At 41.7% G+C, this 144,179-nt stretch overlaps 4 protein-coding genes across 4 annotated transcripts; all 4 read left to right on the forward strand.

Moving 5' to 3' along the window:
• Positions 1-6,901: 6,901 nt before the first annotated feature.
• On the forward strand, positions 6,902-16,087 carry LOC124115856 (thyroid peroxidase-like). The gene is made up of 4 exons (XM_046477007.2): positions 6,902-7,407; positions 7,967-8,136; positions 10,524-10,623; positions 15,606-16,087. The coding sequence occupies exons 1-4, from the start codon at positions 6,902-6,904 to the stop codon at positions 16,021-16,023; spliced, it is 1,194 nt and encodes a 397-aa protein (XP_046332963.2). The 3' UTR covers positions 16,024-16,087.
• A 7,703-nt stretch (positions 16,088-23,790) lies between these two features.
• Positions 23,791-53,217, forward strand: LOC124115857 (thyroid peroxidase-like). The gene is made up of 15 exons (XM_048393646.1): positions 23,791-23,884; positions 23,977-24,122; positions 24,901-25,100; positions 32,544-32,673; positions 43,706-43,911; positions 44,174-44,368; positions 45,971-46,073; positions 46,613-46,719; positions 47,027-47,128; positions 47,862-47,951; positions 49,462-49,622; positions 49,775-50,328; positions 50,657-50,826; positions 51,658-51,757; positions 52,457-53,217. The coding sequence occupies exons 3-15, from the start codon at positions 24,908-24,910 to the stop codon at positions 52,662-52,664; spliced, it is 2,319 nt and encodes a 772-aa protein (XP_048249603.1). The 5' UTR covers positions 23,791-23,884; positions 23,977-24,122; positions 24,901-24,907; the 3' UTR covers positions 52,665-53,217.
• A 15,938-nt stretch (positions 53,218-69,155) lies between these two features.
• On the forward strand, positions 69,156-85,392 carry LOC124115833 (myeloperoxidase-like). The gene is made up of 14 exons (XM_046476974.2): positions 69,156-69,281; positions 71,758-71,989; positions 72,554-72,683; positions 73,451-73,650; positions 74,234-74,434; positions 77,192-77,270; positions 78,434-78,540; positions 79,945-80,046; positions 80,809-80,922; positions 81,338-81,498; positions 81,799-82,349; positions 82,800-82,969; positions 84,257-84,356; positions 84,775-85,392. The coding sequence occupies exons 1-14, from the start codon at positions 69,192-69,194 to the stop codon at positions 84,986-84,988; spliced, it is 2,451 nt and encodes an 816-aa protein (XP_046332930.2). The 5' UTR covers positions 69,156-69,191; the 3' UTR covers positions 84,989-85,392.
• Positions 85,393-110,239: 24,847 nt separating this feature from the next.
• LOC124115832 (lactoperoxidase-like) lies at positions 110,240-126,081 on the forward strand. The gene is made up of 14 exons (XM_046476973.2): positions 110,240-110,379; positions 112,479-112,681; positions 113,159-113,288; positions 114,598-114,797; positions 115,069-115,263; positions 115,847-115,949; positions 116,392-116,498; positions 118,618-118,719; positions 119,399-119,488; positions 120,183-120,343; positions 120,748-121,301; positions 122,148-122,317; positions 125,119-125,218; positions 125,376-126,081. Exons 2-14 carry the CDS (start codon positions 112,486-112,488, stop codon positions 125,797-125,799), a joined length of 2,532 nt encoding a protein of 843 aa, XP_046332929.2. The 5' UTR covers positions 110,240-110,379; positions 112,479-112,485; the 3' UTR covers positions 125,800-126,081.
• The last annotated feature ends 18,098 nt before the right edge of the window (positions 126,082-144,179 follow it).

Genomic DNA, 144,179 nt, shown 5'->3' on the forward strand with positions numbered 1-144,179 from the left:
CCTAAAACCCGACACCTCTCGATAAAGTCCGACTGTTGCTATCTTACAGAGTCAGGTCATTTTGTGTGAATCATTTATTATTTGTTTAAGCCGCTCTCCTTTTAATGCTGTATTACTGTTGAATGGCTAAATTGCCTGTATATTTGCAGATTGGGTATATCTGTCTGCCATTAGTAAAATTAGTAGTTATTTAATAAATCTGTGAACCTATTACCACTTTTTCTTTATCGCTTTATTCTTATTTTATGACACCCCTGATCATTGATGCACATCTCCGTGACACAAAGATATGCTTATCGTAAACGCCGCTTACAACTGTGATGTAGCCAACAAGCAGGGCTATGATGTTGACAACCTAAGGACTAAATTGTATCCTGCAGATAAGAGACGCAACTGTCTGTATGATTGTAATGTCACTATCGTGCAGAACAATGTAATGTCACGATCGAACGTTCTTACCATTGTTGCTGTATTAATGTTAGCCGTAACTATCGTTGTTGTATTATTGTGCCCGTAACTATCGTTGCTGTATTACTGTAACCCGTAACTATCGTTGTTGTATTATTGTACCCGTAACTATCGTTGCTGTATTACTGTAACCCGTAACTATCGTTGTTGTATTATTGTACCCGTAACTATCGTTGCTGTATTACTGTAACCCGTAACTATCGTTGTTGTATTATTGTACCCGTAAGTATCGTTGCTGTATTACTGTAACCCGTAACTATCGTTGTTGTATTACTGTAACCCGTAACTATCGTTGCTGTATTACTGTACCCGTAACTATCGTTGCTGTATTACTGTAACCCGTAACTATCGTTGCTGTATTACTGTACCCGTAACTATCGTTGCTGTATTACTGTAACCCGTAACTATCGTTGTTGTATTAGTGTAATCCGTAACTCTCGTTGCTGTATTACTGTAACCCGTAACTATCGTTGCTGTATTACTGTACCCGTAACTATCGTTGCTGTCTTACTGTAACCCGTAACTATCGTTGCTGTATTACTGTAACCCGTAACTATCGTTGCTGTATTACTGTTACACGTAACTATCGTTGTTGTATTACTGTAACCCGTAACTATCGTTGCTGTATTGCTGTACCCGTAACTATCGTTGCTGTATTACTGTACCCGTAACTATCGTTGCTGTCTTACTGTAACCCGTAACTATCGTTGCTGTATTACTGTAACCCGTAACTATCGTTGCCGTATTACTGTAACCCGTAACTATCGTTGTTGTATTACTGTAACCCGTAACTATCGTTGCTGTATTGCTGTACCCGTAACTATCGTTGCTGTATTACTGTAATCCGTAACTATCGTTGCTGTATTACTGTAACCCGTAACTATCGTTGCTGTAATACTGTAACCCGTAACTATGGTTGCTGTATAACTGTAACCCGTAACTATCGTTGCTGTGTTACTGTAACCCGTAGCTCTCGTTGCTGTATTACTGTAACCCGTAACTATCGTTGCTGTATTACTGTAACCCGTAACTATCGTCGCTGTATTACTGTAACCCGTAACTATCGTTGCTGTATTACTGTAACCCGTAACTATCGTTGCTGTTTTACTGTAACCCATAACTATCGTTGCTGTATTTCTGTAACCCGTAACTATCGTTGCTGTATTACTGTAACCCGTAACTATCGTTGCTGTATTACTGTAACCCGTAACTATCGTTGCTGTATTACTGTAACCCGTAACTATCGTTGCTGTCTTACTGTAACCCGTAACTATCGTTGCTGTATTACTGTAACCCGTAACTATCGTTGCAGTGTTACTGTAACCCGTAGCTCTCGTTGCTGTATTACTGTAACCCGTAACTCTCGTTGCTGTATCACTGTAACCCATAACTATCGTTGCTATCTTACTGTAACCCGTAACTATCGTTGTGTTACTGTAACCTGTAACTATCGTTGCTCAGTTACTGTAACCCGTAACTACCGTTGCTGTATTACTGTAACCCGTAACTATGATTGCTATATAACTGTAACCCGTAACGATCGTTGCTCTGTTACTGTAACCCGTAACTATCGTTGCTGTATTACTGTAACCCGTAACTATCGTTGCTGTATTACTGTAACCCGTAACTATCGTTGCTGTATCACTGTTTCCCGTAACTATCGTTGCTGTCTTACTGTAACCCGTAACTATCGTTGCTGTATTACTGTAACCCGTAACTATCGTTGCTGTGTTACTGTAACCCGTAACTATCGTAGCTGTATCATTGTAATACGTCCCAACCATTGCTGGATTATCGTATACATCACTACCGTGGAAGTAATATTCCATAATGTCACCACCATTACAATGTTATTGTAATGCATCTCTGCTGTGTGCGAGATTATTGTAATACGCTACAATCGTTGGAGTATTATTGTATTAAGTCATCACCGTTGCTGTATCAACAGCATATGAAAGTTTAATCAACCTAAGATGGCATACTTTGATGAAAGAAATATGAACTACTGAACTGTATAAAGACTTCTGGGCACTGTTTAATGCTGATTGGGAATGCAAACAGTTTCGACCCGAACCCCCACGGCAAATGCAAGTACCCCACTCAGGAGCAAAGCCACCTCACTTAAGTGGTGGTTAGCAGAACCGGTAGCAGACCCGTGAAGATCCGGGGTAGAATAGGTCTTCAGCAACCCATGCTTGCCGTTAAAGGCGACTATGCTTGTTGTAAGCGACGACTAATGGGATCGGGTGGTCAGACTCGCTAATTTGGTTGATACATGTCATCGTATACAAATTGCCGTCATATAGCTGGAATAGAGCGGCGTAAAACAACACACAAACAGTACCGGTAGCAGACAAGCGGTCAGCCTGCCAAACCAATGACATGAGATCAATAATAGCAAGGAGCACCATCATCGACAACTCATCCAAACTCCCACATATATATTGAATATTAAATGAGGGGACCTGCATCAATGAGCCCTATATACGTCTTATTAACAAACCAGAAACCCTGCAACTACCCCGGGGGTTCCGCCGTTACAGTCCGCTGGATTGACAAAAACATCCCAGAATGAGCTGAAATAGCAAGAGTTGATACTCTGGAAAGAGAGGGAACGTTAAGCTACTGCCCACTATATATTGCCAGGTGGCAGTTTCAACGGAAAGGAAGGCCGTTCTGCCTCACCTGGCTGATGTTGGTTTGTTGTTTAACGCCGCATTCAGCAATATTCCAGCTATATGACGTCGGTCTGTAAATAATCGAGTTTGTTTGGTTATCACGCAAGCATGCCTATCCATCACACAGACATGCCCAACCATCACGCACATGCCTTTCCAGCAAGCACATGCCTATCCTTCACGCACACATGCCTATCCATCCCGCAAGCATGCCTACCCATCATTCACATTTCTATCCATTACGCACATACCTATTAATCAGACTCGCATACCTAATAATATTCATGACACACTCATGCCTATCTATCACTCACACATGCCTATCCATCACGCAACATGCCTATTCGTCACTCACCATGCATCCCAATCAGCTATATGCTTATGCATAACGCATATGCCTTTACATCACGCACACATGCCTAGCCAGCACGCATAAGTGCCTAGCTATCACGCACACATGCCTAGCCATCAAGCACATGCCTATACATCACGCACACATGCCTAGCCATCACGCACACATGCCTAGCCATCACGCACACATGAATATCCATCAAGCCTATGCTTATGCATAAAGCACATGCCTATCCATCAAGCACATGCCTATACATCACGCACACATGCCTATACATCACGCACACATGCCTATACATCACGCACACATGCCTAGGCATCAAGCACACATGCCTATACATCACGCACACATGCCTATACATCACACATACATGCCTATACATCACGCACACATGCCTATACATCACGCACACATGCCTAGCCTATACGTCACGCGCACATGTCTAGCCAACACGCACACATGCCTAGCTATCACGCACACATGCCTAGGCATCAAGCACACATGCCTATACATCACGCACACATGCCTATACATCACGCACACATGCCTATACATCACGTACACAAGCCTATACATCACGCACACATGCCTATAGATCACGCACACATGTCTATACGTCACGCGCACATGCCTAGCCAACACGCACACATGCCTAGCTATCACGCACACATGCCTATACATCACGCACACATGCCTATACATCACGCACACATGCCTATACATCACGCACACATGCCTATACATAACGCACACATGCCTATACATCACGCACACATGCCTATACATCACACACACATGGCTATACGTCACGCGCACATGCCTAGCCAACACGCACACATGCCTAGCTATCACGCACACATGCCTAGGCATCAAGCACATGCCTATACATCACGCACACATGCCTATCCATCACGCACACATGCCTAGCCATAACGCACACATGCCTAGCCATAACGCACACATGCCTAGCCATCAAGCCTTTGCTTATGCATAACGCACATGCCTATCCATCAAGCACATGCCTATACATGACGCACATGTCTATCCATCACAGCCGCATATCTAGCCATCACGCACTCATGCCAACCCTCAAGCCTATGCTTATGCATAAGGCACATGCCTATCTATCAAGCACATGCCTATATCACGGAAGCATGTCTATACATCACGCACATGTCTATCCATCACAGCCGCCTATCTATCCATGACACACGCATGCCTATCTATCACGCACGCATGCCTATTCAAAGGCACGCATACCTATCCACGACACACACATCTGATCCATCAAGCAATCATATTTATTCATTATCATATAATGGGTGGGTTTCTCGGCAGGATAAAGCCAACGGATAAAAACGATATCCGTTGAGGTCATATACGGAGAGAGATGCAAATATAAAGGTCAAGTAGGGACTACCTTCACTGTTTATAAACAAACATTGCGTCGCCCACTCGTCATTCGGTGATCGAGTCGGAATTAACCATCGGGAATCTGAATAAATCAGGGATATTTGCTATCATTATCAAAAGAACAGTCTAATATACTGAAAATCAGTGTCTAACTGTGACGTAGCTAAGGCATTTTATAAGTTTTGGCAACTTTGGAGATATAAATTTCGAAACAATTTTGCGAGGGCACGAGGCCTAGTCAAGCGGGATCAGTAGCCATATCTGTGCTTGTAGACCTCTGCACAAATTAAAATAGTTGGGTTTGGCTGAAATATGTTTGAATTGTTACCTTGTTTCGTTTTGTCGCTGTGTGTACGTCTGACTACACTTCTTAACGTTATGACAGGACAGACCGACTGTCAACAGCGTCTGGCCGTGGCCGTGACGTCTCATAGACTACGGTTAGAGTAGCCTCCCTTTGACAAAGGGCAGTTACTCTGGCGGACAGACCGATGGATTGCCGCGAAAGGCAATTAAAACAATTGTTGGTTTGCGTATATGTTGCTTCGCCACTGTATAAGAAAGAGATTTCAGTTGGAACTGTATTGGCTACTGTCACTGTCCGACTGACACATCACTTACCCTGTGACGTAATAAATATTAATGTGCGCATTCCAGGAAAACTCGCAATGTTTGGATAATGTTTGTGAGAGAGGGAAAGCGATTTTGAAGCACAGAATTAAAGAATGACATGATATGATAAAGAGGTTATCACGCCAAGGCTGGCTAAATACAATGTTTATTTCTAATGCAGGATATTTACCATCCCCAGAAACACTCGCGTGATAACCTCTATATATTTCATTTACTCAGCAAGTGTTATTCTGTTTGTATTGAGGGGATACCCACACATAGTTATGGACAATGCGAACAGAGAAACGTAACATGTTTTTCACTTACGAAGCGAGATTCAATCTGACTGTGGGTGTTGGTTGGCTCAGGGTATTTCGTAGGGTCGGAGAACAGATGCATTGTTGAATCATGGCAGTGGATATTTTTTTTTAAGTATAGGTATTCACATCGTGCACAGTAACCTGACTTGTCGCATGATGTCATTCCTTTTCTTGCACATGACGTTTCAGGATATTGACGTTTTCGAATTTGTCGAGCGTGGTTAAACTTTCCTTCAAAGAACGATGTCAAAATGTTGCCCTGACCAGAAGGTTCATCTGATCTTAACAACACTATAAAATACCCTTAATTAGACGTCATAAGCGCACAGGGCGCTCTCAAAATTAGAAACAGGGGGCTCTTATTGGAATTTTATCTTGGTGGAAAAAAAACAGGGTTGAAAGATAAATTTCGTGGTTTATGCTGACGGCCTGACTGTTAAAATACGACAGATATATTTTTCCAGAATTCAATTGTCCATAATTAAGGGTGGATATAACACCCGAGTGCGTATTATACACGAATAAATAAGTCATGCGTACATTGATCAATCGGAAGGGGTGCTAGTTGGGATTGTTCACTTGCCAATATATTAGCAAATATTGCCGAGGGCGCTTATTAGAGCGGGGCGCTTATTACGTCAAATACGATACCCTTAATTAGATAACCAGGCTCCACTGAGGTGTTTACTTGGGGTTAAGTATAAAAGTACCTATTTTATAATTGTTGGCTTGCCAAATGCCATGGCTGCACCCTTACTGCTAAAATGTGCATCAGAAACAGTATATTTCCAGAAGGTAGGGTCCGATCTCCAATCGGACTGTTTGTTTCGGAAGGAAACATTTCCAGAAGTTGTAAATGCTCTTTATAATTACTAACACTGCTACCCTTTTTAAAGCCCAACTAGACGTTTCCTTGTGTCTTAGAACATGAACAATTGTTTCGAAAAAATATTCCATCAACATTTTTGTCAGAGAATCATGAACCCTTGTTTACACATGGTCGTTTTTAGCTAATAACATACGACGATTATCTGCCTATAATTCTCGGCAAGGAGGAAATGAATAAATATGGTTTGACACTTGGATCAGGCTTTACTTACGCCAACGTCTACAACACAACAACAAACGCCAGCATCAGGTCCGCCTTCGCTACGGCGGCTTTCAGAATGGGACACTCCATGATCCACAGCTTCATCAATAGCTTCAGTCCTTCCTACATCAACCTCGGTAAGGATAAATTAAGTGAGAGTTTCCGCAACACGACCCTTTTTCTTAATGTCACCAACAGAAAGGTGGATCATTATATCAGGGGACTAGCTATGGACGACATGCAGGATTCGGACTACAAGCTATCGCAGGAGATCACCGACAACCTGTTTGCTGACAGTGATGGGAATAGCATGGACTTGGCTGCTCTCAACATCCAGAGAGGAAGAGACCACGGACTTCCGTCTTACACCAAGTGGAGGAAGTACTGCAACATTCCAGAAGCTACACCATTCTCAGGACTAGCCTACACAACCCACACGGCAAAGGCTGCTGGTCACCTGAAAGACGTGTACAGGTGAGTAGGGGTACATGGAGTGTGAGTGGGTTGGGGAGAAGGTAAGTGAGCTGGATTAAACGTATCTTTGAACAAGAGCCCAACTTGAATTTGATCAATCTGTTTAAGCGTAATGTGGAATGAAATTTGGACGAATGTCTTTGACGTTAACCACTTTGGTTAAACCCTGTAGCACCAGATAAGGGCTTACACATTTCTTTGACCACCTGTGTCTCCAACAGAACATAGTCAATGTCTTACTACGCAATACTCTGCTTGAGCAGAATGTTTACTTCTTTTGACCAGGATTAGGACACGTCCCCGACACTCTTGCTTGCTATTGCTTGTCGTAGTGGGTACTACATTGCTGACTGCCTGTCACTGTACCCTGATGCACACGAAGCTCACAATATCAGCCATCACCATCAACTGGAACATTGTTGGAAAGTCAATAGAATGTTATGTTGGAATGGTAATGCTTCTGTGAAACTCCAGCGAGGATATCAGTTGGCCCTTTAAAGAGTGTGAAATGCTTATTGCATCAACTAGCTGGCCATTAATTTTCCATGACTCTCCCCAGACATATTGACGACATCGACCTATTCCCAGGGGCTCTGTCAGAGAAGCCAGTGCCCGGAGGAATGGTTGGACCGACCTTTACCTGTCTCCTGGCGAAGCAGTTCCAGGCCCTGAAGGCAGGAGACCGATTCTGGTTTGAAGAGGACATCGCAAATGTCAAATTCACAAAATGTATGTAGTTGCACAAACCCAGCGAATGTGTTTTGATCCTGAGAGATATGTGTGTATGTTTTCCGTGAAATGCCTCATGCGGTATAGTGTGTTTTCTACCCCGGAGCATTGTGACATTTTTACATCGACTCACTTAAGAACCCAATTACACTCTCCTCTACAATATGCCAACCTCTGTGCTCAATTCTCCTCTATAATATGCCACCCTCTGCACTCAACTCTCCTCTACAATATGCCAACCTCTGCACTCAACACTCCTCTACAATATGCCACCCTCTGCTCTCAACTCTCCTCTACAGTATGCCACCCTCTGCACTCAACTTTCCTTTACAATATGCCAACCTCTGTGCTCAATTCTCCTCTATAATATGCCACCCTCTGCAGTCAACTCTCCTCTACAATATGCCACGCTCTGCACTCAACTCTCCTCTACAATATGCCATCCTCTGCACTTAATTCTCCTCTACAATATGCCACCCTCTGCACTCAACTCCCCTCTACAATATGCCACTGTCTGTGCTCAATTCTCCTCTACAATATGCCACCCTCTGCACTCAACTCTTCTCTACAATATGCCACGCTCTGCACTAAACTCTCCTCTACAATATGCCACCCTCTGCTCTCAACTCTTCTCTACAATATGCCACGCTCTGCACTAAACTCTCCTCTACAATATGCCACCCTCTGCTCTCAATTCTCCTCTATAATATGCCACCCTCTGCACTCAACTCTTCTCTACAATATGCCACGCTCTCCACTAAACTCTCCTGTACAATATGCCACCCTCTGCTCTCAATTCTCCTCTATAATATGCCACCCTCTGCACTTAACTCTGCTCTACAATATGCCACGCTCTGCACTAAACTCTCCTCTAAAATATGCCACCCTCTGCACTAAACTCTTCTCTACAATATGCCACGCTCTGCACTAAACTCTCCTGTACAATATGCCACCCTCTGCTCGCAATTCTCCTCTACAATATGCCACCCTCTGCTCTCAATTCTCCTCTATAATATGCCACCCTCTGCACTCAACTCTTCTCTACAATATGCCACCCTCTGCACTAAATTCTCCTCTACAATATGCCACCCTCTGCTCTCAACTCGTCTCTACAATATGCCACGCTCTGCACTAAACTCTCCTCTACAATATGCCACCCTCTGCACTCAACACTCCACTACAATATGCCACCCTCTGCACTCAACTCTCCTCTACAATATGCCACCCTCTGCACTCAACACTCCACTACAATATGCCACCCTCTGCACTCAACACTCCACTACAATATGCCACCCTCTGCACTCAACACTCCACTACAATATGCCACGCTCTGCACTAAACTCTCCTCTACAATATGCCACCCTCTGCTCTCAACTCTTCTCTACAATATGCCACGCTCTGCACTAAACTCTCCTCTACAATATGCCACCCTCTGCTCTCAATTCTCCTCTATAATATGCCACCCTCTGCACTCAACTCTTCTCTACAATATGCCACGCTCTCCACTAAACTCTGCTCTACAATATGCCACGCTCTGCACTAAACTCTCCTGTACAATATGCCACCCTCTGCTCGCAATTCTCCTCTACAATATGCCACCCTCTGCTCTCAATTCTCCTCTATAATATGCCACCCTCTGCACTCAACTCTTCTCTACAATATGCCACCCTCTGCACTAAACTCTCCTCTACAATATGCCACCCTCTGCTCTCAACTCGTCTCTACAATATGCCACGCTCTGCACTAAACTCTCCTCTACAATATGCCACCCTCTGCACTCAACACTCCACTACAATATGCCACCCTCTGCACTCAACACTCCACTACAATATGCCACGCTCTGCACTAAACTCTCCTCTACAATATGCCACCCTCTGCTCTCAACTCTTCTCTACAATATGCCACGCTCTGCACTAAACTCTCCTCTACAATATGCCACCCTCTGCTCTCAATTCTCCTCTATAATATGCCACCCTCTGCACTCAACTCTTCTCTACAATATGCCACGCTCTCCACTAAACTCTGCTCTACAATATGCCACGCTCTGCACTAAACTCTCCTGTACAATATGCCACCCTCTGCTCGCAATTCTCCTCTACAATATGCCACCCTCTGCTCTCAATTCTCCTCTATAATATGCCACCCTCTGCACTCAACTCTTCTCTACAATATGCCACCCTCTGCACTAAACTCTCCTCTACAATATGCCACCCTCTGCTCTCAACTCGTCTCTACAATATGCCACGCTCTGCACTAAACTCTCCTCTACAATATGCCACCCTCTGCACTCAACTCTCCTCTACAATATGCCACCCTCTGCACTCATGATCAACTCTCTTCTACAAATCAGACAGATTTGTGTTGACGAATGTTCTCAATTTGTGCAGACCAGCTGAATGAGATCCGGAAAGCGAGTCTGTCCAGGGTAGTGTGCGACAATACGGACACCTACAAGATTCAGAAGAACGCTTTCATCAAAGGATCTCCGTGAGCATACTAGTTCATTAGTTTAACTTCAACATTATGAGGAGAGTCATATTCAAACAAGGTACCGCTGCTGTAAGGCTGATTGAGGGAGGGAGTGAGTATTGTTAAACGTAGCATAATTTCACGGCGTATCAGCTTGATGTGGGTAAAAAGCCTGACGCGATGCAGGTCTAGCTTTGAGTCCATCCTTTATGACTGTCCATCTAATGACAAGGTGGGTAGGGGGGGGGGGGGGGGGGGGGGGGGGGGCACGGGTGGCCCAGTCGTCTATGACAGCTCAATTCGTGGTGCAGAGTTGTGTCCATTGAGTCGCAAGATTGTGGGTTCGAATCCTGCTTCGCCCCGGTTATGTTTCTAGGTTTACCAGCACCATACCCGTGCTCCTGGGTTTCATCAAAGTGGTAAACGTCTAAGACCTGCTTCACTTCTGGCTTTCCTCCCACATTAAGCTGACACGGTAAACCGAACTAACTCACTCACCCACTCTAATGACAAAACATATAGTTGTCACCGAGTCGCAGGCTACAGAATTGTCAACAAATGCACTGTGAAATCCAATTTCATTTCGTCCTAAAGGGAAGAAACTCTATACAACACATTTACTTTCAAACGCTCAGTCAAGTGAATAACACAGTGAAGTTGGCGGGTTTAGTTTACTCAAGCGTAATAAAATGCTCCATGACATCGCAGCTAAGAGAAGGGTATCACAAATTGAGATAATTATGTCTTTCTTACAAAGTAAAAGCTGTTACATTTCCCCACTGGAACACATCGATACAGTATTATGATACAACATTGTTTTTACAGTTGGGGTAGAATAGGTCTTCAGCAACCCATACTTGCCGTAAAAGGTGACTCTGCTTGTAAAAAGCTGACTTGGTTGATGCATGTCATCGATCCCAATTGCTTGGATCGATGCTCATGATATTAGCCACTGGATTGTCTGGTCCAGACTCGATTATTTACAGACCGCTGTCATATAGCTGGAATATTGCTGAGTGCGGCGTTAAACTACAAACAAACAAACAAAAACAATTTTGTGTACAGTTGCGTGTACTGTAGTGAATCTGACATCTCTGCGCTATTCAAACGCTCTTTGTGACATCTGCGGACTAAATTAAGGGATGTTCCCGTGTGTTTACTGTTATTAATTCATTTTACATATTAATGAGACATGTGTCAACAATATGGAGATGCTATGAATACCGAATGGGTGGATAAACAAATTTTACGACGCTTTATCAAAATTCTAGTCACATCACGACTGTGCAAGAAAAATGGGTTTTACCCATTGCATACATTTGGGTAATGAAACGCTGGATTCTGCAACACACGATTTCACGATGAGGATGCCCACTGTGGCAGAAGCTTCCCCATACAGCATTACACACACGTTGCAAGTTCACACTTTTGTGGACGAGTGTTTATATATTTAATAATTTGTAAAAGACAGGAGGTGAGACTATGTTTGTCATTGATCTACTCACTCTGTCAGTTGAACAGCAGTAATCAGAGCCTTCAGTGTCACAATGGTCTGCCAACCATTGTTATGCAGTTTTATTTCATTGATATTACCAAGGAGATATCGTTTGATCTGATCAATTTAATATCTCTGGACAAGCATAGTAACTGGGGACCAATTCTACACCGGAATTCATATGGTTATTTGATAAAGGAAGATGCTGGATAATTAATGATTCACCCTCACGAGTGTTCCGGCTAAGATAAAGAACCCAGTGTTTCGTGCTTGCCATATTTTGGTTGATGAATATGAAATTTTACCTTCTTGTTATGTCCATGAATCAGTTTGAGTGAAACTGTAAGAGAGTAGATTGTTAATACTGGTCATAAGTCTGATGATAGCGTTCGAGTGGAGGTGTTTCCGCTCATTCATTAACTTCTTTGAGAGGCATTTAGAGGTTGGAGTACTAGGTGAGGATTGGGTATATGGATGAACAACCTCTTTAATACAAATTTCTTTAATGCACATTCGGAGCGACGTTTCGGTGTAGGGTCCAGCACTTGTTTAATAACAGTGCCTCACCTATCACTCATTTATTGCATAGCTATAAGTGTGTGTAAAGTATATCTGTTGTGAATAATGGTTGTAAGTATTTATGACTTACGCTTTAATCCACAGTATAATCACAGCTATATCACGTCAGCATGCAGTCAATATCGCCGACGTACACCAAAGCCAAATATTTCATCTTACTGAAGGCTGACATGGCAAGCACAAAACATTGGGTACATTATCATCTTAGTGAAGGCTGACATGGCAAGCACGAAACACTGGGTACATTATCATCTTAGTGAAGGCTGACATGGCAAGCACGAAACACTGGGTACATTATCATCTTAGTGAAGGCTGACATGGCAAGCACGAAACACTGCGTACATTATCATCTTAGTGAAGGCTGACATGGCAAGCACGAAACACTGGGTACATTATCATCTTAGTGAAGGCGAACATGGCAAGCACGAAACAATGGGTACATTATCATCTTGGTGAAGGCTAACACGGCAAGCACGAACCACTGGGTACATTATCATCTTAGTGAAGGCTGACATGGCAAGCACAAAACATTGGGTACATTATCATCTTAGTGAAGGCTGACATGGCAAGCACGAAACACTGGGTACATTATCATCTTAGTGAAGGCTGACATGGCAAGCACGAAACACTGGGTACATTATCATCTTAGTGAAGGCTAACATGGCAAGCACGAAACACTGGGTACATTATCATCTTAGTGAAGGCTAACACGGCAAGCACGAAACAGTGGGTACATTATCATCTTAGTGAAGGCTGTCATGGCAAGCACGAACCACTGGGTACATTATCATCTTAGTGAAGAGTGACATGGCAAGCACGAAACACTGGGTACATTATCATCTTAGTGAAGGCTGACATGGCAAGCACGAAACACTGGGTAGATTATCTCCTTAGTGAAGAGTGACATGGCAAGCACGAAACACTGGGTACATTATCATCTTAGTGAAGGCTGACATGGCAAGCACGAAACACTGCGTACATTATCTTCTTAGTGAAGGCTGACATGGCAAGCACGAAACACTGGGTACATTATCATCTTAGTGAAGGCTGACATGGCAAGCACAAAACATTGGGTACATTATCATCTTAGTGAAGGCTGACATGGCAAGCACGAAACACTGGGTACATTATCATCTTAGTGAAGGCTGACATGGCAAGCACGAAACACTGGGTACATTATCATCTTAGTGAAGGCTAACATGGCAAGCACGAAACACTGGGTACATTATCATCTTAGTGAAGGCTAACACGGCAAGCACGAAACACTGGGTACATTATCATCTTAGTGAAGGCTGTCATGGCAAGCACGAACCACTGGGTACATTATCATCTTAGTGAAGAGTGACATGGCAAGCACGAAACACTGGGTACATTATCATCTTAGTGAGGGCTGACATGGCAAGCACGAAACACTGGGTACATTATCATCTTAGTGAAGGCTGACATGGCAAGCACGAAACACTGGGTAGATTATCTTCTTAGTGAAGAGTGACATGGCAAGCACGAAACACTGGGTACATTATCATCTTAGTGAAGGCTGACATGGCAAGCACGAAACACTGCGTACATTATCTTCTTAGTGAAGGCTGACATGGCAAGCACGAAACAGTGGGTACATTATCATCTTAGTGAAGGCTGACATGGCAAGCACGAACCACTGGGTACATTATCATCTTATTGAAAGTGACATGGCAAGCACGAAACACTGGGTACATTATCATCTTAATGAAGGCTGACATGGCAAGCACGAAACACTGGGTACATTATCATCTTAGTGAAGGCTGACATGGCAAGCACGAAACACTGGGTACATTATCATCTTAGTGAAGGCTGACATGGCAAGCACGAAACACTGGATGCATTATCATCTCAGTGAAGGCTGACATGGCAAGCACGAAACTCTGGGTACATTATCATCTCAGTGAAGGCTGACATGGCAAGCACGAAACACTGGGTGCATTATCATCTTAGTGAAGGCTGACATGGCAAGCACGAAACACTGGGTACAGTATCATCTGAGTGAAGGCTGACATGATGGAAAGCACGAAACACTGAGTACCTTATCTGTCCCAAAACACTCGTGAGGGTGAATCAATAATTATCAAGCATCTTCCTTTATCAAATAACCACAGGAATTCTGGTGTAGAATTGGTCCCCAGTTACTATGCTTGTCGTAAGAGTCAACAGAGATGGATTTGATGGTCAGGCTCGTTGACTTGGATGATCGTGTGTCCTCTTACCCTGTTGGTAGGGATCGTGCACTGGTTGATGCAGACCGGCTTTATTTAGGGACCTCGAGTAATGCTGCCTGTAACGTTATGCATGCACTCCTTTATTATTTCACCAAAAAGCACATCAAACTCCCTCGTTACCCTACTCATCTCTGCCACCTGTGGTCAAGTGGCCGTTGCAAGAAGAAACTGTCCCTCCCTAACCCCAAAGGAAGTAGCATTTACATTTTAGTGTGTATCTTTGGGAAGGCCATTCTAGTGAATTGGGAAAGGTTGACGACTGGCATAATTATAATTATCAGATGAATTTACGTTGGTAATTTCATCAGATTGGTTCGGGATTGCAGACAGTTGGAAAGCACCAATCGTCCCCCTTACGTTCTTATTAATGATAGTTGAAATGAAATAGAATTTTGAATTGATAAACAAAAACTAAAACAAACAAACAAAACAAATCAGCAGGGGCAAGAGCATTCAACGTCATTACTTGCCAGGCGGTTGCGAGTTCAATTTCTGCTTGGTTGTAGGCCGCTCGGGAGCTGTCACTGGCGACAGCATTGGCATAGAGAGCTCTCCGAACGGACTATCATGAAGAGTCACATGAAGAACATTGTCTCAAAACTGTAGTGATAAATAGGTGCACGAATCCATGTGTTTTTCTCAGTTGCTAATTGTGGAGGTTTTTTTTGTTCAAGCGTGTGGTGCAGCACCCTGGATGAGATTAACCTGACACACTGGAGGGAGACCCAGCCCATGGGTTTGTGGACGACCTGGCAGACATGGAGCGCATGTGACGGAGGCCAACAGACGAGGACACGCTCCTGCTCCACCTGCAGCTGTATTGGCCAGAGTGCTGAGAAGAAGGCGTGCAATCTGAATCCGTGTGATGAAGGAAGCTGGGGTCCATGGAGTGAGTGCCGCAGAGGAAGACGGTCACGACACTGTTCTTGCACAAACGGGTGTTCGCGGAGGCGGCGTTCATCGAATCGGGTGGATGGCGAAGACGAAGCTGCTGCTATGTTTGCGCATCCTCTGTTTGGCGAGGAGGAGAGTATGACGGTCACTGCCTGTCTGTGTTCTGGTCTTGTCACCCAGGACATGGCATGTGCTTAGATGGCCGTGAGGAAATCCACGAACGTTCCGAATTGAGACTCCCAGCATACACGAAGCATCAAATAAATCGTCAAATATATCAATCTAGTTTTTCATCAATGTTAAGGCCCGCCAGGCAATATTAAAGAGGGACGAGGCCCGCGAGGCTATATTAAAAGGGGTCTCTTCTTGGCAGGCTATGTTAAACGGGGCGAGGCCCGCCATGCTATATTAAAGGGTGTGTGGGGTGTGTGGGGTGTGTGGGGTGGGGTGGGGTGGGGGGGTGGGAGGGGACTATATTAAAGGGGGACGAAATTGTGTCGGCAAATTGGCAGTCCCATCAAATTTGACTCAGAAACTTTAACCAACACTTGTGTCTTTGTCTGCTTGTTGAAAAACGCGTGGTGTATATTAATTTAGCAGTTTTTAGCAGATAATCCCAATTACAGAAGACACGTACTAGCTTTCTTCATGTTGTGAACTACAATGTCTAGAACAAGGCAGACATGGGGACCAGTGAATGCAGATCCATGAGTCACCCGTGTCTCCACAACACAGAACAGTTCACGCATTTCCATAAACTTAGTGTATAATCTTTGCTACAAAAGGTGAACCAGATCGATTTATTGTCCAGGATGCCCTGGTGGGGTGGATTTGTGAACACCTCACTCAATGGGGGAGTTTTTTTCCTTTTACATAAGCAGAACGGCAGGCGATACAAAAAGCCTTAGTGAATCACTGAAGTTTAACGATGTGAGTTGTTCCGGGATCTATTCTAGCCAATGAAAGCAGAGAAACACGGCTGCCGTTTTCTTATAATGTTATTGTGTACTGTGTATTCCATACCCGGATAAACAACCACACAATGTATTGTGTTGACAGAGCTTCACGCATTCAAAACCGCTGTAATAGCTTTAGTATGTTAATGATAACTATTTTAACCAACAGCTTACAACACCTGTTCTTATCTCTGAGATGTGTACCAGGCTGGTCCAATACATAGACAAGCATCAGACTTTGAAAGGCTTCTTAAATGTAATGTGATGACGGGCCGCTTTCCCTCTTCAAGCACAATCCACCTCGTGTCAAATGTGTTGATTGGTTGGTTTGTTGTTTTACGCCGCACTCAGCAATATTCCAGCTATATGACGGCGGTCTGTAAATAATCGAGTCTGGACCCGACAATGCAGTGATTGATATCATGAGCATCGATCCACGCCTCTTACGACAAGAATAGTCGCCTTTTACGGCAAGCATGGGTTGCTGAAGACCCTTTCTACCCCGGATCTTCACGGGTCAAATATGTACACCCATGGACACACACGACCAACTGTACATGTATAGATTTAACTAATGAACCATGTGATCATGAAAACAACTTAACCTCATGCCGTTTCTTACGAGAATATTGAGTTTTCTCAAATTACATGTTTTTACTAAATTGTGCATATAATGACAGATATGTATGTCTGAATTTATAAAAAAAACATGCAGGTTTTCAGAAAGATGACTTTGTTACATCGCAGAGACGCACGCCCCAGATACACGTACAACATCACCTCTACAGCAAGAACAAAATTGGGTGATTCTACCCAAAATGACAATATTTATAACAGCTTTCATCACACATTGAGTTGATGAATAAACTTGTTTGGGCATAATTATTTTAACCTATGTTAATTAACGTATCATAAAATATATATCATATAATTATATATAAACAAAGTAACAGAACGTAAACAAGAAGCAGAATCAACATAAAAAACGTGTGTTTTATGATTTAATACAATTATTCATTCTATTGATTGTGCTGTAACACAGAGCGAAAAGGTGTGTTTTTATATTAATAAGAGAATAGCATGTTTTAACTGTTTGATTAGGATTCTAGAAGATAATGAGTAAGTAGAACGTGCAACTTTTTGGATATTAACAACAAAAACGACGTTTCGATGTAGATTCTTACACCGTTATCACGCTTGACGGCATGCGTATTCATTTTTTTAATTAATATCTCAAATTATCTCTTTTGTTTTAAAAGTATAAGTAGCCTGCAACCTCGGGGTATCGCGGTACTTGTCATGCACGCTGAACGGAACAAAATGCACCCACTAGCATTTATGATTATTCGTGTTCTCTATATCAGATGACATTAATTTTATCTAACAATGCATATTTTACTGATAAAAGTTCATTATTTACATAAGTAGCTCCGAGTAAAAGCCGGGCCTCGCGCTCAGTTTGACAAGGGAGAGCACTCCATCGTATCGCGGTACAGAGAAAAATTGTGTATGGAGGTCCGAATTGGACAAAAAGAGGACATAATTCTACCAACCACTTAGTATAACCATGCCAGATATCAGTGATTTGTCCAGACATGTGCAAAGACAGCACAAGTAAAATTCTAAATGTGTTATCAGTAATAGGTATTCAATGCATATTTACCGAAAAGTCTGAGAAAAATATTTAAAAAATCAACAACAAAATATCCGAAATGATATTCTAAGATTGTTTAAAAAAAAATTGGATGACAATAATTTGTCCCAAAATGTAAAAAATGTTAAAAGTCAACAATAAATATATAAAAAGCACTCCTTGTATGCCCAAAGTATGTATTTATCTTTTGGCCTCTAGTGAAGAGCGTATTTTTAAGTTTGGCATCATAGCCCTTATGATCTCCCAATAGATTCTTGGCACAGAGCGGGAAAAAAATGTGCGGACTACGTAACTTCCGTTACCTTATAAGTCGCACATGAATATGCACATGATCTAGTTCAGGTCGATAGAGAAAGTTTACTTGGGGAACTGCGGGTTATATCGTTGGTCATTGATAGATGGGGAAAAGGCAATATTAAAAAAATATGACAGAAGTAAGTATCAACACATTAATAACTCCTTACTTACAGCAGACGGAACATTCCGAGGAAATTGAAATTGTTTACGAAGTGAGCACTTCCTGGTTACTGATTTGCATTAATAGACAGCTGCTAAGAGGCGTGTCCCGCGTGAACTACCGGAAATCACAAATGCCGCGATACGATGAATGCCGCGGTACCATGGGGTCCGAGTATACTATCAAAATGTTGGTGGAGAGATCATTTTCATGAAGAAAAATTGTACATGATGTAATATGTAGTACCATATTTGTTTAAATTATAAGTTCATAGCATACTCCTTGATGTAAAATTGCTGTTTTCGGCAATGCAGAGCAAAAGGTTACAGATTAAGAAACTATGTTTATGGCAGGACCAACAATAAATATATGTTGATGTAAATGGACCACTAAATAACTTATGTAAGCACATGTTTATCCAATGCATTTCTCTCCTTTTTTAAACAACCTCTCTCTCACTCTATCTTTCTATTTCCCTCTCTGACTTTCTCTCTCTCACTCTTTCTTTCTCTCTCTCACATTCTCACCCTCTTTCTCTCTCGCTCTCTCTCTCCCTCTCTCCCTTTGTCTCACTCTATCAAACATTTAATGTCTCTCTTCTACAGTGTTTGACAAGAAATAACAAATATGTCAGACTTATCACCAATTCAACAATGCACAAGGATCTTGAGAAGAAATAGCAAATCTGTTAAGACACATCATTATAATTAATCCTGCCCCAACCCAGCAACAAATGAACTTTTCATTTCGTGCGAAGCAGCATTTATCCATTTACAGAGAATATATAACACGAATACCTATTCCAAGAACATTTAGGATTTTCTGAGAAATGAAGAACACGAGATGGTCGAGGGTAAAGAGTGTGAAATACCCCTTCTCCCTCCACCACCCCCTCTCCCCTCCACCCCTACCCCCATGGCCAGCCATCTACGAAGGGTAAGGACATGCCCATGCACATATACAATAAACAAGACAAAAGACACAAGACGTCCACGCCCTTCTATCAATCCCAGTCTATGTGAACACCTCTGTACATCATTACAAATACCAGATAGTGTTAACAGACCTAATAATTATATACCTAAAACTGGGGATAAACCATGGTTTGGAAGAATTTGTAAAACGGCTCGACGACTGCAAGACGACTGCATTTGGGAAGACGACTGCATGGTAGACATAAGTCGGAGCAAAATAGGAAATCGTTACTGATTGCCAGCAAAGAATATAAGAAGGTTTTGAATAAGTATATTAAACAGTACCGTTTTAATATGCAGAAAACGATGCAAAATATGCGTACAAAGTCCAGTAAAGATTATTGGAAGTTACTGAATAAATTTAAGAAAAAAACGAAACCAGAGGAAATTGATCTTGACTCTTTCTTTACGTTTTTTAAAAACATTAATACATCTCCAGAAATGGACTCTGATATAGAACTGCAAGTTGACGGAAACGATGACAATATCCTTAACCAGGAAATAACAATAGCAGAAATTACGAAGGCAGTTTCGAATCTTAAGACAAATAAATCGCCTGGAAGGGATGAAATCCTCAATGAATATTTGAAATATACTATTGATTTGTTTATCCAAGTGTATCATAAATTATTTAATATTATATTTGATACAGGCATAGTACCAGAAGAATGGCTCCTCGGATTGATCAAACCTATTTATAAAAAAGGTGATCGTAAAGATCCGAACTCTTACCGACCTATTACTCTTTTAAGCTGCATCGGTCAATTGTTTACCTCTATTTTAAGTGAAAGAATTAATAATTATCTAGAAAATAATAATTTGTTATCAGAATCACAAGGAGGATTTCGACACGGATATTCTACTGTTGATAACATGTTCGTATTGCACTCCCTCATGGAATACCTTAGGGCACACAAAAAGAAACTATATTGTACATTTATAGATTTCTCTAAGGCCTTCGATAACGTTTGGCGCTTTGGACTCTGGCAAAAATTAATAAAAACAAATGTACAAGGTAAACGCTTCCAGATCATATTCAACATGTATCAAGGCATAATTAAAGTCGTGTATTGTTGCTAATGGTGAAAATTCATCGTTTTTCTCTAGTGATATCGGAGTTAGACAGGGGGAAAATCTATCGCCAATTCTCTTTGCCCTGTACTTAAATGACCTTGAAGAATATCTACAACAGAAAATGTGTGAAGGTATTGATGTTATATCGGAAGTTGAAGTAGATAGAATCTGTAAAAACATTATTGTTTTGCTATATGCAGATGATACTATTATACTTGCAGATAACGCCTATGACCTTCAAAATAACATGAATGTTTTTTATGAATATTGTAAACAGTGGAAGTTGAATATTAATATTGATAAAACTAAGGTGGTTGTATTTGGATCAAGAAAAAACAATGATGTGTCTAAGATAGGCGATAGTGTTGTTGAAGTAGTAGATCAATATAAGTACTTGGGTCTGGTTTTTAAACGAACTGGAAACTTCCTAGCAGCCAAGATGTCGTTAGTGGCTCAAGCTAGAAAAGCTATGCATTTACTATATATTAGAATACGTAACCTTGACTTACCAATAGACTGCCAGCTATTATTATTTGATCAAACAATCGTGCCTATATTAACATATGGTTCCGAAATTTGGGGATTTGGTAAACTAGATATGATAGAAAAGGTTCACACGGACTTCTTAAAATATATACTAAGGGTAAAAAAAAGCACACCCCACTATTTTTTATATGGAGAGCTTGGAAGAACCCCTATTACGGATTTAATTAAACAAAGAATTTTGACTTACTGGTCTAAGATAATTTATAATAAACCAACGAAATTGTGTACTGTTATGTATAATATATTATTTGCAGACTCTGGTAACCATAAATACAGCTGGCTCGAATATGTTAAAGGACTATTTGATGGATTAGGCCTTAGTTTTATATGGACCCAACAATTATAAACGTATTAAAATGTGTTATTAAACAACGTATCTTTGATCGGTTCAGCCAGACTTGGACAAGTTGGATAAACAACTCCCCCAAGGCAGTATTTTACCGAATATTTAAACATAAAATCCAGTTACAAAATTATCTGCTGTCGCTACCCTTAAGACTCAGTATCCCGATTACTAAAATAAGATCCACAAACCATAGATTACCAATAGAAAAGGGGCGATGGGAAAATATACCACGAGAAGACAGAATTTGTAGTCACTGTAATAAACATGACTTAGCTGACGACAATCACTATCTACTAATTTGTCCTTTTCTGCATAACTTGCGTAAGCAATATATTCAAAAGAAGTACTTTACAAGACCTAGTACGATTACACTTGATATGCTACTAAATACTGAAAGTGTATTAGAACAAAGAAAACTAGCACAGTTTGTAAAAGAAATCCTCAAGATGTTTAATTAAATTTATGAGTCTGTTGCAGTTAAACGTTTAGTTGACGCACGTCCGTCTCCTGCCTCGTGTCACCATAAATCTCCATTTGTACCTTCAATATGTCATAGCTATGACCTTGAAGCGAAATAAACGTTTCTTGTTGTTGTTGTTGTTATTGTACAAATTCAATTTAATAGCCTTGTCGTTACACAATATATTGAATTAGACAATTACCAGACATGCAAACGTACACAATAAAACACCACATCGTACATAACACAAGACGGCGGCATGTGCAAACAAAGTAACATTCCGATGACCTAAATGTTTTTTGTAACATTATCTAACTTTCTTGTTTGACAATGTCTGAGCTAGGCATCAACAAAGTGAGGTATATGCATCAACATGTATTGGTAGCTTTCCCATTGGATACACATGTCCATATAGAAATGGGAACAGTAAAGAGACTATTCAGGAAGTTTTTTTCTAAATTGAAACTAATATATGTCACTGGGCATGATTAAACATGAAAGGAGTTTATTGTGTTTATACGAGTTTCGTAATCGTTCATATGTTTTTTCTTGTAGTGTAGATCCGGTTTGACGAACACTATCGGTTTGTAATGGAGACTAAGTACGAGTGGGTTAAGACAAGCTTGATTTAAAACAAAAATGAACTGTTTTGTTTTTATGTTATAATTCATATACTGAGTAATTGATCTAAATGACGCGTGTAGCTTTACGTAGATGTATCAGAAGGAAAGAGTCACATCTTCACTTCGCAAGTCTTGTTGTAAGATCAAACACAGATATCAACATTATATATTGCGAAACGGTCTCTAACGCTGTCTGTGATATAGAAATGCAACCATGTACTGAACAATATGCTTTGAGTACATCGTATATACTTCACCTGTATGCATCTTTGCATCTGATACCATTGCCGGAGGCTGCAGACTAACATAAGGGCAAGGCTTTTTTCAGGACATTATCATTTGCAGAAGCCCGAGGTCTTCTGCAAATGATAATCCCCTGATAAATAGCCTTTCCGTTGTCATAGCTAAAATGGATATAATTTGTTATCAAATAAAAATTAACAACAACAACATCGGTTCTGAAACATTTATTGCAATCAACACACGGATGTCACTGACCCACTTATCTAGTACGGAAACGTCATAGAACAAATAGATGACGTCACTATATGCACTCCATGTGACGTCACCTAACAAAGAGCATGAAAATGGCCCGTCATCAAGCAATATGACGGCATTATCAAGTTACAATGGCCCGCTCATTTCTGATAACAAGCGGGCGGTTTAATGATAGTTCTATCCATTTTAGATATCATACTTGTCAACAAATGTAATCTTTCTATCGGATCTGCATGTGTTAATTAGGGGTAGGTGGGCGGGTGGCTCAGTCGTCTGAAGCCCTTGTCCGCTAGGATTATATTTCTAGGTATGTCGATGCACTGTCGAGGCGTTACATTCTCTATGTAGACGGAGGATTGGGCATAAAGTCATTGGACATTTTACTTCATTTGAAGTTCGGCAAACCTACAGAAACAACAGATCCTGACACAATTGCTTTGTCTCTAATGAGAAACTTGAAGACATGTTGAGGTATGTTCGATGTAAGCTTATATATTTGTGTACCAGCTATCTCCGTGTCCCTTAATCATTTGACGCACATTGTCCACGTATGTTGTTTGCAGCTTACTTCCTCTTCTCGCTGATTTGTCGCTGGGAGAATCGTCATCGTCAACGGTCGTCAAGATATAGTGCACCACAACGCAAATGATAGGCCATTGAAAGAAGACTACTGACAGAGAAAACACGCACAAGAGTTGATCTGTCTGAGGTAAGTATTACTGAGGAATGAGTCTGCGTTAGTGTACATGCATTTTACTCTATCAGCACAGGAATAAATAGTTAACATATTGTTAATGTTTCACCTACATGCCGCTAAGCGGGATATTCCTATTTTCCAGTAACAGATAATACTGTGTTTGTGACAATATATCTGTCATACAGGTAGACTTTAAAAGGCTTGACAACTAGTTTGAAAGTCAAACATAGCTGTTATTACATTATTATTGCATAACTTATTAAGTAATTGGTTCGCGTCACTCCAAATAATCCAGTGATTGATATTATGTGCAACGATCCACGTCGGGTGCTGTGACACACGATCAACCAAGCTTTTAAGTCAACAAACTTGACCAATCCATATATTTGGTCGCGTCTTACGACTAGCAGAGATTGCTGGTGATAAAGTCTAACCCAGGAATCCACCGGGGCTATTCGGTTTCAAGGATAGGACACTCTATGTAAACATTATGAATAGGTATTTGGCAGGAATTTGTTGGAGCTTCTCAGCTTATCGACCCCGTATGCATCCTTCAAATTTATGAGAATGTGCACCCATAAATGCACAATGTTGTTGGGGAACAAACCATACAATTAAACATGATAATTATAGGACTCTGTACATTAGATACAAGCATGGGTTATTTTGCATAGAAGATACAGTTATATGTAAACATATGCATTCGTACTAGGAAGCCGTACCATATTTTGAGAATCGTGTCACTAGTATCTACTTTAAGTGTAAAAGGTCTTCTATTGTCATTATGTAGAACTACAATGCTGAAGCGGGCAGCGCTTAGTTCGCAGCTGATTCTGCTGCTGATGGTGGCTAAAACTGATGCAGTGGCCCCCCTCAACCTCAACACTGGGAAAATCAGTCTCAGTTCCGAACAATGGGAAGCAGCTCTTACTCAGGCCAGAGTTCAGCTTGAGGAAGAACAGAGTCAAGAAAGTGCCTTTGCGGAATTAGGTAAGATATACTTTACAGGGTGAAATAGTGCGTTGACATCTTCTGTTGTGTATCACTTAACTGAAAGCATTAGGTCTACAAGAGGTGTCACCTTCAAACATCATCTTCAGGCCGTGGAGTGTAAAACCGTTCATTGTTTTTTTAGTTACAGTTGCCATGTGATGCCTCCTGATATTTTTGTTGAGTGAGTGAGTGATAATATCAGGGCAATACCGAGTGGGCAGTGACACAGTTCATTAGGGTCACTTCACTGTAACATCATACGAACTATCAATGCATTAACATCTTTTTAAGATCCTTCAAAACCTTATTGTCCAATAAGGTATCGGAAAAAATAAGGAAAAACATTACACAAATAAAAGGAATTGTTCGATGACGACTATTTCATACGCATCTGTACAAATACACACATGACAACATGCTCGCACACAAGATAGTGTGAAGTACTCGGATAGCCTCGTCACATTGGTTGTAATCAAGTTTCAACTTTAATTTCAAACAAACATACATACATACATACATACATACATACATACATACATACATACATACATACATACATACATACATACATACATGACCGCCTCCGTGGTCTAGTGGTAGAGCGTCCGCCCGGAGAGCGGAAGGTCCGGGGTTCGATCCCCGGCCGCGTCAAACCAAAAGACGTCAAAAGATGGTACTTGTTGTTACCCTGTCTGGCGCTCGGCATTAAGGGGCTAAAACAAGGACTGGTCGGCTCGGAGTCAGTATACTGTGTCTGAGTGGGGTATTCATGTTAAACTGCGGCATGGTATCTCAGTGAGCTAGCACTATAAATCGGCATCAGTCCGGACTAGTACAAGCAGCCACACAAACACACACACGTACATGCACGTCGCTATATAAGTGCAATAATCTTGGACGCGACGTTACACCCCATTTCACCTCACCTCACCACATACATACATACATACATACATACATACATACATACATACATACATACATACTCGTTTACAGTGCAAATATTCAACAAATTTAACCTGGCTTAGAAAAGTAGATATGGAATTAGGTATGAAACTGAACAGTTCACCTATAAAGTGAACAATTTGCAAGAAGACCTCTGATCCTCCTCCGTTTGACGTGATTCATGCACACGAGAAATAACATAACAATGTTTGAGGTTGTAATTAGGAGATAACCATACCATACCTCGCTAAATTTAACATTTGAAACCTCACGCTGCGCGTTCGGTTCCAAATTCAATTTAGCGGGGTTAAATCTACAGGTAACCTAGCTCTACATCGAAAACACAGTATGTTTATCTCCATTCTATCATGACTAAATAAAACGCGAACTCTTTGGTGTAAGCAAATATACTGAGTGAAGAGTCCAGTGTTTTGAGTGGGTTATCGATCTGAATTGCGGAATCACCGAACAAAATATGACGTTGTATGTACTCAAGCAGTTTCTTTACACCGTTATATACTAGCCACATAAAGAAACTGTGCACGGAGAAAATATATTCTGGATTGAAATACAACACAGCAAGAACAAAATGATGCAGACGCTGTAGCAGCTGAATGATCGGACCATAGGAAAATGTTAACGGGACCTGAACAACATCTGTTACGATGACGTCAGAAGATCAAAATGGAGTAGGGGGTCAAACGACAAAGTCACAAAGTCAATAACGGGTATGACCACCCTGTGCGTGAATCACAGCAGTGCATCGGCGACGCATGGAGTCCACCAAATGGGCACGGAAGGTCTGGGGAATGGCCTGCCATATCCTCCTCAAATCCTGTGCCAAGTCACGGACGTTATCTGGAGGATGTGGAAGACGACGCAGACGGCGCTCCATTTCATCCCACACATGCTCTATTGGGGAGAGATCTGGATAATTTGCAGGCCATGGCAGTAACATGACATTGTTATGGTGAAGGAAATCCATTGCGACAATAGCCGTGTGAGGACGAGCGTTGTCCTGTTGAAATGTCAATCCCGGGCCATGACGTTGCAGGAAAGGAATGACCACAGGCCTCAGAATCTGATCTCTGTAGCCAACACCGGTGAGATTGCCCTGAACAACCACCAAAGGGGTTCGGTGCCGCGCTGTTGTCCCACCCCAAATCATCACAGAGCCACCTCCAAAACGATTCCTCTCCACAATGCAGTTGCGTGCATAACGTTCTCCCAAACGCCGGTAGACACGTTGGCGCCCGTCACTGTGGGACATGTTGAACCTCGATTCATCTGTAAAGACAACATTTCTCCACCATATTCGAGGTTGGCGAGCATGATTTCGACACCATCTTAGACGGTTGACTCGATGACGGTGTGTCAGGATGGGACGTATGGCAGGGCGTCGTGGTCGAATCCCGTACTGACGTAAACGATTCCTGACAGTGTTGGGGTGGATACGGCGCAGTCCAGGAATTGTCTGGGACGTCGTTACTGCCGTTTGGAACCTGTGTCGGAGATGTGTAACTCGAATCCATCTGTCCTGTCTTGGCGTCGTTACTCGGGGACGTCCTGAACGTGGGTGGTCGGCAACGTCATTTGTGTTCTGATAACGCCTCACCAATGCCGATATCATGTTACGATGGTATTGGAAATGTGTTGCCACCTGTTGTTGCCTCATTCCCGCTCGGATCATTCCAATGGCTTGATGACGCTGTGCAGCTGTCAATCTTGGCATGATTTGCTTGTGATATGCTTGTGTCTGCGCCTGAGAAGTTTTGCATTTTTGAATGACCACAGATCATGCTTTCCAAAGTGACAGCGAATTTTGAGTTGCACATACTGTGTACAGCTGCACAGGATGCACGTGCAGTAACACATTGCACGTCCATAGGCCCCCATCAATGACGTCATATCGCATGGCACGTGCATGAGCGTTTGAATGTCTCCAATAATTGCTGTGTTCAAACCTACATTTCATATATGGACGGTGTGCCCTTATATCCATATTTTCTCCGTGCACAGTTTCTTTATGTGGCTAGTATACTTCACTCGAACATATGACAGGCATTGAAAGCATACAAGCACGGCAACTTGGTAAGCTAACATGAGGTGGGCATCCCTAAAGAAAACAAAGCAAGCTTTGCAAGGCTTTCGCTCTACATCGCGCGTCACCATTATGACGTCATATCGCTCATTGTGACGCAAAAGATATGACGTCAGTAGTCGTATATAGAAAAGCGCCAAAATCCCAAGCTCCCTGTGGTTCCCAAAACGTAAATACATTCCCTTTGTAGATTTCTATCGTGTTTTCTACATGAAATGTATTGCCACACAACCTTTGAATATTGTTGTCACCGCATCTGTGCATATTGTAGCCTGTAATTGTAGAAATAATTATTTCAATATGCCTACCGACAATGACTGAAAATAGTACTATTCTATGAATATTAGCTTCCGCGGTGATGCGGGCGTCAAACCGGCTGTTCCAATCAGAAAAGTTTATTGAGTTCATTTCCCGACGTTTTGGAATTGTTATGTTATGAATGTACAATGTAAATGCACACATTTCCAAGTAATTTTCCATATAATTTGGTTATATATACATGTGTGCCTAGTTTGGGAATGTTTGGAATGCACACATTCATGAAACTCCCAATGGTACATAGATATATACGGGGGCACGGGAGGCCCAGTCGTCTAGGGCGCCCCGATTCGCTGTGCAGAGTTGCGTCCCTTGGGCAAGCCAGAAACCTATGATTGTGGGTTCGAATCCCGGTTCGTCCCGATTATGTTTCTAGGTTTGTCAGCACCATACCCGTGCTCGTGGGTTTCACCGAAGTGGTAAACGTCATCACTTCGGACTTTCCTCGGGCATTAAGCTGACACGCCGTGATATCACTGGAATACTGTTAAAAGCGACGTTAAACCGAACTCACTCACTCACTATAAATATATACAAAAACAGAGTCAAGACATTGTCAAAACTCCTTACAAGATATTTCGCCGCTCAACGGCTTTTCAGGTGTGATGAAAACTTTAACGTACATTGTAGTCATAGGTGACAAACAACAGCAGTATTTGTGGTTGGTTCGATTCCCTTCATGGGAACAATGTGTGAAGCCCATTTCTGTTGTCCCGGCCGTGATATTGCTTGAACATTACTCAAAGCGGCGTAAAACCATACTCACTCCCTCATTCTCTCATTGTTCAAAACTGTGTCATTCTCGTGTCTAAGACCCTGATCCCCTGCCAAAACCAGCTTGCGTTAGTCCGTCTGGAGCTGGAGGTGGTTCTCTAAACACTGATGTCCTCATTGTATCAAAGTGGAGTTGGACCAAGTTTCAACAGCAAATTATCCATAATTAGCAGTGTCAACTTCTGTCTGTGCACCTCCAGTGCACGCAGCCTTTCTTCTCTCTGGGGGCACGGGTGGCCCAGTCGTCTCAGGCGCCGCGATTCGCTGTGCAGAGTTGCGTCCCTTGGGAACGCCAGAAACGCCATGATTGTGGGTTCGAATTCCGGTTCGCCCCGATTATGTTTCTACGTTTGTCAGCACCATACCCGTGCTCGTGGGTTTCACCGAAGTGGTAAACGTCTGAGACCTGCATCACTTCGGGCTTTCCTCCCACATTAATCTGACACGCCGTGATAAAACCCGAATAAGGTTAAAAGCGGCGTTAAACACAACTCACTCACTTTCTTCCCTCTGTTCATCGATTATTTGAAGCCTGCATTGTACGCTCATCTACCACCATGAAGGATAGAGAGGAAAGATAACTAACTATTGCATTCGCCATACCTAATCATGGTATTGCCTGTCATTGTTTAAGTGTTTAAGAGGTCGCCTTCTGCCTTAACAATTTCGGCTGACCTGTCCCTTTTTGGGACTCATGTTGGTGAGAAGGGTACACATATCTCTTGTGAGTTTGGTATTCACATATTTTCTGTTTTTGTTTTGATATGATTTCTCTTTTCGTATATTGATATATTTTCATTTTTATCCTTGGCTGCTCTGTTTATATACGTTCGAGTAGCTGTCCATCTCTCAGAAATAGAGTTAGTTTGGCCTTCGCTATTGCATCTCTTGGCTTTAAGAGATCTACGACAGATAGCGGATCTACCTGCAATTCTTGTTTTAACCGAGCCCGGGATGGGGCGTGGTCTTGACATTCCAGTAACAAGTGAGCAATGGATTCAGCCTGATTGCAAGATGAACAAACCTTGTCATAGTGTATTTTGTAACCGAGTCTGAGGCGTGAGATGGCAATTTCAACTTTCTTGTCATTTGAGTATGAGTTTGGCATTTGTTGGATCTTGGGTTAAATTTTGTATAGCCATCTGCAGATCTTACTTTCGTCCCACTGGGCTTGCCAACTTTGGGTTATAGAGGTTTTAATTTTGATTTTTATCTCTCGTTTATTTAAGGGAGTAGGTGGTGACTTGAAGTGCACTTAGTGAGACTGATAAGAAGACTTTGCTTTCACAAATTCCTGTATGAGTTTGAGTGCATGATGAATTGCCTCCAATTCAGCAGTGAATACTGTCAGACCGTCAGGCAGGCGAACTGAATGTGCTTTGGGTTTAGAGCTGTGGATATGGATCCTGTAACGTTAGCGTCATTGTGTTGTGTTTCAATTTCAAGTTCAGCAATTCTAGGTCTAACTGAAACACTTTTACTTAATTGCTCCAAGTATTAAATAGTAAGTAGTGAAAACGCCGTAATATAAGGTTACGTCAGTTGCGAAGTTTAAGAAACGGATATGTAGTAGACTCAGAACCTAGCCAATTTAAAAACCTCAATCTGAGGAAATCGCGTCATTAACGGTAATAACAATACCAAGGCGAAGCAAGGGGACCAAGTAACGGTTATCATGACCTGCATGTACGATCTGAATTCTGGATAAATGTTCCAAGTTATAATACGACTACAGCGTCGATAGGACTGCTATTGATATTTTATGTATTGTGCATTCACTGGTGGGAAGAGAAAAAAAGGTTGGGTGCCGTTTGGATACGCTAATTTCACCTGGCAAAAGAAGCCCCGTTCAATCTTATTCGAGACGTCGTTGGCAATGGAAATGTCATCGTGACAAAAAAAAATCAAATCTGTTTTGAGGTAAAGAATTATTACCAGATCAAAATATTGTCGCCCAGATCTTTCAGTGAATGTGCCTTTGAAATCTTATCATTTTTAATTTATTATTGGATACAATATTGGATACAAATGGTTATGAAATGATTTTCAAAAATAATGCACGAATGCATACAACGCCCCGTTTTATGGTAACGCTGTCTAGACTCACGTATTTCTCTCGTTCTCGATTTATCTTTGAGACACAATATAAAATTCAGTCTGTAAACGTTTGTACAAGTGATCTTTGTTCATAACGCAACTGTATAGTTATTTGATTACATAGAAACGCTCAGCATAGCAAATCATAATCTCGATGCACATGCAGGTGTGAGGAGTGTCCCCCATACATTCCGCATTCACAATATTCAAAACCTTTACATAACACGACCTCTTAGCTACGCTTTAAGTGCAAGGCACATGTGAAGGTTGACCATTGCAGATCGTTACATCGTCAATGCAAACGTCGTAGTCAAAACATCAAAAAGCGGCGCGTAAATGGGGTTATTTTTTACTTTAGTTCTGTCTGTCAATTTCAAAGGCTGAAACGAAAATAGAGCGGAGACTGTGTAAAAACAGGCTCCATAAATTATCTCTAGTCCTAAAGAATTACACGCCAGATCATACAAGTCCGCTGTTTGCACACTGACAAGCAAGGCTCCGTTCAAGGCCATGATCGGCTGCGCACGTCCAAAACAAATAGAACCCACCTTCACCTTTTTTAACCCTCAGACTTTCTCCTATTTACAATCAAAAGGCGACTATGCTTGTCGTAAGAGGCGACTAACGGGATCGGGTGGTCAGGCTCGCTGACTTGGTTGAAACATGTCATCAATAAATCCCAATTGCGTGGATCGATGCTCATGATATTAATCACATGATTGTCTGGTGCAGATTTGATTATTTACAGACCGCCGTCATATAGCTGGAATATGTCTGAGTGCGGCGTAAAACAACCAACCAACCAACCACAATTAAACAATGATCGTTTGTATGATTTTACTATTTGGTGAGAAAACATGTGCGAAACATGTTATTTCTTTAGTTGGGTATATTCGTGTTCCCATCTTGGGGGCGCCTAAGGCGCCGCGATTCAATTTAAAAGAGATCAATTTAAAAGAGATCAATTTAAAAGGTGAAACCAAACTTTACAAAAAGAGAATAATTCATTTACAGTACATAAATTCTTAGGATCAACAACTTGTCAGATTAAAGAAATATTGCTACTCGGTACCGTATAGTGAACTTTATACAGTGTTTATGCGACTCTTTTAATATTTTAAAGCAATTGCCTGACACATGAATGTGCTTGATCCCTGCATCTTCCAAATTGCATGATGTGGGTTCATAAAGGTTTCTTTCCACAGACCGATCTGCGTCAGTACCTGGCTCTACAACGGACCAGCACAACAAGTTCACATTCACAGCACCTGCGAGTATAACAAAGGGAAACAACAATCGCATCAATGTCCTCCAAGTTACAGAGATGCTACACGCGTAAGCATGCTTCAAAATTGACCTTTATACCATTTGGTGACATCGAGTGTTAAAGTTAGTGTAGACACATTTAAAAGTAAAGTAAACTTTGATTCGTAACGAGAAACAACGCGTGTATTCATCACTGTGCATGATGTCTTAAAACCCATTGATCTAATATAATCCCATCAGTAAAATGATCAAATAAAAGCAACAAAACCCTTTCCCTTAAAAGCAGAGTCAATTATACGAGTCCGGCTATATCATGAGCATGTGTTTATGGATCACTATCAAATAGACATGTAGATGGCTTGTCCAAGTGTGAGTGAGTGAGTGAGCGAGTTTTAGCAATATTCCAGCAACGTGGCGGGGGACATCAGAAATGGGTTTCACACGTTGTATCCATGTAGGGAATCGAACCCGGTCCTTCAACGCTTTAACCACTAGGCAACCCCACCACCCCTCCAAATGTGACGCATCAGTGACTAAAATGATATCTGATAAAATTCCCTATTTTGGCTTGTACTATATGGTCCCGTGTGTGTTCAGGCGAATATTTGACTTGCTTTGGCATATGTTTGTGAAGCATGCCACCATTGGAGCAGGATATATTCACCTTTGTATTTCCACTGTTTCTATTTGATAGTGATTCATCTACATACTAGTATGCATATGATGTAGTTGGAGTCTTACTTTTATCATATTTTTAGCAGAATCATACTTTTATCAGAATCACACTTTTAGCAGAATCACACTTTTATCAGAATCATTCTTTTAGCAGAATGACACTTTTATCAGAATGACACTTTTAGCAGAATCACACTTTTATCAGAATCATACTTTTAGCAGAATCATATTTTTAGCAAATTCACACTTTAAGCAGAATAATACTTTTAGCAGAATCACACTTTTAGCAGAATCACACTTTTAGCAGAATCATACTTTTATCAGAATCACACTTTTATCAGAATCACACTTTTAGCAGAATCATACTTTTAGCAGAATCATACTTTTAGCAAATTCACACTTTAAGCAGAATAATACTTTTAGCAGAATCATACTTTTAGCAGATTTCTTGTGATTATGGCAAGGGTTTTCTCACTTTTATTGTAATTATTCAATGGTTATTGGGCTACCTTTTCATGATCAATTGCTTCTTCTGCCTCCTTGCATCATATGGGATTAAAGCCTTGTGGCTACCTGTTGAAACAGTGCTATTATGCCAATTTCCCTTGACGTATCAGTGGAACCTCAAATATGTTTCAGAATGAGGTCACTGTCACATATAGATATATCCAAAAGATAGACAGACGTTGAGGGTGTATGCAATATTAAGCATGAGTAGTGCGTAACCTTTTTACATATGTATAATGTAATCAATGAAGAAAGTCGGCATGACTTTTCATCATGATTTTTGTTTCAAAGCCTTGTGTATAGATATGAAGTGGAATTGAGTGAGTGAGTAAGGTTTGACGCCGCTTTTAGCAATATTCCAGAACTATCACGGCGTGGGACACGAGAAATGGACTAATGGTACCTGTGTGGGGAATCGGCCTGACGAGCGGACGCTTTAACCACTTGGCCACCGCCTTAAAGTGGGATTGAACATTAATACTAGTGTAGTTAGCGTGATATAACTCGACATAATCAATCTAGTTCATGTCTATATTCACGGCGAGGGTTGCGCAAACCCAAACAAAATGTAATATGTAAGTGTATCTTTTCATGTTTTAAATTACACAATGTTTTTCATGGTACACCGACTTGTCTACTGTTCTGTTTTAAATTGTTTTGTCTTCATGCTAATAACGTAGGTTTGTGTGTATCAGGGTCCTTCGTAACAATTCGTAAGAGTGAGTGAGTGAGTTGGGTTTAACGCCGCTTTTAACAGTATTCCAGTTATATCACGGCGTGTCAGCTTAATGTGGGAGGAAAGCCCGAAGTGATGCAGGTCTCAGACGTTTACCACTTCGGTGAAACCCACGAGCACGGGTATGGTGCTGACAAACCTAGAAACATAATCGGGGAGAACCGGGATTCGAACCCACAATCATAGGTTTCTGGCGTGACCAAGGGACGCAACTCTGCACAGACGACTGGGCCACCCGTGCCCCCAATTCGTAAGAGGTTTTGCTTCGACGACTGTCGGAATGCATTACTTTAATGTTTATTCGGGGTGTAGGTGTGAAAATGCTCCTGCTAAGAAAAACAGTTTATGTATGGCAGTTTATATCATCATTCGCTGCATGCCATGAAACTGGCGTATCATTAGGTACGTGCCATGAAACCGGGATTGCATAAGGTACGTGCCATGACACTGACGTATCATTAGGTACGTGCCATGAAACCGGGATTTCATAAGGTACGTGCCATGAAACTGACTTATCATTAGGTACGTGCTATGAAACTGGCGTATTGTTAGGTACGTGCCATGAAACGGGGATATCATTAGGCACGTGCCATGAAACTTAGATATCATTCGGTACATGCCATGAAACTGGCGTATCATTAGGTACGTGTCATGAAACTGGCGTATCATTAGATACGTGCTATGAAACTGACTTATCATTAGGTACGTGCCCTGAAACTGGCGTATCATTAGGTACGTGCCATGAAACCGGGATATCATTAGGTACATGCCATGAAACCGGGATATCATTAGGTATGTGCCATGAAACTGACGTATCATTAGGTATGTGCCATGAAACTGACTTATCATTAGGAACGTGCTATGAAACTGGCGTATCATTAGGTACGTGTCATGAAACTGGCGTATCATTAGATACGTGCTATGAAACTGACTTATCATTAGGTACGTGCCCTGAAACTGGCGTATCATTAGGTACGTGCCATGAAACCGGGATATCATTAGGTACATGCCATGAAACCGGGATATCATTAGGTATGTGCCATGAAACTGACGTATCATTAGGTATGTGCCATGAAACTGACTTATCATTAGGTACGTGCTATGAAACTGGCGTATTGTTAGGTACGTGCCATGAAACGGGGATATCATTAGGCACGTGCCATGAAACTTAGATATCATTCGGTACATGTCATGAAACTGGCGTATCATAAGGTACGTGTCATGAAACTGGCGTATCATTAGATACGTGCTATGAAACTGACGTATCATTGGGTACGTGCCATGAAACTGGCATATCATTAGGTACGTGCCATGAGACCGGGATATCATTAGGTATGTGCCATGAAACTGACGTATCATTAGGTACCTGCCATGAGACCGGGATATCATTAGGTATGTGCCATGAAACTGACGTATCATTAGGTACGTGCTATGAAACCGGGATATCATTAGGTATTTGCCATGAAACTGACGTATCATAAGGTACGTGCCATGAAACTGGGATATCATTAGGTACGTGCCACGAAAGTGGCGTAGCATCAGGTACGTACCATGAAACTGACGTATCATTAGGTACGTGCAATGAAACTGGCGTGTCGATCATTAAGGTACGTGGCATGAAACTTTTACAAACCTGTTTAGGTTATGAATTCTCTGATGAAATCCTCCTTGGGGCACTTATTGTATTTTCCTTGATCAAGAAAATCTACATGACATAGTTGTAACCATTTTCCTTAATAAAAAATGTTACCACACAAAAAACTTCGTATACAACCACCCTTACGGGGCCTCACACACACACACACACACACACACACACACACACACACACACACACACACACACACACACACACACACACACACACACACACACACACACACACACACACACACACACACCACACACACACCACACACACACACACGCTTGTGACGTAGCCACTGCTTTAACCGAATGAGCCTTCAACCTGGTAGGGGGGTCCCTGCCTGTAAGCGTATACGCTGTACAAATGGTTGAAACTATCCACCTCGAGATAGATTGTTTGTTCGCAGGTGAGCCAGCCTTCCTACCGCCGTAACAGCAAAATAGTTGGTTATCCTTACGGATACCCATAGTTCTGCTGATATAGGCCTTGAGGGTCCTGCGGACATCCAAGACATGAGCATGTCACTAGAGCCTTGTACGAGCAGTGTGACTTGCACATAAGGAACTTGATATCCTGTGACAGAGATACACGTCCTCTCACCGTGTTGAAATTCGCCCCTAGGAAGACTAGATTCTGAGTGGGGCTCAGATCTGACTTCTTGAGATTGACTATCCACCCTAGAGTGATCAGAATGTCTATCACTTCTTGTGTAGCTATCTGACTCAGGGATTGCGATAGAGCTCTTAGTTACCAGTCGTCGAGGTACGGATGGCAGAACCGACCTTTCGACCTGGCCACTTTGGCAGGAATCAATATCAGCTTGGTGAACACCCTCGGGGCCGTGGAGATCCCGAATGGTAGAACCCTGAACTGATAACACCTCCCGTCGAAAGAAAACCTCACTAGACAGGTATGAACTCGGGGTGTATGGGTATGTGGAGATTTTAGGTCTATTGACGTTAGCCATTCTCCTGTCTCGACAGTTGAGATCACTGTTTGGTGACTTGGAAATAAGTCGAGTAGAAGCCCTCGCTTTCCTGTCCCTCGGGACCCGGGTCGATCGCAGCTTTCATAAGAAGTGCGTCGACCTCGGCACGGAGGAATTCCGCCTTCTCTCGGATAGCAGGCACCGGAGTGTGCTTGAGGCAGTGGACCCCGGCTGTCGGCAGTTCGATAACTTGCGACCGTGGGTCCACCCGGGGCTCTTCGGGCGCTAATGGGAACCCGATGGGTTCCCAGCCCCGCGAAAAAGCTGCTGGCCTCGACCAGCTGCCTTGCCCCGGCCCCCGCCTCTCTTGCTCCTCCCGGAGCCCTTACCTGAAGGAAGAGCTGCATCCAAGCAGGTGTGGACTTCTGACCCGGTGCGTCAGCGTAGGAGGGGTCAAGTGGAGAGGCCCGCTTACGCGGTTTTAACGCTTGGTACCTCCAACAAGGCCTTACAGTCTTTGAGGGAAGCATACAATTGAGCGGCCTCTCGGACCACCTGCTGAGCCCCAGGGAAGAGGGTGGCACCCATCTTATACGGCAAAGCAAGTAGGTCTTGGCGTGTGGAAGTCGAGTATTTAGATACCGACATCCACAGCCTGCGAATGCCCATAACAGCGCACATCATCTGCGAGGCACAGCTACGAATAGCGTCCCCTGCAAGATGACTGAACTTCCGTTAGTTGCGCGGCCAACTCCGAAGAGTCGGCCGGCCCCTCTCCCGCTAACTCCCTCTGTACAGCCGACAGATACGCGGAGTGTACGGACACACGGAGCTGTTGGCATGCATTATGATATTGCTCCTCGAAGCATATGTAAGCAGCCTTCAACCGACGGCCCTGCTTGACCTTAGTCAAGTTGGGGGTCTCCGACTCTGGCATGGGCGCAGCCACCTGAGGCAGAACCTGGACAATCCTGTCCCGCACTAGCCTCTGCACCCGGCCCGAAGCCGAGTCCCGGTGCCGAGGTGCCGGGGCTTCAAGGGAACCCACCTGGCACTGGGCTAGGTATCCACCAGTGGAAGCCTCGGCCTCTGAAGAGGCGTCTGGCTCCGCTAAGGAAAATTGTGCGTCGGTAGTGCACGGGCCGGCGCCCGCCACCCCTCCACTAGGGAGCGACCTCGAGCCGGAGCCGAAGCCGAGACCACGTAGTCTGCCGGCGCCCGCCACCCCTCCGCTGGGGAGCGACCTCGAGCTGGAGCCGAAGCTCGGTCTCGGATCGTCCCCGAGACCAAGGGAACCCATCTGGCTCCGGGCTAGGTATCCACTAGTGGAAGCCTCGGCCTCTGAAGAGGCGTCTGGCTCCGCTAGGGAAAATCGTGCGTCGGTAGTGCACGGGCCGGCGCCCGCAACCCCTCCACTAGGGAGCGACCTCGAGCCGGAGCCGAAGCCGAGACCACGTAGTCTGCCTCGGCCGACGCCGGGGCCTAACACAAGGTCTCGAAGCCGCGTCCGGCGCCGACAACGGGGAAGGCTCAGCCCGTAGCTCCTGCCGGAGCCGAGACTTCACCTCCTCCATCATCGACGCCATCTGCGACTTAAGTAACGCAGAAAAGTCTGCCAAAGACAGTGCAGGAGAGGGTGCAGTGCTTACTACGGGGACCCTCGAGCCTTCTCCCCCGGCCCCCGGAGAGGGAGCGGGGGAGACAGTCTCGGCCGCTTTTTTACCCTTTTTTAGATGGGGAGGAGGGGAGGTCTTAGCAGATCTGATATTTACCCCCGCCTTTAATAGACCTCTTTAAAGTGGAGCAAGTCAACTTGTCCGGGGATAAAGGCAATGCCCGTCCTGCGCCAGACATTTACGGCAGCGTTCGTGCCTGTCTTAGAACAACCCGGACGCAGTTTGAAGGTTTTTGTAAAAAAGACCGTAATTTCTGAGGTGGGCGGGAAGGGTATTAAAGGTTATCAGTGCGATATAAAGATCGGAAAGATACCTGCATAAATTGTGAAACTAGAAGCAAAGGCGTAATGGAGAATGCGATTTGTAACGCGATACTGACAGCCAATGTCGTAGTATAATTATAACACCAAAGTGGGCGTGTTACGCGCGAAGGTGTAAAAACCCGTAAAAAAAGGTAAGTGTAGTTTATAAATTAACACACCACCTTGGGCTTTTGTAAAGGAAAAAATTGTAGACCAATGCTGTATGATATAACAAAACCCCAAGCCGTTTCTAATGGCCTTGGTGTTACTTGTATCAGCCCGTGGAACTACAATATGGACGCAAATGAATTCAAAGGTACGTGCACGTGGCGTATAATTACAACTCTATAACTTTACAATGCGAGGTATTACGCCTTTGCAATGAAAGAAATGTACCATACATACAGTTTGGTCAGCCATGGTTCTTGTCGAACGATAGATTCTCTTATTTTATCTTGTGTGAAAAATCAACACGTCTGTCTCTTACAGATGACATAAGGAAAGTGATTTGGGTGAGAGTTGCTCCCCTTGGCGTGAGGCGCCGTGGGTAGTGAGGCCCCGTGAGGGTGGTCGTATGTCATACAAAAACGAAGTTTTTTGTGTGGTAACATTTTTTCTTTAGGAAAATGGTTACAACTTTGTCATGTAGATTTTCTTGAGCAAGGAAAATGCAATAAGTGCCCCAATGAGGATTTAATCTGAAAGAGAATAGTGTATCAGAAGTCATATGCCTTAAAACTGGCGTTTCATTTCGAACGTGCCATGAAATTGGCGTAGCATCAGGTACGTGCCATGAAACTGGCATATCATTAGATACGTGCCATGAAACTGGCATATCATTAGGTACGTGCCATGAAACCGGGATATCATTAGGTACGTGCCATGAAACTGACTTATCATTAGGTACGTCCCATGAAACTGACGTATCATTAGGTACGTGGCATGAAACTTGGATATCATTAGGTACGTGCCATGAAACTGGCCCAGCATTAGGTATATGCCATGAAACTGGGATATCATTTGGTACGTGCCATGAAACTGACTTATCATTAGCTACGTGCCATGAAACTGACGTATCATTAGGTACGTGCTATGAAACTGAGTCCTTATTAGTCACGTGCCATGAAACTGGCGTATGTTTAGGTACGTGCCATGAAACTTAAATATCATTCAGTACATGCCATGAAACTGGCGTATCATAAGGTACTTGTCATGAAACTGGCGTATCATTAGATACGTGCTGTGAAACTGACGTACCATTAGGTACGTGCTATGAAACCGGCATATTATTAGGTATGTGCCATGAAACTGACGTATCATTAGGTACGTGCCATGAAACCAGGATATCATTAGGTATGTGCCATGAAACTGACGTATCATTAGGTACGTGCAAAGAAACTGGCGTACCATTAGGTACATGCCATGAAACTGTCGTAGCATCAGGAACGTGCCATGAAACTGGTGTATCATTAGGTACGTGCCATGAAACTGGCATATCATTAGGTACGTGCCATGAAACTGACGTATCATTAGGTACGTGCCATGAAACTGGCTTATCATTAGCTACGTGCAATGAAACTGACGTATCATTAGGTACGTGTCATGAAACTGGCATATCATTAGGTACGTGCCATGGAACTGGTGTATCATTAGGTACGTGCCATGAAACTGGCATATCATTAGGTACGTGACATGAAACTGACGTATCATTAGGTACGTGACATGAAACTGACGTATCATTAGGTACGTGACATGAAAGTGACTTATCATTATGTACGTGCCATGAAACCGGGATATCTTTAGGTACGTGCCATGAAGCTGACGTATTATTAGGTATGTGCAATGAAACTTGGATATCACTAGGTACGTGTCATGAAAGTGTCGTATCATTAGATTCGTGCCATGAAACTGGCGTAGCATCAGGTACATGCCATTAAACTGGTGTATCATTAAGTACGTGCCATGAAACTGGTGTATCATTAAGTACGTGCCATGAAACTAGTGTATCATTAGGAACGTGCCATGAAACTGGCGTGTTATGAGTCATGTGCCATGAAACTGGCGTTTGATTAGGAACGTGCCATGAAACTGGCGTAGCATCAGGTACGTGCCATGAAACTGGCGTATCATTAGGAACTTGCCATGAAACTGGCGTATCATTAGGAACGTGCCATGAAACTTAGATATCATTCCGTACATGTCATGAAACTGGAGTATCACAAGGTACGTGTCATGAAATTGGCATTTCATTAGATACGTGCTATGAAACTGACGTATCATTAGGTACGTGCCATGAAACTGGCATATCATTAGATACGTGCCATGAAACTGAGATATCATAAGCTACGTGCCCTGAAACATGGAACCTATTCGTATCATTAGCTACGTGCCAGGAATCTTGCGTATCATCAGGTGCGTGCTATCAAGTTCAGATATCACTAGGTACGTGCCATCAAGTTGAGATATCATCAGGTGCGTGCTATCAAGTTCAGATATCACTAGGTACGTGCCATCAAGTTGAGATATCATCAGGTGCGTGCTATCAAGTTCAGATATCACTAGGTACGTGCCATCAAGTTTAGATATCATCAGGTACGTGCTATCAAGTTAAGGGATCATTAGTTACGTGCTATCAAGTTAAGGGATCATTAGTTACGTGCCATCAAGTTCAGATATCATTAGCTACGTGCCATCAAATTGAGATATCATTAGCTACGTGCTATCAAGTTGAGATATTAGCTACGTGCTATCAAGTTGAGATATTGTAAGCTAGGTGCCATCAAGTTGAGATATCATTAGCTACGTGTTATCAAGGTGAGATATCATTAGCTACGTGTTATCAAGTTGAGATATCATTAGCTACGTACCATCAAGTTGAGATATCATTAGCTACGTGCTATCAAGTTGATATATCATTAGCTACGTGCTATCAAGTTGAGGTATTATTAGCTACGTGTTATCAAGGTGAGATATCATTAGCTACGTGCTATCAAGTTGAGATATAATTAGCTACGTGTTATCAAGTTGAGATATCATTAGCAACGTACTATCAAGTTGAGATATCATTAGCTACGTGCTATCAAGTTGAGATATCATTAGCTACGTGCCATCAAGTTGAGGTATTATTAGCTACGTACCATCAAGTTGAGATATGATTAGCTACGTGCTATCAAGTTTAGGTATTATCAGCTACATGTTATCAAGGTGAGGTATCATTAGCTACGTGCTATCAAGTTGAGATATCGTTAGCTACTTGTTATCAAGTTGAGATATCATTAGCTACGTACTATCAAGTTGAGATATCATTAGCTACGTGCTATCAAGTTGAGATATCATTAGCTACGTGCCATCAAGTTGAGGTATTATAAGCTACGTGTCATCAAGGTGAGGTATCATTAGCTACGTGCTATCAAGTTGAGATATCATTTGCTACGTGTTATCAAGTTGAGATATCATTAGCTACGTACTATTAAGTTGAGATATCATTAGCTACGTGTTATGAAGTTGAGATATCATTAGCTACGTACCATCAAGTTGAGGTATTATTAGCTACGTGTTATCAAGGTGAGGTATCATTAGCTACGTGCTATCAAGTTGAGATATCATTAGCTACGTGCTATCAAGTTGAGATATCATTAGCTTCGTGCCATCAAGTTAATATATCATTAGCTACGTGTTATTAAGTAGAGATATCATTAGCTACGTGCTACAAAGTTGAGATATCATTAGCTACGTGCCATCAAGTTGAGGTATTATTAGCTACGTGTTATCAAGTTGAGATATCATTAGCTGCGTGCTATCAAGTTGAGGTATTATTAGCTACGTGTTATCAAGGTGAGGTATCATTAGCTACGTGCTATCAAGTTAAGATATCGTTAGCTACGTGTTATCAAGTTTAGATATCATTAGCTTCGTACTATCAAGTTGAGATATCATTAGCTACGTGCTATCAAGTTGTGATATCGTAAGCTACGTGCCATCAAGTTGAGATATCGTTAGCTACGTGCTATCAAGTTGAGATATCATTAGCTATATGCTGTAAAGTTGAGATATAATTAGCTTCGTGCCATCAAGTTGATATATCATTATCTACATGTTATCAAGTTGAGATATCATTAGCTACGTGCTACAGAGTTGAGATATCATTAGGTACGTGCCATCAAGTTGACATATCATTGGGTACGTCCTATCAAGTTGACATATCATTAGCTACGTGCTGTAAAGTTGAGATATTATTTGGTACGTGCTATCAAGTTGAGATATCATTTGCTACGTGCTATCAAGTTGAGATATCGTTAGCTACGTGCTATCAAGTTGAGATATCATTAGCAACGTCCAATCAAATTGAGATGTCATTAGCTACGTGCTATCAAGATGAGATACGAGTTGTTTTGACGTCTGTCAGGATCCGCGGACTGACGTGATTGTGACTCCAAAATTGTTCATAATTTTTATCCTTGGAGTGTCAGAACAGTAGTGATACCCGTACTTGTGGATTTAACAAAGATTGTACACGCCTGTATGTATCAGTATTTTTCTCTCCACTGTGGACTATCCTTAAGCTGTTCAATGCAGCCTTATGTCAAAGTAGTTCGTGGAAATGAATGGTTACATGGTATACTATTGCAGAGCGAAAGTACCACAGGAGTCCGTGCCCTTGATGTTGAAGAATGGTTTCGGTCCAAAGCTCGAGTGCGATTCCAGCCTTGTTGAACCGTGTAACACCTCCTCCCCCTACCGGACAGCTGATGGTTCCTGCAACAACCTCGAGCATACAACCTGGGGCAAGGCATTCATTCCAATGAGGCGATGGCTGGATCCCGCTTATGATGACTGTAAATGTGTTCACATCACAATTTATTTCGAATATAAATTGGGGTAAAGGTAGCCCAGTCGTCTAAGGCACCGTAATGCTATGTGCGAAGGTGTGCCCATATTGCGTGCCGGAAAACTACTATCGTGGATTTGAAACCCATTATCACTTTGCAGGGAATGAACCATGCCACGCATTACCTAGCACGATACATAGTTTGGATGTCAAGGTCCTTGTTATCTCATCATTCGGTTCTTTATATAAGTTTCATTAATCTGTTTTAGATATATCTTCCCCACGAGAAAAAGCCACCCTTGGGTCGTCCTCAAAGTTACCCAGTGCCCGCCTGGTCAGCACGACTGTCCACCCCCCGTCAACAGACGCTGACCGCCACGCCTCCTACACCCACATGTTGATGCAGTGGGGTCAGTTCCTGGATCACGACATCACCAGCACACCAACACAGCAACTGTCTGGAGGTAACAGAAAAAGCTTCTTGGAACTTATTTTTCGACATGTTTGTTATCTTCATTTCCGAAAGATTCACCATGCACGTCCTTATTCACTGAGCAATAGCTTAAAATAATTTTTAAAAGATTTTTAGATAATTCTTTTTCAATCCTGCATGTTTCTAACTATCTGAGGCAAATGAGGTCATTTTCAACCTGCATAATTATGACCACAAAAACAAGGCAACTAAAGTAGAACACGTTTCAGCTGATCGTCTGTCCGGGTAGGAATAGGAAACAAATATTGATTTCTGAATCATAAAATTCTTGATGAGGAATATAACTTTAATTATGGCAGTTGAAATACAGATCACCACCGGTCTTGGAAATCTGCTTGATTTGTTTAATGCTGATTTTGTGGATGGTTCTGTACTGCTGGACGGTACAGAAATTATGTTAACCAAGCGAAGTTCCATATCAAATCGGCACAGGCTCAGTTTCACAAAGGATGGCACTTCGTACGACCTTGGCATCGGGTCCATCCTTGGATGAAGTCGGCTGGTCTGAAAAGTGAAACAGAAGGCTTTCTGTTTGCCTCTCGGGACCAGTAACTTCCCCCTCGAAACCGTCAATGTGTGATTTCCATCAAAATGTAAATATGAAATGTAGACATGATGGTGTAGCTCGATCACGTTATTACAGTCTTCGCCATGCTTGTGGTTTTGAGACAGAGGTCCATCAATGGTACGACCAAGAATATGAAGAGTGCGTCAATGAAAATGTTAAATACGAAATTCTTTAGAATAGGACCGTATCCACGCCTTTTTGATGTATCGATTTAAATAAATTATATTATTGAATTCTATGTCCCTCCTGAGACTAATGTGATTGATAAGATTCAGGAAAACCATGGCAACTATGTGGACCTCACTTTCGAAATGTCACGCTTGCATCCCAAGTACCAGTTTGTCGGACTCCCCATTGTTCCCGGTGCCTTAGGTTTGGTACCTCCCAATCTGTTGACTGATACTGAGAGAGTACCCGGGTGTGCTTGCCAGGAATACAGCCCTTCTGATAATCTGTGTAATGCAGAAGGCTGCAGTGATGGGGAGTCGTCACATTCTCCCAAAAGTTCTAGGTCGGTTTGACAAGGCACCGCTTCCTGTGAGAAGTCCCATTCACTGTCTGGGCTGCGTGTGGAGGGGGCATGGACCCTGAGCTGATGATGAGCCTAACCAGCCTGACTGTGCGAGGATCACCCAAACCCTTTTTGCTGCATTTTTTATTACATAATAATAATAAAGACCGGACAAACCATATAAATTGTCAATGCAAGGGAATAACCAGCCTAGATTTTTGCTCAAACAGATTCCATTTGGTTCACGGACAAAATAGCTATAGAAATTATATGCAAGAACCACTGACAACCAGTGATGACACCAGGTGTTCGCGAAAAGGGTAAGCATGCCCTGCCCTACCGGTAGCACCCGCCATTCATATAATTTGCATAAAAATGTAAGTATTCATTGCTTGACGCTGCACAGAAGACATCTCTGCTTGAAGCAGAGTCTATTGTGTCGTTCCAACATTATCATAAGCATGTGTAATAAACAAAATAATAAATCGTTGCAGGTCCGAATGGCGGTTCTTCTGTTGGATGCTGCGGTCTTGGTCTTGGTAGTTATAGAGGAAAACGAGGGGCACGACCACCAGAGCCATTACCAGATCTAATAAGGTGGGCAAATTACATTTATATCTTTCCTTTTAAATTGTCCCTGTTTGCATTACGTATTATATTGTAGGCCTTCTTGAACAACGATATTTGTTTTATTAGATCACTGTTCAAACATAAAATCCCAATCCCAACGATATCGACAAGGACGCTAAACATTATGTTTTTACTTGCTGTTTAGTTTTGTTCGAAACAAACGTGCTCGAGATCGCGATACTCTTCCCTTAGCAGGTGAACTGGGAATTCTTTTAATTTTGTTCAACATGGGCTTGTATTTAAACAATACTTTCATTGTAATAATGTTAAATTAAGCATTGAAGGACTTTCCTCTTTATTGGTTCTTTTATCAGCGAAATGCAAGTCGACCATGCCATCATTTTAGTTAGAATTATAATACTTAACATGTATTGGGAAAGTTTTAATGCTTATTTAACTGACATTTGCTGCACATTTGAGCCGAATTATAGCCTTTATGCGGTTAGTCTACGCTCGCCCACACTGATTTTGTGTTACACAGAGGCAATCAATTTGGTTCTTTTCAGGCCGCAGTGTTTTCCCATCGACATTCCACAACCCGATCGACACTTCGATTCCACCTGCATGAACTTCGTGCGCTCGGTTCAAGTAGCGAACGAATATTGCCACGCAGGTAATATGACACACATCGTTATTTTGTAAGTCATAACGTTAAATCAATCGTGGTAACAGTATTGCTTTGGAGAATAGTGGTGTAGTCGTCTAAGCCAACACACAGTTCTCATAGCCTTATTAAGCTGTCATCTAAACTAAATACTCCTCATGTTCGCGCACTCAATCATGTCCAGGAAATGTCAAGTTTACACATTGATAAGGAAACTCTTCGCAGACTGTTGTGCCGCATGAGACAACTTGCCCGTGCCCCGTATGGTACAGTGACACATACTCGTTGTTCCAATGACAAGATATGCTTGTTCCAGCTCCTGTGGAACAGCTGAACCAGCTCACAGCCTACATAGACGCCTCACAGGTGTACGGGTCGTCACAGGAGGAACAGAACAAGCTACGGACTTTTGTCGACGGTAGGAGAACATATGAACGGTCAATTCAGGAGGAGGACCAATTAATGTGGTCCAATTCCCGTAAAATAGCCTCATTTATTACATTTTCCCATGTGAAGCTTTCGTTGATGATATGATTTTCGTCTTTAATGTAAATAATGCAAACTGCAAACAGAAAAAACACCCTTCGCTGATTCAGATATTTCAGAAATATCAAAGAAGGAATAATTCCATGTTGGGTTGGGATTTTCGGATCATGAATATTGTCATCGGCTCTGTTGTTGTAACAAAGTCACGCTTCCAGCTTCTTCATGAACTGTTGATGAGGTAACTTTCATTATTTGAGAGAATACAATAAAGTGACGTCATTTGAACAATCAAACCAATGGAACAATAGGGCGTGGACGTACCAGTAATCATGAAGCACAAGTGATAATTTACAGTGAGACCTACTTGAAAAAGTTTCTGTAAACGTCAACGCCAGAGTATATTCAGTCTCGATTTATCAGATGAAAAACATTTCATGTGGCGTAGAAAGTAAATTATATGAACAGATCACCGAAAGGCAGTGATGACACCAGGTGTTCGTGCAAGGGGTACCCATTCTCCACATGCTGCAATAGGAAATCTTTCGTGGTTAGATTAAAATAGGAAATAAACTAATATTGGTTTTGGTAAAAATCAGTGAATCTATCTGTAATCAATCCAGTCTTTCAAGAAGTTGTTGATATAATTACATTGTACCTTGTTTCAGGTCAGTTGAAGATGAGATGTGCTCACTTGCCAAACGATTCACAGTCTAGTTGTACCACACCAAACAGCCCTAGTTACTGTTTCCTAGCAGGTAGGAAGAGCGTGTAGCATTTTCAATAACCTTTATGAATTTTTTTGCCGCTTTACTTTGATAGAATCTCTCAGGCGATGAAGCAAATCCGCATAGTAGGCACCGGTACTCGTCTTTTGGCTTTCTAAGTAATCAACAAGGATCCTTTGCATCCCAGAATACAGTGGCTATACCTTTCTGCACTGATCTTGAAGACTTGAATTTCTTTGGTGCCGGAGATGTGGAATAGTGCCGTTCAATGAATTGACATTTTGACTCGGGATCATAGTGGTAGACCTATGTTTCATCACCCGTGACTAATCTCTTTTTTCAATTTGATGAAATCCTCCTCAATTATCTCTAAATTTTCTCTGGCAATGTCGGTTCCATTTTATTTAAGTTCAGAATTTGGAAATCGGCACAAAATGAGCAGATATCATATTCATCTGAAATGTTCATGAATAATAGTTTCAATGGATCCATGGCTTAGACCTGTATCTTCCACAAGTTGAGCAATGGTAATACATCTGTCCGACAGTATAAGCATTTTCTATCTCCTTGATTGAATCTTCATTGGTGGAAGTTGAGGGGGGCCCAGACCTTGGGTCATCATCCTTAAAAATAGCTGCCAAACGTTTAACAGTGGAATAGCTCGGGCACTTATCCCGTACGCTTGTGACATGCGGTCATGAATTTCTGGGGGAGTATTGTTCTCCTAAGTCAAAAACTTGATGACTGCTCGGTACACGTTCCTTTCGTGTCCAACTGCCTGTCACTAATAAACAAACGGCCTCAAACATTTGACTTTTTCACTTTGTTATGGCCCACAGTTGTAAGTTAGTCAGACTTAGAACGTTTTGACCATCCCTCGTATTTACGTTTGCTTTGGCGAAACACTGGCCCAGAAATGGGATGCGACAATCGATGAGACGGGTGTTGGTAGGAGAAAATTACTTGGGTGAGTAGATTAAAACTTGTAAAAACTAGAAAATGAAGACCAGATGGAAAATATCTGTCTTTGCTTAATAGTTGGAAGAATTGCAACGCAAAATCGGCAACTGAATCTCTGATCGGATTATCCATATTTTCGAAAGAACATGCTTGAGAGTGTCTGTTTTAACACAATGAAAATGAAAACTATACTTTGATATTGGATAGTTGACTCTCCAGCGCCGGCACAACGAGTGCATTGGGCAAAAATATCACATGACAGAAAAGTACTTCTACATTTGTGCTATCATCCACAGTATACATCCTATATTCATAATGATGTCATTAACTACTCTGTTATGCTCTAGTCTCATCCATCAAATATAACACCCATACTTTCATTCAATGGTAGAGCGTTTTAGAAACATATAAACTTAATGTTAATTATAACCATTCCTATTATTAGGGCAAGAAACATGTTCTTCCTCCATGTAAATGATTCGATAACAGCCACGTCATCTCTTGTTTGAGGTCAAATTTCAAAGACCAGAAACATAATAGATTTGGGGCATTAAGAAACCATTATTATTTATTTTTTAAGGTGATCATCGAGTGAATGAAAATCCAACTCTTCAGAGCATGCACACCATCTTCATGAGAGAACACAACCGCATAGCTAAAAAACTAAAAGAACGCAACTGCCATTGGAGCGATGAGATCACTTTCCAGGAAGCAAGGAAGATAGTCGGCGCTATTATACAGGTATGAATATTCTATTTTTCTTAATCAATTTCGACAGAGAAAGGAAATGCACATAAATAAACTGTCTGTCGGTCTGTCTGAAATAATGTAAATAATCATGTTATATGTGTCTACTGCAAATGAATGTAAATTCAATATACTCGGGATTTCAGAAAATCACGTACGATGAATACTTGCCTATTATCATGGGCCAGCAAGCGATGACCAAGTATGACTTGCCAATTGGGTCTCGGAGCACTTACGCCAACGTATACAGCACTACGACCGACGCCAGCATCAGGAACGCCTTCGCTACGGCGGCTTTCAGAATGGGACACTCCATGATCCACAGCTTCTTAGCTAGCTACAGCTCTTCATATAGTAATATCGGCCAGGACCAACTAAGCAAGACCTTCGGCAACACGAATCTCATTCTGAACGTCAACAACAGAAAGGTTGGTCATTACTGTAGAGGGCTGGTTAAGGACGGAGTTCAGAATGCAGAACACAAACTGACGCAGGAGGTCACGGACAAGCTGTTTGCTGACAGTAAAGGAAATAGTCTGGACCTGGCAGCTCTCAACATCCAGAGAGGAAGAGACCACGGGCTACCGTCTTACACCGAGTGGAGGAAGTACTGTAACGTTCCAAATGCTACATCCATCGACGGCCTGGCCCCCACGACACACACAGATACTACAGTGAACCTTTTAAAGAAAGTGTATAAGTGAGTGCGGTCCATTTTCTGAAGAAAATACTTCTATTGCATCACGTTATGTAGTTAAATAACTAGAGAATAATATGTACGGGTCACTTATTCTGTAGCAATGAATGCAAAAACACTCTAGACAACGATGACCGCCAGACTTTGCCGAATAATGACGGAAGCCCGAAAATTATATTGAGGGCGCGGTCACTAGATCGTGACTAGACTTGTTCTTCGACAAGTTGTGACAAGTACAACAGAGATAGAAAGTGTTCTTTCTGTACACGTTATCATCCACTGAGCCAACACCCTGAATCACACCGATCCATAGTTACATGTCTCTTTCCAGGCACATCGACGACATTGACCTGTTTCCTGGGGCTCTGTCTGAGAAGCCTGTTCCAGGAGGTCTTCTGGGACCGACATTTACCTGTCTCCTGGGGAAGCAGTTCCAGGCCCTGAAGGAAGGAGACCGATTCTGGTTTGAAGAGAACAACGCATATGTGAAATTTACTAAGAGTGAGTGAACATTAAAACTACGTGTGTGTATTCCGAGACAAGCAAAAAGCACTGACAGGCAAATTCCGAAGGACCATAAAATAACATCGACTATAAAGATATTGCCATAATGGAATCGAATAGTTTTCCCATCATTAGAACTTAACAAATTGTTATTCCAGAGGAATACTGAAGAAACATTTTGAGTGTGAAATCAAATGTAATAAATCGTTGTGAAAAGAATTTGGCTCACTTTTCAAAGAAAGAAAATTGTCTGTCTTGAAGCAGTGACTGAAAAACTAACAAAACTCATTGACAATGTTACGCTTGAGCCATAGTATATAATTCATGTGTCATGTATTTAAAGCATATCATTACAGGACAAACATACTGTGTTTTTATTTTATTTAACACTGTTCAATCTACATATAACCTTGTTCTAAATTGACAGCACGTTAATCTCCATTCTACCAGGACACTATGAAATGATTCCTCTTTTGTGTCAGCGAATACATTGAGTAAAGCGGCATGGGTTTAGTCCATTGTTTTGAAAGTGTTATCGATTTCAATGCTGGAAACACTGATAATACCCTTTAAACAAATCATGGCTATTGAACATTATTGTTTTTACATCAGTATGCTGTACTCGCATATATGACAGGCACGGAAGTGCCATCATGAAGTGGGCACTCTGGGAAAAGAGTAAGGAAGCCTTGCATTGTTCAGTTCAAACCGCACGTCACTATTAAGACGTCACGGCGCGGTCGTCAAATCATCAGACATGGTTAATATGATTTGATCAGTCAGTGACAATTGAATACAATTCATGGTAATGTTATGATTTGTTATCAGACCAGCTGAATGAGATCCGGAAAGCCAGTCTGTCCAGGGTAGTGTGTGATAATACGGACACCTACATGATCCAGAAGAACGCTTTCATCAAGGGATCTCTGTAAGTAGTGTTCAACACTTTGAAATTATAAAAAAATAGTCATCATAATATAAAACAATGTGCATGATCTCTTGAAATAGCAATTGCCACCTGAACAGCAGAAATACCTCTTATTCATCCCCACTCATGATCAAAGCATTTTATTCATTTTATTATTGGAGGCAAGATCCTTTCCATAAGCACCATATATCTCTGCTGAAAGAAGATCATTGTCCGATTCCTACAATGTCATGGGCATGTGGTTATGAATCCCCATCAAATGGAGATGATAACTGGTGTTAGAAAAGATGAGCTTAAAGGCTTTTAACCCAGTGGAACCCCATTGCTTTCTTATTGAAATGATTAAATGAAATCGACAAATTTCTTATAATCATCAGACATCCCTGAGTCCATTATACGAGTCCGTATGTAGCATGAGCATGTGGTAATGAATCACTGTCTATATCTGATGACACAAGGTGTTCGCGAAAAGGTGAACGCATCTTACTCCAGCGTTGGTACCATCACAAACAAACGCAAGGGCGAGTCAACTGTTCACTTACAACACGTGAACCTATGGTTCAAGTTAAAATGGTGAATGCCACTTGACATCGTTTTGGTAACTGATGCGTCAAATTTGGAAATGCCCTTTCATAATACTTTTTGAGAACGTTACGAAGGCCTTGATTGTTGTAACACTGGTCAAACAACTTGTTCCAGGTCCTCGTGCTGTTCTCTGGATGAAATTGACCTCAAACACTGGAATGATCCGAGCACAGGCACCTGGACGTCCTGGGGAACATGCAAAGCAGGCAAACAGAGTAGAAGTCGCACATGCAAGACCTGTGACTGCAGCGGTCAGAGCTATCAGATTCGTAGATGTTTTATATTTTGCTGGTGGTGTGTTTTCAGACAACCTAATTATTAAAAAGCTGTAATTTTAAGCTGTACGTTTTAAGTAATATAATACAGGTAGCGAGTATCACGTTTTACTTTTTTGTCCGTTACCTGTTGACAAACCTAAACAATTTGTCACCTTTAGCTTGCTTGCTTAGAAAAAATATACCTACTAATCACAACTGATATAAGGGTCATGACACGAAATCTATCCTTGTTTGACAGAAGAGTTGTGTTATTGTATATTAAAAAACTATAATGTTGGGTTGTTTCTCTGTTATACCATGCTGAGTGAGTGTCACCGTGTTTTCTGTTTACCCATGTCACTGACTAGTGCCGCTCTGTTCCCCGGCTTTGTTTCCGGCAGTCGCTATCTTGCAGCGTCAGATCGTTTTGTGTTAGATAATTAATAAATTTGTTTTAGCAGCTCTCCTTTTAATGCTGTATTACTGTTGAATGGATAAATTGCTTGACTGTATATTTGCGCTGATAGAATTACAGTGCGCAGATTGGGGTTATCTTATCTTTTTTTGGTTTACCATTAGTACAATTGGTAGTTATTTAATAAACCTGAGAAACTACTACCACATTTTCTTTATCACTTTTTTCTAATTTTATGACACCCCTGATCATTGATGCGCATCTCCGTGACTTAAAGATATGCTTATCGTAAACGCCGCTTACAACTGTGATGTAACCAACAAGCAGGGCTATGATGTTGACAAACTAAGGACTAAATTGTATCCTGCAGCTAAGAGACGCATCTGTGCTCAACATTTTGAAAAGCTTTACGTCTCCACCATGTCTGTATGACTGTAACGTCACTATGGTGCAGAACAACTGTACGATGTTTCCATCGTTGCTGTATTACTGTAACCCGTAACTATCGTTGCTGTATTACTGTAACCTGTACCTATCGTTGCTGTATTACTGTAACCCGTAACTATCGTTGCTGTATTACCGTAACCCGTAACTATCGTTGCTGTATTACTGTAACCCGTAACTATCCTTGCTGTATTACTGTAACCCGTAACTATCGTTGCTGTATTACTGTAACCCGTAACTATCGTTGCTGTATTACTGTAACCCGTAACTATCGTTGCTGTATTACCGTAACCCGTAACTATCGTTGCTGTATTACTGTAACCCGTAACTATCGTTGCTGTATTACTGTAACCCGTAACTATCGTTGCTGTATTACCGTAACCCGTAACTATCCTTGCTGTATTACTGTAACCCGTAACTATCCTTGCTGTATTACTGTAACCTGTACCTATCGTTGCTGTATTACTGTAACCCGTAACTATCGTTGCTGTATTACTGTAACCCGTAACTATCGTTGCTGTATTACTGTGACCCGTAACTATCGTTGCTGTATTACTGTAACCCGTAACTATCGTTGCTGTATTACTGTAACCCGTAACTATCGTTGCTGTATTACTGTAACCCGTAACTATCGTTGCTGTATTACTGTAACCCGTAACTATCGTTGCTGTATCACTGTATTACGTCCGAACCATTGCTGGAGTATCGTATACATCACTACCGTGGCAGTAATATTCCATAATGTCACCACCATTACAATGTTATTGTAATGCATCTCTGCCATGTGCGAGATTATTGTAATACGCCACAATCGTTGGAGTATTATTGTAATAAGTCATCGCCGTTGCTGTATTAACAACATGAAAGTTAAATCAACGTAAGATGGCATACAAAATATAAACTACTGAATTGTTTAAAGACATTTGGGCACTGTTTAATGCTGATTGGGAATGCAAATAGTTTGGACCCGAACCCCCACGGCAAATACAGATACCCCACCCAGGAGGAAAGCCACCAAAGGCCACCTCCCTTAAGTGGTGGTCAGCTGAACCGGTAGCAGACCCGTGAAGATCCGAGGTAGAATAGGTCTTCAGCAACCCATGCTTGCCGTAAAAGGCGACTATGCTTGTTGTAAGAGACGACTAAGAGGATCGGGTGGTCAGATTGGCTAAATTGGTTGATACATGTCATCGTATACCAATTGCCTTATATAGCTGGAATAGTGCGGCGTAAAACAACACACAAACAGTACCGGTAGCAGGCAAGCGTCCAGCCTGCCAAACCAATGACATGAGATGAATAATAGCGAGGGGCACCATCATCGACAACTCGGCCAAGCTCCCACATATATATTGAATTATATCAAATGAGGGGAAATGCATCAATGAGCCCTATATACGTCTTATTAACAAACCTGAAACCCTACATCTGCCCCGGGGGTTCCGCCGTTACAGTCTGCTGGATTGACAAAAACAGCCCAGAATAATAGCAAGAGTTGATACTCTGGGAAGGGAGGGTACGTTAAGCTGCTGCCCACTATATATTGCCAGGTGGCAGTTTCAACGGAAAGGAGGGCCGTTCTGCCTCACCTGGCTGATGTTGGTTGGTTGGTTGGTTGTTTAACGCCGCATTCAGCAATATTCCAGCTATATGACGGCGGTCTGTAAATAATCGAGTCTGGACACGCAATCCAGTGATTGATATCATGAGCATCGATCCACGCAATTGGGATCGATGATATGCATCAACCAAGTCAGCGAGCCTGACCACCCGATCCCGTTAGTCGCCTTTTACGACAAGCATATATAGTCACCTTTAACGGCAAGTATGGGTTGCTGGAGACCTATTCTACCCCGGAATCTTCACGGGTCTCACCTGGCTGATGGAGCAACATGCAATATCTGATGCACCAAGCAATTAATTACATGATGCGCTAATGCAATTTCGCAAGAAGTTGGTAATGAAACTATTTTTTGATTCAATTTAAGATAGATGTTTTTTCACAATCGTGGCATACATCGATAAGCATAGCAAAGCCTCTCAGTAAATATGGTGATATAACGTCACACATGTCAAAAGTATTTATCGTTATTCTACAGGATAGATAATTAAAGCAACAGGTTAAATAGGAATATCACTCCATAACTTTAAGATAAATCTGTGTAGAAGAATAAATGATGTCCAAAATCTTGATTGTGTTTGTACACCATGTTCTATTGAAATGTAAAGATATATTGAAATATTCATTGTTACGAAGCGTACATTTGACCATAGATTTCCTAGGCACACAAGTACGTATTTGTGTTTAAAATGAAACAAATCAGTAGCTGTGCATGAAATATGCATATCAGTAGTCATGTTTCAACGAGCATTTTATGATTGCTTCAAGGGATACAACTTCTCATAATTATTCTAAGAGCGCTTCAAGTGGGAACAACATCTCCTCATAACTTAAATTCGACTATATATATATATTCATTTTAATAAGATATCTGATCGTTGGGTGCCAAAGTTTCTAAATTCTGATCTTAAGGAAAACAGTACTGACATTGCCCGAGATAATTTAGAGCCAATTCAGGGGGATTTCATCAAATTAAAAAAGTGATTAGAAACGGGTGATGAACGATGGGTCTACCACCATGATCCCGAGTGAAAACGTCAATCCCTGGAACGGCACCATTCCACTTCTCCAGCACCAAAGATACTCCGGTCTTCAAGATCAGTGAAGAAAATTATGGCCACTGTATTCTGAGATGCAAAGGGTGTGATCCTTGTTGATTACTTTGAAAGACAAAGACGATTACCGGTGCCTACCATGCTGATTTGCTTCATCACTTGAGAGAAATGCTGACTGCTGGAGTTCTACTACTTTATGACGATGCCTCTTCTCACATCTCACGACTTGCAAAGGATTCTGAGCGACAATGTGGGTTCGAAGACATTCCTCATCCTCCATACTCGCCACCGTGGTGTAACTGGAAAACGGCGTTAAACCCAACTCCCCCACACACGCACGTGCATCATTGTCACTATATACGAGCAATAATTTTAAACACGACGTTAAACCAGGGTCTGAAGCGTGACGAGCGAACGCTTTAACCACTAGACCACCAAACCGCCCCTGAAGTGAGGAGACGCTTTCTGCTAGCTGTCCCGTATTATGAAGATAAATAAAAATACACCCCAACGCCCGTACATTGTATTTGTAGTAATTACGCGAACATATTGTCAGATATGATTAGCTAAAACAATGGATTTTGGGATAAATTACAATCAAACCCCCTTTAAAGTGGAAACCGTTGATGCGGAACCCTGCTTTAAAAACTATAACAGTTTGATATCACAGCGTCCACAGTGATAATAGACATTAAGCGGTACCCATGATTCGTCAATCCACACATTCCCCACTCCACCCCGCCACCCAGTAAGACATAACAATAACAGAAGTACCCCGAAACAATCCAGGGTATTCAAGTTAGAACGGTATTTACGGGTCTCCACTATTTACAACGTGAAATGTATTGAGGTCGGAGATCATGAATGAATGAACACGCAGCCCGCGAATATAACCCCAAGGCAACCAGCCTACTGATATGATTCAATCTAACTTACGGTGACTCGCGGTGACTAGCGTTGACCTCCAAAACTACTACATAATCCGCGTCCCAGTGAGCCGGGAGTCACAATGAAGAGCTGTGTTGTGCTGGGTACGGGAAGGACTTCCCATTGGCTGTCAATGTTGACCTCAAATAAACCAGGAACTTCCACGACAAAGCTATCTGTACTATCCAGGAAATCGATATTAGAGCTCCGGGGAACAACTGTTTCATAAGAAACCGAACATTAATAGCAGGTACTCTCTAAAAATATATGCTTATGCGTCTGCTATATGTGATGAAAACAAACAAATACAAAACCATGGCTGAGTATGTCCACTTCTGTAAGTAGAAATATATACTTACCACCGTACATTCTCTTCAGATAGAATTGAGTGAGTGAGTGAGTGAGTATGGTTTTACGCCGCTTTTAGCAATATTCCAGCAATATCACGGCGGGGGACACCAGAAATGGGCTTCACACATTGTACCCATGTCGGGAATCGAACCCGGGTCTTCAGCGTGACGAGCGAACGCTTTAACCACTAGGCTACCCGGCCGCCCTCAGATAGAATTGATGTTATTGTGGCTATGTATTGTCCGCTACTTTAGCCGATTTAAAACTTAGTAACTTCAATTTCAATAATGCAAAGGAATTCAGTGCAACCCCTTTCAGCCGCCGATAGAACATTTAGAAAGATACAGGAGACACAGTTTTACCAAATTTCAAAGGAAGGCAGTGTAGTTCCACAAAAAGCAATACCTACTCCTCAAAACTCAACATCTTATTCACTTCTAATGTACGTTACCTGTAATCACACTTTCCCATGTTTATCAGGTCGATGCCTGGGGTAACATACCCAGAGAGTGTAAATTGTGAAAGTCAACAGCTTTTGCAGACGAATATCATTATATTGTCAGTTGTCAGTTAGTTTTCATATCAGACGTTACTGTATAACCCAGACACGTACTCACATGACAAGACCTTACAGTGTATAATTATGAGTGAGTGAGTGAGTGAGTTGGGTTTAACGCCGCTTTTAACAGTATTCCAGTTATATCACGGCGTGTCAGATTAATGTGGGAAGAAAGCCCGAAGTGATACAGGTCTCAGAGGTTCACCATACCCACGAGCACGGGTATGGTGCTGACAAACCTTGAAACATAATTGAGGCGAACAGGGACTCGGACCCACAATCATAGGTTTCTGGCGTGCCCAAGGGACGCCTTAGACGACTGGGCCACCCGTGCCCCCGTATAATTATGAATACAAACAAATTTAAATATACTTATCATATCAAGTATTTGATTTTTTAAACAAATAAGCTTTACGTAATGATTCCTATTGATTTGATGTTGATGAAATAGATTAAATAATTTTTATGTAAATTCAAACGTTCTTTGCATCTTTGCTAACTTTGTTTACAGAGAAAAGATATATCCAACACCTACAGTGTATACTTAAACATAATTTAAGATACTTTATATATTGCCGAAAGGTGTAGGGTTGAGTGTACGCAGAGCTTACATCTCAAAGAACCGAGCCTGACCACCCGATCCCGTTAGTCGCCTCGTACGACAAGCATAGTCGCCCTTTTATGGCAAGCATCGGGTTCTGAAGACCTATTCTACCTCGGGTCCAAGGGACGTTGATACATAGTAATGCTTTAGTGTGCGAGTATTAGTGTAATGCTCGCTTGGGAATGCCTCTATCAAATTGTCTGCGTCGGGCAACAACGTGTCGCCAATCATTGCAATAAAAATATCGCCAGCTTTTAAACATAATTATATTAATTAAAACATAAAACTATATGCATGCATGATAAAAGTAAGGTAAATAATATTTGATACAGTATGGATATACTTAGCATAAGATAAACGCTGTAATAATGCCCTTGCCTTCTTTCAGGGCTATGTTCAATGTGTCTGCTCCGCGTTTTGTCAGTGTTAAGAGATGCATGACGTTGTATATAGGTTTCCTGCCGGGTCACACGAGAAATAAACACATCAATGGGAACAGCGCAACGTGAGCCGCCGATATTAACTCGTTGTGACTGCAATGCTGGGACAAACATATGATTTCAGAACATTTAACTTGGTCATTAAATGAATTTTTTGTTCGCGGTGATTGCATTCTACGACCAACCCAGTCGTAAACAGGTATTTCCTCACGGAAACAGTTTTTCATTGGCTGGGGTTAGCGAATCAAAACCCGAATGGACAGTGTGATTCACTTAGTCTATATAAAGCCAAATGGGGTTATGCAGGGAGAAAACAACCTTGACGCTTTGTATCCTTACCTGATTGTCAACTATAGAAACACATATCTGAAATATTTCAATGGCGTTTCTAAGGGAGTGATTATTGCTTAATGCCGCATCAACAAACAACGACTTTTCGAGACGAAGACGTTTTGACCCCACTCCCAGAAGCTAACGTGTGAAATAAGTGTTATTTTACAACCCGATTACGAAACAAAATCATACTAGTATTTCATATTTAGTGTATGTTTCTGGGATATGTAAATCTGAAAGTTCTGCACCATGCAATTATTGCGAGTGACCAACAATAGCCTTAACTGCGTCTCGAAAGTTTTGCGATAACCTGTTCACGAGATAAGTGAACATCTTAATTCGTTTGTTGATATTATTTAGGTGTAATTATTCTCATTACGTTACTCATGTATTTAGTGTAAACACACTTTATTAATAAAGAAATGTAAATTGATATATGGCTAACCAAGCAATTATTTGGGGGGAATATTTCAGTCGAGGAAACAAAATGAAGCCACACCCACTATTTCCTATATAATAGGTGGGGTCTGTATTGAATAATTACGCTGGACGGTGTCACAGGTTTCGTTTTGCTGTCCTCAGTTCATTATGCGGTTTACAGTGGTATATTCCTTCATAAACGCAAGGATGTTGAAGTCAATTCTTTATGTAATTAGGGGGCACGGGTGGCCCAGTCGTCTAAAGCGCCGCAATACGTTATGCAGAGTTGCGTCCCTCGTGTCACAATGATTACTATAATTATTTGTTCGAATCCCGGTTCGCCCCGATTATGTTTCTAGGTTTGTCAGCACCATACCCGTGCTCCTGGGTTTCACCGAAGTGGTAAACGTCTAAGACCTGCATCACTTCGGACTTTCCTCCCACATTAAGCTGACACGCCGTGATATAACTGGAATACTGTTAAAAGCGCCCTTAAACCCAACTCACTCACTCACTCACTGGAAATAATTAACTAAAATATCTGTGCAATGTACCGTGTCACCATAACATGATTTGGCGTCACTACGATTGCAGTTCAAAAGTCCATTGTCGAATAGTAAGTGTATAATTCAGGTAGCACTGAGCCAGACACATGTATGCTCACCCTGTCCCATAAAATGTTAATGTTCGGATCTTCTGAAAGGTCCTTTTTCGACCTGCACCATATGAGCCGTGTTTTCCAGTTGAAGGATTGACTTGCCTTTGCATGTGTTTGTGACAGCCCAGATGGCCGAGTCGTCTAAGGCACCGCGACTCGCTGTGCAGAGTTGCGTCCCTTGGGCACGCCAGAAACCTATTATCGTGGGTTCGAATCCCGGTTCGCCCCGATTTTGTTTCTAGGTTTGTCAGCAACATAACTGTGCTCTTGGGTTTCACCAAAGTGGTAAACGTCAGAGACCTGCATCACTTCGGGTTTTTCTCCCACATTAAGCTGACACGCCGCGATTTAACTGGAATACTGTTAAAAGCAGCAAACTTTTTTTAAACCAAACTCACTAACTCTATGAGGTTCAACTTCAAACCATGTTTAGTTCTACGTTATTACTTTATTGATTTGACTTTCCCAAATATATATCGTATATATGTTGAGTGACCTCGTAGAAAACGGTACTATATGTTGTTTTCGAAAGCCTATCACTAGCGGTGATGTAGCCTTAGTAAAGCTATTGGTTGGCCATGACAAGGCTCCGGGTTCTTTTTCCTACTTGGGTGCAGTGTATGAGGACAAGTCAAGGTTTCTCCTTCTTTGAACTGACTTCAGTTTCGAGGTAGAACCCTTGTGCTTGAATCATATCTTCAGCTCATCTTTCGCACGCATATCTATCACGCACACATTCATGCTTGTTTGTTTGTTTGGTTATCAAGCGGGCATGCCTATCCATCACGCAGACATGCCCAACCATCACGCACATGCCTATCCATCAAGCACATGCCTATCCATCACGCACACATGCCTATCCATCACGATAGCATGCCTACCAATCATTCACATGTCTATCCATCACGCACATGCCTATTCATCACGCCCGAATATCTATTCATGACATTACTCACACATGCCTATCCATCACGCACACATGCCTATTCATCACGCACCATGCCTATCCATCACCTGTATGCTTATGCATAACGCATATGCCTATCCATCACGCACACATGCCTAGCCCTCACACACATGCCTATCCATAACGCACATGCCTATCCATCACGCACACATGCCTAGCCCTTACACATATGCCTATCCATAACGCACCCATGCCTATCCATCACACACATGCCTATTAATCACGCACACATGCCTATCCATCACTCCTATGCTTATGCATAACGCACATGCCAATCCAGCAAGCACATGCCTATACATGACGCACACATGCCTATCAATCACGCCCGTATATCTATCCATGACACACGCATGCCTATCAATCACGGAAACATGTCGATACATCACGCACATGTCTATCCATCGCGCACACATGCCTACCTATCACGCACACATGCCTACCTATCACGCACACATGCCTACCTATCACGCACACATGCATGCCTATCCATCAAGCACATGCCTATATATCACGCACACATGCCTATACATCACGCACACATGCCTATCCATCAAGCACATGCCTATACATCACGCACACATGCCTATACATCACGCACACATGCCTATACATCAAGCACATGCCTATACATCACGCACACATGCCTATACATCACGCACACATGCCTATCCATCAAGCACATGCCTATACATCACGCACACATGCCTATACATCACGCACACATGCCTATACATCAAGCACATGCCTATCCATCAAGCACATGCCTATACATCACGCACACATGCCTATACATCATGCACACATGCCTATCCATCAGGCACATGCCTATACATAACGCACACATGCCTATCCATCAAGCACATGCCTATACATCACGCACACATGCCTATACATCACGCACACATGCCTATCCATTAAGCACATGCCTATACATCACGCACACATGCCTATACATCACGCACACATGCCTATACATCACGCACACATGCCTATCCATCACGCACACATGCCTATCCATCAGGCACATGCCTATCCATCACGCACACATGCCTATACATCAAGCACATGCCTATACATCACGCACACATGCCTATCCATTAAGCACATGCCTATACATCACGCACACATGCCTATACATCACGCACACATGCCTATACATCACGCACACATGCCTATCCATCACGCACACATGCCTATCCATCAGGCACATGCCTATCCATCACGCACACATGCCAATCCATCAAGCACATGCCTATACATCACGCACACATGCCTATACATCACGCACATGTCTATCCATCATGCACACATGCCTATACATAACGCACACATGCCTATCTATCACGCACACATGCCTATCCATCACGCATACATGCCTATCCATCACGCACACATGCCTATCCATCACGCACACATGCCTATCCATCAGGCACATGCCTATCCATCACGCACACATGCCTATACATCAAGCACATGCTTATACATCACGCACACATGCATATACATCACGCACACATGCCTATACATCACGCACACATGCCTATCCATCACGCACACATGCCTATCCATCACGCACACATGCCTATACATCACGCACACATGCCTATACATCACGCACACATGCCTATACATCACGCACACATGCTTATACATCACGCACACATGCCTATACATCACGCACACATGCCTATACATCACGCACACATGCCTATCCATCACGCACACATGCCTATCCATCACGCACACATGCCTATCCATCAGGCACATGCCTATACATCACGCACACATGCCTATACATCAAGCACATGCTTATACATCACGCACACATGCCTATACATCACGCACACATGCCTAACCATCACGCACACATGCCTATCCATCACGCACACATGCCTATCCATCACGGAAGCATGCCGATACATCACGCACATGTCTATCCATCACGCCCGTATATCTATCCACGACACACGCAGGCCTATCCACGACACACACATCTCATCCATCAAGCATTCATATTTATTCATTACCTCTAATGAGTGTGTTTCTCGGCAGGGTAAAGCCAACGGATAAAAGCGATATCCGTTGGGGTCATATGCGGATAGAGATGCAAATATCAAAGGTCAAGTAGTTTCACTCTTTATAAACAAACATGGCTTAACCCTTGTCATTCGGCGATCGAGTCAGAATTAACCATCGGGAATCGGAAGAAACTACTGGGATAATTGCTATCATTATGGAAAGAATAGTCTTATATACTGAAAACCAGTGTATAACTAGCTAAGGCATTTTACAAGTTTTGGCAACTTTGGAGATATAAATTGCGAAACAATTTATCCAGGGGCACTAGCCAAGCGGGATCACTTTCCACAGCTGTGCTTGTACACCCCTGCGGCGCTTTCCTTTTCCACAAATTAAAAAAGTTGGATTTCGCCGAAACGTGTTCGAATTATTACCTTGTTTCGTTTTATCGCTGTGTGTACATCTGACTGCACTTTGTAACGTTAGGGCAGGACAGGCCGACTGTCAAAAACGTCTGACCTTGGCCGTGGCGTTTAGTAGGCTAGGGTAAGAGTAGCTTACCTTTGATAAAGGGCAGTTTCTCTTTCGGACAGACCGATAGATTGCCACGAAAGGCAAGTAAAACAATTTGTGTAGGCAATTGTTGTTTTGCATATATGTAGTTACGCCACTGTATAAGAAACAGTTTTCTGTTGGAACTATATTGGCTACTGTCACTGTCCCCCTGACACATCACTTACCCTCTGACGTAATATATATTAATGCTCACATTCCAGGAAAAAATTGCAATGTTTAGGTTATGTTTGTGAGAGATTTTCGATTTTCGAGCACAGAATTAAAGAATAGCATTATATGAGAGAGAGGTTATCACGTTTGTGTGTTTGGGGATGGTATATATCCTGTAATAGGAATAAACACTATTCCAAGGCTCGCTAAATACAATGTTTATTCCTAATACAGGATATTTACCATCCCCAAATACTCGCGTGATAACCTCTATATATCACACATGCACACATCATTCAGAACAGGACCGTCTCCGTGGTCTAATTGTTGAGCGTCCGCCCGGAGAGCGGAAGGTCCGGGGTTCGATCCCCAGCCGCGTCATATCAAAAGACGTTAAAAGATGGTACTTGTTGTTTCCTTGTCTGGCGCTCGGCATTAAGGGGCTAAAACAAGGACTGGTCGGCTCGGAGTCAGTATACTGTGTCTGAGTGGGGTATTCATGTTAAACTGCGGCATGGTATCTCAGTGAGCTAGAACTATAAATCGGCATCAGTCCGGACTAGTACAAGCAGCCCTACACACACACACACATACACGTGCATGCACGTCGCTATATAAGTGCAATAATCTTGGACGCGACGTTAAACCCCATTTCCCCTCACCTCATTCAGAACATGTACATGTACAAATGAAATATAAATCGTGGAGTTTCTGAAATGACATACTTTCGGGTACCTATTCAACTAAACACAACCGCACTGATGATACAGTAATAGAAGATTGTGTAAACATAAAACCAAGCGGGTTCTTTCTTTATTGGAAAGGGCGGTGGGGTGGTGTCGCCGTGAAGTCTTAATCTAATACAGAGGTAGTTTTGTGGTCATTTATTTCGTTGCTAGTGTTAGGTTTGTGCACCAAGTGCTTTCAATGGTTCAATGTCTGTCTGAAGACAACAAGACATATACGAGTACATATCTTGTCGCCGTATTGTTATTGAATTAATAAGGTATATTGATGTATAAATAAATGACACCACTCACATACTTCTGAATTTTATGTTTTATTTGTGAGAAACATTCTCAAAGTCTAACTGGACGATTTACTGTTGGTGATAGGTTGAAATCTAACTGATGTGCTGCGTCCATGACGAGTTGAAAAGTGCGAGTGTTTGTCTCCTGTGTCCTATCTGGGACCGACTCAGTGGTCTAGTGGTAGCGGTCCTCCCGGACAGCGGAAGGTCTAGGGTTCGATCCCTGGCCGCGCCATACCAAAAGACGTTAAAAGATGGTACTTGTTGTTATCCTGTCTGGGGCTCGGCATTAAGGGGCTGCCGGGAAGATCGACTGTATCGCATCTCATCTGGATTTGCGCAATAGCCGTAATGACCTTAGCTTGGTGTTCACTCCCATACAATGTTCATGTCACTTATAGCTTCACTTGACCGCCTCCGTGGTCTAGTGGTAGAGCGTCTGCCCGGAGAGCGGAAGTTCCGGGGTTCGATCCCCGACCGCGCCATACCAAGAGACGTTAAAAGATGGTACTTGTTGCTACCCTGTCTGGCGCTCGGTATTAAGGGGCTAAAACAAAGACTGGTGGGCTCGGAGTGTCTGAGTGTTAAAACTGCGGCATGGTATCTCAGCGAGCTAGCACTATAAATCGGCATCAGTTCGGACCAGTACCAGCAGCCACACAAACACACACACGTACATGCACGTCGCTATATAAGTGCAATAATCTTAGACGCGACGTTAAACCCCATTTCACCTCCCCTCACCTCACCTCACCTCACCTATAGCTTCACTTACAAGACGTCAGCAACAAGATTTACTCAACTTTTAAACTTAGTTCCGTTCTAACTTCATCTCACTTCGATCTTAAAACTTTGTGTAATTTAACTTATATATACACCTAGACATTAATTAAGCATCCCCGGTATATATGTAAAACAACAAGTTAAAACTATCACGCACGTCAAGCCTCAGCTATAGTGGTTAATTACATGTCTTGTGGAAGATGAGACTCTTGACTAATGAGAACTCAGAGAGGGATGCAAATGTTCTATGTATTAATTGCAGTGAGAACACAGTTGCGATAGTACTGTAATTGATGAAATTGATAACTACACAATCCATGGATCTGGGAAGTTCCATGATCAGGTATGAACGACGATTTCGGTCCAGAAAGATAATCACAATGCTGAAAATCAGAAGCGAGTGTTACCGCCCTGTGCCTATATGACAGATACTACCCTTCTCCAAGTGATAACTACTGCCACTCCCAATGCAATACATCCTCTAAAGCTGCCACATTCTGTACTGGTGGATCCATTGCCTGTATCCGACGTCCTGGATGTCCCAAACATGTTCCAATGGATTCAAATCTGGACTCATCGCGGGTCAAGGCAATTCTCAATAGCGTGTCCTTGCAGATATGCACTCACACCACAAGAACGATGGCGTCTAGCGTTGTCGTACATGAACACAGGTCGAGTGGCTCACAGTAGTATTGTGAATGTCCTGGACGTAACGATCGCCGTTGAGATTGCCTCGTACTGCTACCATGTCCAGTTTGCAGTCTTCTGATATTGCTCCCCACACCACTATGGAGCCTCCACCATACAGGACTGTTGGTACAATGTTCCTAGGGGTTTATGCAATGGTTCTGTGTCTCCAAACCCGCATTCACCCATCGATGACGTGCAGCAAGAATCTTCTTTCATCACACCAATGGATCCATCGCCACGTCCTCAGATTCTAATGACGTCGAGCCATACACCAATCCAATCGAAGTCTCTGATGATGAGCAGTTACAAGAGACGTCTGGTGACCTTTCTTGACTTCATCCAAAATGATTAGCCGGTTTCGGACAGTTCTGGTGGATATATGCCTGTTGGAAGCCATTATTCTGTCAGAGCATTACTGTTAGCAAAGGGTTGTCGCCTCACAAGACGTGCTAGAGCCCTGTCTTCCCATACAATTGTCTTTCGGGGCGGCCCTGGTCGTGGGCGGTCCTTTACTTCTTTGTTTTCTTACGAGTCTGTTGATGAGAGTATGGTCATAGCCAAGTTGTCGTCCAATGGATCTGTATGACATAGCTGTGTCATGCATGCCTATAATTCGCCACCGGGTTGCCTCTGACAGCCTCCGTGGTTACATGTGCTGACTAAACAATCGGATAATTGCCCCTTCATATACCCTTACTTGCATCAATATCATGCTTTTCCTGAAACTCGAGAGTATCATGCTTTACGTTCATATGTATGTTTGGACGTCAGTTATTGTCATGACTATACTCGAGAACGAAAGCCATTCATATGAATGAGTATCATGAACTTTGAATTTTTATAAAACGTGTATATCACTGTTCTTTAATTTGCCAGGGGTGCTTTATTTCTAGGTGTACATATAATTCGAGAGAAGAGAAAGTTAAATGGGTATCGACAATTGATTTGTTAATCTCTTCTAATCCCTTCAGATTTTCAACAGTTGGGTCCCTGGCACTAGTGCACTGGGATTTTCGATAGTTCCGCCCTGAACCTTAAATATAACAATTTAGCCATGGTATTCAGTCCTGATATATATACATAAGATAATCGACACTACGGCCAGGAACGGGTTGATATATTTAGTCTCGTCGGTAAAAGCGTGCGTGCCCTCGTCAGTGTGAAGGTCCGGGTTCGATTCTCCATATGGGTACAATGTTTGAAGCCCGTTCTGGTGTCCGTCGTAGCGACGATGCAGGAACATTTCTAAAAGAGGCGTAACATCGTATATATGTCCTCACTCACTACATTGAATACCGTATCTTCAAACATTGCTTTCTATAGTTAACATATGGCATCTGGAGCAAACCTATTCCATATTAAAGATGCATTGGCTCATACATCGTTAACCGATCACCAAGAGTTGGGATCGCCGTATAATCTATTCAACCTGCAACGCTCAATCGCTCAATCTCAAGATGTTTGTACAGCAACACTTGAAAAGGTTTCTTTGTTCGATGATGAGGTGCGATGGGATAGTCAAATGGCTGAAGTGTTAGCTAGTGTTTCCGAAGGGAAGGGTTCGATTCCGCACATGGCATAACGTGCCCAACCCATACTGGTGCCCCAACCCCAGCCCACCTGACTCACACTTACAAACAGACACACAGACACAGACACATACACAGACACAGACACAGACACAGACAGACACACACACACACACACAGACACACACACACACACACACACACACACACACACACACACACACACACACAGACAGACACACACACACACACACACACACACACACACACACACACACACACACACACACACACACACACACACACACACACTCTGTGGGCACGGGTGGTCCAGTCGTCAAAAGCGACGCAGTTATCGCAAAGAGACACACACACAGACACACATTATTACACCTGCATTATACCTACAATGAACCTGTTGTGTTAAATCTCATTACTACATTGGGACAGTTGGTACGGAAACCATTAAGCTGCATTTGAAGTAGTTTGAACACGTTCATCGACGTCTTGTCAAATAAAACTAAATAAAAGCCCCCAAAGCATCGTAATGTGCAAAGCATTGTCCTTTTTTTAATGAGTATAATGTGTGCTGTAGGTTAAAACCTGGATCAAAGTCTAACTTGACCTTCGCATTTGGTAATAAAATGTAAATCTTATCTGGAGGACGCATCATACCTGTATCACGTGATCTATTGCGCTTACCACGCAATTCCTCTCCACACCACCCCATCCACCCAAACCTCTTCGCCCATCCACCCGCCTCGCTCTATTCCCCCCAGCAGTCCACCCTCCCCACCCGTCCGTAAAATAGGCAAGATCCTGAAGTCCATCTACCAATGAAATAAGGTTATATTTCCCTTGACCGCCTGGTGACCGTATTTATTGTTGCTTTAGGTGTAAACATGTATATATCTTTGTTTATGCGATACGCCCCGATGAACCAATAATGATTTGATCATATTTGGTCAAGGCTAATCTTCAGGATGTTTAACGTAGCACTATGATTGGTTGGTTCTGAATCATGTGTCCTCCTTGTTTGTATTTAAAGGACATAAAACTTAGACTTAACCATTGCGAATTATTGCTCGAATTTCAACGACTAGACATAGGGGTAAGTTGCATTACTTTTTGATAATAATAATAATAATAATCTTTATTTACAGAATTTTATATTATACTTGATTATGATCAACAATGTATTCACAAATATTATGCTTTACTTTGTATGTAAGTATATCTGTCATTGTCTTATTTAAAAGTATATTATTTTTTTAAATTATACGTTTTTGTTTTGTTCATTATACTTGCTTATTTGTACACGTGGGAAAAGATGAAGCACCGGAAACTACATACTTTGAAACATTTTGAAACAAGTGTATCTTGTTTTAATTTTCGGACGAAACATTGGTTTTGTGTACAAAGTTACATACTCATATTAAAAAACAAACACCGAAATCAATTATCTTGTGTTTTATCCATGGCAATGCCAATGACAACCTTTTCCAGTGCTTCATCGCTTCATTTGATAAATACATTGCCGGGCAAAAGAAAGTATACACCCAGGTTTGATGATGGCCAAATATGAAACAAATAAGAAATGGTTCTTGGATGGTGATGTATTTGTTACGGGTAGGACCATAGGTTTGCAGTGCTTCTGCGACGTTTTTCAGCCTATTAGCTTTTTTGGATTTCATTGGTCAAATAAATATTTTTAAGTGTACACTTTCGTTTGTCCGGCAGTTTGATATTAATTATTTGCGACCTTCTTGTACCAATTTTTCAGCAGGTAACATGAGGTGGCCAACTGTGTTCTTATTCAAACCTGTGTATCCTGTATCGGTTTAGGGGCGGTGTCGTAGCCTTGTGGTTAAAGCTGGGTTCAATTCAACACAATGGCTATGGTACAATGCATGAGGTATCACTGCTCTGATAATGAGTGAGTGAGTGAGTGAGTAAGGTAGTATGGTTTTACGCCGCTTTTAGCAATATTCCAGCAATATCACGGCGAGGGACATCAGAAATGGGCTTCACACATTGTACCCATATCGGGAATCGAACCCGGGTCTTCAGCGTGGCGAGCGAACGCTTTAACAACTATGCTACCCGACAGCCCCGCTCTGATAATGATGAACACCACTCATAGAACACCCGTCCCTCACTCCCTCCCTGAATCGGACTAATAAAAACATATCTATTTTACATACCAGGGTACCAGATTCTTCTTGTGAGGTGTTGGGGTCATCGGTCCCTGAAAACAAACATTCAGAAATTCGGGTGCCCAAGCTCGATTTGCTATCACCTGATGTATTATCAGTGTCGCGGATAATGGGTCATTTGACCCATTACGATTCATATCAGTCTTATCCCCAAGGGTCTTTCCAGGTTATAACAGATTCCGAGCAACCTACACCTTCTGCTTGTCGTACGTGGCGACTAAATGGATCGGGTGATCAGGCTCGGTGACATGGTTGATTGCGTGTCATCGTACCCCGACGGCGGGATTAATGTTCATAATATCAATCACTGGTTTGACAGACTCGATTTTCCCTGACCGTGTCATACCAAAAGACATGAAAAGATGGCTCTCTTGTCATCATGGCTATCGCTCAACATTAAGGCGACAAACCATATCCATGTTAAACTGCCGCATGATATATAAGTGGGCCAGCAGTATGAACCTAGTATTTTTCCGGACCAGTACGAACAGCAACACATATACGTACATTCACGTCGCTATATGAGCGAAAAATATATTGAATGCGACGTTAAACCCCATTTTACACCACCTCATCAGAGTCGGTTAGTTACAGGCCGCTCGATATTGATCAGGAGAGCGGCATTAAACAGTAAACAAAACAGACATAAATCTAAGCAGCTTATGTGACACACTCTGACAAAAGAATTTGTATTTATCTTAAAAAACATTTACTTAGCATTATAACCAATACGTCTATATTATGACTTCGTGTTTCAATTCCGAGGTAAACGTGAAAATACGGGGTAGAATAGGTCTTCAGCAACCCATGCTTGCCGTAAAAGTCGACTATGATTGTCGTAAGAGGCGAGTAACGGGATCAGGTGGTCAGGCTCGCTGACTTGGTTGATGCATGTCATCGTATCCCAATTGCATGGATCGATGCTCACGTTATCAATCACAAGATTGTCTGGCGGAGACTCGCTTATTTACAGACCGCCGTTATATAGCTGGAATATTGCTGGAGTTAAACAACAAACAAACAAACAAAATCAGTTGGTGTGTGTGTAACCCACTGTGTCAGTTTATCTTCTCAATGCAATGTATTGAATTTTGTAAACCCTTGGCCTCTACTGTGTGGGCTATGACGGCGCACTGGACTTTAATCTTATATCATTTTAAATGCTTAAAACGTTTTCTGGAATCTTAATAATATATATATAATAATACATTTTGATTAACAAAGGTGCAATGTTATTTTTCGCGTCTTTGGAAGTCATTCGTGTCCCATCGGCACAGTTATTGTATGTTTATGAGTATGGTGTTTGGTTTATAACTCTCAAGCAATATGTGACACGTAAATAAAACAAAAAATCTTCCTCGTTTCTTCCAGACATCTGTATACAGTATCATCAAGGCATCAAGGCATTTGGACAGGAGCAACATCATGTTCTTGCCTGTACTGTTAGCATGCCAGCTGTTGGTAGTCACAGCACAGGTTCGAGAAAGTAGAACCTCGCCCCCCAAAGTCGACCTCACCCATGACGAATTGGAGGAAATTAAGGCAAAGGCAAAAGAAATCCTGGACAATGAACTCAGATTACAAAGGGGATTTCTGAAAATAGGTAAACATTTGAAACTATTGTAGATTTTCCTTCGCTGGCATAACTCTAAGATATCTGTTGTGGCTATTCGTATATGTATATGATCTTTGATGTTTCTTGGACTGTCAGGGTCATGCTGGTGTTTATGGGTTTCACCAAAGTGGTGAACGTCTGAGCCCTGCCTCAATTTAATGCTTTATATATTTGGTATTATGATATTTTTGAACCTGTTATCCTCAGTGCGTAAGTCAAGTTATCGTAAATGTTGGCTCGTCACGCCGACGATCCGGGTTCGATTCCCCACTTTGGTATAATGTATGAAGCCCATTTTTGGTAATCCTCTCCCATATATTGCTGGAATATTGCTAAACGCGGCGTAAAACCATACTCACTCACTCACTCACTCACTCAGAGTCCATCGTTGTGGGTACAAATGGAAGATTCTCTGTTATTCTGATCCTTACTCCATTAGAACTGTATCAGTCCTGGTAACGTCACATCTACAGCATGCGTCACATTGGTCTTCCCTCTGACACTTAGCTGACTCCCCGTGATATACCTCACTCACTCATTCACTTGTTGTAGATTCGTTCGTAAATGCGACCGGAACTACGATCCATCAGCACAGTAAGTTCACCTTCACGAATCTGGAGAGCATTCGAAAAGGCGAGAACCATCGTCTGAACGTCATCATAACAACTCTGGCACTGAAACGGTGAGTTTCATTTATTTACCTTCGATGCCAGCGGGGCGGTCGGATAGCCTCGTGGTTAAAGCGTTCGCTCGTCACGCCGAAGACCCGGGTTCGATTCCCGACATGGGTACAATGTGTGAAGCCCATTTCTTGTGTCCCCTGCCGTGATATTGCTGGAATATTGCTAAAATTGGCGTAACACCATACTCACTCGATGCCAGCACTGACACAACAGGATTTCTGATATCTTATGCAACCGGCAGGGCAGGACATGCCTACCCTTTTCGCGAACACCTGGTGTCATCACTGATTTTCAATGGTCCATTCATAACCTTTCCGGATCCACAGCTATTTGCTCTTTCCACCAAGTGGAAGCTGTTTCGGCTGAAAATCGGGGCTTGTTATTCTCTTGCATTGACAATTCATATTTATAGATTGCAATAAAACAGTTTACACCACACCATAAAAGTTTTACAAATTATATTGTCCTGACGCATCACATATGTCAATGAATTCTTTCAATATTACTCAAACCTGTGTCGGAATTATATTATCATTCCATTATTCGCCATTACTTAAATGTGTATGTAGTTCATTAGATTCTGCAACTATTTAACTTGGTGAATCATTTTGTTATAATGGATCCTCGTGAATAAAAAATCCATATTGATTCATTATTCTCAATCATCTTTGGCCTTTTGACCTTAACGGTAATACTAAGAGTCGATTATCAAATGGACACCTTTCATGTTATTTTGTCATAAATATATACAATTATTTAAATTTAGGGCAAACATACCAGATGACCAAATACGACCACAACTTGAGACAGGATTTGGACTCACGGTCTTCTGTGACGACAACTGCACGTGTGACACCAACTCTCCCTATCGGACAGCTGATGGTCACTGCAACAACCTGGAACACAGCACGTGGGGTATGGCGTCCATACCGATGAGGCGATGGCTTTATCCGGCGTATGACGACGGTACGTGTTTTGATCGCAATGACTTTGTTTCTCTATGTCAGAGCACTGTTTAGATTTATTTATTTATTAAAGAAGGAACATACTAACTTAACAAACCAGTCACCTACAACGAATGATGGTAGGTTCGCAATCTGAATCCTCCTGGTTTCTAGGTTTGTCAGCGATAAACCCTTGTTCTTTGGTTTCACCAAAGGGGCAAAGGTCCAAGACAGCAGCAGGATGGACTTTCCTTAACCATTAAGCACTAAGCCATGATTTAACTGGAATTCTGTTCAAAACGACGTTAAACCAAATTCACTCGCTTACCATGAAACACATTCGTCAAAAGTAGGGTATTGTCAGCAATAACATGACGGGCGTAATGGAGCAAGTTTGAGGACACTAATTAAATGTATGTTATTGTCATAGAAAATCCTTCTGGGAGGAAGACTCAATATATACTCGAAGGCTCAATATATACTCGACGGATTGACAGTCCTGGTATAAATAAGGGGGAGGTGGGGTAGCCAAGTGGTTAAAGCGTTCCCTCGCTAACACTTCAATGTGGCTGAGTTTTGTATTGCATTTCTTTACCCGAGCACAGGTGTATCAACGCCGAGGCAGCTGGCAACGTCAGGAGCGCCAAACCATTTACCTAGTGCTCGCACCGTCAGCACGACTGTCCACACCCCTTCAACAGACTCCGACCTCAGCGAGGACTACACCCACATGTTGATGCAGTGGGGTCAGTTCCTGGATCACGACATCACCAGCACGCCCACACAGCAGCTCACACAGCCAGGAAGTAAGACTGTTCATCTTCATAACTTGATCACACATCAAGGGTGGCCCAGTCGTCTAAGGCGCCGCGATTCCAGAAACCTATGATTGTGGGTTCGAATCCCGGTTCGCCCCGATTATGTTTCTAGGTTTGTCAGCACCATACCCGTGCTCGTGGGTTTCACCGAAGTGGTAAACGTCTTGGACCTGCATCACTTCGGGTTTTCCTCCCACAATATGCTGACACGCCGCGATATAACTGGAATACTGTTAAAAGCGGCGTTAAACCCACCTCACTCACTCACATTAATGAACATACAGTTCATGCTATGGAATGGTCATCAACGTTCCTCTTCATCTACTGCATTTACATATATTTAGAAACAACATATATTTTTGTATTTGCAACGAAGTGCTCGATGCCGTTGCGACGGATTATGAATATAAATTTTAGGGCGTTTCTTGTAGCCTGCTGGTGAACAAAGAGAACGACCCGTATGTGTGATGGTTCCAGTCGTGAAAATGTACTGTGTGTTCAAGTGGCGTAACATGCTACACCCATTCCGCTTTTTCGAACCCATTTGAACGTACGTAATATAGTCAGAGGGCCCATAAAATCATGCTTACACTGCATGCAACAGTTCAACATTTCTGTATTCATCTCGTAGGCACTGCAGGTGGTACCGTAGTAGTTTTCATTCGTTCACAGTACACAGGTGCCGTCCTTCATTCCATTATTCATTTCTTGTCCTACAACCTTCCTCCACCCCTTAGGGGCGTTAGCTCGTCACGCCGAAGACCCGGGTTGGATTCCCGACATGGGTATAACGTGTGAAGCCCATTTCCGGTGTCCCCCGCCGTGATATTGCTGGAATATTGCTTAAAGGGGCGTAAAACCGAACGTACTCACTCACTCCTCAACCCCTTAGGTAAAAGGGCCACCGTGGAGATCGCTTGCTGTGCCAACCAAAACGCTGATGTTGTTTCGAGAACGTTTGTGTATAACAAAACAAAACTGAAACTGTCCATTTGTCTCTCATGTTAGATGAGATGGTAATTTGACTGTAAACATTCATTCGTACTCCAGCTCCTTGAGATGTTGATTTGAATATATATTGAATAGAGTGATGAAGCTGAGTTTCATTCAGCCTGTTTCATCCTGACAGATCCCTACCAGACATCAGTGGCGTGTTGTAGCAACTAGAATATATATTGAATAGAGTGATGAAGCTGTGATTCATTCAGCCTGTTTCATCCTAACAGATCCCTACCAGACATCAGTGGCGTGTTGTAGCAACTAGAATATATATTGAATAGAGTGATGAAGCTGTGATTCATTCAGCCTGTTTCATCCTAACAGATCCCTACCAGACATCAGTGGCGTGTTGTAGCAACTAGAATATATATTGAATAGAGTGATGAAGCTGTGATTCATTCAGCCTGTTTCATCCTGACAGATCCCTACCTGACATCAGTGGCGTGTTGTAGCAACTCCTTGTGTTTTATTCAGCCTGTTTCATCCTGACAGATCCCTACCAGACATCAGTGGCGTGTTGTAGCAACTAGAATATATATTGAATAGAGTGATGAAGCTGTGATTCATTCAGCCTGTTTCATCCTGACAGATCCCTACCAGACATCAGTGGCGTGTTGTAGCAACTCCTTGTGTTTTATTCAGCCTCTTTCATCCTAACAGATCCCTACCAGACATCAGTGGCGTGTTGTAGCAACTAGAATATATATTGAATAGAGTGATGAAGCTGTGATTCATTCAGCCTGTTTCATCCTGACAGATCCCTACCAGACATCAGTGGCGTGTTGTAGCAACTCCTTGTGTTTTATTCAGCCTGTTTCATCCTGACAGATCCCTACCAGACATCAGTGGCGTGTTGTAGCAACTAGAATATATATTGAATAGAGTGATGAAGCTGTGATTCATTCAGCCTGTTTCATCCTGACAGATCCCTACCAGACATCAGTGGCGTGTTGTAGCAACTCCTTGTGTTTTATTCAGCCTGTTTCATCCTAACAGATCCCTACCTGACATCAGTGGCGTGTTGTAGCAACTAGAATATATATTGAATAGAGTGATGAAGCTGTGTTTTATTCAGCCTGTTTCATCCTAACAGATCCCTACCTGACATCAGTGGCGTGTTGTAGCAACTAGAATATATATTGAATAGAGTGATGAAGCTGTGATTCATTCAGCCTGTTTCATCCTAACAGATCCCTACCAGACATCAGTGGCGTGTTGTAGCAACTAGAATATATATTGAATAGAGTGATGAAGCTGTGTTTCATTCAGCCTGTTTCATCCTAACAGATCCCTACCTGACATCAGTGGCGTGTTGTAGCAACTAGAATATATATTGAATAGAGTGATGAAGCTGTGATTCATTCAGCCTGTTTCATCCTAACAGATCCCTACCTGACATCAGTGGCGTGTTGTAGCAACTAGAATATATATTGAATAGAGTGATGAAGCTGTGTTTCATTCAGCCTGTTTCATCCTGACAGATCCCTACCTGACATCAGTGGCGTGTTGTAGCAACTAGAATATATATTGAATAGAGTGATGAAGCTGTGTTTTATTCAGCCTGTTTCATCCTGACAGATCCCTACCTGACATCAGTGGCGTGTTGTAGCAACTAGAATATATATTGAATAGAGTGATGAAGCTGTGTTTCATTCAGCCTGTTTCATCCTGACAGATCCCTACCTGACATCAGTGGCCTGTTGTAGCAACTCCTTGTGTTTTATTCAGCCTCTTTCATCCTGACAGATCCCTACCTGACATCAGTGGCGTGTTGTAGCAACTCCTTCCCCGACGGCGGGGTATCACAGGCTGACTTGGATGCAAGGTTGGTTTCCTGATGAAGTTTATGACGTTACTGAACATTCCCTGATCACTGTGCAACAGGAAGACAGCGCCAGTCATAATGTGCATGCAATTCATGAATGGTCTTATGATTAACATAATCAAACTAAATACCCGGGTTCGATTCCCAATAAGTGTGATCACCATTCTTCTCCCATTCTATCCACCTCAATGATTTTGCTGAGACGAATTATTTTTTTAATGATTCAAGGGGACGTTATTCCCCAATGTCACATCTTTCATGCTAAAATAAATATGTAATGTGATAAGGCACGATTCTTTGTAAACCCGAACTCTCTGAGTGTGCGGCACTCTGCATGGTTGAACAACGTGGAGGTTGCTAATCCGTAGCATTGTATAAAGTATGAGTTACACGATGTTAAAGCTAAGATGATTGGGGTGATGATGGTTATAGTTTTGACTTTGCGCACTCAGTGTTAAATATCAAAATTCACAGTTTAAAAAGGGCATTTTCTCGGGACCATACATGGTCCCCTGGCACTATGCGGGTGTAAAAAGTGAGGGACCATATATGGTCCTGTGGCACCAAGAGGGTTAAAGAGTCTGAAAACTCTACTCAAACTTTTACGTCCACAGCTCGTATTTACTTGAAATGTATTTAGTTATGTTATTTAAGAAATAAACAACCCGTGATCGTTTATTTCTTGTATGAGATACTTTCAGGATGTTGATAAAATGTACAAGCTTTACAAAATATTTACCCAAATTTTAATAATGATGACTCCCCGATAAGAATCAAGCTGAAATGTGAAACAAGTCTATTTTACGAACAGGTGGGTTAAGTTTGGTACCGCAGCTCACAATCCTCGCGTCGATCATCTGTACCTTTTCTCCTTATATCGATTGTCGTACCTCTCCCACTTTTGGATGCGATCGTGCAGCCACAGTGTTTAAATCTGCGTACCCCAGCAATGGGGTACAACTCACCTGACACTTCCTCTCAAAAATAACGCCGTCCAATATATGCCGTCATCAAATTGCGAGCACATATTCCAATGTCCAGAAATGACGTCATGATAGAACAATCATGTATTATCGTGAAATATACCGTTCTTCATTGTTCTTTGAAATATATTGTATATTTGAGCTAATCGGAAGATGTTATTTATGTTTTCTCGTTGCCAGACCTCAGTGTTTCCCCATCCAAGTACAGCAGCCGGACAGGAACTTCACGTTTGACTGTATGAATTTCGTACGATCTGTCCAGGTTGAAAACGCCAATTGTACCGTAGGTATGTTTCAAGTCCCTTTGGGATTCCGGGATAGAATGTGTTCCCAGTAACCTGTGCTGGTCGTAAAAGGCTAACAGATGGACCAGGTGGTCAGGCTCAGGTTGTTTCGTTTGGTACAGGCCGCCATGATGTGTGTGGAATAATGATGACTGCTACTTAATACTACAAACAGGCGTCATGTTTGGTTAGTTCGACAACAGTTATATGTTTCGAACCACAGATTCATTCAATTGGGATCTCAGTAACACACGGTGGCACGGGTGGCCCAGTCGCCTAAGGCGCCGCGATTCGCTGCGCAGAGTTGCGTCCCTTGGGCACGCCAGAAACTTATGATTGTGATTATGCTTCTTGTCCGCACCATTCCAGTGCTCGTTGGTTTCACCACTTCGGTCTTTCCTCCCACATTCAGCTGCCCTGCCGCGATATAACTGGAATAATGTTAAAAGCGGCGTTAAAGCAAACTCACTCACTCACTCACACAGCAACACACACTTACTGGGTTTCATCATCGTAGCAAGCGACACATGGGTCTGTCCCACGGCTGTGTAGAAGCTGAAGTACTGTTTAAAGTGGGATGGAAATATACATGTTTCTCTCTGTTTCCCACTAATCAGAGACAATGGTACATTCATCACGCCGAAGACCTCAGGGTCCATTTTATACATGGATACAACGTACGAAGTCCACTCTGCTTATCCGTCCGTGATATTGCTGGAATATTGCTAAAACGGCGTAAAGCTTATCTCGCTCACTTGAAGTGATATTGCAAAGAGTTTTCACAAAAACGCTGACATGCCATAAATTGGTCGTCGTGATATAAGTATCCCCGTGTTAAGGGTTTTCGGACGCTTAAGAAACATTTGTGGTTTTCTCTCCAATGACATGAGCAACTGTGATCCCATTCACTTGGAAAAGACAGCTTTCTCTTAAAACGCCATCTTCAGAGTATTTACAATGTCTGTGTGACGCTACAACTCCCGTTATAGCGCGAGTAATCGCGATAAACACGGCCGTTTGAAAACGTATGACATCCGAAAACCTATGATCATTTGCTTCAATCTTCACAATGCATATTGAGTGAGGTCAATGTTGGTATACGACACAGTCACCAATATTAAAGTCGGCCTGTAAATAATCGAATATGGGCCAGGCAGACGGTGGTTGGCAGTATGAGCAAAGCATCTCGCGTAAAAGTGGTACACAACCAGTAGGTCAGACAATGTAACCTTCTCATCTTCATCTGTTGGCTCCGACAACAGGCATAAGGTACTGAGGATGTATTTCGAACCGGAATTCTATCGGGGTCGCAGAAATTTGAAACATTTGAACGCCAGTTGTTTTTGTATATATTTTATCGGCAATTGTACATCGCTTACCGAATCTCATTTGAAAATATGTGCCCAGCTCCTGTGGAACAACTGAACCAGATCACAGCTTACATAGACGCCTCGCAGGTGTACGGGTCGTCACAGGAGGAACAGAACAAGCTACGGACTTTTGTTGACGGTAAGTGAAGACACATTGCTTTTTGTCAATAGAAAACACACACAGAATACCAAGCTACCAAATACAGTCATGAAGCTACAGGATAATCACACACGAACTTTGAATTAACCTTGTTTAATTATCCTTTTAACATTATGAAATATTTCAAATTGCATTTGCAAAGAACATGGGACTACGGGTGACCCGGATCAGTTGCTGTGCACGGTAATGTCCCCTAGCCTTGCCTTGATCTGAGAGTTAGTGAGTGAATTGGGTTTAACGCCGCTTTTAACAATATTCCAGTTAAATCACGGCGTGTCAGCTTAATGTGGGAGGAAAGTGATGCAGGTCTCAGACGTTTTCCACTTCGGTGAAACCCACGAGCACGGGTGTGGTGCTGACAAACCTAGAAACATAATCGGAGCGAAACGGGATTCGAACCCACAATCATAGGGTCCTGGTGTGCGAAAGGGACGCAACTCTGCACAGCGAATCGCGGCGCCTTAGACGACTGGGCCATCCGTGCCCCCTGATACGAGAGATGTTGGCTGCAACTTTCACCGCGATGTTAATACTTGGTTATCGATCACAATTCCATACTGGTAGGTTGCCCCCCGAGGAGTCGGTACACATCTTCCATGTCTGAATTTGCAATTTCGCTCCACATTCAGCTGACATGCACTGACACAAATACTATGCCATGCGACTCACACACATTCGGCAGCGGACTTGTGATACAGCTTATCTCAATGCACCTTGATAAAACAAGCAGTTGTCTTCCAGGATTACTGAAAGTAAGCAGTGTCGGCACTACACCGCGCGATCTGCTTCCGGAAGACACCGCCAACCCAGACAGCTGCAACCAACAAGACCCATCTGATTATTGTTTTCTTGCAGGTAGGTTGTATTAAGAGTAGGACAGTGGAGTTCACGCCTGGGAAAAAGTTCTACAAATTTCCCTATAAAAGAGACCCGTGAAGATCCGGGGTAGAATGGCTCTTCAGCAACTTTGCTTGTCGTAAAAGGCGACTAACGGGATCGGGTGGTCAGGCTCGCTGACTTGGTTGATGCATGTCATCGATCCCAATTGCGTGGATCGATGCGCATGATATCAATCACTGGATTGCCTGGTCCGACTCGATTATTTACAGACCGCCGTCATATAGCTGAAATATTGCTGAGTGCGGCGTTAAACAACAAAACAACCAACCTTATAAAAGAGCCATCCTGCAAACACTTTCTAACGAAACACACTTGTTTCAGTTTGGTGATTGGTGTTGACCTACCGAAACCTAACAATCTATCTCTTTAGGTGACCATCGAGTGAATGAGAACCCCACTCTACAGAGCATGCACACCATCTTCATGAGAGAACACAACCGTATAGCGAGGAGGTTGAAACAACTGAACTGTCACTGGAGCGATGAAAGAATCTTCCAGGAAGCCAGGAAGATCGTTGGAGCCATTATACAGGTTTAGCTTTTGATTAAGACAATATTCTTTTACTCACTGGGTAGCTCTGTTACAGTTGTATCATGAAAGCTTGTAAATAATCGAGTCTGAGTCAGAAAAAAACAGAACTGACATCATGATCAACGTTAAATGCCGAAGGGGTGCGATGACACTCAGTCAATCAAGTCATCGAGTCTGCCCACCCTATCAAAATTAGCGCTTCTTACAATAAGCAATAGATTCTTTAGGAAATGTACTAATCATGGTCCAAGCAGGGTTGTTTGTAAGTAAATATAGCTGTTGATGTATTATTTATAACAGGAAATCACATATGACGAATACCTACCAATCATCCTCGGCACTTCAACCATGACTACCTACGGCCTAACTGTAGGATCTGGCTCAACGTATGCCAACGTCTACAGCACAACAACAGACGCCAGCATCAGGAACGCGTTTGCAGCAGCAGCTTTCAGAATGGGACACTCCATGATTCGCAGTTTCATGAGCAGTTTCAACGTGGCGTATGCCAATGTTGGTCAAGACAAACTTAGTGACACCTTCGGAAACACCAACCTGATTTTAAGCGCGACGAACAGACATGTCGGCCATTACTGCAGAGGTTTGGTCAAGGACTGCGCCCAGTCAGTGGACGGCAAACTATCGCAGGAGGTGACAGACCGTCTCTTCCCTGATTCTGATGGAAATAGTCTGGATCTGGCAGCCCTCAACATTCAGAGAGGGAGGGACCACGGTCTGCCGTCCTACACTCACTGGAGGCATTTTTGTGGAGTTCCTAATGTGGCCTCTATTGCAGATCTTGTATCAACTCACACTCCTGCCTCCGTTCTACAGCTTAATGCTGCATATGCGTAAGAATACTTCTTACTTTTCGTGACGAATGAATTTAACATGTAGTTGATCAGTTACTACGTTTATTTTGAATTATTGAAACACAAGTCATGATAAATGTGTTTCTCAGTAAAGCATCTGTGCATTGCAGGCATTGCAATGACATTGTTAAGAATTATTTAATTGGAAGGAAATATGTTCAATATTATTCACAGGTATAACTGTTGCTTGGTGGCACAATCATGTTAAACCAATTTGCTGTGCGGAGGTATGTACCCACGGCGTTCGAGAAATACTCACTATGTTCGTGGCAGATTCGCATTGTTTTGGTTTCAAGGTTTGTCAGCACCATACCGTGCTCGTTTAAACCTAGCACACAAACACTCGCCATAACTGTTATTTATCTTCGACATGAGCACATGGTTAAATATGCCTGTTATATACTTTATATCTTGTTTTCCCATCATCAGAGATGTAAAGGACATTGACTTGTTCACTGGAGGGCTCTCCGAGAAGCCGGTACCAGGGGGACTTGTTGGACCAACCTTCGCCTGTCTGCTCGGAAAACAGTTCGAGGCTCTCAAGAAAGGAGACCGATTCTGGTTTGAGGAAGACAACAATTTCGTGAAATTTACTCCAGGTGAATATATTATCCCAATTAATAATTGTGTATCGCACATTTAGCCAGCGGTATTCACCTGGCACAAATAAGTGCTCATCAGTGAATGACATGTGACACTCGCCGTGCAAAGTTGGGTCCACTAGGAACGCCAGCAGCCAGTAACCGTGGCTTCGAACCCATATTTTCTCTGATTATTTTCTAACTTTGCCAGCATCGTCGTCGTGTTCGTTGGTTTCACCGGTGTGGGAAACGTCTAACCTGTACTAATTCGGGCTATTCACAGCTTAGACATATCGGAATCCTGTACTATGGACTTCGATGCCTAGATTCGCCCTGGGTATAATCCTTTTGTCAGAACTATTCTTGCACCCCACTCGGTGGATTCACCAAAATGGTAAACGTCGAAGACAGTCGCTCTAGTTCGGTCTTTCCTTCCCCTAGGTGTTTTAATGAAGCAAACTGTCAGCCCGGTGACTTGGCTGATTGAGTGTAATCGTACCCAAACCATCGTGGATCGTTGCTCATAATATCATTCAACGTTGTTTTTTTGTCCAAATACGATTATTTAGAGGTCACCATCATAAAACTGAAATATTGCTGAGCGAGGCATTAAACAGCGATATCTACATTGTAGATATCGCTGTAATGAAAGTGCATCACAATGCTTTGCTGACCATTGTGACGTCATTGATTACCATGACGTCTCAATCAAATGACGTCACTATAGCTCTGCTACTGAATAGTTAGCAGTACTTTTTAACTTAAGATACTGCTCATTACTGTCTACAAACTGAAAAAGTGGGAAGAATGATGTTGAATGATAAAAACATCTCACCCTCTTGTCATTTAATATCAAACAAATCAACACTCGACAAGCCTTGGAGTTTTCCAACTTTTATCAACTCTTGTTGATATCTTTGAATTCAAAACACACTCGAGTGAGACTAGTATATATATGTTCGATATAAAAAAACAATAACTGAAATTTAATATTAAGTTGTGTTCATGTCGTTACAGGGGGCACTGGTGGCCCAGTCGTCATAGGCGCCGCGATTCGCTGTACAGAGTTGCGTCCCTTGGGCACGCCAGATTCCTATGATTGTGGGTTTGAATCCCGGTTCGCCCCGATTATGTTTCTAGGTTTGTCAGCACCATACCCGAGCTCGCTGGTTTCACCGAAGTGGTAAACGTCTGAGACTTGCATTGCTTCGGAATTTCATCCCACATTAAGCTGACACGCCGTGATATAACTGGAATACTGTTAAAAGCGTCGTTAAACTCACTCACTCACTCATGTCGTTACAGCACAGCTGGAGCAGATCAGGAAAGCAAGCCTGTCCCGGGTCGTGTGTGAAAACACAAACACTGGCAGCATACAGCCAAACGCATTTGTCATGGCTCCTGCGTATGTATTTTCATCATGATCAGTTTCGTTAACTATTTCTTTATCAAAACCTTTGGTAGGTGGTCAAAAAAAAGTTCTTTAATATACACATTTAAATTATAATCGCTTAAAGAATACAGGATCGGTAGGATGAGAAACGAATATTCAAATTCTCTATTTTCCTATTGTCATCATTGTGACGGTCGGTGGCGGTCGGGTCGCCTAGTGGTGTAAGCGTTCGCTCGTCACGCCGAAGGCCCGGGTTCGATTTCCCAAATGGGTACAATGTGTGAAGCCCAGTTCTGGTGTTCCCCTGCTGTGATATTGCTGGAATATTGCTTAAAGCGGCGTTAGACCATACTCACTGACATAAATCACAAATAACGTAAGGAACCTTGCACCTCGAAACGTGTTTCATGAGCTGTTTTCTGATCTTCAGGGTGACATGTGGTTCACTGGATGAGATTGACCTGACCCCTTGGAAGGAGTGCCAGGCCGCATGGTCGTCTTGGACTCGCTGGGGAACATGCAGTGGGGGTATCCAAAGACGCTCCCGCAGATGTGGCACTTGTAACTGTGGTTGTGAAGGTCCTAACGTTGACTGCAGATTGTGTAGGGTTGTAGTGGATCGGGAGTCTGTGAAAAGGGGATAAGAGTTCGTTCTGGGAAATGTCGTTGCCCTGGGGCCGGCACGTAGGCACTGAAATGCAAAATGGCGATTAATGAGGATGCCATTCCCCAAGTAGCGAAGTCGATAAATCCGTAAGATAACACAAAAGCAGATATTAACCAATGCCAAATATTATCCCAGAAATATATTAATGTGTTAACCGATGCCAAATATTATCCACGAAATATATTGATGTGTTGTACTCAACTCCAAAGATGTGTTCACATGTATCGCAAATACCAACACCATTATTATGATGTTTATAATATCACTAGGGGCACGGGTGGCCCAGTCGTCAAGGGCGCCTAAGTTGCGTCCCTTGGGCACGCCAGAAACCTATGATTGTGGGTTCGAATCCCGGTTCGCCCCGATTATGTTTCTAGATTTGTCAGCACAATATCCGTGCTCGTGGGTTTCACTGAAGTGGTAACCGTCTAAGACCTGCATCACTTGGCGCTTTCCTCCCACATTAAGCTGACACGCCGTGATATAACTGGAATACTGTTAAAAGCGGCGTTAAACCAAGTTCACCAACTATAATATCACTATATACGAAAATGCCGGAGTGTTCGCGAAAGGGTACTGCTCTCACTGCTTGTGTGGCTTATCGGCAAGAAAGGATTGGTTTTCCTAACATGCAGTTCAACAAGGGTCCAGGACTGACCACAGGAAGCGCTGATGAGTTGAAGATTCTTATGAATGTAAAGGTCACCTCCTATCTGACAATAATCGTTTGAATTCATGATCAGACATTCAAAAGGCCTTTGATCCTTGCCTCAACCACACACATAATATTGTATTGTATTATTTTGTATTATGAAATAATAAACTCTGAATAAACTCTGTGCTGTAAACTCCAATCATGATTTTTGTGTGTGTGATATATTGGAATTTAAGATGTGAGATGGGTGACTTTGGTCTTACGCCGCTTTTAGCAATATTCCAGCAATATGACGGCGGGTAACACCAGAAATGGGCTTCACTGTACATATTCTACACAACCCGGTCCCTGGGCTTGACGATGAAACGATTTGGTCACAAGGCCGTAACGACCCACAGTGTTTAGTTTAGTGAGTGAGTGAGTTGGGTTTAACGCCGCTTTTAACAGTATTCCAGTTATATCACGGCGTGTCAGCTTAATGTGGGAGGAAAGCCCGACGTGATGCAGGTCTTAGAAGGTTACCACTTCAGTGAAACCCACGAGCACTGGTATGGTGCTGACAAACCTAGAAACATAATCGGGACGAACCGGGATTCGAACCCACAATCATAGGTTTCTGGCGTGCCCAAGGCATGCAACTCTGCACAGCGAATTGCGGCGCCTTAGACGCCTTTTTACTCCATCCTCCAGCTGCATGGTACCCCCGCACGATTTGCCCGATTCCTCGAGCTGACTTGTACCCAAGCAGGATTTACTCCACCCCTCTACCTGCATGGCACCCCAGCAGAATTTACACCATCCCTGTACCTACATGGCACCCCAGCAGGATTTACTCCATCTCTCTACCTGCATGGCACCCCAGCAGGATTTACTCCATCACTCTACCTGGATGGCACCCCAGCAGGATTTACTCTATCCCTCTACATGCAGGGTACACCAGCAGGATTTACTCCATCTCTCTACCTGCAGGGTACACCAGCAGGATTTACTCCATCTCTCTACCTACATGGCACCCCAGCAGGATTTACTCTATCCCTCTACATGCATGGTACCCCAGCAGGATTTACTCCATCCCTCTACCTACATGGCATCCCAGCAGGATTTACTCTATCTCTCTACCTGCATGGTACAACAGCAGGATTTACTACATCCGTCTACCTGCATGGTACCCCAGCAGAATTTACACCATCCCTGTACCTACATGGCACCCCAGCAGGATTTACTCCATCCCTCTACCTGCATGGTAACCCAGCAGGATTTACTCCATCCCTCTCCCTGCATGGTAACCCAGCAGGATTTACTCCATCTCTCTACCTGCATGGTAACCAAGCAGGATTTACTCTATCCCTCTACATGCATGGTACCCCAGCAGGATTTACTCCATCCCTCTACCTGCAGGGTACCTCAGCAGGATTTACTCCATCTCTCTACCTGCATGGCACCCCAGCAGGATTTACTACATCCCTCTACCTGCATGGTACCTCAGCAGGATTTACTCCATCCCTCTACCTGCAGGGTACCTCAGCAGGATTTACTCTATCTCTCTACCTGCATGGCACCCCAGCAGGATTTACTCTATCTCTCTACCTGCAGGGTACCCCAGCAGGATTTACTCCATCTCTCTACCTGCAGGGTACCCCAGCAGGATTTACTCTATCCCTCTACATGCATGGCACCCCAGCAGGATTTACTCTATCCCTCTACATGCATGGCACCCCAGCAGGATTTACTCTATCCCTCTACCTGCAGGGTACCCCAGCAGGATTGACTCCATCTCTCTACCTGCAGGGTACCCCAGCAGGAATTACTCCATCTCTCTACCTGCAGGGTACCTCAGCAGGATTTACTCTATCTCTCTACCTGCAGGGTACCCCAGCAGGATTTACTCTATCCCTCTACCTGCAGGGTACCCCAGCAGGATTTACTCCATCTCTCTACCTGCAGGGTACCCCAGCAGGATTTACTCTGTCTCTCTACCTGCAGGGTACCCCAGCAGGATTTACTCTATCCCTCTACCTGCAGGGTACCCCAGCAGGATTGACTCCATCTCTCTACCTGCAGGGTACCCCAGCAGGAATTACTCCATCTCTCTACCTGCAGGGTAACCAAGCAGGATTTACTCCATCTCTCTACCTGCAGGGTACCCCAGCAGGATTTACTCTATCCCTCTACCTGCATGGTACCTCAGCAGGATTTACTCCATCTCTCTACCTGCAGGGTACCCCAGCAGGATTTACTACATCCCTCTACCTGCATGGTACCTCAGCAGGATTTACTCCATCCCTCTACCTGCAGGGTACCTCAGCAGGATTTACTCTATCTCTCTACCTGCATGGCACCCCAGCAGGATTTACTCTATCTCTCTACCTGCAGGGTACCCCAGCAGGATTTACTCCATCTCTCTACCTGCAGGGTACCCCAGCAGGATTTACTCTATCCCTCTACCTGCAGGGTACCCGAGCAGGATTTACTCCATCCCTCTACATGCAGGGTACCTCAGCAGGATTTACTCTATCTCTCTACCTGCATGGTACCCCAGCAGGATTTACTCTATCTCTCTACCTGCAGGGTACCCCAGCAGGATTTACTCTATCCCTCTACCTGCAGGGTACCCCAGCAGGATTGACTCCATCTCTCTACCTGCAGGGTACCCCAGCAGGAATTACTCCATCTCTCTACCTGCAGGGTACCTCAGCAGGATTTACTCTATCTCTCTACCTGCAGGGTACCCCAGCAGGATTTACTCTATCCCTCTACCTGCAGGGTACCCCAGCAGGATTTACTCCATCTCTCTACCTGCAGGGTACCCCAGCAGGATTTACTCTGTCTCTCTACCTGCAGGGTACCCCAGCAGGATTTACTCTATCCCTCTACCTGCAGGGTACCCCAGCAGGATTTACTCCATCTCTCTACCTGCAGGGTACCCCAGCAGGATTTACTCCATCTCTCTACCTGCATGGCACCCCAGCAGGATCTACTCTGTCTCTCTACCTGCAGGGTACCCCAGCAGGATTTACTCTATCCCTCTACCTGCAGGGTACCCCAGCAGGATTTACTCTATCTCTCTACCTGCATGGCACCCCAGCAGGATTTACTCTATCCCTCTACCTGCAGGGTACCCCAGCAGGATTTACTCTATCTCTCTACCTGCATGGCACCCCAGCAGGATTTACTCTATCCCTCTACCTGCATGGTACCCCAGCAGGATTTACTCTATCCCTCTACCTGCAGGGTACACCAGCAGGATTTATCCCATCCCTCTAGCTGCATTATGCCTCAACAGGATTTACTCCATCTCTCTAGCTGCATGGTACCCCGGCAGGTTTTACTCCATCCGTCAAGTTGCATAACACCCCAGCAGGATTTACTCCATCTCTCTAGCTGCATGGTACCCCAGCAGGATTTACTCCATCCCTCTACTTGCATGGCACCCCAGCAGGATTTACTCAATCCCTCAAGTTGCATAACACCCCAGCAGGATTTACTCCATCTCTCTAGCTGCATGGTACCCCAGCAGGATTTACTCCATCCCTCTCCCTGCATGGCACCCCAGCAGGATTTACTCAATCCCTCAAGTTGCATAACACCCCAGCAGGATTTACTACATCCCTCTCCCTGCATGGCACCCCGGCAGGATTTACTCCATTTCCAGGCTGCGGGCGATTGTTTGCCTTCTTATTTTGGAGGATGTGTTGATTGGAGATAACATTTCTTATAGTCTAAAATCGATTTAATGTCTCAGGATGCCCCGATTGGTGGATTTGTTAATTTGTCACACAATGGCGCAGAGTTATTTCCTTGAACATTGACCTGAGGGGATGGCTTGGTGAATCACTGAAGCCTGATGATGTGAAATGTTCCGGGATCTACTCTAGCCAATGAATACAGAGAACATAACCGCCGCTTCCTTAAAAATGTGCAATGTGTATTAGATATCCGGATAAACAATCACACAACGCATTATGTAGACAGAGGTTCACGCACTCATAACCACTTTAATAGCTTTTAGTATGTTAATGATAAAGTAGAAACTACCCTCACAAGAATTGTTCCTATCTCTGAGATGTGTACCAGGCAGGTCAAACACACAGACAAGCATCAGACTTTGAAAGGCCTTACAAATGTAATGTATTCATGGGCCGCTTCGCTTCTTCTAAACACTCCAACACGGGCCAATGAGTGCACACCGCTGGCCATACCCTGCCTCACAACCCAGTGTGGGGCGGTCGGGTAGCCCAGTGGTTAAAGCGTTTGCTCGTCATACCGAAGACCCGGGTTCGATTACCGACATGGGTACAATGTTCGAAGCCCTTTTCTGGTGTCTCCCGCCGTGATATTGTTGGAATAGTGCTAAATGCGGCGTAAAACCATACTCAGTTACTTAGTCAGTCTACCCAGTCTACGCTGTATGTATGAGGTGAGTTGAGGTGAGGTGAGGTGAGGTGAGGTGAAATTGGGTTTAACGTTGCGTCCAAGATTATTGCACTTATATAGCGACGTGCATGCACGTGTATGTGTGTGGCTGCTTGTACCAGTCCAGACTGATGCCGATTTATAGTGCTAGCTCACTGAGATACCATGCCGCAGTTTAACATGAAGACCCCACTCAGACACAGTATACTGACTCCGAGCCGACCAGTCCTTGTTTTAGCCCCTTAATGCCGAGCGCCAGACAGGGTAACAGCAAGTACCATCGTCTAACGTCTTTTGGTATGACGCGGCCGGGGATCGAACCTCGGACCTTCCGCTCTCCGGGCGGACGCTCTATCCCTAGACCACGGAGGCGGTCCCTGTATGTATGACAGCTGACAAGTACACATCCATACAACTACTAAAGCTGCAGTCACACAGCCTAGTGGTTAAAGCGTTCGCTCGTCACGCCGAAGACCCGGGTTCGAATCCCGACATGGGTACAATGTGTGAAGCCCATTTCTGGTGTCCCCCGCCGTGATATTGCTGGAATATTGCTAAAAGCGGCGTAAAACCAAACTCACTCACTCACTCACTATTAGGCAGGCGTAAAAGGCAATATGAATGTAATGGTAACACAAACTTCAAATGCGGTAAAGCTACTGTGACACAGACAATGCGACCGCGATTCAACCTCTTGGCGACTGATTTCCTTTGCGATCGACTGGCGATCACTGAGACCTGTGCAACTACTTCTGCCCATATTTGGAATTACGGTATGATCAACGATAGGTGTTGCAACTTGTCAGTGATTGATCGGCAGCTGTTCACCATGGATACGGCGAAATGTTTGCAACTGGTTGATCGGTGACTAGTCAGCGAATCTTCGGTGACTTGTTGCAACTGAGCAGGGACTGGTCGGTGACTAGTTGTCGATCGATCACCGATCAAAACATAATGCATATAATATAAAAAGGGTGCTTTTCTGAATCAAATCATTTCTTTGCAAGTTGTCACCGGTAAAGCGCCGGTCGATCACCGCCTCGTCACTGATCAATCACCAACAGGTCGCCACTAGGTTGCAAAGAGTCAACACCCCTGTGTAGACGAAGCCGATCGCCGCACAGTGGTAACCAATCAGCGATTAACATAACACCACTTGGGGACCTCTAGGAAACCAATGAAACCTCCGAGCGACCAAAACGGTCGCAGGCAGTCTTTTGTGCATGTTCACAAGACTGGTTTCGACCGAAAGGGTTTTGCGACCGCTCTGAAACCTTGTAGTGACCTCAGTGAAACCCTTCAGAGACCCCTGAAACCTCATTGCGATTGTCAAATATTTTGGTCGCCAGGAGGTTGCATGGCGGTCGCATTGTCTGTGTGGCTGAGGCTTAAGTGACACACGGTTGGGTTTGCAAAGTTAGGCTGCCAGACAAAAATAAAAAATTATCCGGTCCTGTTTGTGGTTTATACCTTGTATTTTAACTCTCCACAGGCGCCTTAGACGACTGGGGCCATCTGCCCCCCCCCCCCAACCCCCAACCTCCACCCCCACCCCCACCACCCCGTCCAACGAAGTGGGATGCCCTAGTGTAGAGCTCGAATTCAAAGAAATCAGAGTGCTAATCTTTTAGCAATATCTATTTTTTATCATACTAACATTGCACTTATCAATGTTGTGAAACCAATTCAGGAAAAAGCAAAGTACATCAAATACATCAACATGATATCTTCTACACAATACTATACACAACCAAAAAGAACACTTGTCACTACTGCCAGGATTGAGAAGATTCATCCAATTGACAGGTAAAATTGTCACATAGACAAGCACATTTCCATTCGCAACAGAGAAGAAAGTTGGCTCAAAAGTGAGCAGCCTGGTTTTCGTTGAACTCGAGCTCTGCAGTAGGGCTTTCCACGGCTGGGCTAGCAGACGACACACTAAATAGAGTGTCGTCTGCTGACCCAGATCGAGCCATCTTGTATAAACTATTCTACAATTAACCACCAGCCGTCAATCACGACTGGCTGTCCAAGGAAGTGGGATGCCCTAGTGTAGAGCTCAAGTTCAAAGTAAATCAGAGTGCTAATCTTTTAGCAATATCTATTTTTTATCATACTAAGATTGCACTTATCAATAATGTGAAACCAGTTCAGGAAAAAGAATAGCACATCAAATACATCAACATGATATCTTCTACACAATACTATACACAACCAAAAAGAACACTTGTCACTACTGCCAGGATTGAGAAGATTCATCCAATTGACAGGTAAAATTGTCACATAGACAAGCACATTTCCATTCGCAACAGAGAAGAAAGTTGGCTCAAAAGTGAACAGCCTGGTTTTCGTTGAACTCGAGCTCTGCAGTAGGGCTTTCCACGGCTGGGCTAGCAGACGACACACTAAATAGAGTGTCGTCTGCTGACCCAGATCGAGCCATCTTGTAAATACTATTCTACAATTAACCACCAGCTGTCAATCACGACTGGCTGTCCAAGGAAGTGGGATGCCCTAGTGTAGAGCCCAAGTTCAAAGTAAATCAGAGTGCTAATCTTTTAGCAATATCTATTTTTTATCATACTAAGATTGCACTTATCAATATTGTGAAACCAGTTCCTGAAAAAGCAAAATAAATCAAATACATCAACATGATATCTTCTACACAATACTATACACAATTAAAAAGAACACTTGTCACTACTGCCAGGATTGAGAAGATTCATCCAATTGACAGGTAAAATTGTCACATAGACAAGCACATTTCCATTCGATGCATGTTGCTCTTTCATGTTTTATTTCCTGAAAGATAACGATAAAGCTTCCTGCTACTAATTTCATAGAAGTTTAATCAACATTTGAAGTTAAGATTTTGAAGATAGCAAATGGTAGTTTTAAATCGAACTTCCATCAGACAGTACTACAACATGGAATTCTAAGTCTACAGTCTCGGTGCTGTCGTTTACTGATTACCTTTGAAAGTTGTAAGCCAGGGCTACTCGTATTATCTTATAATTTCATGACTCATTTAAAGCCAGTGGTGTCCACTCGAATTAACTTGGTGACTTATTTTAGTATTTACAGTACTCACGAAGAACACTTCATGAAGGATTAACAAGGGGGTAAGGGGCAATTATAAGCATAGACTTGCCACGTATTTGATGTACTTTTATCGCACCCCGAAAATAAGTAGGATTAACCTGATATAATAGGATGACATAAAATTGAATTATATTTGCTGTTTACATATCAAAGTTTGCTAAATTGTTTAAAGCAAGGCTCCTCACCCTCAACATGCTTAGCACAGTATACCTGCACATTTGGGACCCTTCCCTTCGCTCACCAGTTCACAGGGGACAGCTAAATTTAGTTTAACTTATATGTCCTTCGATTTTTTCATAACGTTTGATTGAGAATTGATGACCCTTATATGATCATGAAAGGAAAATAAATGAAACAACTCATTGAATTGGCTTGCATTTCTCCAAGTATTCCAACTTACTAGTGCCAACCTTACATCATATATGCCAAAGTAGCGTAAAACATTTGAAATAGTACAATTTCCTGTAAATTTCTCCATCTGGAAATTTGTGGGAATCGTTTCATTTCTGACGCTTGAAATTTAAATATGGTTTGAAATTGTAAACTGTCCAAATTACGAGTATCCAAAATGGTATGCCCACACGTGTACATATCATTGATTTGGATAGGTATCGCTACCCCCTAGCATAGATCACATAACACACCTGTGAGGATACACTTTGGGGAATAAGGGTTTGCAGTTGTGAAATGATCTATCTTATCTGTCTACTAAACTAACGGGCAAAGGAAACGCCACCAAACGAAACAAAACAGACGCAAAATTTCGTAACAGTTGATGTTTTATTATAAAAAAATATATTCAAAAACGGTATTTGAAAATGACAAGATCAAAAACCATATTCTTAAAGTTCTGCAGACACGTTGATCATGCTAGGTGTACTGTCCAGTATTCGATCACACCCGCAGAATTTGACGTCAATTTCTTTTAAAGTCGCGTGCTACACACATGGCTCAGTATCGGATGTGACCATCTCCAGCAACGATGAAGGCCCTAACATGACGTCGAACTGAGTACACGAGTCTCCTGACATCCTGACTAGGGATCCTACGCCATTCTTCCTGCAGGGCAATTGCTAAGGCATCCCTCGTCAATGGCGGCTGTTGACGTATCCGAATCCTGCGTGAAAGTTGGTCCCAGAGGTGATCTGACTGGCCACTGTAATACGGTCACGTTGTTGGCGTTCAGAAAGTCGCTAGTGACTCGAGTTGTGTGAGGGGCGGCGTTGTCCTGCTGAAACAGCATGCGTGGGTGTCCTTGCAGGAAAGGCAGTACCACAGGCCGCAAAACTAGATCAATGTAACGACGTGCAGTGAGATTTCCGTCGATGATGACCAGATCTGTCTTCTGGTCCCCGCAGATGCAACCCCAGACCGTGACACTACCACTGCACAAGGCTCCACTTCTTGGACGCAACAACGTGCCGTCCGTTCACCACGTCGTCGGTAGATTCGAACCCTCCCATCAGACTTGAAGAACTGGCACCTACTCTCGTCGTCCTGGTCCATCTCAGTCTGTGACGTCGGTGTAGAAACGTTAACGTCGTGCCCTAGAAAGGTTGATAGGCACAGAGACCATACAGGCGGAGTCGTCTAGCGACGGTCCTTCTGTTGACTGGATGTCCAAGGCTGTTCGCGGATGATGACGTCACATTTAGGAATCTGGACCTTAGGTTAAGCACCCGTAAATACCGGTCTTAATCTGGGGTCGTGACCTTGAGTCTTCCACTCCTCGGCCTGTCTGCATTACTACTAGTTTGCCTGTGACGTGTGATCATGACAAGTCTTGCGACGGTGCAGTTGAAGCAGCCCATGATACTGGCAACGTGCTCCTGCGTCGCTCCCAATTGCAACATACCGATGGCTCTCTCCCTCTGCGCTGCGGTTAGTCAAGGCATGTTTTGTTGTTTTAAACGGTCTCATGTGATGAGAGAGTACAATCCTGCTCAGTTTTATAGTTGAATTTCATACGGTAACTTTGTGCACATTTTGCATATTTCGTGATTAAATTCACTTTTCTCGCAAATCATGTGAAGCACGTGTACATATTCACATGGAATAGATAATTTCCAGCTGTGTGTTCCCAACTGTTTTCATGCTGTTTGGCAAATTTGTTGAAAACTGACGACCATTATTTATTTGGTGGCGTTTCTTTTTCCGCTTGTTTATTAAGTACTGCTCTCAGCCCCCCGCAGGTCTCCAACCATCCGTGCCATTTCTGTCCCCACAATAATCCATAAGGTTTCTGTTAAAGTGGCACTGATCTAAAGCATTTCCCCGGGACTGGTTGTTGCCTTTGTTATTGTTATTCCCCGTGGGTCCCCGGATGATACATGCATAAATCAAGACTAGTTCGCGACCTGTGCTGCGCAATTCGTAAGAGTTTCAGTCAATTTGTAAAACGACTAAGATATTTAGACAGTTTATAAATTTCCTGAGTAAATCACATTTTACAAATTGACAGTAATATATACACGCTTACAAAGGAAAGGACTTGTGAAAACAACGTCTATCGAGCCTCGAAGAACTACCAAACCAAGACGTAGAGGAACAAGAAGGAATATGTTCAATGCTACAGCAAATGAAGGAAAACAAAATGCAAACATCATAATTACAACCTACCAAATTTATGTGTATAATTTTAGGCAGCTTCCTTGTTCGAGGAATGTATCGGTGAATATCCACATAACTGAACAATATCCCACACGTCTGCAGCTGTACCAAGAAACTTATTCGATGTCACGTGTCTCTGTAACAATCAAATATTTTAAAATATTTATATCGTTTCGGGATATTATAACCCGTGTTCGTTTCTCAACGGATCACTTAGTTTGTTTTCAGTATTTCACTTAGGTGTCAAGTCTCAAATGTCAGCTGAGAAAGCCCACGTGACAACTATTTTCATAATGTCAACGGAACTTTAAAAAAACATTGAGTAAGATAACAGTGAGCAATGAATCAACGTATTATCGGTTCATCCTTTGAACAAAATATGTTGTTTATACATCGGCACTACACGCCTGCCATGATTTGAGTGTATTGCCTTTGCTTTAGTAAACCTACATGACATTCAAAAAGATGATGGCGTTTTAAGAAAATGATACTTTCTTTCCACTACCCCGAAACAGTTTACACGTTAACGTGTGTGTTCTGACATGAAACTATCGGGATGTATTTGCCTCCACAGACAATGTAACATTGTTAGTTGTTTTTCCCCATCAAGAGGGGGTATACATGAATACTTCCTGTGATTTCAGAAGGGCATTTAGCATTATATATTTTATGGTGATTTTATACCAAAAACGCTAAATATAGGATATTTTTTTCAACTTTTGTACATATTTCTATTTTCTTAAATCTTGTGTTTTCTTGTTGAGATATATGGGTGTCCTACTTCTGGTAGATTTGCAAACCTGATGTATCTAGATTGTATAGAACATATTATTATTAAAATTTATTAGATTCTAGCCAAATTATAAATGTTTTGCAAAACACAAAATGCAACCTGAAACAAGCAAAACCTCAATAAGGCTCAAATTCTCTTTAGCAAAGAAGCCACAGAATACACTGTTCCTTCGTGGGATCTGTTCCATGTTGGAATGCAGGCAGAGGGCTTACCTGTAGTTTCAACTGTGGCATTCAAACCTATCCCCATAGCCACCAACTTATCTATCTACTGTGTACACTACACTGACGGGAGCAAAAGAAGCCATCAATTCTCCAGGTCAGCACTACGCCCAGTGTATTTTGATATGGGACTGATCACCAGGGCCTATGAAATAGCTTGGTCCAAACCAGACAAGAAAACATTGATGCAAAGCATCAAAGTTCCCCGCCATATGTGATGCCTCACAAACGCATAATTATGATGTTACTGAAAGGCATGAAGGAGCATAATTATATGAACCACAAATAACACAACGCTGTTGTGGAAGAAATATTATTTATTTTGAGTATTGGGCAATACAGTTGATACATTTGCATAGGGAAGGTCTACTTAAAAATAGTTTCTTGTTTAACGCCGCACTCAGCAGTATTTCAGCCATATGACGGAGGTCTGTAAATAATCCAGTCTGGACCAGATCATCCAGTGATTGACACCAAGAGCATCGAACTAGGCAATTGGAATATGATGTTATGCATCGACCAAATCGGCGAGCCTGACTACCCAATCCTGTTCGCCGCCTCTTACGGCAAGCATGGGTTGCTGAAGACCTATTGTAACCTGGGTCTTTATTTAAAAAGTAGATCGAAGGAAATGGAAGCAATTTCTGGCACAAATAGTAATAGTGGAAATAGTATCAAAACTGCCAACAACATTGGCAGATGCACATACTCAAATAATAGATCACATTCTTTTTACACTTGGCATTTGGTTATAATAATGTAAATGAAAATACTAAGGGCTCCATATGGCAAAAAAGTCATACTAGATAAGGTCTTTTTGTCACAACCACAGATGCACATACTCAAAATATCGGGGGCACGGGTGGCCCAGTCGTCTAAGGCGGCGCGATTCGCTGTGCAGAGTTGCGTCCCTTGGGCACGCCAGAAACCTATGATTGTGGGTTCGAATCCCGGTTCGCCCCGATTATGTTTCTAGGTTTGTCAGCACCATACCCGTGCTCGTGGGTTTTACCGAAGTGGTAAACGTCTGAGACCTGCATCACGTCGGGCTTTCCTCCCACATTAAGCTGACACGCCGTGATATGACTGGAATACTGTTAAAAGCGGCGTTAAACCTAACTCACTCACTCACTCACTCAAAATATCACGTAGTTGGAGAACATTTCAATACTGGGACTAATCAATAACGGAGATTCCTAGTCTCTTGTTTTACGTTTTTTTGGTCAGTTTCTTTTTTGTATTTCTTTCTTTCAAAGAATAGAAATTGTGATCATGATGAGTTGAGTTACTTGGTTTTTTTCTATGTACTGTTTTTTATCAGTAACTGTTGTGGAATGTGGTTTACTTGTAACACTGACTGGTTTGAGTTCATATGATGATGATTGATTGGTTTGTCGTTTAACGCCGCACTCAGCAATATTCCAGCTATATGACGGCGTTCTGTAAATAATCGAGTCTGGACCAGACAATCCAGTGCTTAATATCATGAGCATCGATCCACGCAATTGGGATCGATGCCATGCATCAACCAAAGCCTGACCACCCGATCCCGTTTGTCGCCTATTACGACAAGCATAGTCGCCTGATATACTGTTAAGATGTAACATAACAATTCATCCATACTACTAAACAGAAGTAAAACCGCTTGTCCATTCGGATCAATCTGACCCAAACCATTCCCCTGATGGGAGTCAAATAATGCATACGAATCAAAATCCGTAAAAATGGAGACATCATTAAAAGTTACCAAAAGTGACGGGGATATCAATATTGATTGTTGAAATGATTCTATGAATTTTTTTCCCTGCTTCAATATTTGGAGCACCTGTGACGGAGCCATAAAACTGATCTGTTATGTAGACAATATCGCTTGAGGCAGTGGCTGCTGGGAGCTGATTATGACCTAAATACCCCTCATAGCCTTCGGTGTTAACTATGGGACTGTAGAGAGCTGTGCCTTCATCCAACAGATTATTGAGGTCAGTGGAACACGGTACAGACGCAAATAGATTTGAGCCATGGGACACAAAATATATGAGTGACCAGAGCTACGGCTGTACACTGAATTCCATTAAACGGTTGAAAAATACTACAGCCTTGATGCAAATTCGCCGACACATTACTCCGATTTGGCATTGACTTTGCTACCAAACGTTTCACATGTGGCTGTGTTCGGTGCACTGATTAAAAAAACCACGGGGGACTGGGTTAATTCAAAATACGGAATATAACTATTCCAAATATTTCCAGTGAACATGATCATCCAAACAATCAAAGGTGTGGTATGTCGAATGTGGAATTCAGCCATATTACATTTAAATTGAGTATCGTCGTTGTTCATGAATAAGCATATTCAGAACATATTTTATGTTATGCTGTTATTTACGATCTCCGGAGCACAGTTCTTCTTTTGTATACACCGTGAAAATCAGAAAAATTAGTCCTTGAGGAAAAAAGGACATCGGATTACACATGAATGGTTTAATAATGTCTGCTAATGACCAGAAACGGTTAGATGCATCAATTAACTACATAAAGACGATTTTGAAGTATCTTTTATTGCTGGAAAAGAATAGCATCAACATTCCACGCACATGATTTGTATGTTTTGTTTTCGTAAATGCGTGGCTTGAAATTTCAAATAAACCAACATGTCGACATACATGCTACAAAATTAACGTTTCCTTAATCATTCTTCCCCGCCCTTAAGGCGGGGAAGAATGATTAAGGAAATGTCGTACCATGTGAAGGCGGGATGCACCTGTGGGGATGTTGGCTTGAAACAGCTTCTTCGCGAATCTGGGGTGTTTGCTCCTGGCAGCGTAGAACACATGTTATCGGGAAAAGATTTTCAACGAGCACTTGTTATCAAGAACCCATGAATGATGCTACCACACAGATCACAGCCGACATCACAACCAGACTATCTACACTCATTCAACTCTTCCGAGACCACGGCAGGTCCACATCACCGACTTTCAAACTCTGGGATGACTTCTTAGTGAAAGTGATGCTTCCATTGAAGGTCTTTTGGAGCACAACAAGGAATGGACTTTGGCATGAGAACCAGGATATAAAAGCCGAGTTCTTGCTCCTCTTGTTTGGAACCAACTGTAACAACTACTCCCGCTACTTGCCAGTCACACTGCTGATGATGAGCAGGCTACCACAAGAGGTGGTGGCAGGATTTTAAGATGGGGACTTTGTTGCAAAGCTGTCTTGTGGAAAGTTTGATGTTGTCTGGATGGACTATACCCTTGGGACAACAGGAAACAAGCCACTGAAAGGGGAAGAAGGGTTAAGTGGTTTGACACTTAGAAGTCCAGCATATGCAAGATGGTTCCTGGCTTGTCCCATGACTGTACAGTACACCACAAGATTCCGAGATGTAAACTGTCATGCTGGTCAGGTTGGCACAAACAGGCAGCCTCGGCACCACGCAGGTGGTAGAGCCGCACGGAAGACGTGGACTACAGATATTAAAAAGATGTTACAGATGTTTGATTGAACCTAGATTGATCCGTTTGAGCTATCTGCAGAGACTTCTACTCATCTGGTGTACTTTGCAACTGAAGCACTTGCACCACCACCAATCGAGGACAGCATGTGCAATGTCTTATCAAAGAGTGCCACCAAGGCGTCAACTTTCATTGATGATCACTTCATATCACACGAAGGAGATGGTGTTCCCAAAATGAGCCAATGTGATGCAATCCTGAGGTCAGGAATCAAGACCATGTCAGACATGCGGCAAAAGTGATAGAACGTCACAACGATGTGACTATCGATGGAGAGATGATGTACCTCAGACTGCTTGTAGTGAGTGCCAAAAAAGAAGGTGCCTCTCAAAGGAGTTCTGTCCTTGGACAATGCTCCAGTGCCATTGAGCCTATTTGCAGAGGATGGTATCATGATGTCCTGTGCCAAGTCAGATTTCATGCACAAGAACGCATACCGGGTGACAAGGTGACAGCAATCCAAAGATGTGATGCTTTACTGTGTGATGGGCATGCATAATTACATATGCTATGTGTACCTATCAACACAGAACATGGCTGAGCGCTTCGTGTGATATGCCATTTACAACAGCAGCACACTCTCTCAGCAAATGATGTCCAGCAGACACACATCATCGCTCTTAATTGTGATAAAGAAGTTGTTCATCCATAATTTCTTTTCCTTACTCAATACCAGTGAGAATTTACAAATATAGAGTATACAGGCTCCTTTATGATACGATTGCTGCTCCCTTGTCATCATCCATATTTCCAGGTATAACCAAGGTAATGTGGTGTCACTGGAGGCACACGCCATAGTCGTATCCTCTTAAGAGGGTACGTGGCAAATGTTTGAATAATAAAAAAGTATCCCTGCGGCAAAAGCATTTTCTGATTTCGGATTGCGGATTGCAAATATACATTGTAATACGATTAGTACTCCCTTGTTGGTATAACCCTACACCTGTGTATTTGTCGTCATTCACTTGATGCTCAGTTAATGAATTTATTACAGGTATAAATAGTGGTACCACCACTCAGATTACATCACCCGAATAATGTTCCCATTTGACATTTCTTGTGGCTGGGGTATTTATTCAATCTAAATCCAGGTTTGAAGCAAGTCGAAGTGTGTGTTGTGTCATATGTACGTGGCAGCCCAGCAACAGATGAATGATTAGTTGATTTAGTTGATGTGTGTCATATAATATGCCCGTGACAGCGCAGTAAGAAAGGATTGATCAGCTGAGTTTCTCAAAAAACACCCATCAAAGGATTAACAGAAAATACGTTGATTGATTACTCACTGTTAACTTGCACAGTGAATTTGTCAACACTAAGTGTTTACATGTGTAGATTTACTAAAGGAGAAGGAATACACCTATATTTAGGCGTGAATTGCCAATGTAAAACAACATGCTTGTTCAAAGGATTGGCCGATAATACGTTGTTCGTTTGCTCATGGTTATCTAACTAAATTGATTTTTTAAAGAACCGTGGACATCCTAAAATTAGTTGTCATTTGTGCTATCTCACCTTAGCAATGAGACATTCGTGACCAACTCGTGTTATTCCGGGACAAGCCGAATATCGACTCGTGCCCCTCTCGTGTCCATGTTTGCGACCGGGATCCGTCTTAGCACAAACGGGCATACCTATAACAATTGTCAACTCGTTGCGTAATAGTTCACATATATTTCCCCATATATTATATATATTTCAGATGCAATTTAAAGCACATCGTGACGTGCGGAATTATACAGTAAGATTGAACAGATTTAACTGTGTCTTGGGTATGATTTTAGATGCAAGACATATGTAAAATCAAAAATTATTTCTGAGGGATTATTTGACAAAGAACTCGAAATCATACGCGCATTCTGATTGGTTTGTCGTATTTTCGCACATCTTATTCATCGATAGGGTGACGAGTTTTCTTGCAGGTCACGGAAAGGGGCGAGTGGTGACGAATGCAGGTCACGGAAAGGGGCGAGTGCTGACGAATGAGCAATGAGACTCCACCTATGTGAAACACCTGAAACAAACTTACGTCATCAGTTAAGAGGGGAACACGTTTCTTTGTAGAGCTGCAGATGTATGGGATAGTTTTCCTTTATGTGTATATTCAAGGATGCACTCACCGAACTAGGTAATTGCCTAATTGCGATATAACTTGGTCGGTTGTAATTATATTACGTGCATTGTGTTTCCATTCGCGTGCTGTAGCATTGAACAGAATCATTCTTGTTCCTCTACGTTTTCGTTGGAAAGTTCTTCGTTGCGAGACAGCCAACACAAAGTCCTTATTTTTTACAAGCCTTTTCGTTAACTTTGTAGGCGTGTATATGTTACAGTCAATGGGTACAATGTGACAAACTCAGGCAATTTATTAACGTCTAAATATTTCAGTCGCTTTTCAAATTGGCTGAAAAATCTGTCCGTCTATTTAACAGACTGACTGAAACTTATACAGACGTCCAAATGGGCTTAAAACATCAGAATAGACGCACAAAATTACGCTCAGATTAGAAGCCAAACATTATCGAAATGTACTTTGACCTTCGTTTTTTGTAATCCTACCATTTTCAGTCCATGGGTGAAATTAAACATCAAAATGTTTGGAATTCGTTATCATAATGAAATAAATGGACAGATTTTTCAGTCAAAATGGAAAATAACTGAATATTTACGCGTTTTACTAAATGCATAATTGAATTTTAATCATTTTACAAATTGACAATAACATACACGCGATAAAAAAAACCCAACTCAGGTGAAATATTTAGTTTGTGTTACAAGTCAATATAGTGTAAACGAAAAACGCACAACACACAGCAAGTGACTTATGAAAACTTCGTCACCATTACCGATGCTACCCTAAAAAATACCTACATTTCCTTATTTTTTTCCAGGCAAAACTGTATTTCATTTTGTTGATGAATATGACGATACGCCCTTATATCAATAAAACCGACAAATGTGCGCACTGTTGGCGCAGCACAGGTCAAGAACTAGTCGAGATTTCTCGGATGTCATCCGGGTAATCACGGTCGAAAAACAATACCAAAAGCAACAACGAGTCCGTGGAATTGCTGTAGATGAGTGTCCCTTCAAATCCATCGTGCTGATGTGATGAAGTCTTGTCATTTCACCCGTGTACTTTACATTACACATTGCTTTGATAAAGGCTGCGCGCGCACGCACACACACACACACACACACACACACACACACACACACACACACACACACACACACACACACACACACACACACACACACACACACACACACACACACACACAGGGGCGGTCGGGTAGCCTAGTGGTTAAAGCGTTGGCTCGTCACGCCGAAGACCCGGGTTCGATTCCCGACATGGGTACAATGTGTGAAGCCCATTTCTGGTGTCCCCCGCCGTGATATTGCTGGAATATTGCTAAAAGCGGCGTAAAACCATACTCACTCACTCACTCACACACACACACACACTCTCATATACTCACCCACAAACACACATTCTCAATCACTCACTCACACACACACACTCACTTACACACCGACTCGCTCACACACACACTCACTCATACACACACACGCATACATCCACACATTCACACACGCTCACACTCTCCCTCACTCACTCACTCACTCACTCACACGATAACGTTGTGTTCTGTTCATTAAGGGGCGGTCGGGTAGCCCAGTGGTTAAAGCGTTCCCTCGTCAAGACGAAGACACGGGATCGAATCCCGACATGGGTACAATGTGTGAGGCTCATTTCTGGTGTCCCCCGCCGTGATATTGCTGGATTATTGCTAAAAACGGCGTAAAACCATACTCACTCACTCACTCACTCAAACTCACGTGTATACAGTGCATGTGGCATCAAATACTTAATAGAATAGAAAAGGTTATATGATGAATGAATGATTAAAAAACATATATACGTTAAATGAAGTGCAAAATATTGCTTTAAAAATATTGTTTGGTTGACCTAATAAATGAACAACTTTTTTATTAAATATCTTCAAAAACTAAACATATCGTTTTATTTAATATGGCCATGGAGATGTCTTTATGTTGAGGTAATGTGTATGTATGGAATCCTAGAAGAGACATTGTCGCGTTGTCGCTCTTACAAAACAATCAAAATTAACGAAAGCGCGACAAGGCGACAATGTCCCTTCTAGGAATCCATAAGGGTGAGTTCGGATTAGCGCTGCTTTTGATTTTTAGCTATGTCATCACGGCGTGTCTATGTGCCGACAGCGACTCATACGGTAGAGTGAGTGTGTGAGTGAGTCAGCAATATTCAGCAATATTCCTGGGGGACACCAGAAACGGGCTTCACACATTGTACCCATGACGGGATTCGAACCCGGGTCTTCGACGTGACGAGCGAACGCTTTAACCACTAGGCTACCCGACCGCCCCCACACGGTAGACGTTGACCACTCAGGTCAAGGGTCACTATCAGGGCGAATGTCGTATCCGAACACATGATCAGCTGATCCTGTCAGTCTCGGTGTTCTACGAAATGAGAATGACTAAATTCAACTTCCCCGCGATCACTTATATATGAAGGAAAAGCTGAACCAAACACGTTTTTATAGATTTTTGTCTTAAAAGGTTTATTTTGCATTCTTATCGTCCCATCGGAAGAAGTTGAAAGTATGCGCGCTACATCAGCGTGAAGCCCACCTACAGTTAACCCAAGTATCAGTGCAATATACATAGATTCTTTACAACATATTTTATAGCTACGTTTAAAGATATAAAGCATACGAAACAGTAATTCTATTCACTCAAGATTCAGTGGTATTTTGGTAAACGTTTGCAAAGAAATAATAAAGTTAGACATATAATTAATTCTGCGCCCTCCCGCCAACAAATGAGTTTTTATTCGTACGAAAAATCATTTAATCATAAAACTGATAATAAATAACATAAAACATATTCGCAAAACGTTTGCTTTTTTCTGCGTGCATGAAAGGATGGTCGAGGGGAAAGAGTATGAAATATCCCCCCACCCCCCACCCCCAGAATAGCAAAGACGTCGAAGCCATACTCAGTCCCAGCATATGTAAATAGTGATTGAGTGAGTGAGTGAGTTAGGTTTAACGCCGCTTTTAACAGTATTACAGTTACATCACGGCGTGTCAGCTTAATGTTGGAGGAAAGCCTAAAGTGATGCAGGTCTCAGCCGTTTACCACTTCGGTGAAACCCATGAGCACGGGTCTGGTGCTGACAAACCTAGAAACATAATCGGGGAGAACCGGGATTCGAACCCACGTGCCCAAGGGACGCAACTCTGCACAGGGAATCGCCGCGCCTTAGACGACTGGGCCACCCGTGCCCCTGCATGTGTAAATACGTCAGCACAAATACAATATGTATAATAACCTTGGCGTTACCAAATGGTTTAAGTGTACAAAATAGTTGACTTGCCCATGCATATAATAGAACCATAACACGCCTGCGTGTGAGCATTCAGAGCTACAGGTCAGACATATCAGATCACGCTCACGAGACCTATTTGTATGCTTGTTAAACATTTCATATCCATGAGGCCTATTAAAAAGGTCATATCCTGGTCTGCCCAAGCCTGAGCTATGATTGGTTTATGCATCTACATATACGGGTAGCCTACCCATTAGATGCAAGTGTCCGTATGATAATCACCAACGGGCCATGAGTACACTACTACATCCAGGAAGTGTTTTCTAATTGAAACAAAAATGGCATTGGTCGTGACTACACAGGGAATGTGTTGATTCTTTGTGACTCAAAATAGAATGTTTTCTCGTCAAACATATGTTATGTCTTCATTGTGATGGACCCTAACTCGAGACAAATAATTTTGAGTTGGGGTTAGGGTGGCCCAGTCGTCTTAGGTGCCGCGATTCGCTAGGCAGAGTTGCGTCCCTTGGGCATGCCCCAAACCTTTGATCGTTCGCTCGAATCGCAGTTCGCCCCGATTTTGTTTCTAGGTTTGTCAGCACCATACCCGTGCTCGTGGGTTTCACCAGAGTGGTGAACGTCTGAGATCAGCGTCACCTGCTTTCCCCCCACATTAGGTTGAAACGCCGTTGTATAAATGGAATACTGTTAAAATCGGCTTTAAACCCGTCGTTGACTGGATTATTGATGAGTGCAGCTTTAAACAACAAACAAACAAATCAAAGTAGCAGATTATAATGTAAATTGAATTCAAGTTCTTAGTGATAAGATTATGTTATTGCAATGTCCCAAAGTATATTGCAATGTATATATACCATGCAATGAACGTCAGATCCTCTGCATTATAGATGTGACATTAGGTACGATATATCTATTCCTATGGCACCAATCACTACTGTATGTATATATGTACTTTCGGCGTTTGACCTTTTCAGTACTTAAAATAAAAAATAACAACATATTTTGGAGGAATGTTTGGTTATTATCAGTACATCTATATGAAAGGTGTGTGTGACTTTCTGTTGACCTAGATGCGCATTGTGTTTTGTTTTCTGTTAATCAATCTGTAACGTCATCTGTAGAGTCAGGTGATCATATTAATGCTCATGAAAAATAATACTTTTTAGTGATCAGGTAACAGTAACTTTTGCATTTGAGTATGTCATGTTCGAACCGCTGTAGAGTATTTAACCAGTGTGATCACATGTAGAGAAAAACCGGTATTGCCCTAATGTGAGTGAGTGAGTGAGTGGGTGGGTGGGTGGGTGAGTGAGTGAGTGAGTGAGTGAGTGAGTGAGTGAGTGAGTGAGTGAGTGAGTGAGTGAGTGAGTGAGTGAGTATATTTTTACACCGCTTTAAGCGATAACCCAGTAATCACACAGCGGGGGACACCAGAAATGGACTTGTACCCATGTGAGGAATCGAACCCGGATCTTCGGCGTGACGAGCGAACGCTTTAACCACTAGGCTACACCACCGCCCCTCATGTCCAAAAGAGTACACGTCAGGTTACACGGACATGTATGGCGTTGTTGGTTCACGTGATGACACAGTGTTCTCATGGGAACTTATCCAATCGATCCATGAAGCGCCTCATATGTTGCTGGAGATTTAATCTAACCCGGAATCCCCACGGGGCATGTAAAAACCCATGAATATTTATCAAATTCTTTTCTTTTCTTCTTTTTTAACCTTATTAGGATGGGATGGATGTAACTTTACAGATAAAATACGTTGTCCCTTGTTATAAGGATACAAAGGCAACATATATTTCAGTGAAACATAATGGGCTCATCGATTTAGCTAACTGTGGAATTTATAAAATGTCGTAAACTAAGGATTGATATATACGTAACACCACCAACATACATATAAATCTGAAACAATAAATCAGGATAACAAGAGTGACATAACTCATTCCATAATAACACCAAACATCCATTTTCCATTGTGTGCTAGTGTTTATTAATCACTATCAAATAGTGACGACACCAGGTGTTCGCGAAAAGGTCAGCGTATTCTTCCCTACCGGTTGCATTCGTCACCCACACATACAAAGGTAGGTTTAGTGTCCGCCTGAACAAACACGGGAATGTCCAATGGGTGGTACATGTTAAAATAGGAAATCGCGCTTTACCAGGAGATATCGCTAGGGTGATATCAAGCGATATCTATACTGTAGATATCGCTGCAATAAAATTGCATCACAATGCTTTGCGGATCGTTGTGACGTCATTGTTACGATTGCTGGCTAAAAAGTTCTAAGCCTAAGTGGGATATCTCAATCGGATTGAAACAAACTTTTGCCACCAACAAGTACAATCATCTAATGAATCATAGACATAAGAACTGCAACTGTAGTGTTATTATTGTCTTGGCACCATACTATCTTGTGAACCTACCCATTGAAATCACCAGAAATGGACAAAACTGGCTATAGGGCAGTCATCTAGTACCTAAAACTGAAAGGGCTAACTCTTACTGACATGGTCTCCACTTTAGGGGATAATGCCCCTTCCTTTTCCAATGTAAAGAAGTGGGCTGCGGAATTCAAGCGTGGCGGAGAGATCGTTGACGATGACCCGCGTCCAGGAAGGCCTTCAACAGCAACTATTCCGGAAAACTTTACCCGGGTGCATGACATCGTGATGGCTGATCGACGATTGACCACTCGACATATTGCCAGTGCTGTGGGCATCTCTCATGAGAGGGTTGCGCACATTATCACCAACGAGTTGGGAATGACAAAAGTTTCTGCAAGATGGGTGCCAAGGCTCTTGACAGCGGATCAGAAACGTGTCAGATTCCTGACGTCCCGTGACAATTTATGTCGTTTTGAAGCAGATCCCGATGTTTTTTTGGCCTGATTTGTAACCATGGATGAGACCTGGATTCATCACGTTCATCCAGAAAATTCAGAAAATTCAGAAAATGCAGTCTAAACAATGGAAGCATCCGGATTCACCATCCTCCCCCCCCCCCCCCCCTGTTTCCCAAAATGAAAAAGGAACTAGCCGGTCGCCATTTTTTTAGGGTGGCTGAAGAAAATTTCTTCTTGGCCGGCATCCAGGCCTTGCAGCATCGCTGGCATAGTGTGTAAACCTGGAAGGGGACTTTGTGGAGAAATAAATGATTACCATCGACTTGGTACGGGTCTTTCACAGTTAGGCTTAGAACTTTTCAGCCAGCCCTCGTATCATGACGTCACAATCCAATGACATTACTAATGACTCTGCTACTGAAGCTGTTAGCAGTACTTTTTACACTTCAGACACTGCTTATTACTTTCTACAAACTGAAAAAGGTTGGAAGACTGATGTTGGATGATAAATAAAATCTCACTCTCGTGTATTTGATATCAAATATATCAACACTCGTTGATAAAAGTGGAAAAACTCCTCGGCAAGCCTCGAGAGTTTTTCAACTGTTGTCAACTCGTGCTGATATATTTGATATCAAAAGACACTCGGGTGAGATTCTCTATTTATCTGCTGATGTAGTGATGTGATGCTGATGTACATGTAGTGTTGTAGCAACACATCACCCTCCAGCAACACAACACTACAAAGACAATACAACATCAACAACACTTCATCAACAACACAACACTACATCAACAACACAACGTTTCTCTTGTGTTGTTGGTGTAGTGTTAAGGTGCTGATGTAGTGTTGTGTTGTTGATGTAGCATTGTGTTGCTGTAGTGGTTTGGAGCTATGTGTGTTGTATTGCTGATCTAGTTTTGTGTTGCTGACGAAGTATTTCTTGCTTAATATATATTGTTATGTTGCCGATGTGATGCAGTGTTGTGCAAGGTAGTGTTGTGTTGCTAATGTAGTGTTATGCAAGGTAGTGTCGTGATGCTGATATTTATTTTTGCTAGTGTAGTTTTGTTTTATCAGTATTCTATATGAAGTCGGTGGGATGGGCATAACGTCATTTAGACCGCCTCCATGGTCTCGTGGTAGAGAGTCCGCCCAGAGAGCGGAAGGTCCGGGGTTCGATCCCCGGCCGCGTCATACCAAAAGACGTTAAAAGATGGTACTTGTTGTTACCCTGTCTGGCGCTCGGCATTAATGGGGCTAAAACAAGGACTGGTCGGCTTGGAGTCAGTATACTGTGTCTGAGTGGGGTATTCATGTTAAACTGCGGCATGGTATCTCAGTGAGCTAGCACTATTAATCGGCATCAGTCCGGTAGGTACAAGCATTCACACACATACACGTGCATGCACGTCGCTATATAAGTGCAATGATCTTGGACGCGACGTTAAACCCCATTTCACCTCACCATAACGTCATTTGACATCCTACCTCATTTAAAGCCCTGCAAATATACTGGGGAACAACCAACCAACCACTTTGTCTCTAATAACACAATTAAAAAAGGCCTATTCCGTGTAAGCTTTTGTGTCCCAGGTATATCCCTGCCCCTTACATCGCGTGACACACATTCTCCACATAACAAGTTACCAGTGTACCCGGATGTGTCACGTGGCCGGATCGGCAATTTGATAGGCGGCTGTAAAGATATAAATTCCCTTGATACAAGAGAAACGCTAATAAAGAAGGTTGCTATCCTTGAAAACACATACAAGAGTTGATCTGTCTCAGGTAAGTTTTATTAAGGAGGTTGTTAGCGTTAGTGTGCATGTGTTTTACTTGTTTATCATGCATTGATAATTTTACAGATCTTTCAAATGTTTGTTTTACTGACGTACATGTAGCTTAGCTGGATATTGGGATTTACAGTAATAAGTTACATTGTGCGAGTGACACGATATATGCATGAAGACGTTAGAGTGTCTTATAACAAAAATGAAACACATTTGTACAGTATAATATAACATTGTGCATGTGACAATATATATGTCATGCATGAAGACGTTAGAGCGTCTTATAACAAAAATGAGTCAGGTTAGCTGTACATTAATATGAAATCGATAATATAATGTAATTTCAGTTTGATTGTTGTTTAACGCTGCACTAAGCTTAGTGCGCTTTCATTCATAAGATACGTTTTGATATTCGCTCATTGTAATATAAACTGTGTCAAAATGAAACTCGTTGGGTATTCCGTATTTGTCTCATCGACACGCAACTGGCTTCTGTTTTCTTTGTTTTGTTTGCTGTTTATCACCGCTCAGATTGTAAATATTTTAATATAGAAGACATATAGTGTCAAAGATAACAAATTATTGCAATATACACTCAGATGTCAATCCCCATTCATTCACCCATTGGCTTAACCCTAACCAAATATATAAGTAGATCCCAAGAGGCTTCTATAACTGGCTAGCTCCACCGATTCGGTTTTGTTTGTTTGTTTGTCTGTTGATTAACGCCTCATATTGTGATCGACGATCTACGCCGTCGGCTTACGATGACACATTATCAACCAAGTCACCGAACCTGACCTCACGATCCACTTAGTCGTCTCCACACGGAGGAAATTTTAAAGTGCACATTTGTGATAATATTAAATCTTAAACCTATTTTGACCTGTCAAAATCCATATAATTTATTCTTTTTGGAACAAACATATTTGGGATTTTTCGAAGGAACCAGTTATCGTTTCAAATCTCAAATCTCCGAACATATCATACATTAACCCACATAGATAACATGCTTACTTTAAAAAATGAACAATTTTGTTCGGAGGGGGATACAGGCATGCGTTGCATGTTTTGATGCACCACTCGCAGTTGTGTACGCGTAGTCAATTGTCTCTATAACGGATTTCAAGAATTAAAACTGAGAGATGCTATATTCCTAAAGACGAATAGCTAGCTATTGCTTCGCCCAAACTTGAAACAGTTTTTTTCTAAAAAAAGCCAACAAGCTGCACTATTCTTTGACAATGAATCACATGGTGGATTTCTCTTCCTAAGCCTCCTTTAAAGTAATATGCATAATTTATACATTACCATACTTTATGGGGGCACGGGTGGCCCAGTAGTCTAATCATGAGGTGCCGCGATTCGCTGTGCAGAGTTGTGCCCCTTGGGCACGCCAGAAGCCATTGAATGTGGGTTCGAATCCCGGTTCGCCCGGATTATGTTTCTAGGTGTTTCCTCCCACATTAAGCTGACACACGTGAGATAGCTGGAATAACGTTAAAAGCGGCGCTAAACCCACCTCACTCACTACCATGATTTATTGTTAACGACAGTACAAACATGTATACATTGAAACGTTACAGTGTATATGCCCATGCTTAACCTGTTCTCTATCATGCATAGTATATTCAAGCATGTGTAAGAATATGTACCAGGACCCTCCACCATAAATACGGAACAACTTTGTTAATCGTATGAGGTGAGGTGAAATGGGGTTTAACGTCGCCTCCAAGATTATTGCACTTATATAGCGACGTGCATGTACGTGTGGCTGCTTGTACTAGTCCGGACTGATGCCGATTCATAGTGCTAGCTCACTGAGATACCATGCCGCAGTTTAACATGAATGCCCTACTCAGACACAGTATACTGACTCCGAGCCGACCAGTCCTTGTTTTAGCTCTTTAATGCCGAGCGCCAGACAGGGTAACAACAAGTACCATCTTTTAACGTCTTTTGGTATGACGCGGCTGGGGATCGAACCCCGGACCTTTAGCTCTCCGGGCGGACACTCTACCACTAGACCACGGAAGCGGTCTGAATCGTATGATAAACTGTAAGTATATATAACGCTATTCTATTGTCTTTATGTAGAACCACAATGCTGAGGCCGGCAGTGCTTAGTTCGCAGCTGATTCTGTTGCTGATGGTGGCTCAAACTGATGCAGCATTGTCCTCCCTCAGCGTCAACACTGACAGCATCAGTGTTAGTGCAGTCCAACAGGAAACTGCTGTTTCGCGGGCCCAAGTTCAGCTTGAGGCGGAACGCAGTCAAGAAAGTGCCTTTCAGGAATTGGGTGAGACACGGCTCACGGGGTGCTATAGTGTGTTCGCATCTTCCAAATTTCCAAATCTTCCGATTCGATTCGATTCGATAAAAATTCTGTTGTGTATCATTAAACTGAAAGTCTTTGGTCGAATGAATGTAAGTTCTTCAAGACATGTCGCCTTCATGTATCAATCTGTAACTTGATTTTGTTAGTGCACATGCAAAGCCTCCTTCGATTTAAAAAAAATAATAATTAAATATTCACCACATGTTTTTCTTGCTTTTCATTTCTAAGAAAACAATATTTGCAGCAAAAATCGTCAGCATAACAATTTTTCTGATTAAAGAAAGAATGGTTCTTAATACCGTACAGTTATCGCTGCTTATGTACAAAAAGTCATAATGATCTTTTATTCATTTTCCTTAAAGAAAAGGATGACGAAACGCGTTTCACTATATCTTCAAAACAACATTCTGTGGAGTCATGATTTGTTTCTCTCCACAGACCTAGCTGCATCAGAACCTGGCTCTACAACGGACCAGCTCAACAAGTTCACATTCACAGCACCTGAGAGTATAATCAAGGGAAACAACCATCGCATCAATGTCCTACAAGTTACACAGTTGCTGCAGGCGTAAGCATGCTTCCGAATTGAATTATTAATAATAATATAGATACGTTATACCACTTAGAACGGTTTATTTCACGATAAAACATCTTTTCATCATGACGTCATTTCTGGAGATTCGAAGATGCGCTCGCAGCTTGATGACGTCGTAAATTGGACGACTTTATATTTGATGGCGTATGTTTGAGAATAAAATGCATATACTCATTTGTCATGGCCCTTGTCCTCTCGTTATACATATTGTATGTATGTATGTATGAAAGGTATACTGTCGGTATAAATAAACTTAAATTTAAGTTTTAAATGCATCCTCGAGATTTGCTGATTAAGTTTAATTAAGTAATAAATAGATTAACATGTTCATCCCCGTTAGAATCCCTTTTTATCACAACTTTTGAAATGTATCACACTTTGAAATACACTGCTTGTAATAGAAACGGTGTCCAATGGAAAAAAGACACTTAGCATTCAATAGTCGTCTCATCGACAGCCAACTGGCTTCTTTTTAACTTCTTGATCAGGATAACGGTGTTATAACCTACACCGAAAACGTGGCTCCGAATTGTAATAAATAAGTTATATATTTTATCCTTACTTGGCTTCTTTTTTCTAAAACACAGCTCTCCTGTCAGGAAAAGTATACGATGTATGCCAGATAATACATACGAGTCATGAAACTGGGATATTTTGGTGATTCTACAAGTGAATAATTGTACGTTTGAAATATTAAACCACAAAATGTTGTGATTGTTAAACTAGGATAATAGGACAAATGTGTTTAAATGTCAAGTGAATGTATGCGTTTTTATTTCTGACTTACACATTTTCTGTGCCCTACGTCTTTCATTCCCTCTAATTATCTTATCACATGTTATGAAACACACAAAGTTCAATAGAACACTTTATATTCGTCATACTGCTTTATGTTAAAAGTAACCATTGTCAATAAACTTATTAAACACAATAAACATTTGTTGAAAGATATAAACACTGTGCTTTAAATATCTTTTGTGGAATTTGAAGGTGGTTCGTATCGCCCAGTTCCCTGGAGCGCCACTTTTCGCTCTATACAAATGCCATGCTTTGGCGTCCGCTGATTTCGAATCCCAGATTAACCGTAAACATGATCCTCGGATTGTCAGTACAATAGAAATACCATGTTTGTTGGGTTCATCAAGGTTGTACACGCCTAAGATATGTCTCACGTTTGGTCCTCCTAAACCCATAACAAGCGATGGTAAATAATATGCTGTTCAAAGCGGCGTCAAATGCAAGTCATCCCGGGATTAAATATTGACATCGTTTACTAATGCAGGGCGAACGTATCACAAGAGAAGATCCCTTCGTTCCTGAAGAGTGGTTTTGGTCCAAGGCTCAACTGCGCTTCCAGCCTCAAGTGCAACAAGTACTCCAAGTACCGCACAGCTGATGGTTCCTGCAACAACCTGGCGCACACAAGCTGGGGCAAGGCATCCATTCCGATGAGGCGATGGTTGATCCCAGACTATGATGATGGTGAATATGTGACATTATATAGTGGGGCACGGATGACCCAGCCTTCCTGGGACCCGCTATTTGCCCTGTGACTCTCTTTCCCTCGGGTGCCAGATTCGCCCCGATGATTTTTCTAGGTCTGTCGGCACCATACCCGTACTTGTAGGTTTCATGACACTGCATTCATCATGCCATGATGCTCTTGCAGGATAATGATTTGGGATGTCACGGAACTTCACATTTTATTATTCGGTTCATTATATCGGTTTCCTTAAACTGGAATCTGTTTTAGGTGTCTCCTCCCCACGAGAAAAAGCCACCCTAGGGTCGTCCTCCAAGTTACCCAGTGCCCGCCTGGTCAGCACGACTGTCCACACCCCGTCAACAAACGCTGACCGCCACGCCTCCTACACCCACATGTTGATGCAGTGGGGTCAGTTCCTGGATCACGACATCACCAGCACGCCAACACAGCAGCTGTCTGGAAGTAAGAGTAAAAGCTTTTGTGAAGATGAAATTTAAGAAATAAAGTTTGCTCTACCCCTGTGTAGTGTAATAAAGTATAGTTTTGCCCTGAAATATTATAGTTAAAGCACGAGGACGCTTGACGTGATAATAGTTGAGGGCAAAATTTATGACACTACACATGGGGGTAGAACAAACTTTATTACTTTTCTAAAATTCCGAATTTAAATCAGTGTTTGGAGATCAAATCTGTACTAATCTTGCCTTAAATTGAAAGTCCTCGAACAGGGCTAACTGACGGGCTGTTCCACTCGAATGCCTGTGCCCTTAGGTTAAGAGATATATTTACGTTTTGAACATAATACATCACTTAAATGCGTAGTTTATTATTTAAAAAGGTCATATTTCCTGACTGTTCATTGTGTGGGTATCCCTAGAACCCATAAAGCAACAAGAACGATTTTTATATTTAAGTTTTCATATTAATTTGGTTCAATGTAATCACGGGAAACATTCAACAAGTGCATTGTGGGGCCGAGCTAACGTGTTAACATAACCGAGGCAAACCCATTGTACTAATCCTACTTATGTCCTTGTCGATACAGGTTCGTATGGCGGTTCTGTTGGGTGCTGTGGTTCTCAGTTTCATAAAGGAAAAAGAGCAGCATTTGTACATGTACAACCACCGCCACCACATCAAATCAACAGGTGGGCACATTACAATTATACCTAGGCTCCTATACATTGTCCGCCTTTGCCCGTCAGCTTTCATAGTTCCGTCAGACATTATGGGACTTATGATCAATGATTACTTTACTTGTAATTGTTTGTATATTATATAATTGAAAATTGTATTTTCCGACGTACACAAAACTAAGATCGCAATGATAGCGATGAGGACGTGAAAATGTCTCGACACGTTTTGTTCTGACTAGCTGTGCACTTCTCATCAAAACAAACGTCGTCGCGATCATGATATTCTATATTAGTACTTTATATAAATGAGACCTTATTTAATTTTTTTGGTCTTCATACTACCATTCCACAACACACACGATAGTGGTGAGTCTTAATACATGCTTTAATGATTACACTAGCTCACATTGATCCTTTGTTGTGTTGTAACGATCCTTTGCTTTGGTCCTTGCAGGCCCCAGTGCTTCCCCATCGATATTCCACAACCCGATCGACACTTCAAGTCAACCTGCATGAACTTCGTGCGCTCGGTTCAAGTAGCGAACGCCGACTGCCAAGCAGGTAACGTGATACACATTCTTTCATAATCTCATAACGATATATAAATCGTGATAGGAGTATTGTTTTCGGTGACACAGTCGTCTAAGGCACCACACTTTTTAAGTAGAGTTGCGTCCTGAGGTCATGGGTTTAAATCCCATTTTTGACAGCATTATAAATAATGGTCGAGGCAATTTCGACTTTTGATAAGGTAACCAATAACAGTTCACTAGTGGAGTCAGTCCTTACGAGAAGAGAAGGTGTATATGCCTGCCATCATTCACTTCGCTTATAATGTGTGGTGCCGTGAGCTGGGTTGTACAGCGCTTTGAACAATAGTTCAGTTCTATCAGGGCTTAAAATCCAAAGTGCATGTCATAAATGATAATGCATAATCTTAGATGTTTACCATTTTGGTGAAGAGGGGCATAACGATAGTCCTGACGAACCAAGGCACATATTCAGGGTGATTCTTGGATTCGAATCGACGATCACACCTAAGGGATGCAACACTTGACAGTCATTTGTGGCGCCCAAGACAACTTCATGTCATACCTGAACTATATATTATTTATGACCCAATACTAACACAATTTTAGTTTTCGTCTGTAAAAACACACACAAGGACACACATCTAAAGATTTGTACACTGTACACACCACATCATGATAGCTTTTACACACAGGACCCAATTACCATTTTAAAATCTCAGTTCCACATGCAGTAGTAAAATAACTCAAATTTTAGATAATAAGTATATTTGGATCTACACATATTGGATTTGACGCGTTAAAATAACACAACTGGCCTGTTTTCTCAAGTTCTGATTGTCTTTAAGTTGTTTTTTCGTGATTGGTATTTAAATACAATGTCGATCATAGCCAATTCAAATACAAGGTGGATCATGGCCAATTTAAATACAAGGTGGATCATGGCCAATTTAGGTACCTTAATCCAGAAGGAACATTAACACGTATAAGGTGGGTTTACCTGGTAGGTTTGTTGGTGATTTTAGCAGAGAATGATATCTAAACATTGTCATCATAGAGAAGTTTTGTCTTTGTCATCTCCATAAATGTGACTGATTGTAAATGTGCAGCGAAACATGACCAATGTCTAACTCTAGTGTTTATACATGAAAATATATTTAGATTAGTGGCGTCACGGTAAAGCATACTTTATAAATAATACTTTAAGAAGTGACGATAATATTATAAACGCCAGCGTCATGAATTGTTTGGTTGGCATTACTTAGAAGTTGACGGATGAAGTAGAGACAATTTATGGATAACAAGTTCTTTACAGAGGTATAAGCATCTGTACCGAAACGTCGCCTTTAGAGTAAATAAAGAAGTTGTTTTCCATAAATTATCTCTACTTTGACAGCTACATGTCCGATTTAATCTACGTTCTGGCGAGTATAATAAAGTGACTCTCTATTGATTACTAGTACTTCAGTAATTAGTAATACTATAGAACACACAATGCAGTGATGTAGTGAAAATGATGACGTATATGCATTGATATGCATTATATCATACCTGCATACATGTCATCGTCATTCAAAAGCGTTTTGTCATACATAAAGTACCTTATTCTATGTGTCTACTGAATGGCGTTTTCAAAAGGAAACATTATTCCAAATAAATACTTGATTTAGACCCTGTCAAGTGTACCACAGCTGGGGATATACATCGAAATCGGTGTTTGTATGAACACCGACTTGGATGCTTTAATTTTCTAAAGCACCTGCCGTAAAATCTCAAATGTAATCACGTTTGGAAGTGCAAATCCGCCCCTTATGTGCATCAGCTTCAAAATCTGTGGAAACAGTTGAGGCATGGTCTTTTAAATGTCCAATGATTTCAAACGTTGATAAAACTGACCACTTTACATCCAAATATTCCTTTATATTTAGGCCCCATTTGGAATACATGGAAATACTTTTCTGAGCATCTGTTCCTTACAATTTTGGTAGACCTGGTTGCATATGCCAACACCATTTGTGGTAGATGATGTCGCCTACGGGCATAGAATCCTACAACTCCAAACACGAGGGCATAAATGTAAATGCACTTTTTCATGGGGTGGTGCAGGGACACATGCTCGATGTTCAAATAGCACTGTATGTTTGTTCCAGCGCCCGTGGAACAGCTGAACCAGATCACAGCCTACATAGACGCCTCACAGGTGTACGGGTCGTCACAGGGGGAACAGAACAAGCTACGAACATTTGTGAACGGTAGGAGCAAATATTAACGGTCAATTCAGCCGGAGGTATAATTGATTTTCCCACCTGAGAGACGACTGATCTCATCCCTCAGAGATGACTGATTTATTACATATTCCCATGTCAACCTTGTGTAGCAGAACGTGGAGTCATCCCACAGATGACATCCTTACCTTGTCAGCTTGACGGGGTTAACCTCTTTAGTCATGTGGACATGGCGTCCGACCTCGGACCAGAAGGTCCGTGGTTCGAATCCCATCACGAGACTCGGAAATTTTATGGCCGCTACACTTGCAAGCTACGAATAGAAACACACTTCGCAGATTTAGACAATTCACCATAGCCATATTGGCTGTATTAGCGTGGGTTTTCGAATAAGGAAACTTGTCATCAGTTAATACAATATGTAGTCAGTCCTCCGTCATGAACAATGGATGACGTAACCTTCAATAATTGAGAGAATGTAACGAAATGACGTCATTTGAAACAATAGGAAAGTAGGGCGTGAACAAGCCAATACTTGAACCACAATTGATAATTTTGAGTCAATCTTAGCGGCATTCCTTTCCTTGAAATACTAGATATGCAAAAAATCAGTATATACTTTGAAATAAAGATTAACAGTAAAGTTGTCCCATCAATCCAGTCTTTCAAGAAGTTGTTGTGATATTTACCTTGTCCTTTTTTTCAGGTCAGCTGAAGATGAAATCCACTCACTTGCCCAAAGATGCGCAACAAAGCTGCACCACGCCATTGAGCCCCAGCTACTGTTTCCTAGCAGGTAGGTAGAGCGCTTACAGGCCAAAATATGTGCAGGTGAAAATGTGACAGAATGGTAGTTCCATGAGTATCGTAATATCCTCAGAGCACATTATGCATTAAACATTTTGTGATCAGCTATTCTGTTCTCACGTGCGAATTACAAAGATTGTAGTCATAATTATTGAAACTTTTGTTTCATTCAATCGCAGAACATTGACAGTTGATAACAATTCTTACTGTTAAGCCGAAAAACTATTTGTTTCTGGTCCCTGCCTATGCAATTTTCATCCCACCATCACCCCTACCCCTATTCCAACCCCAACCCCTACCCTAACCCTTACCATTAGCCTTACCATTACCCCTACCCCTACTCCAACCCCTACTCCAACCCCAACCCCTACTCCTACTCCAACCCCTACTCCAACCCCTAGCCCAACCCCAACCCCTTCTCCAACCCCTTCCCCAACCCCAACCCCTACCCCAACCCTACTCCTACCCCTACTCCAACCCCTTCCCCAACCCCAACCCCTACTCCAACCCCTACCCCTACTCCAACCCCTACCCAAACCCCTACCCCTACTCCAACCCCTACCCCTACTCCAACCCCTAGCCCAACCCCAACGTCGTCGCGTCATTTCAGGGCAAATCAAAATGCCAAACATAATACTATTTTTGGCCTTACGAAACAATAATTATTGTTATTGGTTTTTAAGGTGATCATCGAGTGAATGAAAATCCAACTCTTCAGAGCATGCACACCATTTTCATGAGAGAACACAACCGCATAGCTAAAAAACTAAAAGCCCTCAACTGTCATTGGAGCGATGCGATCACTTTCCAGGAAGCTAGGAAGATTGTCGGAGCCATCATACAGGTACATGTACCAATCTACTTTTCAAGATTTACTGCTTTCTTCAAGCGGGCATCTACATATTCCTTAACTGTAACTTATATCGAATATCTAGATGACCCAGGGGAAAATCGCTGTGTAGCGTCAGGGGTTCGAAGCCCACGTTAGCTCCGGTTATGGTTTTTTGTCTCTCTGTACCCTAGCCGTTCTTGTCTTTCTTAAAAATTTGACATGAAGTGATAATCTGAAATACTGTTTAATGTGTTGATAAACCCAACTAACTCACTGGAATATCAAAATAAACTATGATGACTTGTACATATGATCTTCTTGCAGAGAAAGGATATGCACATATATATGACGTGTAAATGGATCGTTATATGTGTCTACTGCGAATAAATGTAAATTTAATGCACTCGGGATTTCAGAAAATCACGTACGATGAATACTTGCCTATTATCATGGGCCAGCAAGCCATGACCCAATATGGCTTGCCAATTGGATCTGGGAGCATTTACGCCAACGTATACAGCACTACGACCGACGCCAGCATCAGGAACGCCTTCGCTACGGCGGCTTTCAGAATGGGACACTCCATGATTCACAGCCACTTAGCTAGCTACAGCTCTTCATATAGTAATCTCGGCCAGGACCAACTAAGCAAGACCTTCGGCAGGACGAATCTCATTTTGAACGTCAACAACAGGAAGGTGGACCATTATTGTAGAGGGCTGGTTAAGGACGGAGTTCAGAATGCAGAACACAAACTGACGCAGGAGGTCACGGACAAGTTGTTTGCTGACAGTAACGGCAATAGTCTGGACCTGGCAGCTCTCAACATCCAGAGAGGAAGAGACCACGGGCTACCGTCTTACACCAAGTGGAGGAAGTATTGTAACGTTCCAACAGCTACATCCTTCGCTGGCCTGGCCTCCACGACGCACACAACAACTACAGCGAACCTTTTGAAGAGCGTTTATAAGTGAGTGAGGTCCCTTTTCAGATGAAACGTAAATTCATCACATCAGTTTGTAAAGTATATGTAATTGTACACATATGCATTTACCTGTCATTCTTGAAAACTACTTACTATTTACAAATATCAGTTCGCAGATAAATCAGTTGACCCAGACAATCTATTGTTGTCAATGTTGGACTAGTATAGTGTATTGGTTTGCTGCAAATGTTTTTGGGGCTGTCGTGGAGCCGAATGGTAAAAGGTCTGGTTTCGAATCCCCACATGGAAACATTGTGTAAAGTCCCTTTCTAGTTTTCTCACGTGCTCTTGTCAGAATCCTTGTAAAAGCGTCGAAAATCAAGCCCTTAACTCAAATGTTTCTGGAGTTCCGTTAGAATAATAGGCATATCCCTTAGCCTTGTGTAGTAAATAATAAATCCAAAAGAACTGTAGATAAGCGCTTACTAGGACAAAGGGTAACACCCTGTTTCTATTTATGCTGATGGGAATTAGGGTCATAATATGTCCAATGCCGCTCCTATTTGATAAAGAGGCAACTAAATGAGGATTGGGTGGTTCACTCTGTCACTTGGAGCATTGGAAGTCATCGTACATGTACCTAAATGGCGGGGATCATTGCTCGTCACTCATTTGTTACCATTCCGTTGGGATATTGCTGTTTGAAGCGCTACACGACATTCAATCACTCAATTTACTTGTCCATCTAACGAAATATCTGTTAGGCCGGTGCTTCCCAGACTTTTGTTGTCAAGTAGAACAGAGGTGGAACGTGTTTTTCCTATAGAAAGTATAATCCACTGAGCCAACACCCTGAATCACACCGATCCATAGTTACATGTCTCTTTCCAGACACATCGACGACATTGACCTGTTTCCCGGGGCTCTGTCTGAGAAGCCTGTTCCAGGAGGACTTCTGGGACCGACCTTTACCTGTCTCCTGGGGAAGCAGTTCCAGGCCCTGAAGGAAGGAGACCGATTCTGGTTTGAAGAGAACAACGCATATGTGAAATTTACTCCGAGTGAGTTATAGTTTTACCATGATTTTGAAACACTCGGTTCTGATTGGTCCATCAGAGGTTGTAGAACACAATAACCACTTCTGATTGAAAACAAGTAACCTGATGGCCGCATCATCGGAGAAGCTATTTTTTAAAAGAAAAGTTCCCCTTTCTCCTTCATTGAACGTGGGCATTTTGATATGATGGTATGACGATTATAAGTTATGAAATGCAGAGTTGTATTAAATACATGACAAATGCATGTTGAGCAAGAAGGTAAAGTAAAAATCGTCTTCATTTTTTCGAAGCGCTATCTCTGTCGATGTTGTTCTGTTCTGACCATTTGCATTTCGGGAGGAATATTGGAAAAAAAGTATATTAAAAGATGTTGTCAAAAAACGTGTCCGAGAAGAAACTCATTAATAATGTTAAATACTGTTACCCTTGGGCCATATGTAACATAAAAAAGTATTAGTTTCTTTGATATATACAATGATGATTCATTATGATCAATGAAAAACAATAAAAGCAAAGGTAGAGATTGATAACCAATAGAATTCTTCATATTTTTTCTTGAAGGACTTGGGTAAATGGGTTCATAGATATAATATTTAATATTTTTTAAAAAACAACATAAATTAAATTCAACAATGAATAGGGGTATTAATACATACATTCCTAAACCCAGTAAAGACAGAAAAATACTTGAATCCTGGCGCCTCATATACAGCTATATGACGGCAGTTGGTAAATAATCGAATCTGGACCAGACATTCCACTGATTGATATCATGAACATCGTTCCACGCAATTGGGATCGATGACATGCATCAACCAAGTCAGCGAGCCTGACCACCCCATCCCGTTAGTCGCCTTTTACGACAAGCATAGTCGTCTTTTACGGCAAGCATTGGTTTTGAAGACCTATTCTATCCCGGATCTTCACTCTCCTTGTACTAGTCCGGACTGATGCCCACTTATAGTGCCAGACCACTTTGTTACCATGCCGCAGTTTAACATGTATTCCCCACTCAGACACAGTATACTGACTTGGAGCCGGCCAGTCCTTGTTTTAGTCCCTCAATACGCCAGGCAGGTTAACAACAAGTAACATCTTTTAACCGTCTTTTGACACTGTTTCAAAAGCATTCAGATTGCAAGTATTAGAAAGATTAAGCTTTGTGTACAATATGATCAAATGGATAAATATGTTAATAAACAACACAGCATCATATGTTATACAACATGGACATATCTCAACATCTTTTACATTAGAACAGGGATGCAGTAAGGGAGACCCAGTATCGCCAAATCTATTTATTTTAGTTCCTGAAATACTAGGATGCATGATAAGTTAAAGCCCCTCATTAAAGGATTTTACACTTAATGCTGTAGAACAAAAACTTGGACACTATGCGGATGACAGTTTTAGATGGATCAGAAGGTCTTTCTTTCTGTAGCTTTTGAAACATTGAATATTATTATAAGTCCAACAAAATGTCAGGTTTGGAAATAAATATAGACAACATTTGTTGACACACAGGCAATTTTGAAATATTAGGTATAAATCGTAACTGTTATTTGGGGCGGTCGGGAAGCCTGGTGGTTAACGCTTTCGCTCGTCACGCCAAAGATCCGGGTTCGATTCCCGACTTGGGTACATGTGTGAAGCCCATTTGTGGCGTCCCCCGCCGTGATATTGCTGGAATAATGCTAAAATCGTCGTAAACTCATACTCAGTCACTCACTTAACCGTTATTCGAATAAAGGTTTGAACTGGAACCTTTTATTGATGCATTGCAGTTCCCTTGCTTTAACTATATTTACAGAGTAACAGACACATTCACAACAACTTCCCGGTTCAAGACATATTTCTGCTTAGGGCTAAGCCAAGACAATCCTAAGAATAAATTCGTATACAAAGTTATTTACACAAAAAAAATAATAATAAGATGAAATTGATTGATAATGATGTCTGCTCCTTTTGCAACTGTAACAGCGAAGATCTTTTAAATGTATATTGTGATTGTGAATTTGTTCATGTTTTTTTGTAAGCAAATGCAGTCATATTAAAAAAAGAAGCCTTAAACTTGATATCACTTTCACAAGATATATTATTGTCTTCGGAGTTGACACTAATAACACTGTTCTGGAGTAGGTAAAATATTTATTTATGTCTCAAGCATCAAGCAGAAAATGCTATCATTTGAATCTATTTTTAAAGGCTGTCGCGGACATTTGTAAAACAGAAAAAAATATATTGCTTAACAAAGAAATACCCAAAATTTATTTCACAAAAAAATGAAATTATTCGGTAAACAAACTTTCTGTTTGATCAAAAATCACTTCACATTTGATGTTTTCAGTTTGAAATCCTACTCATCGTTTATTACTGTATTTATAAGAACTAATTTTCTACCCATAGCAAACAATATTGTCTAAATTTGATTATATTGTAATGTCTTGAAGTGAGGTACCTGACAACACTGATCGATTGCAGCACTCAAAATAGAATGTAATTACAAATCTGAATGGATCGATGCTCATGATGCCAATCACTGGATTGTCTGGTCCAGACTCGATTATTTACAGACCGCCGTCATGTTGCTGGAAAATTGCTGAGTGCGGCTTTAAACAAACAACAACAACAAATCTGAATGTTACACATCACACATTTGTTTACACCCATATATCCCTCCCACCATGTACACATTAAGTAATATCGCATGCAGTTCTGCTTTACCTTCTTTACTATATTCTCCTTATACTATTAAAATGGAATAAGAACGGTTTGAAACAAAAAGAATTATGATTTATTATCAGACCAGCTGAATGAGATCCGGAAAGCCAGTCTGGCCAGGGTAGTGTGCGACAATACGGACACCTACAAGATTCAGAAGAACGCTTTCATCAAGGGATCTCCGTAAGTAGTATTCAACACTTTGTATTTATAAACATTATGCATAAGAATGTTAATTTTCACATGCAATAACTATTACTAAGTGTACAACAGAAATCACATTTTTTCCTCATCTACGCTAGTTGTCAAGAAAGTTTTGCGAATTTAATCCATTTTCCAGGGTTTCATGCGGTTCACTGGGTGAAATTAACCTCAACCACTGGAACGAGCCGAGCACAGGCACCTGGAACACCTGGACGTCCTGGGGAACATGCTACTCAAACAGACAGAGTAGGAGACGCTTATGCAAGCCCTGTGGCTGCTCTGGTCAGAGCTCTCAGAGTCGTACATGTGTTGGGTGCAGTTGGTCCAGCTGGGGAAAATGGAGTAGCTGTGTGTCCGGAAGAAGAAGCCGCTCTCGCTACTGTCCCAACAACCAATGGCGTGGTCGCAGACAGGCGGGGTTGGAGCAGCCATTGGATGCCTCTTATAATCCTATCCTTCCTGTTGATTCCTGTATTTGTTCAGGATCAAGCACACAATATGGATCCTGTGGAGGGAATTATGCTGTAGGTCCTCAGGAATTTTTAAAACCTGAGATCTAACGTGGTCAATCATATATCATGATATTGAGAAGAAAAGATTTACAACCGTGGCACTTTCGATAATATGATAGGAACCTACCATCTCGTTTACTCTTTTGTCCATTATGTGTTAACATACGGAAGCAATTTGACACTTTGCTTGATCATCATGTGTGCAATCTTGGAAAAACATACCCATTAATCACAACTGATATCAGGGTCATAAAACGAAATCTATACTTGTCCATATGAGTGCTGGTCAAAAAATTCTAAGCCTAATAAACAAAACAAACAACTGTGAAAGTGTTTTTAATCTAATTTTTCAACATAATCCCTGCTTTTAAATACACTTCTCACATCGAGAGGGAAGCTTTTCAATCCAGTCAGGAAGACGTTTTCTAGAACCACCCTGTAATACCAAATCACGGCAGCTTTGAGGTCATCGTTGTCGGCATAGCGCTTTCCATAGAGGTGTTTCCTTTCGGTTTAGGAAACAGGTGGAAATCACTTGGTGCCAGAGGGGCGGTCGGGTAGCCTAGTGGTTAAAGTCGCTCGTCACGCCGAAAACCCGGGTTCGATTCCCGACATGGATACAATGTGTGAAGCCCATTTGTGGTGTCCCCCGCCGTGATATTGCTGGAATATTGCTAAAAGCGACGTAAAACCATACTCACTCACTCACTTGGTGCCAGATCTGGTACGTATGGAGGGTGAGGGGGCTCTTCGAACCCATATTTTCGCACAGCAGCAGTCAGCATTTCTCGCTATTTTTCTTTGATAGAATCTCTCAGGCGATGAGGTAAGTCAGCATAGTAGGCACCGGTAATCGTCTTTTGACTTTCTAAGTAGTAAACAAGGCTCCCAGAATACGGTGGCCATAACTTTCTTCACTGATCTTAAAGACTTAAATTTCTTTGGTGCCATTCCATGGATTGACGTTGTAAGTCGGGATCATAGTGGTGGACCTACATGTATGTTTCATCACCCGTTACTAATCACTTTTTGAATGTGACGAAATCCTCCTCAAGTAGCTCTAAATTTCCCCTGGCAATGTCAGTTTCTTTGTCCTTAAGATCAGAATTTAGAAACGTTGGCACCCAACGAGCAGATATCATATTCACCTGCCCTTCCGGTGACACCCTACACAGACACATGCAAAGGCAAATCAATTGTTCACCTGAAAAGAGACGTAAACATATGTCTTATACTGGACATAATTAATGTTTGTCACTGTTGCGAAATAATGTTGAAATCCTCCACGTGCCTACAATAAACATTTCTGAGAGCTTTACGTGAAGGCAAAACTCTATTGTTTGTTCGTTTGTTGTTTAACGCCACACTAAGCAATATTCGGCGGTCTGTAAATATGAGACTGGACCATACAATCCAGTGATTGACATCATGAACATCGATCCACGCCATTGGGATACGATGGCATGCATCTACCAAGTCAGCGAGCCTGACCACCCGATCCCGATCGCCATATACGACAAGCATAGTCGCCTTTTTACGGCAAGCATGGGTTGCTCAAGACCTATTCTACCCCGGTTCTTCACGGGTCTGCTACCGGTACTGCTAACCACCAGGTGCTTGAATGTATGCTTTACTTGAGGGAGGTGGTCATTGGGTGGCTTTCCTCCTGGGTTGGCTCCTTGCATTTGCCGTGGGGGTTCGGGTCCAAACTATTTGCATTCCCTATCTGATTTTCGTTAAACCAGGCGCATGTACATTCGTCTGACACCTATGCACGGATTTCCGCGAACGAAGCTGACCCGTACACCTGGGGGAAAGGCTCGGACACGGCCGACGTTGTTGTTGTTGGTTTGTTGTTTAACGCCGCACTCAGCAATATTCCAGCTATATGACGGCGGTCTGTAAATAATCGAGTCTGGACCAGACAATCCAGTGATCGATATCATGAGCATCGATCCACGCGAACCTGACCCCCTGACCACCCGATCCCGTTAGTCGCCTTTTACGACAAGCATAGTCACCTTGTACGGCAAGTATGGGTTGCTGAAGACCTATTCTACACCCGGAATCTTCACGGGTCCACGGCCGACGTACCACTCAGACTATTACTGTTACTAGGGGTCCTGTTAAAAGTTCAGTGATGCATAAAAAGGTCCTCGCTCCAGTTAAAACTAAATAATAATTTATGTTAAAAATTGAATTACATGTTCTACATATAAATGAAGACATCGCTTGAACTGTTGACAACTATTAAATTAAACATATCGCTTTAATGATGAAGTGTACTTAAACACAAACCAAATGTAATTTGGAGTTCATTTGTCATGACATGTTTCCAGTTAACAAAAAACAAAGTTAACATACTGAACCGCAAAAGAAACGTCACCATGGATAGATTGATGAGAAACCTTAAATTGTCCAAACACAGTGACTGTAAACATACTTTGAGACATATTAAAAAGATGAAACTTGGCAAAACTGATCATCAAAGTCGAAATTAAAGTGTCAAATGTTCTTAAAGTGAAACACAACACTAGTCTCTGAGAAAATGGCATCACAAGTCAGTATCTTGGCATTTGGTAGCAATTCAATAACGAATGAATGTTATCCGATCTGGGAGATGTTTTATGTATTGGAGAAAACACGCTCACGAGGTTTTGGTAGACAGAGCATGCCCTGGGGAGAGGGAAAAACCAAGGAGGCAAAGCCCCCTGCGTTTTTTCCCGACCCCCAGGGCATGCTCTGTCTACCAAAACCGAGGGAAAGTGTTTTTCCATACTTATAAACCGAAAACAAAACTTAAAACAACATTTATCAACATTTTTATGTTTCGAACATACTTTCCATGAACCTTTGGAAACGCGCGTAAAATATCTGTTGCTGGCGTACGGATCTTGAAAAGGACATTCTAAAAACCAGTGACGCTTATTAACACCTCTGTAGCCTCGTGGTACACTCACTGGGCTACATATATGAAGGTTGCGAGTTCGATCCTCGGGAATATAAAGAAAACATTTGTCATTTGATTTTATAATTCATTACATGTTACAATCTGAACTGAAGTTATATTAATAAAATGCCAAGGACATTATATAAAATCCCAGGGACATTACAACGTCCCTGTTTATAAGATTTAACCCGACTGGAAAGTAAAACCTCACAAAAAGTTTTAATGCCTATAGAAAGAAGTCTCTTACTTAATAGCGATCCCAATGAAAAGGTTTATAAAGAGCAAGAAATGGGGGAACGCATGTGCGTTTCTGTTTGTACGGAACTCACCTGCATCGGGTTACCATGGCCGTTGCCGTGATGTGTTTGGGCGATCGGTTTTATTGTCATCTGCTTTGTTTTTTAATCATCAAATTTCATTTTTCCCGACAAGGTAATGTTAAATTTTAGAAACTTTGACAAACATTACAACTTGTCATGCAATATTACTTTGGCTGACGTTTCTTTTGCGGTTCAGTATAGATGACTGATTTCATCCTCTTTCGTTCCTAAATTAACAATTTCAGGAGATCCCTCAGAGTGAGTGAGTGAGTGAGTTAAAATTTAAAGTCACATAGGCAGTATTTCAGCCATATCGTGACTATCAAATCTTTTTCATAAGAAATACAACAATAAAATATAAAACAATCAATCAACAACACATATAAAAACGGACTATAGCTCGCCAGCAACTGAAGGTGGATCTCCATACCAGGTTGGTTGGTTTGTTGTTCCAGCTATATGACGGCTGTCTGTAAATAATTATAACCGAGTCTGGACCAGACGATCCAGTGATTAATATCATGAGCATAGATCCACGCAATTGGGATCGATGACATGCATCAACCAAGTCGGCGAGCCCGAAACCGTTAGTCGCCTCTTAAGACAAGCATAGTCGCCTTTTACGGCAAGCATGGGTTGCTGAAGACCTATTCTACCCCGGATCTTCACGGGTCCACCATACGAGTGAGTGAGTGAGTAGGGTTTAACGCCGCTTTTAACCTTATTCCAGTTATATCACGGCGTGTCAGCTTAATGTGGGAGGAAAGCCCGAAGTGATGCAGGTCTCAGACGTTTACCACTTCGGTGAAACCCACGAACACGGGTATGGTGCTGACAAACCTAGAAACATTATCGGGGCGAACCGGGATTCCACCATACGAAGGACCATGGGGACTTACATTACTTTTGCTTCATGCATGGACCCACGCGGTATTTACATCATCCCTTTAGGTGTTGGCGATTATTGACTAATTTAGCCAAAACTAACGCATATTCTACGATTAAAAACGTGGCAGATGTAAAAGTACTTTGAATGACGTGGTCTTACATACTCTCTCAGGGGGAGAATAATTTTACACTACTTCAACCCCCATCGAGGATACAGCCACTAACAATCTCAGAGATATATTCATTCTACCAACTGTAGAAACAGATATTGAGTATATACAAATCATATCTTACTAACAGAACACCCAGGAACCTCATTTGTTCTGCTGGGGGATATGAACGTTAGAATAGGTTCAGAACAATGTTACATTGAAAATGATGACGTGTCTCATCTTCCACTTGATGAATTTGAATATGATAATGATTATTTTGATATACAGAGAATATCCAAAGATGAAGTTATAAATGATGAAGGGAGACAACTGTTGTCTCTATGTCGAAACTTCAATATGCATGTCTTAAATGGAAGGGGAGATAATGATAAAAATGGAGATGATACTTATATAGGTACTCAAGGAAATAGTGTCATAGATTTTTGTATAGTTTCTACCTCTTTGTTTGGAAAAGTAATTAACTTTGATATTTTAACCGCAACTGAATCAGATCATCTTCCGATAACAGTAAATTTATCGTGCGACACTGCTAGGTCACATGACCCAGTTCAGCCACGGATTGCACGTTCATGTGCTTACCGCGTGGAGAGGTTTACGTGGAGACCGGCATGTCGCGGTGAGTTCAATCAGTATTTCCTAAATATTGTTGATGAGTATTCACAAAAAATCCATAACGTTATTGATATGGATATTGATCTTGCAGTAGAACAAATCAACTCCTTGTTTGGTGACTGTTTTAATGCTGTCACGAATATAAACCCACGAAACATGAGTGTAAACAGTAGGAACAGAACATACAAAGAGCAACCCAAGTGGTTTGACAGTGAATGCCAACAACTTAAGAAATACAAATATAAGCTACTAAATAAATTTAGGAAAACAAACAACACTGTACATTGTCAAAATACCTTGATGCTAAGAAGGAATTCCAAAGAGTTTGTAACGACAAAAAGATAAAATATGAAAAAATGATACTTGAGGAAATTATTGACGCCGCTAAAGATAAAAATTACACGAGATTCTGGAAAACTATTAAGGGCTACTGTCAAAATACTCTCGATGAGAGACAGGATATTGATCCACAATCTTGATATGAATTATTATACTTTAAACAACTTCTTAACTCAGAAATGAGATACTGAGTTTAACGATCATGTAATTGACCTTCTCTCAGACCACAATATTGAGGAGTGTAAATATTGTAGTGAAAGTGATAATTAATTGGCATCCATTATTTCAGAGCAGGAAATTTTACGGGCGATAAAGAGCCTAAAAAATGACAAGGCACCAGGGGAAGATGGTATTCCTGCCGAAGCCTTTAAAGAAGTATGCACTATTATTCTACCGTTATTGAATAAGTTATTTAATAAAATCCTTGAAACCGGATCATTTCCATCATCTTGGAATGTAGGGTTAATAGTACCTCTTTATAAGGCAGGAGCTAAAACTGACCCAGGAAACTATAGAGGAATAGCAATACTTGACGTTATCATTAAAGTGTTTTTAACTATCATAAATGATAGAATTAAGTTCTGGATAGATACACAAGATCTTATTTCTGAAGCGCAGGCGGGCTTTAGGGAAGGTTTTACCACCAGTGATCAAGCCTTTATCTTACATTCAGTAATTCATAAGTATATAAGAAAGAAGAGGGGTAAATTTTACTGCAAATTTGTTGACTTCCATAAATCATTTGACTCTGTTGACAGGAATAAATTGATGTATTTGTTATTACAAAGATCCATGGAAAAGTGTATAATTTGCTAAATGGCATATATCAGAATGTAAAAGCATCTGTAAAGTACAATAAGCAAACCATGACTGGTGTATTTAATACAGCATGTGGAGTGCGACAGGGGTGCATATTGTCACCGGTACTTTTTATAATGTACATTGATGAACTTGTAAATGATATATTAACATCCGATACCAGTGGCATATTTATTGATGAACCTCTTAAAGCGTTGTCTATACTGCTTTCGCAGATGATGTAGCAATGTTTGCAGATACTGTTTTAAATCTTCAAAAGAAAATAGATATTTCAAGCACCTACTGTGAGAAATGGGGATTAAAAATATATTCTAAGAAAACGAAAATTGTAGTTTTCAAAAACCTTATGGGACCTTATCTACAATGTACATATGAGAAATGGTTTATAAATGGGGAAAAAATAGAAGTAACGTCATATTATAAATAAATTTATCTAGGTATTGTCTTCTCTTGCAGGAACATGTTTACCAAAGCGTGTGAGACATTATCCCAACAGGCTGAAAAAGCAGTATTCCCAATAAAACGCTTTATGTACAGATTTAAAAACCTACCGGGTAATGCTGCCTTCAAACTATTTGACGGTAAAATTAAGCCAATTTTGTTATATGGCGCAGAACTATGGGGAAGGGAGCTCCGAAAATCTATTGAAAAAGTCAACACAAACTTTTGTAAAAATGTTTTACAAATTGGCTCCAGATCCCCAAACAAAGCTGTTTTAGCTTAGTGCGGGCGTTATCCGCTATGTTTATTTGCAAATGTCAGATTACTTGCATTTTGGATCAGGCTTCTCCGTCAACCAACACACAGATACACCAAGAAGTGTTATGAAATGTTAAAAAGATTAGACGAATCGGGTGATGAAAACTGGGTTAACTTTCGAAAGTACGGAAACTGCTTTGCAAATATGGTTTGGGTTATGTGTGGGTAGCCCAGTCAATTGATAACAGAAACTACTTCTTAGAATTATTTCAGCAACGATGTAAAGATGTATATTTCCAAGAGTGGAGCCATGAAATATCCATATCAAGATACTTAAAATTCTACTCAATGATTAAACATGACTACAATCCCGAGAAATACTTATTTATCAATAATGCAGGTTTACGGAGATGCCTGACAAATGACGTTGTAATATTCATGCTTTCAGTGTAAATTCTTATAGAAAGTACCAAACACCAGATACATCTTGTCATTATTGTAACGCACAAGTTTAAGATGAACTCCATGTCGTGTTGGTATGTCCGGCTTATAACCATTTACGTGTTAAATATCTTCCAACTTATTACTATTATCAACCAAATATGTACAAATTTATCAACTTGTTGAACATGGTTGATTATGATAAGTTACTTAAGCTGTGTATTTTCCTCGATAAAGTCTTTAAAAAAAGAAATAATATGAATGTTTTGTGAAAGAAAATAGAATCATGTTAGTGGCGCCGTATCATTATATTGTCCCATATTTTACACATGTTGTACTGTTGGCCTCATGGCCATTTATACGGAATAAATGACTAAATCATATCAATCAAGCTCGATTTCCTTAAAACTAACGATGATTAAATGAGACCTTACATCAAAAACATCCTTGAAGAATGAAACTTTGAAATAGTTATCCCTTGTGATGGAAAAATCGACAGTCAAGCAAAGGAAAAATGAATACAGTTTGATTTGGATTTTGAAAATTAAAGCCATTTTCAAAAGATCATTTATTGATTTTACTTAAACAGAGTTGCACTTGCCTTTCAATAGCATGCATGTTTTTGCCACAACAGGAAATATTAAAATCATCCACAAAAGAGCGCTCCATCAGTTGAATCATTTAAAACTTATTAGTCTGTACATTTGATGCTATACAAAGTGATAGACAAAATACTGCCTTGTGGGACACCTTGATCCTGATAATCATCAGACAAGGTAAAACCCACGCAGACTGGAAATTGCCTACCAATTATCATTAATAACTTTAAAAAAATTGAGGCCTCACAATCCAAATCATGTAAATCGTTTAATATACCGTGCATTCCATATAGCTATAGTGTCATATGCTTTTTCTAGATCGATAAATATAGACAAATAGAGATTAACGATGGTGGCCAAGTCGTCTAAGGCGCTGCGATTCGCCGTGCAGAGTTGCGTCCCTTGGGCATGCCAGAAACCTATGATCGTAGGTTCGAATCCCGATTCGCCTCGATTAAGTTTCTAGGTTCGTCAGCACCATACCCGTGCTCGTGGGTTTCACCAAAGTGGTGAACGTCTGAGACCTGCATCACTTCGGGCTTTCCTCCCACATTAACCTGACACACCGTGATATAACTGGAAAACTGCTAAACGCGGCGTTAAACCTAACTCACTCACTCACTCTTCCTTCACTCCTGCTGCTTTTGGTATTTTTTAAATTTAGGTACATAGGTGGACAAGGAAGAATCCAATTTATTAGCAATATCCGATTTATTAGTTAACATTTTTGAGATGGTGTATGTTTAGCTAGAACCCTTACGTGTAGTTTTCTGAATCATGTTCCATACCATGGACATGAGTGTACGTGAATTTATCTTGGATACATAATTTTGCCAAAATTCACGTTTGTTTCGTTAAAAGTACGCCGGGTTTTATCATTTACAATTTTGAATTTATTAAGATTATGTACCATTACTTTGGATGGCGTCGGAAATACTGTTCAGCCTTTTTCCTTGGCTCCTACATGTAGATTGTTTGCAACCATTGTTAAACCATGGTTTATGTGTGTGAGGGTTTGTGGAGGACTTCGGAATACATTCGTCAGCTATGTATTAAGTGCAATGCTAATAAGTTCAGGTTTTAGTTTATTAGTAAAAATATATAACGTCCAGTTGGCTGAGCAAAATTCATTGTTGATGACGGAGGAACATCAGATGGTGTCACAGATTTAAAAAGGGAAGAAAGATGGTCACTTCCACAGAGGTCATCGTAAACAAAATGCTGGTGGTTTTAAATCTTTAATTAATACTTGATGGTAATTAAAATTGTTCCGAAGTCTTCGACAATTCCATTGTTGTAATTTAGCAGAGCAGGCTCGCTGACTTGGTTCATGCATGTCATCGTATCTCAATTGCATGGATCGAAGCTCATGATGTCAATCACCGGATTGTCTGGTCCACACGATTATTTACAGACCGTTGTCATATAGCTGGAATATTACTGAGTGCGGCGTTAACGAACAATAAACAAACAAACAAGATGTTCAAAAGGGTTATGAACCTCCAGAGGGAATGTCAAATACGTTTAAGGGCCTTGGATACCTTTTTCCTTGTTGTGTTCTCTCTCGTTTTGACACGGTTACATTTTACATTTCAGTGATTGGTTCAGGAGAAGGAGCAGATTATTGCATCCATCATCAACTTTGCGTAGAGACGAGGAGACTGAAGCAGAGAATGTCATCTTAGAGGAGGAAGTGGGTGACTAGCGAAACCAGCGACACAAAGCCCTTGGACGATTGCAAGCTGGACAAACCGCCCGGCAAGTAACCAATGCATTTCAAGTCCACGTAAGGACCATATACAGGCTCCGGCAACGGTACCAGACCACCAACACTACAGATGACCGACCACGTAGTGGAAGACCAAGGGTCACCACCCGACGTCAGGATCGTCATGGGCAACAATATTTTCCGTTGCTCAAAACTCATGTTTTTCTTTGGCAAATACATAAATCATTGTCTATAAGCATCGTGACACATCATTGAACTGATTTTAACTGAATTCAACTAATTTGTGGCGTTATTAAAATATTTCGCCCATGTGTTCGCCAGTCCCTTTAAAGCAATAACTACTTAAAAGTGTGCAAAGTATATTGTATCATGTGAAATATACTTTATATTATATCATTACATTACTATTTAAAAAGGGCCCTTGGTTGGATGTTCCATTATAGAAGTTTTACACCTCTCTTTCAACTCAACGTGGGACTGGAGACTGCATCCTCCGGGCGTCCGATGCCAATGTTTCTATTTACGGCGTTGAGTTGTTGCATGAGGTTTGTGATCCACGGAAGAAACAGTGGTTATTAATGTTTGAATGCAGTAGGCATTTTATTAGGAGGTATCACTGCCCACAGTCCCCCAAAATAGCACGTGGATATTGCAAACAGCTCTTTCACCATGGCAGTTCATGCAAGCATGCAATACAGTCTATAATGGTGCGTTTTGACGAGAATATTTTCCTTTGCTCAAAACTCATATTTTTCTTTGACAAATACATAAAAGTGTGACTACACGCATCATCACAAATGCTTGAACTCATTTTAACTTAATTCAACTAATTTCTGGCGTTATTAAAATATTTCGCCCATGGGCGAGAATATTTTCACTCACTTAATGGATTGGATTATCATGCCCAGTTGCCGTTGCCATTTCTACTAAACACATGCGACATTTGATATCGCAGGAAATCGACAACATCTCAAAAGCAAATTTAAAAAGCATACGATACAATTTAATAGATTTGCTAATATAAAGGCATATTATAACGTGACAAGTTGTCATGTAGTTCAAAGGCACCAGTCTCGGCTACTGCCCACACATCAATTGACAGCTGTACGACCTGTTTAGTGAAATAGAGATGTGCCGGAGAATTGCCTGCGATGTCAGCGAAATGTAGGCCCCAGTTATCATGTCGCGTTCACTTACTTACTTACTTACTTTGGAGATTTAACGTGCGCTTTCCGACTGATGCGTATTTCGCACACGGGCCCGGCCAGGCCATTTAATGTGTTTCCGAAAGGGGCGAAAGTGGTCTGTGCAACCCAAGAGGGGGGTTTTAGGGGTTGCTTATATAGAATTTGGGAATTTTGAGATTTGGAATAGATGCCGATGGGATTGGGGAGGAGAACTAAGGGAGCTGGGTATGGTGGATGTTTGTTTGTTTATGTGATTTTGATTTGGTAGGTTATTGTGTTTTTAGATGCGTTTTATTAGTTCCGTTTTTATTAAGAATACGCCTAAGGCGTTAAGCAGTAAGTAAAGTAAATAAATGCGACTAAAACATTTAAACAGTTTCTCATCTCAAACATCTCTAGTCTCCTTTCATAGGATTACATGTATTACATTTATTAACCTCAAAGGGAAAAGTATTTATTAAAACAACATATTAATTATTTGTTAGTAAAAGAAATTACAGTGACCTTGATCATTTTGATACCCTCTCCTCACAAGATAACCAGCTCACAACTCACCCTTTATGAATTTAACATTGTTGTTGTAACAAAGACCTTAACTTAAAGTGTTGGGTCATACCATTACAGATTAAGGTGAGTGCTCTAATTACCCCCTCTACTCAACTGTATGACGATTGACAATAACAAGGTGTATAACAAATGGCCTGTCTGACTGATGGGAGGGAACAGAAAGCAACATCCACTTAAAAGCGCAGGCAGTTATCATTTTACTACAATACACCAGACCAAAGATGCGGCAGACCGGGTTCTTCCACTCTGTGGCCTCGTCTTTGTAAGTCATCATAAACAATGTTACGAATAGAAGGGCTTTTTTTTAAATACAGTAGACCACGGATATAACGAACTACTAGGGACCAGAGAAATCAGTTCGCTATATCCGTTGTTCGTTATACACGTTTTCGCTCGGAAACGTCCGCCATTTTGGATAAGACAAAACACAATACACACGTAACTGCAACATTGATTTGTATTAGCAGTGATCATTCAACTGATATCAATTTACAACATTCATTTAATTACATTAAATTCATAACATTTTCTGAAGATTGTTATCAAATACATGTACCATATTTAAACATATTTATCATTTTTTTATTTACATACGAAATGTGTAGTCTGTGATTTTACTTTGGCCTCGTTTCGCTGACTGCATTCTTGAAACGGCATCGTTCAGATCCGTCAAACTGTCAAAAACTGTTTGTTTTGCAGACAAGATTACATGTACAGGTAAGATTAACACAATGCAAATTTAACAAGGTTGATCCGTCACCGCTGATTGTATTGATTCGCCGCAATTGTGTTGCTTCGCCGCTGATTGCATACAGCCAATTGTCAGTAATAGTAATTGTAGTAATGTAATGATATAATATAAAGTATATTTCACATGATACAATATACTTTGCACACTTGTAAGTAGTTATTGATTTGAAGGGACTGGCGAAAACATGGGCGAAATATTTTAATAACGCCACAAATTAGTTGAATTCAGTTAGAATCAGTTAAATCATGTGTCACGATGCTTATAGACAATGATTTATGTATTTGCCAAAGAAAAACATGTGTTTTGAGCAACGGAAAATATTGTTGCCCATGACGATCCTGACGTCGGGTGGTGACCCTTGGTCTTCCACTACGTGGTCGGTCATCTGTACAGCTGTAGTGTTGGTGGTCTGGTACCGTTGCTGGAGCCTGTATATGGCCCTTACGTGGACTTGAAATGCATTGGTTACTTGCCGGGCGGTTTGTCCAGCTTGCAATCGTCCAAGGGCTTGGTCAATGTCAATCTTGGCATGTCGTAGCAATTCAAAAACGAATGAATGTTTTCCGATCTGGGGGAACGCATGTGCATTTCAATTTGCACGGAACTCACGTGCCGTGATGCGTTTGGGTGATCGGTTTTATTGTCATCTGCTTCGTTTTTTTATCATCAAATTTCATTCTTCCGGAGAAGATAATGTTAATTTTTACAAACTTTGACAAAAACTACCCAGATATTTAAAAGGCAACTTTTCATGCAATGTTACTTGGGGTGACGTTTCTTTTGCGGTTCAGTATATATACACATGCTAGTGTACTAAATCTTTAAAATTGTAAATATGAAAATTCCCCCCCCCCAAAATAAAACATATTTTATGTTAGCACAAACCTTCTTGAATCACATCACAGTAACATCAATATTTTATCAGACCACCATTTGCTTGCAAACTCATTTTTCGCCCATAGGCGAAATATTTTGATAACGCCACAAAGTAGTTGAATTAAGTTAAAATGAGTTTAATCATGTGTTACGATGCTTGAAGTCAAACATTGATGTATTTGCCAAAGAAAAACATGAGTTTTGAGCAATGGAAAATATTCTCGCCCATTGGACACATAGTTTAAAATTGAGTTTTCGAAAAGAAAATTACATTTTTGTCTTGCTTTTTATGTACCCATAAGAACAGCATGTTCAATTTTGTAAATATTCGTGACAGAGACTGACCACAGCATGGAGTGTTTCTGGACTATTGGGTTTCCAGAATTAAAATTTCCAGATTTTTTTTTCCCATTTATTTACTTTACTTCCTGTTTAACATTACCTGAGAATTGGGGCCTACATTTCGCTGACATCGCAGGCAATTATCCGGCAGAATTCTATTTCACAAAAAGGTCGTACAGCTGTCAATTGATGTGTGAGCAAAAGTCGAGAGTGGTACCTTGAACTACATGACAGCTTGTAACTTTATAATATGCCTTTATATTAGCAAATCTATCAAATTGTATCGTATGCTTTTTAAATTTGCTTTTGAGTTGTTGTAGATTTTTTGCGATATCAAATGTCGCATGTGTTTAGCAGAAATGGCAACGGCAACTGGGCATGATAATCCAATCCATTAAGTGAGTGAGTGAGTGAAAATATTCTCGCCCATGGGCGAAATATTTTAATAACGCCAGTAATTAGTTGAATTAAGTTAAAATGAGTTCAAGCATTTGTCATGATGCGTGTAGTCAAACCTTTATGTATTTGCCAAAGAAAAACATGAGTTTTGAGCAAAGGAAAATATTCTCGTCAAAACGCACCATTATAGACTGCATTGCATGCTTGCATGAACTGCCATGGTGAAAGAGCTGTTTGCAATATCCACGTGCTATTTTTAGGAACTGTGGGCAGTGATACCTCCTAATAAAATGCCTACTGCATTCAAACATTTATTAACCACTGCTTCTTCCGTGGATCACAAATCTCATGCAACAACTCAACGCCGTAAATAGAAACATTGGCATCGGACGCCCGGAGGTAGCAGTCTCCAGTCCCACGTCTGTAGCGACCAGAACTTGGATAAACACCACAGAGAATTATATGTGTCGCATGCAACTATGTATTTAATTGACAAATAGATAACAAGAACAAAATCAACTGCACTTCTATATCTTTTTTTATTTTTTACTCCGTCCCTATATAGTCAGTTGGCCACCAGCGGAAAAGAGGCTTAGTTTAGATTTTCGTTCCCACATTTTTCTGTATACCTTAAACCTTTTCTATTGCATAAAGGAGGTATCTGTACACATTTTTCATTGGGTAGTAAGCTTGCAAGTGTGTGCAGGAATTTTCAGGGGGTCAAAATTGCATAAATTGAATGGAAAATGCATAATTTGACAAAATTGGCTGTAACATTTTTATTAAGTCATTAAAATTTCAAATTATGTCTTTGGTTGCAGGTAATATGTTCGGTTATCTGAATTTAGCACACATTTTGTTTCATTCTTTTATTCTACTTCTCAGTGGAAACATTGGTAAAAATCATGTTTTTTTACTTCATTTTCAAATCTTGTGAGTAGGTAAAACACTAATTCCATTGAATTGTGACAACAAAACCACTATAACTGGGTATTAAAATCTGCCTTAACCATTGTACTATCCTATACAAAAACAAAATGAAAATATATAACATAGGGGTTGAGGTATTGTATACAATGTTACCCTACCCCCCAAAAAACAATTTTGACGAAAATTGCTTATTGAGATATGATGGTAGATGATGTTGCTGTAGTGGATGAGTGGGAAAATTGCAACAATGCTTTAAAACACCAAAATAGTAAACTCATAAAGAAAAAAGATGTTTCAAGTTTTTCTGTGAGCATTTGTGGTTGCCATCTTGAATTTCAAGATGGCCGCCATTTTTACCTGTTTTCAAAATCAAGATCTTATATAGTTCTATAACATGGTCATGTAATATATCATATGAAAGCCTTTTACATTGTCTTTTCAATGATGTACATTATTCACTGACTCCTGTGGTAAATTTACACCTAACAATGAAAAAAGGAAATATTGAAATCTAATTTCTCTCGCGACTTCAACCCATACCCAAATTTAGATTTAAATTAAAATGGACATATTTTCAGTCAAAATTGTAGATATACTGCACTTTAGTTCTTCAACATGGTCATGAATTTATCATATGAAAGCTTTTTTACATTGTCTTTTCAATGATGTACCTTATTCACTGACTTCTGTGGTAATCTTATCCCGCAATAATACAACAAATGATATATCGAAAGCTAATTTCTCTAGCAACACCAACCAACCTCCAAAGTCGTATTTTAATAAAATGGACATCGTTTCACTCACAATTGTAGATATACTGCACTTTTGTCTGAGCATTTCACTAGTTTTTAATTTGAGTGAAGAAACAAACATGAGAATACTTGTAGTATTATGAAGTATTAAAAATAAAATGTGAAATAATGTCATCTCTAGTCACCGTCAGAGTCTGTCTCATCTGGAGAGGTAGCTATAGGTAAGTTGTTTCTGTTTAGGCATGACATACCACAATTGCATCTAAGGGAACATCCCATGATGTTCTTGGCGCAGCTACACCTGGATGAGGAGCATCTGCCTGTTGTGCATTTACAGGTGAGCAATTCTCGACATAGTGCTGGCATTCGTTTCTGGGTCATTGGGATGGGTTCTATGACATCCTCAGTAGACGACCACCTATACTCTTCTGGTTGTGTGGTGGGAGTTCCTCTAGGTCTCCAACAATGTTGGTGTTTGTAAGCATTGTTGCAATTATCCCACTCATCCACTACAGCAACATCATCTACCACCATATCTCAATAAGCAATTTTCGTCAAAATTGGTTTTTGGGGGGTGGGATAACATTGTATACAATATCTCAACCCCTATGTTATATATTTTCATTTTGTTTTTTGTATAGGATAGTACAATGGTTAAGGCAGATTTTAATACCCAGTTATAGTGGTTTTATTGTCACAATTCAATGGAATTAGTGTTTTACCTACTCACAAGATTTGAAATTGAAGTAAAAAACATGATTTTAACCAATGTTTCCACTGAGAATTAGAATAAAAGTTAAATGAAACAAAACGTGTGCCAAATTCAGATAACCGAACATATTACTTGTAATCAAAGACATAATTTGGAAACTTTAATAACTTAATAAAAATGTCACAGCCAATTTTGTCAAATTATGCATTTTTCCTTCAATTTATGCAATTTTGACCCCCTGAAAATTCCTGCACACACTTGCAAGCTTACTACCCAATGAAATTGTGTACAGATACATCCTTTATGCAATAGTCAAGGTTTAAGGTATACCGGAAAATGTTGGAACGAAAATCCTTTTTTTCACCCCTGGCCAACTGACTAATACAAATGGGGGAATATTGCTCTTGGCGGATGATAGCAAATAACATTATTTTCAAATACTGAATTCTGAATACTATCGGTCAATGTTGCTAATTGTAAGATATATCTTACCTTATTTATTGTACTCACCTTGACCAGTAATAGGAAAACGCCTTTAAATCACCAGTTAATGCAGATCTGGTGTGGAATAATAGTAATTACAAGGGCTCTCTGCCCATGTGGACCAACATTTACTGCACGTACCAGTAACAGCAAAGATGAGGATGCAGGTAATGTTCCCTTCATCGGATGGAGGCCCCGGATTAAAATCGGTTACCAGAAAATGGTGCGTAAGAGGCGACAAAAGGCGTGGGACGTTGTTCACTAAAACCACTCGTTTATCTGGCCCAGTTTCGACACAATCAACCAAGTCACAGCGCATGCTCACCCATGCTCACACAACCAGCGTAGCTGTGGGTATACTCTAAAAGATGTCCAGCATTGATATATCCAAAACATATTAAAAAAATCCCATCGACAACAATCTATAGCTATCGTTTTGCTCCAAACGAATTTGGGGGCACAGATGGCCCAGTCGTCTAAGGCGCCGCTGTGCAGAGTTGTGTCCCTTGTCTACGCCCGAAACCTACGATTATGGGTTCGAATCCCGGTTCGCCCCGATTATGTTTCTAGGTTTGTCAGCACCATACACGTGCTCGTGGGTTTCAACGAAGTGGTAAACGTCTGAGACCTGCATCACTTCGGACTTTCCTCCCACATTAAGCTGACACGCCGCGATATAACAGGAATACTGTTAAAAGCGACGTTAAACCCAACTCACTAACTCACTCCAAAAGAACTAATTTCGAACAGTATAAGTCTATAAAGCGGTATTCATTTTGTACTATCTACACGCTTTATTATAATAAATATAAAGCACTTTCATCTAATGTAGTTTTCGTCTAAACCTGGTCGTGCGGGATACAATTAAACCATACACTACTAATTTAAAGAGTTTGAAAGAGCATTTCGAAAGCGGGGGCAAGTGAAATAATTGTTTTGAAAATTTATTTGAATAATATTTATTACATCTACTCATGTGATGTATAAGGTTTCGCTGCAGCATATTGATATTAAATATATTAGTGACGATAAACTGTTTGCATTTCTAAATGCATGGTGGGATAAGGGGAGAGAGCACCTTAAATTGGATCACGAACAGCAGAATACTGAGAATTATTTTCAGTTACAAGCACAACAAAAACTAAATGGATTGCATATTTGAGCCTAGGTTCATTCATTCAACGGCCACAATCAGAAATATTTCAGAAACCTCTCAAATTACTGTTTTTACTAAATTTATAATTGTAATATGGACGATTCTATGATGCTATTGAGACCACAATGAGGTGTAGAATCACATCCTTGATTTCAGATTTTCCCTTCACAAAGCATTGGATTACATTTCGTATACATGTATATCTAATATTAACAAAATTTATGAAAACAATATCTTACAGACACAGTTACATTTGCGCATGAATGTGAATTGCTGCACGCAAAGGCGTGTGAATATATGACAAGTACAAAATGTATCAAACAGTTGTTACTTTCATGGATACCAACTTCTTTCATTCTTTGTCACAATGTTTCAGAGCCACTTCTAGCTTCTTCATGAAGTTACTATCCATAAAAAGTTGTTACGTATTCATGTTCTCCCAACTTCTAAATGCCTATACCCGTGAAGATTCCGGGGTAGAATAGGTCTTCAGCAACCCATGCTTGCTGTAAAAGGTGACTATGCTTGTCGTAAAAGGCGACTAACGGGATCGGGTGGTCAGACTCGCTGACTTGGTTGATGCATGTCATCGATCCCAATTGCGTGGATCGATGCTCATGATGTCAATCACTGGATTGTCTCGTCCAGACTCGATTATTTACAGACCGCCGTCATATAGCTGGAATATTTCTGAGTGCGGCGTT

The sequence above is a fragment of the Haliotis rufescens genome, unplaced genomic scaffold (genome assembly GCF_023055435.1).
Source record: "Haliotis rufescens isolate VD_foot unplaced genomic scaffold, xgHalRufe1.0.p SCAF_12, whole genome shotgun sequence".
Lineage (NCBI taxonomy): Eukaryota > Metazoa > Mollusca > Gastropoda > Lepetellida > Haliotidae > Haliotis > Haliotis rufescens.

What these genes read in the sequence shown, in the direction of transcription:
- LOC124115856 (XM_046477007.2), top strand. Translation starts at nt 6,902, where the DNA reads ATGAATAAATATGGTTTGACACTTGGATCAGGCTTTACTTACGCCAAC. An exon ending in CACCTGAAAGACGTGTACAG is followed by an intron (nt 7,408 to 7,966) that starts GTGAGTAGGGGT and finishes GACTCTCCCCAG; the next exon opens with ACATATTGACGACATCGACC. An exon ending in GCTTTCATCAAAGGATCTCC is followed by an intron (nt 10,624 to 15,605) that starts GTGAGCATACTA and finishes TTTTTGTTCAAG; the next exon opens with CGTGTGGTGCAGCACCCTGG.
- LOC124115857 (XM_048393646.1), top strand. Translation starts at nt 24,908, where the DNA reads ATGCTGAAGCGGGCAGCGCTTAGTTCGCAGCTGATTCTGCTGCTGATG. An exon ending in CCATTACCAGATCTAATAAG is followed by an intron (nt 46,074 to 46,612) that starts GTGGGCAAATTA and finishes GGTTCTTTTCAG; the next exon opens with GCCGCAGTGTTTTCCCATCG. An exon ending in CTTTTAAAGAAAGTGTATAA is followed by an intron (nt 50,329 to 50,656) that starts GTGAGTGCGGTC and finishes GTCTCTTTCCAG; the next exon opens with GCACATCGACGACATTGACC.
- LOC124115833 (XM_046476974.2), top strand. Translation starts at nt 69,192, where the DNA reads ATGTGTCCTCCTTGTTTGTATTTAAAGGACATAAAACTTAGACTTAAC. An exon ending in AAACGCCAATTGTACCGTAG is followed by an intron (nt 78,541 to 79,944) that starts GTATGTTTCAAG and finishes ATATGTGCCCAG; the next exon opens with CTCCTGTGGAACAACTGAAC. An exon ending in TCGTTGGAGCCATTATACAG is followed by an intron (nt 81,499 to 81,798) that starts GTTTAGCTTTTG and finishes TATTTATAACAG; the next exon opens with GAAATCACATATGACGAATA.
- LOC124115832 (XM_046476973.2), top strand. Translation starts at nt 112,486, where the DNA reads ATGCTGAGGCCGGCAGTGCTTAGTTCGCAGCTGATTCTGTTGCTGATG. An exon ending in CCACCACATCAAATCAACAG is followed by an intron (nt 115,950 to 116,391) that starts GTGGGCACATTA and finishes TGGTCCTTGCAG; the next exon opens with GCCCCAGTGCTTCCCCATCG. An exon ending in CTTTTGAAGAGCGTTTATAA is followed by an intron (nt 121,302 to 122,147) that starts GTGAGTGAGGTC and finishes GTCTCTTTCCAG; the next exon opens with ACACATCGACGACATTGACC.